The sequence below is a fragment of the Pieris rapae genome, chromosome 3 (assembly GCF_905147795.1).
Source record: "Pieris rapae chromosome 3, ilPieRapa1.1, whole genome shotgun sequence".
NCBI classification, from domain to species: Eukaryota; Metazoa; Arthropoda; class Insecta; order Lepidoptera; family Pieridae; genus Pieris; species Pieris rapae.
Window position 1 is genome coordinate 11,386,272 of NC_059511.1, and position 130,651 is coordinate 11,516,922.

The 130,651-nt window shown below is 34.0% G+C and overlaps 12 protein-coding genes across 18 annotated transcripts; 2 read left to right on the forward strand and 10 right to left on the reverse strand.

The window, feature by feature from the left end:
* Positions 1 to 9,002: 9,002 nt before the first annotated feature.
* Positions 9,003 to 17,030, reverse strand: LOC111002103 (formin-binding protein 4). Its single transcript, XM_022272212.2, has 10 exons — positions 16,615 to 17,030; positions 15,783 to 15,917; positions 15,180 to 15,348; positions 14,793 to 15,075; positions 12,920 to 13,681; positions 12,442 to 12,575; positions 10,896 to 11,016; positions 10,359 to 10,478; positions 9,336 to 9,560; positions 9,003 to 9,264 (listed from the first exon to the last, which is right to left on the reverse strand). Exons 1-10 carry the CDS (start codon positions 16,793 to 16,795, stop codon positions 9,169 to 9,171), a joined length of 2,226 nt encoding a protein of 741 aa, XP_022127904.2. The 5' UTR covers positions 16,796 to 17,030; the 3' UTR covers positions 9,003 to 9,168.
* Positions 17,031 to 19,116: 2,086 nt separating this feature from the next.
* On the reverse strand, positions 19,117 to 39,078 carry LOC111002110. The gene is made up of 6 exons (XM_022272218.2): positions 38,954 to 39,078; positions 38,551 to 38,668; positions 30,349 to 30,438; positions 21,963 to 22,113; positions 20,725 to 20,846; positions 19,117 to 20,603 (listed from the first exon to the last, which is right to left on the reverse strand). Exons 2-6 carry the CDS (start codon positions 38,611 to 38,613, stop codon positions 19,491 to 19,493), a joined length of 1,539 nt encoding a protein of 512 aa, XP_022127910.2. The 5' UTR covers positions 38,614 to 38,668; positions 38,954 to 39,078; the 3' UTR covers positions 19,117 to 19,490.
* Positions 39,079 to 48,330: 9,252 nt separating this feature from the next.
* Positions 48,331 to 52,290, forward strand: LOC110997683. Of its 2 annotated transcripts, none has more exons than XM_022265944.2 (4): positions 48,331 to 48,436; positions 50,875 to 51,017; positions 51,105 to 51,242; positions 51,777 to 52,290. In XM_022265944.2, exons 1-4 carry the CDS (start codon positions 48,434 to 48,436, stop codon positions 51,973 to 51,975), a joined length of 483 nt encoding a protein of 160 aa, XP_022121636.2. In that variant the 5' UTR covers positions 48,331 to 48,433; the 3' UTR covers positions 51,976 to 52,290. The 2 variants fall into 2 exon arrangements, with proteins under 2 accessions (XP_022121636.2, XP_045490581.1); XM_045634625.1 differs by having other exon boundaries at positions 51,105 to 51,232; positions 51,777 to 51,913.
* A 68-nt stretch (positions 52,291 to 52,358) lies between these two features.
* LOC110997682 lies at positions 52,359 to 55,423 on the reverse strand. Its single transcript, XM_022265941.2, has 3 exons — positions 55,315 to 55,423; positions 53,558 to 53,639; positions 52,359 to 53,257 (listed from the first exon to the last, which is right to left on the reverse strand). Exons 2-3 carry the CDS (start codon positions 53,631 to 53,633, stop codon positions 52,509 to 52,511), a joined length of 825 nt encoding a protein of 274 aa, XP_022121633.2. The 5' UTR covers positions 53,634 to 53,639; positions 55,315 to 55,423; the 3' UTR covers positions 52,359 to 52,508.
* Positions 55,424 to 60,302: 4,879 nt separating this feature from the next.
* LOC110997671 (organic cation transporter protein) lies at positions 60,303 to 71,641 on the forward strand. Of its 2 annotated transcripts, none has more exons than XM_022265927.2 (11): positions 60,303 to 60,752; positions 64,265 to 64,309; positions 64,446 to 64,612; positions 65,748 to 65,925; positions 67,965 to 68,065; positions 68,316 to 68,464; positions 68,825 to 68,979; positions 69,095 to 69,268; positions 69,767 to 70,073; positions 70,419 to 70,600; positions 70,983 to 71,641. In XM_022265927.2, exons 1-11 carry the CDS (start codon positions 60,666 to 60,668, stop codon positions 71,166 to 71,168), a joined length of 1,731 nt encoding a protein of 576 aa, XP_022121619.2. In that variant the 5' UTR covers positions 60,303 to 60,665; the 3' UTR covers positions 71,169 to 71,641. The 2 variants fall into 2 exon arrangements, with proteins under 2 accessions (XP_022121619.2, XP_022121618.2); XM_022265926.2 differs by having other exon boundaries at positions 60,669 to 60,955.
* On the reverse strand, positions 70,391 to 78,713 carry LOC110997673 (organic cation transporter protein). The gene is made up of 8 exons (XM_022265928.2): positions 78,512 to 78,713; positions 78,210 to 78,441; positions 77,887 to 78,142; positions 77,419 to 77,747; positions 76,743 to 77,037; positions 76,067 to 76,248; positions 73,753 to 73,936; positions 70,391 to 70,553 (listed from the first exon to the last, which is right to left on the reverse strand). Exons 1-7 carry the CDS (start codon positions 78,697 to 78,699, stop codon positions 73,787 to 73,789), a joined length of 1,632 nt encoding a protein of 543 aa, XP_022121620.2. The 5' UTR covers positions 78,700 to 78,713; the 3' UTR covers positions 70,391 to 70,553; positions 73,753 to 73,786.
* Positions 78,641 to 82,203, reverse strand: LOC110997675 (solute carrier family 22 member 4-like). Of its 2 annotated transcripts, XM_022265933.2 has the most exons (8): positions 82,033 to 82,203; positions 81,801 to 81,921; positions 81,016 to 81,256; positions 80,681 to 80,936; positions 79,923 to 80,242; positions 79,533 to 79,827; positions 79,281 to 79,462; positions 78,641 to 79,185 (listed from the first exon to the last, which is right to left on the reverse strand). In XM_022265933.2, the coding sequence occupies exons 2-8, from the start codon at positions 81,854 to 81,856 to the stop codon at positions 79,051 to 79,053; spliced, it is 1,485 nt and encodes a 494-aa protein (XP_022121625.2). In that variant the 5' UTR covers positions 81,857 to 81,921; positions 82,033 to 82,203; the 3' UTR covers positions 78,641 to 79,050. The 2 variants fall into 2 exon arrangements, with proteins under 2 accessions (XP_022121625.2, XP_022121624.2); XM_022265932.2 differs by lacking the exon at positions 82,033 to 82,203 and having other exon boundaries at positions 81,801 to 82,026.
* A 1,036-nt stretch (positions 82,204 to 83,239) lies between these two features.
* Positions 83,240 to 88,247, reverse strand: LOC110997674 (organic cation transporter protein-like). Of its 2 annotated transcripts, none has more exons than XM_022265931.2 (7): positions 87,934 to 88,247; positions 87,241 to 87,472; positions 86,909 to 87,164; positions 86,430 to 86,749; positions 85,606 to 85,900; positions 85,353 to 85,534; positions 83,240 to 84,530 (listed from the first exon to the last, which is right to left on the reverse strand). In XM_022265931.2, exons 1-7 carry the CDS (start codon positions 88,122 to 88,124, stop codon positions 84,390 to 84,392), a joined length of 1,617 nt encoding a protein of 538 aa, XP_022121623.2. In that variant the 5' UTR covers positions 88,125 to 88,247; the 3' UTR covers positions 83,240 to 84,389. The 2 variants fall into 2 exon arrangements, with proteins under 2 accessions (XP_022121623.2, XP_022121622.2); XM_022265930.2 differs by having other exon boundaries at positions 85,606 to 85,909.
* Positions 88,248 to 89,758: 1,511 nt separating this feature from the next.
* Positions 89,759 to 93,600, reverse strand: LOC110997678 (organic cation transporter protein-like). The gene is made up of 7 exons (XM_022265936.2): positions 93,353 to 93,600; positions 93,050 to 93,281; positions 92,727 to 92,982; positions 92,279 to 92,607; positions 91,381 to 91,675; positions 90,157 to 90,338; positions 89,759 to 89,950 (listed from the first exon to the last, which is right to left on the reverse strand). Exons 1-7 carry the CDS (start codon positions 93,538 to 93,540, stop codon positions 89,801 to 89,803), a joined length of 1,632 nt encoding a protein of 543 aa, XP_022121628.2. The 5' UTR covers positions 93,541 to 93,600; the 3' UTR covers positions 89,759 to 89,800.
* A 3,055-nt stretch (positions 93,601 to 96,655) lies between these two features.
* Positions 96,656 to 101,596, reverse strand: LOC110997677 (organic cation transporter protein). 3 transcript variants are annotated; one of them, XM_045634423.1, is made up of 8 exons: positions 101,226 to 101,596; positions 99,800 to 100,165; positions 99,078 to 99,318; positions 98,601 to 98,856; positions 98,165 to 98,484; positions 97,611 to 97,905; positions 97,359 to 97,540; positions 96,656 to 97,055 (listed from the first exon to the last, which is right to left on the reverse strand). In XM_045634423.1, the coding sequence occupies exons 2-8, from the start codon at positions 99,991 to 99,993 to the stop codon at positions 96,906 to 96,908; spliced, it is 1,638 nt and encodes a 545-aa protein (XP_045490379.1). In that variant the 5' UTR covers positions 99,994 to 100,165; positions 101,226 to 101,596; the 3' UTR covers positions 96,656 to 96,905. The 3 variants fall into 3 exon arrangements, with proteins under 3 accessions (XP_045490379.1, XP_045490380.1, XP_045490378.1); XM_045634424.1 differs by lacking the exon at positions 101,226 to 101,596 and adding an exon at positions 100,942 to 101,201; XM_045634422.1 differs by lacking the exon at positions 101,226 to 101,596 and adding an exon at positions 100,502 to 100,786.
* Positions 101,597 to 102,225: 629 nt separating this feature from the next.
* On the reverse strand, positions 102,226 to 109,841 carry LOC110997676 (organic cation transporter protein). Its single transcript, XM_022265934.2, has 7 exons — positions 109,605 to 109,841; positions 107,752 to 107,953; positions 107,536 to 107,636; positions 107,180 to 107,334; positions 106,391 to 107,023; positions 106,046 to 106,227; positions 102,226 to 103,694 (listed from the first exon to the last, which is right to left on the reverse strand). The coding sequence occupies exons 1-7, from the start codon at positions 109,760 to 109,762 to the stop codon at positions 103,515 to 103,517; spliced, it is 1,611 nt and encodes a 536-aa protein (XP_022121626.2). The 5' UTR covers positions 109,763 to 109,841; the 3' UTR covers positions 102,226 to 103,514.
* A 1,864-nt stretch (positions 109,842 to 111,705) lies between these two features.
* Positions 111,706 to 121,466, reverse strand: LOC110997665 (tetratricopeptide repeat protein 7B). The gene is made up of 18 exons (XM_022265919.2): positions 121,131 to 121,466; positions 120,449 to 120,728; positions 119,819 to 119,933; positions 119,033 to 119,181; positions 115,977 to 116,082; positions 115,794 to 115,910; positions 115,526 to 115,723; positions 115,332 to 115,461; positions 115,144 to 115,265; positions 114,949 to 115,074; positions 114,719 to 114,868; positions 114,448 to 114,651; positions 114,193 to 114,328; positions 113,908 to 114,052; positions 113,752 to 113,833; positions 113,573 to 113,678; positions 113,284 to 113,490; positions 111,706 to 113,199 (listed from the first exon to the last, which is right to left on the reverse strand). The coding sequence occupies exons 1-17, from the start codon at positions 121,255 to 121,257 to the stop codon at positions 113,288 to 113,290; spliced, it is 2,496 nt and encodes an 831-aa protein (XP_022121611.2). The 5' UTR covers positions 121,258 to 121,466; the 3' UTR covers positions 111,706 to 113,199; positions 113,284 to 113,287.
* Positions 121,467 to 130,651: the final 9,185 nt, after the last annotated feature.

A 130,651-nucleotide genomic window follows, 5' to 3' on the forward strand; every position in this document is an offset into this window, starting at 1 on the left:
ACTACCTAGAATGGGGTAAAAAATCAATACAAGTTTATTCATTACATTAATAAAACTATAAAACAAGCCTTACTATTTAAGAATCGACTACCGACGCTCTCCGACATTTATCTTAAATTAGCTTAGGTCTTAGAATACAATTTGCAGCATCGCACATAATTGGTTTCCCTGACTATACAGACCAGCTGTTACGAGATTCCCGCTACCAGAATTGATTATCATACAGATTGTATGAATAATCTATAAGCCTATTGAATTTTGTATTCAGATTAAGTACTATTTGTATGGAGAACAAAAACTTATCTGTAATACACAATATTGTTAACAATCTTCTAAATAAAACTATTTAATAATAATATAATCGTCCAAAAAATCCTTAATTGTAATAGTTTAATCAATAATATAGATTCTAGTATATGAGTCTGTAAAATTTAAAAAACATAGGATTTATTTAAAGTATTTTTAGTAATGTATGTTTTCGACAATTACAAAACGACACGATATACGATAGGGCGGCTTGTGATTTGTGTGTCTTGATTGTGTATTAGCAGGTATAAATCCCAATACTACGTCTTCACACACTGTAAACAAGATAACGTTTATCCTGCAGTAACTGAAGCGGTAAAACTAAACGAGATACGAACAACGCTCGTCCCATTACCGTTCTCGCAACAAGCTCCAACTAATCTACGAGAAAATTAAGGAATTACGCAGCGCTTACGTGAACGGAAATTTTAAGACTACTTCATTTAAATATGAGGCTTTTAAATTAAGAGGAACTTAGGCCTTTCACATCACAATACCAGGAGTAAATAATTAAGGGAAGATCTAGATATTTTCAGCATCTCCTGTGTATGTATGAAGTAAACAAATACTTTAAGAGTAGATTTTAATAAAGGTAATCAACAGTAAAAACTAAAAACGCGCTATACGGCATAAAGTCTTTTATAACATTGCTGACACAATATACTACAATTTATTGTCTACACTGTACTCCTATTAAATAATTCCCACGACAGTTTGTTGCTTAGAATATTATCGACCCTTCGTAACACCCCGTCCCCTTGACCTTGAACCAAACTGTGTCTTATGTCACCCGCAATGACAATAAGGAACGTTAGTTTGGAACATATGGAAACATGGAAATGTTATCTTTATTTCTATCACCTACAAAACACTATTTGAAGAATATTATGGAGTTGTTTATTAAATAAAACATACAGAGTTTCATTTACTGTATTTCTTATAATCGCCGAGTACTCTTGAGAGACTTGCGTTGAATGACCCTTGGTGGTCACAATAGCGTAATCAAAAGTTGTGAATTCAACAGTTTGGTTGGTGAATGTGTGAAAAAGATTGATTGTATGTGTAGAATTAGTATAAATGTTAATCTTTAGGCGTTGTGTAAGTACTTTCCCAGCTATACATATAAATCACTTCGCAATACACAGGTGCTGAATTTCAAATAATACGGATCCTCATCCGTGCCTATAATGTTCGTAATATCGGGCTGGAATACGGCAGGAATTCGTTTTATTACCACTCACTTCACGCACTAAAAATATATCACAGCACTTCCAGATTCTCTCAAGGAATAATGTTACATTATGGTGTCATGAATATGTCATTTTTGAATAACATAAACAAAATTATTTTCTTCAAAACTAACTTCTTAACTAAACTCGATGAATGTGCATAACTGTAAATAACGCAGTTGTAAAGAAATGTTAGCAGAAAGAAAATCTTAGATTTCCACGATTGCTGTAGATGACACACCAGTGAAAATTCACGTGTACTGCACGTGAATGGATAACAAGATGGAAATACTGATTCGTAAGTTTTCTTGAAATCGATACTCGTGACTTACATGGCGTCGACTACGTACCTTCGGCAAAAAAGAAATATATCAAGTATTTGCTTCTATATTAGATTCGGAAAGAAAGTTTATTTCTCAAAGAATTACATTCACTTTTAGAAAATATTTAATTTTAAGCAGGTTAGTTGTGCACATCGTGTAATCAAATTATAGAACATAAAATAAAAATTAGTTGCTCTGCAAATATTAAAATATAAACAAATATAAGTTTCTACTTTTACATAAAATACTCTCAAAAAATATTATATCGCAACGAAACTGAAGTTACTTGAAATATTCTAATTATAAACCATAAATCCGACAAATAACAGATCAGTAGCAATAGACTTATAATAAATATTTTCATATCTAACAGAATAATTTCAACAAGTCGTAATTATTACGTATATTTAATTTAATATACTATTTACGACTATATTTTAAGTATTTATTTATTATTAAATACTTATTTTAAAAATAATTTTCATATAATAAATAACAAACCTTAAAATGTAATAACTAAATTATATTATTAAAGGAGTCTCTTTCGGCAAGTTTCCGAACACACTGGCAGCGTTCCCTCTTTGAATAGCTAGATTAATTCTTTGTCCGAGGTAGCTGCAAGCTCTTCGGTCTCCAGTGATGTCGACTAACCTTTTTGATATTTCCCTAAAAAGCCTTATAGTTTATCTTATATCCACCTATATTATACGTAGCCACTCGGTCACAGACATAAAAACACACATTTGAAAAGGGTTTGTGAAAAAATTCGAATGACTTTGTTTACAGCGATCACATTATACCGATTAAGATATTTTTTTATAGCTCTCAACAAAAAATTATGCATGTAATTTTTCATATTTTTCGGCTCCTCATAAAAATATTGAATTTCAATGCTTGAGGCCAAATAAAATTACTTAAATTTTACATAAAAATCCGAGCAATGAACCAATTATACAACTTAACCAAGTTAAAGCTGTAAAGGTGCAATTTAACGTTCGCTTTAAGCAAAGTTCAGAGCGGAATTCCGATAAAAACTTATTCAGTTAGGTCTTGAAGTTAAAAAGAAAAATAAAAGTTAACGGAAAAGCTTATTTCGTTTTATATCGGGACGTGGTTCCAAGTTCCCTCACTGAAATAGAATAAATCTTCTGAATTATTCTTTTGTAAAAACTTTTCCTACTTATAGTTGTAAGAGAGCTTTTCGAATTATGGCTTTGTATGATGCGTATAACTTTTAATTTATCAAAAATAAGAATGGATAGAGGCTTATTATATTTCTTGTATTTAAAATGTGGTTGTGTGGAATCCTAAATCATAGCAATTAAACAAAAACTATTCGGTTATTGAAGAAATATAAGCGAATATTGATCTGTCTGGTATCGCACAAATAAACGTTTCTTTATATAGTAGAGTTAAAAATAGTCAAAGTCACTCACGGGTACTAATGATAAAGCGGTGTTTTTAATTAATAGTTACAAATAAGGTAGTTTTTTTAAACAAAATCAATTTTCACGGCTAAATATGTTTAAATTGGTGAATACATTTATTGCCTTTACGTCGTAGGACAATATAAGCAATATTAAATTAATACGATTCAATTAATAATAATCAATATCAAAGCCTGCTATTAATTAATACTACAAATTAATTACAGCTTTGAATGATCTCTATTATTCAGAAATGGACACATATTATGTATGCTACTATTAAGTCGATATATAAGCAAATGATCCATACTCAAAGTTGACCATTAAAAACGGCTTCTTGACCTTAAATATGTAAATAAATAATAATATTAACCTTATGTAACGTACATTCACGTAGAACTCTATACTATTCAGCCCTTTTTTAAACGCCACGTTTTTTATATATTTTGCAAGATGCATGTAAGGAGCTGTAAGCCATAATATTGAACCAATCAAAATAAATAAGTTTACTAAGTTTGTGTATGTATTACAGTCAGTTTTACGTGTATATCGCTCAATCTTTCATTGCTTAAATTGCATAAACTAATTAAGAAAACTTAATTATAAGAAAACGGTTTAAATCTTAAAAGATCTAATTTTAGTAAAAAGTTATTTATAACTTTGAAGATTTTTGAAAAACACAATTATGACTCCTTATAATATTTCTGTAGGCAAAGTCAACCGGGGACATTTCTCGCTTAATCATCGAAATGAAAAGGAAATAACATCGAGCCTTTAGTAGTGTCAGAATTTCACATGGGTCAACATGGAATTCGTTGAATTAAGACATCATTTGTCTTCGATGTCTCCTACAGTGAGAAATAGCCTATATGTTAACGCTAAAAATATATTTTCAAATTTGATTGCTTACCATGTTTTGAAATACATAATATATTCTTGACGAAACCATAATTATTTTGGGTGGATATTTCCTTAATCATTTATGAGCCTGACGCAGATCAGCTACCTTATCTGTCCTACGCTCTGTTGGAGCGTGACAACAGTGTATGTCTCCAACCTTTCATTAAATATTCATATTAAAGCCCCGTACGGAAAGAGAAGAAAGTACGAGACAATTTCCAAACAAAGAAAAGTAATAAAAAGGCGCTAAGATTTTTATAGCTAATATATCGTAGAAAAGTATTGTGGTGAGATATATCAGTGTAAGCCAGTATTAATTGAATCCGAACACTCAAGCGTATAGCATAATAAAGCGTACAGTTTCAGTCGTTGATTGAGAATTGAGGTAATACTGAGAAATACATACGCAGGAATGAATCTTAATCAATTTTGATTAATTAATTTGATGATCGCTCACCCACTAATTAACAAACGACGTATCAGGTAACTATAAACCTGGAGAATGTGGTTATAACCTCGTAAATGACTTATTTTTAAATGTTACGTAAATTTCAAAGTATAATCCTGTTACATTATGAAAATGAGTGGCGCTTTAACCTTTTTAGGTCTAGGCCTCAACTTTTCGTATCTGTTTCATGGTCATTTGATAATGTAATATGCAAGCACGTGATCTTAATGCTGTGGCACTCCGTCGACTTTTTGGATCTAAGGTATTCCGGATTCCTCACGATATACTTCGGTAGTTACTACGACCCTAAACTTGAGAAGGGCCCCTTGATAGTATTTGCTACAGGCCCCGCGCTGGTTTACTTTACGCTTCACTGTCTCGTGATATGAGTAGCCCTGTACTTCCTTGTAGTCAGTCCCCAGCAGAGGCTCTTTCAGCGTAGAGGATGCAAGGCTTGGCTATGGCTTCCTATTGAGCAGAAATCCCCTGAATGTGTCTCTCCGTGAAGCCTGCGAAGTGCCCGGGAAACTTCTGAGCTTCTAAAAGGAGCTAGGCTAGCTTAATTAGCCAGGACCTTACGTACGAGGTACCAAATGTCCGTCTAAATGCGGAAACTGAGTCGGTCATACAACTACTAATCCTTGCAACCAACAAAAAAAATTCAAAACTTTGTTTTAGTCGTCTATAAACTTCGGATACATTTAATATCGCTTAGGTTCTTGAGAGTAGAAAGTTTCGCATCTTAACTTCGTCGACGATACTTTACTTTCGCGGATACTTTACTATGTCGTTCACAAACTTTTATTAAACCAGGAATCATCATTATTTAAACCCTTCCTGGCCAAGCTTGCAGATTAACTAATTTACTGGACTGCACTCAACAAATTTAATACACTAATATAATATAATAATCTTTGACCACGGACGACACCAGCTAGGTTGCGCCACCTACATATTTATTAAAGTCTCCGCAAAAGTTTAGTTAACACCCATTCCATATTTTAATTTCATAATGAACACGAAAAAAATGTGAAATGTCGCAAAATCGAAATGAGTTTTTTAAATAATAAACGTGTTCTAAATTCAAAATAATTAAAAAAAGATGTTTTCATGTAACAGTAGTTATGGTCAGACCAGATAGTTTTCATGCTTGTATACTGTAGTGCATAAAACAACTTATTTTCGACTATGAGGTCCCTTCTGATTCCACTAAATGGTGAGTGAAATTAATAATTGAGGAAGTCTCGGTTTTATCTAAGTCTAGTATATGCATATGTTTATAATTCCCACGACTGTATCTATTTTATTTTATTTTTGGTTTTTAGTACATTTATCTTAAACATTGCAATGTATGTTTAACATAAAACCGTTTAACTTAAAAAGTTTTTTTACCTATTTTTATTTTCTAGTTTTTAGTTTTTATTTCGCATTCTGTTTAATTCATTTATTGCTTCATTATTGAAAGGTTACTTGCCCGTTATTTATAGTATATTGTATTCTGCTTGTTGAGCCCTTTCATTTGATACCCATATTGATGGGATTGATAAAACCTAAGTTATCCGCCATTTTGTAGCGGCTGCCATCCTGGATTTCAATTTTTTTATAGTATATTGTATTCTGCTTATTGAGCCCTTTCATTTGATACCCATATTGATGGGATTAATGAAACATAAATTATCCGCCATTTTGTAGCGGCGGCCATCTTGAATTTATAATGATAATAAATGAACATAATTGTATTGTCACCAAAATCCAAAGTGTATACAAAATTTCAGATTAATCGGTTGACAGGAAGAGGGTGAAATTTGAATTACTAAACTTGACCCAAGAAGAAAAAAAGAATAAAACAAACGGGGTGAGCTAAATAAAACCGTTTAATATCGTCAACTATGCTAACGCAGTTTTCAATACCTGTTCACTAGTAAAAAACAATATTACAATAATTCATTAGACGGCTCGATCCTTGCATAAACAAAACATATGTTATTATACCTAATTGATATCATTTTCGCAGCTGATTTTTAAAGCAGATAGGTTGACTCAAAAATATTTTCTTTCATATATTATTATGTCAAAGACCACACTACAATCCCGACCCAATCCCTGTGACGAGACCCACGGGTTCTATTTTACATTTTTATCTCAGAAATAATGGATTATGTCTGTGAAGTATATTGCTTTTATTTTGCGCGGTTTGGTCGTAAATAACTCAGATTTTACGAGACACTCGAAGTACAATGAACTAAAAGGCTCGACTTAAATTAATTATAAAAATTATAAGCGTTATTGTTTCAAATCTCACCTTGAAAACTTTCCAAACCAGGACTAATTAATATAATAAAACATTTAATGCGCAAAAGTTAACCGGGAAGTTATGCAGAACATAAAATATTCATCAATAGACCGAGCCTATAGCGGCGAGAACTTTTAATGGACAAAGTTTAATCTACCAAGAAATGGATACGTTACTCGTAATTCGGTGTTGCCGGCGAAAAATGGGACGTGATTTATTTGAAACTGTATTTTCTTGTTGTTAAAGTGTTTTTGTTTTGTTCACTCATATTTTCTCTGTATAAAACAAATGAAGAATGTTCTTGTTTTGTGTCTGATGTATATTGTATAAGCAAACGTATAATTGGTTACGTCTAATAAATCTCATTTATTTTAATTTTTTCAAATTAATTTTTATTTTTTTAATTGATAGCCTTATATCAAAATACAAAATATATACATTATAACTATTGTTTTTCTTAATCTACGATAACCGATTCTTTGTGCCTATGGGCAAAGGCCTCCCCGTTGCCCTCCATTTTTCTTGATTGTACTCTATCTATCTATATTGTACTCTAATCTCGTCCAGGTCTTTCCAGCCATTTCCATTATTTTCCCGGCCCACCTTTTAAATTACCTAACTCTTTTTCTTTTATTGCCCCCTTGGTTGCCATAGTGTTATAATTTTGCTCCATTTATCTGCTTCTCTTGTGGTATGTCTAGCCCATTTCTATTTTAGTTGTTTTATTTTATATGTAACGTCAGCAAATCCTATTTTATCGCTTTAATTCTTGTTACTTATTTTGTCAATTCTTTTTTCCATGGCTCTCTGGGTTTTGCTTAATCTTTCACTTAATTGGTAGGATGCATGCTAATACGAATAACTATAAAGTAAAAATTTTGTAAAAATAAATAAAAAACAGACTGTCTTAAAAGGAAAACAAAATCTAATGTAGGTATTTTATTCATTGAAGTTGTGTAAACCAAAAGTTACAATATTAACGAATTTCAGTCCCAAAAACAATTGTCACGACCGGCTACTCCAAATTCCCTGCCGCGTGTACAATTTTAAAGAGAATAGACATATTTTATTCACACACCCAAAAATCATTGTACACGTCTTAGGCGACGCTCGATTAACTTGACCCAGATCCAAATCCCAGGTTAGTACTTCAATTCTTTTGTTGGGATAAATATTCTAGCTTTTATATTTCAGTCTATTTTTTATACAATATAAACGCGGTTTTGCAGGACGATTACAAATTACATAGTTGACATAGTTTGAAAGTTGAAATATTTCTTGTCCTCAGCAACTCTTCCGCAGTCGCAATATTTTAACGCTGTTTACCCTGCATTTTACCCTTTTGATTGATTGTTTTAATGTTATAGTAGGCAAACGAGCAGGGCGCTCATCTGATGTTAAGTGATACTGCCGCCCATGGACATTCATGCCAGAAGGTAAGAGCGCTGCCGGCCTTTTAAGGATTGGTAAGCTCTTTTCTTGAAGGACCCTAAGTCGAGTTGGTTCGGAAATACTTCATGGGGCTGGACATGGGTCCAAATAGTCGCAAAACTTTCCTTAAGAAACGCCCAGTTGTGTGGAACAATGGACGTCGAGGTGATACGGAGTTTTGTATTGTGCCTTGACGTGCGATGATGAAACTCAGCTGTAGATAACTCCTCTGAACACTCTCCTATAGCATGGTAACTCCTATCATAAATGCGGTAGAAGATGCAGATAGATCCCACATCTCTTTACCAAGCCAAAGGATCAAGCGGAATAGATATTATAAAGTGACTGCTCTTCGAAGGCTCGAATCGCTTTTCGTTGAAGATATTAAAATTAACAGAAGATGGTATCGTTTTTAATGTTCTGCGTAGGATTTTTCGACTTTTAACTAAAAACTTTCTCGTTAGAGACTGCAAATGCTTCTTTAAAATAACATTTAATAAAAGATTATTCCTTCATTATTATTGAATGGTCTTTTTATTGAACAGCTTTGCGCGCCATTGTGTGGCACAATATTAGAAGATTGTACCTTACACATTTTTGTACCATATTCTTGCAATATTATTATTATAAATAAAACAAATTTAATTACAATAATTATATTATTATAATCTTTATTAGTACAAAATTAACACTAATATTTACACTTGGAGGGGCGAAGACGGGTTTTATTTTTGTGTTTAAATGTACATTCACGTCTTCATGATATCTGATATCACTATGAACTTTAGAAAAAAGATCATTCTTCTGCAGCTCAATCCGAGTCAATCTCTTCTGCAACCTGCTGCCACTTCGCGACCAAGGAAGAGACTGTTTTCTGCTTCATTCCTATCGAGCTCGAGATCTTTACCTGCGAAACAAATATTTTTGATGAGTAACAATTCAGCGGCGTTCCACTCGACGATCTGGCGAACTCCGAACCTTAGACTTCTTCTTAATCTTATCCTCTTTCGGCGTTTTCGAACATTTGTCTCGCTCGCTCCTCTCGTATCTGCTCTCCTCTCTCTTCTCCTTTTTCACTGCATCTTTTTCGCTCTTCTCTCTCCGTTCGGGTGAGTTGGTGCCCGATGACGGATTGGATTTTTCCAATTCGGCCAAATCGTTGTAGAAAGATAAAAGTTCGTCGCCTATTTCCTTCTTAGACTCCTGAAATGAATAAGTTTATTGCAAGTTTTAGTGCAAAATTACTTTAAATCAATGCAAAATTGAAAACATTTTACCGGATTGAAGCTATGTATTATTATAAACTTATAATTATTTAACATACTTTTAAATTACGCGCACAGCTGTAGAAAAAGTTGTATTATCTGTATTTATTTGCCCGGAGTTGATATCGACTAAAAGATGAAGGGGTTTTGCAGAAATTGCTGGCATAATGCATAACTTCAATCCGGTAAAAAGTGTTTTCTTTAAATGTTTTTATTTTATTTATTTAAGTATTCCTACAGCTAATCATCAAACAATATCGTCATACACACATAAACAGAAACATAAAGATAAAAGCTATGTTAATAAAAGACAATACAATCCAAAATTGGTTTTGTATTTAAGGCGTGGCATACGTTGCGGTCACCTAGTCAAGGAGTGTGAAGAAAATTAAGCATATTCAGTAGCTAATATTTAGTGCGCGCGGGAAGAACGTACAAACACATTTGCGAAATTGCGCTGGACTAACAAAATATATATATTTCTTTTATATACATATATATAACAAATTTTAAAAACCAAAATGGCTTTGAATACGTGTCTACTTAAAAGTTTCTTACATTCCAGGAAATAATGTACACCGGCTATGTAGCCCTATACATTTATGTGCACGCAAGCGGCGAACATCTTTTAAAATTCGATTTCCCATATGATCGCGGTACCGTGAAAAAGAAATTAAAATAAATAAAGCCTTAAGATGATTGCAGATGAATAGATAGAAATAGAAGAGGGAAGTACCGGCGGCGGCGGCAGAGGCAAGTGAGCGTCGGTCCCCGGCGGCGGCGGGTCGTGCCAACTCGGCGGCGGCGGCGGAGACACGCGCGACGGCGACGACGTCGATGGTGGCGGAGGCTCTTCCTAAAAAATCATTTAGCTGTGTGTCAAAGATAAACGAAATCGAATCATTTCCTCGTTCACTCTTGCTCTAATGAAATATTTAGTTCTTACAAACAACTTTTTTTAATTATTAAGGAAAAAAATCTGCGTTTACTAAACAAGACGTTATGCGACAGAATTGTCATCTTGAGTATGATATCGATCTCTCAATCGGTCTCAATCGCTCTCTCCCTTTTCTTCGATAAAAACGCTGCTCATCTTCGTGACGTTCCGTGAAAATTTGCCATTTCTCATGTGAAGTCTCAGTAAAATGCTAAATTCTCTCTGACGCTGAGTGTCCATGGGAGGCGGTATCATTTAACATCAGATGAGACTTCTGCCCATTTGTCCCTATCAACTGAAGAATTTCTGATGAAATTGAGAGTCCGATCTACATACCACGGCCGTGTCGGGCGGTGGCGGCGTAGTGCAAATGTCCATGTCGGTGCTCGCGACAGCGGGGTACTCCCACTGCACGAACCCGTCGGCCTCTCGCTTGTAGCTGTATCGCGCCTCCGACCTGCGACAGACGCATGCGTAGAAACACCCGCCGCGACTCGCTACGTTAGCTCCCGGTGCGTTTACAACGCGGATAACAGTTTAAGTTAAAATAAGCTGACTATTTCACTGTTTCACTCGCGGGCCACATGAACAATGGCAGATGGACAAAGTTGATAACGATGTGGAAAGGGTTTCCAGAGAATAAAAAATGAGGTACGAGCTTAAATAATATTGGGGACCAAATGCTCGAGATAGAGGGAGATGGAGCCAGTTGGTTTATACTCTATTAGAGTTCCTTCGAAAACAAAATTATAATCAAAAATTTAACTTAAACTGCCAAGTCCAGATGTTAAACCACGGGGCCTTAAACCATTAAACGTTTAATATAGAAACCTATATTGACAATATCAAAAAATATTCTTAATATACGTTTCTGCAAATTGTCAACAAAATATACCAAACCCATAAATTAAGCTGTAATCGTGCCAATCGGACGAACATACAAACTTCAAACCTCTAAAAGGACACCGCAACACAATCGTAACGTCGTCCAAACATTTCGAAGGAAACGTTAAGACGGCGCACAATCGATTACGGTGTCATTAAAGTATTTTATCTCTAAAAGGCCATCGCCGGAGGTACTTCTGGAAAAGATCAAAGCGCATTATCAAAGAAGTAAAATTAGAAATAACTGAAATCAATTCTTACCAGAGTTCGCGGCCGCCATCTCGGAAACGCCTCTCACGCCGTTCGACGATTCTTCGCTCTTGTTTTGCTTCAACAATTTGTTGTTGCAATTTTTAATCCTTTACAATTAAGTCTGAACGAGTCTGGCCGACATGAAGTGTGTCGTTAATACGGGCCTTAGAAATTTCGAAAAACTTTTACGTCGGGTCGTTTCAAAAAAACTCAATTTGATCAAAATACTTTATTACATTAAATCCAAATCGGATAATTTATCACAGGTGCACTCGAGTCGCGAACTTCTAATTCCCCTTTGCTAATACATTAATAAAATGGCGGCAGATATTAGTGGGACACATTATAAACGTTCGCGCTGATCAAATTATCTACAAACACTATATATAACAACTTTTTTTTTAAAAACAGTGAAATACGAACTCTGAATCTGTATACCAACTCAAATATAAACTCGAATATTACTTAAATTGCCCAAAGAGATTATTTTCATTGCTTAATACATAAAATTAAGAACAGATTAATAACAACAAAGTTCGCGGGCGTAGGAAGAATCCAATAGACTATATCACTGATATATATTTGAGACTAAATTCTTTCGCTTTACTCAAAATAAGTTATGCATAAATCATAGTATAACCGATCGGGTTCTCCCGACGCATCCTACGCGTACGCGTGGAGGTGTACGTAGCTGCGTATGCGTGCGTGTCCGTAAGTGCGTAGATGAGAATAGAGAAGCGCGTACCTCTGGAAGATGCAGAGCCATCCCGCGGGCGCGGCTCGGTGCTCGTGCGAGGTGAGCGCCCGCGCGGCGGCCTCTACCCATCGGCGCCAGTACGTCGCGGTCAGAGCGCCGCATCGGAACGCCGACACCAGCGTCTGAAGCGAACGCACCGTTAGCATTAAGCCTCTCGAAGTACTCCCATGCCTTGTTATATTGCGATCGTAATCAATTGACTTTAAAGTTAAATAAAGCAGAATTATATTTAGAGTATATTGCCAGTTCTTCTCGTACGTTCTACAGCGTTACTCCGGCTTTGATACAAATAAGCCTATTCTACTTCAAAATCCCATTCGAGGCTGTTTATTACCTATGTAGGTTGTATGTACACATAACAACATTATTTAAAGAGAAAAAATTAACCAAATAACCACAAAATAAAAATTAAGATGGTCAACTAAAATGGTTTGATTTGCTTTTCACAAATAAATCAATAGCCTACCTGCATCTGAACCATCATCTCTTGAAGCGGGGTGAGCGAGCTCGGTTGCACCTGACTCAAATACTTCAACTTGGCCTCCACCAGCTCCGCCAAATCGTCTAACGCCTCGTCCTTTTCGTTTAACACTTCTCCCCTCGTAAACAACAAGCCGTTTCCATAGTTGATCGCCTCTTTGGAAGCGCTTCCTTCGTCGGCTTCGTCTTTGCTGAAACCGAGGCCGGTGCGTTCGTTGGAGAACCCTTCGATAAACTGACTATACTTCGTCGTGTACTCGGGTACTTCTATTTTTTGTGCCTTCGGGAGGACCGAGTTAGATATTCTCAGCTTTTTCCTCGGTTCCGTTGTATGTGATAGGTAGATGTTCTCCTTCTTCTCTTCGGGCGGGTCGTTCAGAGACGGAGGTGGATTTGGTTCTTTTGTAATGTTTATTGCGCTGGGAAATAACGCAGGTCCGTCTTCTTTGAGGTCTTCGGGCGGTTGGGGCTTTGGCGAATTGGAAGCACTATTCCTATCGATTATATCAATTTTTGCTATTTTCGGTAACTCCTTCTGTTCAATTTCCTGTAGAAGCTCATCGATATCCAGATCTTTTGTTGATTTCGGTGAACCGATTCTCGAATCTTCTTTTAGGATTTTTTGTAACTCGGACGGTATATCTCCGCCGAGTTTTTCCAATAGTTTTGCTTTGTCTTTTAGCTGTTTTAATAATTCGTTCTCTTCTTCGCTGTCTTCATCGTCAGCTTTTGAGGTGGATTTTGTTTGCTGAAAAATTCAACATTATTTTATTGTTTTGTTGAGGGAAACGTATTTAAATTTAATTTTCATCCAAGTTCAGATTGAAAACTTAGCCATCAAAGTGCACATAACTAACTCAACGTCAATACAAGACTTTTCAACATCGACAAGATTCTGGACGCATTATGTGATTCAAAACATAATGTGGCGAAAATGTATGTCGAAATTGTAAATATAATTGTGATTCCCATTAATGAAGCATCACACTTATATTTCAAGACTTGTGCCAACCTTGAACTGTTAATAAAGTCACTTTTCAGTAAACATTTTTCATCATATGAAAATTTTCCTTTAGATAATGTATGATTCGTTGATCTATCTTTTTTATTTCTTTTTCGTCGATAACTTCCTTATCTGTGAAATATATATATAAATATAATAACCTATCATAACAAATGAGTCGTTCTACTTTATGTTGCATGTACAAGGGTTTAATAAAATCCCAGAGGCTCTTTTAATAAATTTAAGAAATGTATGTTAGTTGATATAAGGGCCTGGGACTGCTGGGCAGGCTACTTCTAATTAATTTGCTTTAAATATTGTAGTATTATTTGATGATTTGCTTTTTTAAAAGAGTACCGAGAGTTTTTTACGCCGGCTTTTTGTCTCGGTCTACACCGTCTTCTTTGCCGATGAGTAGGGATGCCTACAGATTCGAATTTAATGACGTGAAATAAGTGATACCTTGATGATCTTATGTTCCAAAATAACCGTATTTTTTTATTTTATGGAAATTATTATTTTATAACGTACAAGTAAAAAACTAATAAATGAAATATGTATATTATAGAATATAAGACAGACAGGTATCACTTATTCCACGTCTTAAATTTGAATCTGTAGGCATCCCTACTCATCGACAAAGAAGACAGAAAGTGTAGAAAAAAGAAGTTGTGACAGATTTAACAAAATTTCTGAATATTGTTTAATATCCTTGACCTCATGTGCGTTATCATATAAATGTGATAGCCTATGAAACATTATATGTATAGACCTCTTCTAGTTACTTATTACAATAATAAATTTAACTTAACTACTAAAAATCTCTAAAAACACTATAATCTTAAAAAATATGTACCTGTTCACGAACTTCTTTTCTTAATTGAACCTCTGGTGGCTTTGGCTTTTCAACAACTAAACCTGGTGGTAATTCAGGTCCAATAGGTGCTGAATAACTCTGATTTTCTGGCAATGAGGGTCCGAATTCGACTGCCTTGGTTTTCTGTCTCTTAACTACTGGCTTAGCTGGGACCTGTTTAAGTACCGGTTTTGATTCCGGCAATGGTTTCTTTGGACTTTCTAGTTCATCATTGGACTCAGAATCTGAATTATGGTAGGATGTTATCAGTTCTATTTTGTATCTGAAATGGTGATTTATATATTTAAGATAACTATATATAGCGTTATTATATAGTTATTATAATATATTGTGTTATTTTGGTTCTAAAAATAAACCAATACTCACTCATCATCACTATCATTTGATGGTCTCTTCTTAAAATTTTTTTTGTCTTTGAATTTTTCATTGGTTTTACTAGGCTTTGTTGTAATTTTTGGTATTTTATTTGAATTTTGTTTTTCAACTAGTGCTTGTTGGTACAGCTGCCATTCTTCTGCAGATACCTCTGTGTTTCCTGAAGTAGTATATACAATTAAAAATTGAAACAGTTATTTAAATGTATAGAAATTTATTTATTTCAATGTAAGCACAAAACATTCAGTGGCCATCTGAAGGATACTTATATAGGAAGGATTATTAAAAGGGAGTAAATATGTATTTGTTAATCTTAATATTTTTTTGGTGGACCTTGAATGAAAATCATTGTAATAGAATTATAACCAACACATATTGTTGGTATAGTGGCTAGCAGGCAACTTTTATAACATTATGCGTCCATGGAATTTACTTTCTATGTATGTATAACACGAAGCATGGAAGGCTGATTACTTCCTTGTCTTTAAAAAATATAAAATAATCAAAGATGCTAATTTAATATTGTATATGTATGTATTGTATATAATGTAGTGTCATTACAATAATTTTTAAGCTTACACGTAATCTACAAACCTGATGTTGTCAAATGCTGTTGTGCTAATTTAAGCGCTAACAAGTACTCTGGTGGAGCTTCCCAAGTGACTGCATTTGTTTGTTGATTCCAATAGTATGTAAAACCACTGTTTTCATCATAACAGGCAGACCAAGCTAAAAAAAATTAGATTCAATGTTAGTGGAGTCCATACTTAAAGGTAACAATTTTAAAAATACAAAGTTTACAGCTGATTTAGCAAATCTGATCTTCATAATAACTAATGCTTTTGCTATAAATTTTCACTATTAATAGATTATTTAATAAACATGCAGTATTTAGCCAGGATAAATATACAATTATTGCATATTGTATTTATAAATAGCTCAGAATTTATTTAAAATTTAACAATAACATCATATTCCAGATGGTATAAATTGGCTATGAGCCTAGTACACCTAGTGGTATCAGTGTGCAACTATCATCCCCGAGGTAGTTAGTTTTAATCATCAACACCAAAAATTGGATAATGTATCCCAAGCACAGGAGGCTGATCATCTATTTGTCTATTAGATTGACAAATGATCATAAAACAGATTCAGAAATCTGGAGCCTCATACCTAAAAAAGGGGTATAGCAAAACTGATTTTTTTATGTATTTATTAATTGATTTCCTTAAGGTACAATCTTGCTATGTACATTACAATATCTGATAGTTTTAAATTAAAATCATACAATATTAATCAACTTAAAGTAAACTAAACTAATAAAAACTAAAAGTAGACCATAGTAGTACATAGATGAAAAAGTACATAAAAACTAATTGTGACTGACTCATCATAATATCTACTATAAACTTGAATAAAAGCTTACGACAATGTGAAATTGGCGGAGGATGAATGGCAGCAGACGCGTGGTGGTTCGCATAGTTTATGGGCAACGCAGCAGGCGCAGGTGAACAATGGGGTAACTGTTTAACTGGCGAAGCATCCTCCAACTCTTCATCAGAATCACCGTAGCTTACGAGTAAGCCTAATGGATTAGTTTTATTCATATTTATACAGTACGAGGTTGTTATAGTATGCCGAATGTAAAATCACACTACTTGGCAACCACTTTTCAATTCTCCAAATACCAGCCGTTTATATTATCATATTTGTTAGTGTTATTTTAAATTGTGTTAACACTTTGATAATTGAGAGTAAGTTGCAAACGTTTTATTTAATAATTGCAAATTTATAAAAAAACATTTAGAAATTCCACAAATCAAAACACAACCTAAATAATAAGTTAACTGTCATCTTATACTCCACAGTCCACACTCCACAGTTCCACACTCCACAGATTACAGTGATTTATGGTCTGGGGGACTAGTCAAGACAGCTTAACAGTAGTGTATGTAGAAAGTCGAAAACTAAATTTGTATGAAAATGACAACTAGACGTGTCGACAGTTGGTAGCATACTGCTTAGGCCATAAAAAGGCGTGAGTCCGGATACAACGTAGACAGACTATGAGACCAGGCATTAGCGTACAACGTGTGAGATAGCGAATATTATTATACAGTGATAGCGTATTTGGAAGTGTTGTTGTGTCGAAGTATTAATTCATTGAAGATAGCTTATTATTTACCAAAATACACATCCGAATGAATAATTCTTGAATAAACTTACTGAGTCGTGACAAAATAAGCTACTTACCGATGAAAGGTAATGTTTGGTGCTTTTCGTTTACTATAGCTTTTACAATTTACCACGACTTACACTTTAAATACACCTCTTATATATAAACTCTGAAAATATGGGTTTGACTTGGGTTTCACAAATTTATCAGTAAGCGGTGAAAACTTGTTTACCACCAAGGGCTCGGTGGTAAACAAATAAAACCCGATACGCAAATAGAGACAGAAAAACTGATACTCTGTTTCGCTCGCACTTAATTATTTCACGTTATTGTCTTCTCTCTTTAGTTATTATTGTTATTTTAGAAGCTTATCTAGTTCTATACGTTATCTACGGGATACAATAAGCGCCGCCATGACAGTGCTACAGTGATGCCAGGTGGGGGGGATTCTCGCCAAATTTGGGGTTTTTTTTTGTTATGGAGGGATAATTGGGGGGAAAATATTTTTGGAAGGATAGTTGGAGAGAAAAATTGCGTTTGCAGAGAATCCGGGGATTTTTATTATTCAAACCATATCTGAGAAATTACAATAAAAAATTAAATTCAAACAGTAACTGCGAACGCTCACATTCTGAACGGAACGGAACCACAATTTGCGCGCGGGCGCGGTGCCGCGGTGATAGCCGAATCTAGCCGAATAGCCCCGAAGTCCGAAGTTGCCTCCTTCCGGCCTTCCGCGGTTCCGCCCGCACCCCGCCCCGCCCGCCTGTCCTGACTCCTGTAGACTACAGGAGTCACTGAGTGCTACGAAAAGACACACATTAACGCTCACGCTTTTCGGTAGTCAACGGCCAATTAATGTTTCGGTAGTGTATAAAAAACGGCATTTATCCGCCATGTTTTTGCGTGATCTCAAAAGCTGCTGTTTGCAATAATTCAATACAGCTATCGCCACCTTTAATGGCTAAAGTTTCAAAAAACGTTGTTAAAACATCCAAAATGTTAATATTTTGGACGTTCTTACAAATTTTTTTGTTAAGATTTTCAGTTATGAATGATTTTAATTTTATGAAGCCTCTCTAAATCAACTCGTATAATTATAATGATTTAAACTAGAGTTAATATTTTCAAGTGAAGAGTTTTAATTTTAAATGAATCAATGCAGGAATAAAATAATAGACGCCGATAAATATGAAAATATCAAGAAAGTCAGCAAATTAGTACAGTATTTAATACTTTTACTTCAAAGTAGTTTTCTGAAGACTGAAATTCGAACATATTAATATTGGATATTTTATTGATACTTACATTGCCTGTAAGTTAGTGAAGTTGTTCTTTAATTTGCAAAGTACATTATGTGACTTGTATGATAAAGATACTTGTTTTTATTTTATATTATTTCATATTACTTTAATAATCATTAATATAATTAGAAGTTCTAAATATATTATTGTAATTATATTGGAAGCTAATGATATAATATTATTTAAATTTATCAAATCAAGTGGATTTATGCTTCATGAACTTTGGAAACATCTTGTGTGTTTGGAATAAATGTAGCGAACAGTAACTAATGATAGGCAGACATTTTCTTTAATTATACATTACCTACTGAGTTAATATTTAGAAAATTATTATAATATTGTTAATGAATTAATGAAAAAAACTTAAAATTCATATCCCTTAGGAATAATAATATAACGGTTACATTTTATATACGGTAAACAATTTGTGAGGTTAACAGAAACGCAGTTTATTTCTAAAACTATTTAATTTAAAACTTATATTTTTACACAGGCACGTATACATATATATACATAACCTAATGGTATAGATTTCTGGTGAGTATATTACACATGATATTTTTTATTATAGATATAAAGATACAAAATATTCAACCTCTTATATAACGGATGAGTAAGAAACATTAAATGCATATAACTTCGTCGCTACGCAAAGTTGTATTTAGAAAATAAATCAGTCGATAAATTTTGTAGTACAAAAAGATAATAGTTACAGTGGTGTTTGAGCATCATTTTGCTGTCTGGGTTATGGATAAATTAAGTCAAATTAATCACCACAATACTAAACTTATGGCAAGAACCTACCTTATTGTTAAAATAATGTTACCGTTTAACGATACATGGCTCACAGGTTCCAGGATTTAAGTAGGCAGGATGGCATTGAGGACAGTTAGTATTCTCTCCGTAGCTCGATCTACCAGGCCTTGATACTTCAACTTGGAAAGATGTTTGAGCGTCTTCATCACCGTAACCTGGATGAGGACCATCCAGTGGGAAAACGTAGTCGGGTACGAAATATGAACTTATATTATATTCAGTATTGTAACTACTAGGTGTAGGATCGGCTGCTTCTGTTGTTGAACGAACTGAACTAAATGGGCGTTTTCCTGGCGACTTCTTTGAGGTACCAGTTAGAGTGAAATTCCCTACCTTTGGAGGCTCTAAATCAAAAGCCGGTACTGCCCACTTCCATTGGTAATAAATCGGAGGACCCATAGTCGTTGTCAGACTCTGAGCTGGAAATTCTAATTTTGGTGGGACCAAGTTTCTGTCTGGTTCTGGCACTGAATTAGTTGCAACGCTTTTATCAGTATGCAATTTGGAGTTGATTGTATCAACTCTCGTTTGATCTATTTCTACTTTTTTCTTTTCATCTCTAACGACGTTCAATTTATTGCCAATGTTTTTATTTACTTGTGATGACCTATCTTCTTCGGAGCTAGCTTGTCCAGATGGCAATTGTTTGTTTATATCCAATATTTGAGACTTTGTCATTGGCGTCGCTAAATTGGTGTCTGGAGAATTTGGATCAAATCGATTAATGAAATTGTATACTGGATCTTTGTCTCTCATTCTAATGTCTAATTGGTTAGCTCCATCATTTGATTTTGGCAAGAAAGGTAAACTCAAGTCTTGGGACGGCGGGGATAACGTCGTTTCTGTTACAGGCGTCTGAACTGTTGATTGAAATATTATATTTTCACCGTTGTTTTGTTTATTACCAAAACCATTACTGGTGAAATCTGTATTCAAATCATTGTTGGAGTTGAACTGCTTTTTGCTAATTGACCTAGGTGTTGTGGAACGTTGACCGATGCCTGTAGACCAGGAAGAAGGTGGTCGGTAGTTCTGTTTATCACTATCGAGACCGTTGTTGTTACCATTGGAAATAGAATCAGCTATTCCAACAATACTGTTTCCAGGATGGATGGAGAACTGAAACAATGGTTTTACATTAATCGAGCTGCCACGTAAGATTTATCACTATTCAGTAATCTATAAATAGAAGATATTATTGAATTATGGTTAAAACAATACAATAAGATTGTTACTAAACCTTTGACTCCGATTCTCGTAATCCATCGTAATAGTTGGTATTCGGCGGTACAGAGAGTATGTCTGGTCGCGGTGTGCGCTGACGCATTTCTTCTTCAGACACAAACGGTTTATCACGTTGACCTGAAATAATAGATATAAAATTGAATATTTTTGTCACCAATTTACTGTGTTGTAGAGACATTTAATTTCTAGTAACCTATAGATAAACAAAATAATTATTCATAGACAAAGGGAACTTTATTCCGACGTACGAAACATACAGTAGGTTCACGTTCATTAACACTATTAGCATATCAAACTGCGACTGTAAAACGGACAATGGTAGGTACCAAGTAGCTAGTCTGACAATGTAGAATTGTAATTTAAGATTAACCTAAGCCATTCATATCAATTTAAGTGTATTTTACACGTAAGATTTAGTATTTCAGATAGAAGTTAAGCAAAACTCCAAATCCAATGTTCATACATTATCCAATTAGAGTTTACACGGCAAACGGAAATATATAAAACAAGTACATTGCTCTCTGGTACGTCCGATTTATTATAAACAAGACTACGCTCGCGGTAATTTACAAATTAAAGAAGCAAAAAGTTATATTCATAAATGTTATGTTCTATTCATTTAAAATGACGATGCTGTCGTTTCACCCTCTTGATTTAATCTTTTATATAAATCTATGCTATATATTTGTCTATGGAATATTGTTTAATAATAATATTCCATAGACAAATACCAAAATGTCTATTTGGTATGGTCTTCAGATGACTCTGCAAAAACTCATCACTTCCTAAAAAGCCTACGAGTTAGAAGGCTAACGCTCTCATAGAATAATAACAAATATAAATTTGCCAATTAACCTGCAATCTGTGCTATCCTTCGTTTGAGGCCACACACAAACCTTGCTTCTTGATACTACTTATACCACAATTGTTTAATTTGCTTCTCTTGTTAACAATCAAAAATGCATTAGGCTCAGCACGCGCAGTCAATCAATTTGATTTACACCAAATATTCGCAAATGAATCATCATCTATTTATTCACAGTTTACTTGATTTTTTTTTCAAATTACACAAATTTTAAAACCATTAGTAAATAAAAATGGTTAAAGGGAAAAGTAAAGGTATCTTACCTATAACAGAGGATGTAAAGTCTTAATTCACCAGGGTGAAACCCCATTGTTTTTGCCTGCTTAACTTAAGTATAATACATACTGGACAAAATAAAATAATCATACCTATGAGGAGGTTTGCATCGTAATCATTTTCTGAGTTGCTGCAATTTACCATGTACCAGTGGTCACATACGAGCATTCGTTGCTGGAAGAGAGTGGTGTTGGGGCACGAGTAACTAAACTGCCTTCCCAGACCATCGCACATGTGGTAGATCTAAAAGTAAAGACAAGAACACGTCAATAGAGATTTAGACTTTAAATCTAATTACACGCATATTGAGTTCTTATTATTATTATTATCGTGTTAATCGTTGTAAGAAATATAAAATGCTTTAAGGTACTTTATTGTATAGTTATTATTTACTGTAAATATGATACTAATTTATGTATGTAAATAGAAACATTCTGACTCTATACACAAAATTGTCTTGAAATCACTTATTTACACAAAAAATATACTTTAATATAATATAACTAAAATTACCCATTATATTACTGTTATTTCTAAAAAAACACAAGACATCAAATGTTTTTAAGCTAGATATTTAATTTTCAAATATATATCCTATCGGATTAAAAAAATATTACACATATTGCTCATCGGTTAAACCTTTCCCGTACTTATTTCAAAATCAAAGTTAGCCAAAGCCATTTTTATAGTTATATAGATTGTAATGACATTGTTGACAAATTAAAATTCTAACCAATCTCCAAACCCAGCCAATCTCCATCGTTGCAATGACAAAAACAACAAATCATTTACGTTAGAATAATTACAAAACCATAACTTATGTTCGTAAGTAATTTAAGGACGGCTTCTAAGAAATAATTTTGCTTCTAATAACTTCTATAACAAGAACTAAAATCAACAAAATTAATGGTCTCCTTAGTACGCAGAATCGATACTGTTTAAAGGATTATTTAAATTAAGCAAGTTTACTATATTGGTCAATATTAGTCATATTGTGTTATTTCGTCGTGAATTGTTATAATCCTAGACTAAACACAATTACGTAAGAATTTCTTAATTAAGAAGAATATTTTACTACAGATGCGCACGCTACATTCCTTTTATACATGAAGCAATGTATGTACTTCAGTTATGCCATCAAGCTCTATCTGTACACACACTGACATCCACACAGAATGCTGTACCTAAGTATTGAAAAATACATGTTCTGCGTTAATAATTGAGCGGGTGCGTCTGTTTCCTGACGCGCCTGACACATCGCGTCGATCTTTTAGTTTAAGACATGTCAGTTTCCTTATAATAATTATTATCTTTCACCATATAAGTAAGTGTTGATGTCGCATAGAGAAAGACAAATTTTTCAATATAGCCTAACGGTTAAACCTAGACGCTTAGTACGTCTGTGTGTTTAAGATTAAAGAAAAATACTATTACGTAGTTATAACAATAATAAAAAACGATTACAAACTTAAGGCAGGTTATGCAATGACGCGTTCTAGGCATATTGAACAACAACATTTACTTCCAGCACCTCAAGCAGTGGGATCAAATCGTATCATACTCAAATCAAGGGACTGGAAGGAACTGGCAATGACCTCTCATCACCTGCAACTTTTAGTTCATGCTCCCTATCACACGTCAAAGCAGTTAATTATTGTAATCAAATAAAAATAATGAATAAATAAATAACACATTACATCTCTATCAGCAGGACACGGTGAAATAGGAACATGCACATTACTGTGGGAAGAAACGCGAACACATAACATGAAGGTGAATCAAGGCAGAAAATAATACAGAGCCGTGTATCACACCGTTCTATGTGACAATGTTATACTACTTGTCATAGTTTATTTTTATTGCACTAACATTTTTAAGCATCTTGATTATTAAACTTTGTATTATACAAAATTTTGAAACTTTTAAATTAACCAGACATAATAAAATATTTTGTTTAAATAATTACAATTTTCCTTAAATTGCTAAAGACAGAATGTAAATTATTTGATGATCTCAGTAATTACTGTAATTACAAATCTAATTATTTGATTAATTCCGGCATTTTTAAGGAAGTTGTGTGCCGGAATAATTACATGATGTACACACATGATATCAAATCTACATATTATTTTTTGTACACACATGCAACGAGTTGTTTTTCTGTCAGCGTGTTTTGCTTTTATTTGTAAATATTTAATTAGTTTTTTATTGTTTCGCAATGTGAATGCTGTTCTTGAAATCTTAAAAATATTATTAAATAACCTTCTTTCCGGTAAAGGTAAACAACAAAAACAAATTTATAGAATAGTGTTATGTATGGTAATATAAAATAAGGTAAATATAAAATTCGGCAAATAATGCAAAATTTTACCACTTTTTTTAGGAAACGCATAACGTAATTAAAATAAGTATGTTTACAACTTTTTGTCTTAAATTTTATAGTAAGTTCTCATAACTACAAAACATTTGAATAAAAAATAATCATATACGTTTTAAACATATATGAAAGATATAATTGAATAATAGACATAACAAGCAATTTATATTGAAAAAAAAAACTTTGATCTAAATTACAAGCAATAAAATAAAATCCTTTTAAGAATACAATAGAATAATATGCAAAGAAATCTGATCTTTAAAACCAATTATACAAAGTTAAAATAAATGGTTTTGGTTTGAACTAGAACACGATTTTATTGTTGCAAGACCTTCAAACTTCCTCATTCTTTACAAAATGAAGACGCCATCAAAACATTGTTTCGATAAAAAATAAATCAATAACGAACAATGATGCTATGAATAAATTAAAGTCTTAAGTATGTATTATGTAAAGTCTTGTATTAAACCAATATAAATCTGAAGGTAAATTAAGTATCAAAGACTTTTCATTAAACTCCATGGAAATCCACATAATATTCAATCCACCAAAATATCTCCGAATAAATTCGACATTAAGAAAAGCGTACTTCTGATAATGCACAAGTAACCGTACTAATAATATCATGAACTGGCCATTTGTCCCAGATGAAATATTATAACGCTAGAAATATGGAACGAATATAAATGACCAAGAAGGTAACCTAAAAAATAATAAAGTTTAAGATTTGATGTAAAATATTTCGTAAGTCCTATTAAATGTAAAAGCATTATTTTAATATTAAATCGGTAGTTACAAACAGATACGATAAAGTGAGAGTCATTCACCTTGAACTTTAAGTTTACGCAATCAATGATAGTGAAATTAACGTCTGTCGGCGTGAAGACTCGTCACGTAAATCAAAGTAGCCGATGCTTTACAAAAGTGACATAATATGACTGATAGCTTGATAAGATTTTTAGCTGTTTTATAATGGCTTTTCTTTGGAACTACAATAATGGAATTTTTAATTTCTTATTTAATATAACACTTATTACTTACTGTACCTGAACTGTTTTGATTTTATCAAGACAACCGATTATATAATCTTACAAGCAAATTCTACACTATCGGAATAATTTATTGTTCATCATGAATATAGGGAACTAGGAAACTGGGTCAGTTTCATTTCAATGACTTGCATATCAAATTGTCAATGTAACTTTTTTGTAATTGTACGCATTGAAAATTTATTTCAAATATTTGCATTCTTGGTTAGCATAAAATACTTTTTAGAGTAGAACAAAAAACGGTAAACATATAATAATTAAATATAGTAATATATATTTAATACAAACTACGTTTTAATATATAAATATTTGATTTGAGAAGCTACTGACGTTTATGCTTGTTGCATAATTGAGATCATTTTCAAACCATCGCTACTTTCTATGTATACATATGTTTTTAAATACAGAATTTACTATAACGACGTTAAAAATTAAGTTTTTACTAAACATACATATACAAATACATTTTGCAAGCCTTACCTGCGTAAACAATGCGACAGAAAACAATAGTGCGTTGGTGTCGTGACACTAAAATCTACCACCAAACCCTTGACCTTATGTGCCATAGCTGAGTGGCAAAGATATCTTCCATTTGATAAATTGTAAATGCGTTTCTTTTAGTAGTATACATGTACAATGGGATAAATTATAATAACTAGACCTCATTTATTCCTTGAAACATCCATTCATCTTTACAAAAGATACACACAGTTAAAATTTTATACAGAAATATATTTTTTCCAAGGAACTCTCTCTTCTTCCAATCTTCTCCACCAACTACATAAGATCACCAGCCCACCATCCAAGAGAGCGTCCTCTCTTATTTGATTATATTTATTATCATATATTTCTAGCTACATTAATAAAAACCAAAGCGGTTTTCTAATATATGTTACATTGTAATATATATTATTTTGTAAAATAAAGAGAGAAAAAAAAGCTAGAATTACAGTAAAATCGAATTCAGATATTCCTGATTGAAGAAAGAATAAAATTGATGCGTTCAACAATAATGTTCATACTCAAGCAGTTACTCTTATTAGCTCGTAAAACATGATTGTCGGCAATTTTGTAAGACTGTCGTAAAGTACAATTGCGGGTTCACACGGCGAGTCTTATTTATAACGTAACAGTGGCCGTGACACGCGAATTTCTTCAATATTTTACTTAAAGTATTAATAAATTGTCAAAGACATATTTAAAGAGAACAAAAAGTTTTCTTAAGTAATTTTTTGCTGTATTTATTGATTTTTTAAAATTTATTTTTAAAGGCATTAAATGTTTTGTAAGCATTTACAATATTACAGATAAACTTGGGATGGTAATCTTTAATATATAAAACAAAGTCGTGTTAGTTACAACACTTATAACTCAAGATTGGTTGGACTGATATAAGTTCTCCTTTTTGGTGGTTAAATAACACTAAATGAATTCGTCAGTCAAATTTCGATCTTGAGGTGAATGAAGAGATGCAAAAGCAGGCTTTGATTGAAGACATGCAGACATCGCAATATTGGCGCTAGAGAGAAGAGGCCCATTTTTCTTGCTCAATAAAACATTTCTGTATTTGCAAAAAAGTTGTATTCATGTTATTATCTTAATGAAATCAAAAAATAAGTTAAACTGAAGTAAAAACAATATTATAAGACTGTAAGGCTGAACGAACTTAGCCGAATCAGCTAGTATATTTAATAAACTGCTATAAGACTATTCTAAGCTCTAAAAACATTGCACCCAAGAAAAGATTTCAACGCGAATCCGACTATTAGTTAACAAATTCAGGTTAAATTTGTTATTTTATTTGTTGGTCTTAGACTACACCTAAATAGAAAGAGGACTTTTCGAAAATTCTTAAGAAAACTTTAAATTAGTAAGATTAATATACTCAGACTAGGGATTGTATTTCGATAATAATTTACCTCTAGTAAAATAATCTAAGATACGTAACATAAAATTAATCACATTATATCAACGCACCTTCTCTAGCCTGCGACGATTTTAAAACAATAGATTTATTACCTTGAAGTTTACTGGTAAGGTTCGTGTAAAATTATGACTTGTGATAAACAAATGACAATTACTAAATCAAATTGATATATAATTACTTAAAAAACTAATTATTTTATTTTACTTTGAGTATTTTAATGAAAACAAAACTGGTTTTATTTACATATACAATGCCATAAAATGTAATTAATTGCACGTTAGTATCTAAAGTGGTTTGATTCAGCTATTATTAATTTTTATCTTTAACATGCACAGATTTTCTTTTTAAATGTAAGCGATGTAAAAAAAATTATAAAATGCAAACTATATGATTCTTCATCAGAGCAAATACAATTTATTTCTAAATAAGTTTATAAAATAACATATATAAACTAAGTAAAAATAAGAGACACAAATTGTGTGTATCTATGTATTAATGTGTTAAACGTCAACAACAAAAGAACCGGTATACTAAATCACCATACAATAAATCATTACAATAAAAATATAAAGACATGTTTGCAATTCTTCTAAAGTATTTTCGATAAATGTTATCTTGATTTGTCTTGGTCTGAGATACAATTTTATGTAAAAGTGCTTTGCAGTGTGGCTTGTTACAAATAATATCAGTTGCCTGTGTATGCTATTTTGGTTTAATTGCAAATAACGTATTAAAAACAAATCATTTATTCAGTTTAGATACGTCTTAGGGCAAGCTTATGAATGTGAAAACGTTTACAAAATTCACGAAAGAGCAAGACTAACACGAAGAACGGACAAGAAACTACTAAAATACTAACTAAGTAAAAATCATTAAAAACCGGTGGCGAAACAATCGTCACGTCTACCTTTTTCGTCTGGGATTGTTATGTCTGTGTTCGTCTCGTTTTTATATTTATTTGTAGTTGACAGTTGGGCATATGGTGTGGACATCCGACTTTTAGGTCTAAGACATGCCCATTGAGGTTTTCCTTCACCTAATTTTTCACCAACTGACGATGTACCGCTTAGAAAGTGTACATTTTTGATTTCTAAATATTTTCGAGTAGGTCATACATATAAAGATTCCAAACAACCTCCTCATTGCTAAATCGGTCAAATGAAGTACATAGGTACATTCCCGAATAGACAACGGAAGTGATCATCCAATACCGTGTCATCATGGAAGAGTTTTCTATCGTCTTGGTCACCACATTCGATAATTTCGTTTTCAAATACCATAAATGCAGTTTCACTTGTGATCCTCGACGATTATTAAATGCCATATATTTTACCCATTCACCTTTATAGTGTCCCGCTCGCACGTATAACGCGAGAGTGAGTGAGATCATAACCCAGTTCGCGTAGGCATCTGCCTCGAACGACCTTGACTCGGTGAAATGTTAACGATAAATTATATGCATGCCTTTAAATTAAGATTATTAGTTACGTATAAGCTTAATTACGGCTTGTTCACTATTAACAGGTTACGGCTTGGCACAAGAGTGTTTTTGAGAGATTCTTCGGAAGTATTCTTATGAAAGATATTTTAATTTTGACTTTAAACAAATTGAACGGGCTTCTTTTAATGCTATATATTAAAAAAAAAATTTATGATTTTTCTATTCTTTTTATTAAAAAAATATAACGATACATTATACATATAATATCAACATTTTTATATATTCGCAGAGTAAGCTCACAGTAGTGATGTTATTTATGCATTTAATATCAGATTATATTTTTTATTTTGGATATTATCGTATTGTTTTAGTATTGTTAGTATTTTACTAAATAAACAAGAAAACATATAACAACACATATATCACTCGATCCCAAATTGTCTTAATGTGAAAGAATAAAGATGCGAAATACTTAAATCACGCTGAGGTCACATTTTATTAAAGGTATTCAGGTAAAGGTCAATTTTATGGCAAATGACAACAATTATGTTTCATTATTAATGTATTCTGAATTAAGCGTCTACGTTACGTATACTATTATGTATTCTTTTATTTTAGTCAATTTCCGTTGAACCAGTTTAATAAAATCGACGGATATTGCGTCTTCCCAGCTCCATTGTTACAAAATATAGTCTTCTCATACACTTTTTTGTTGTTCTTTGATACATTACAACTTAATTTAGTTTAGCATGTAATAAGGCGTGTGTAATTAACTTGATTGTACCATAATAAAAGATGTTTTTTGATGTTTATCTTATTTTTCATATTAAACGAAGTGCTTAGAAGTAAAGGCTGCAAGTGTTTCTGTCTCTAATATCCTTATTATATATCTAAGAATATTGAGCTATTACCGTACGTAACATTGATTTCCTTTATCGTAAGTAAAACATCTATTCCTTAACATTCAGGATTCGATCCTCGATCTCGGGGTTGAAATTCACACATAAATAACGCTTCTCAAAATACAAAAGTGTATAAATAACAGGCCTTGCACGGTTCCCTTATGTCATATTACATAACTTCACATAAATCTTGCCATTACGTAAAAAACATCCCACAACAACAATCAATTTGTTATCAAGTATGTTAATCTAATTGAACATAATTTTCCGGATGCATATTAAACTACTCATCGGTTGTTTACCTTCGAAAGAATATTACGTATCTGGAAGACATATACTAGTATGTAATTTAAATGAAGATGATATACAGCGCTTGGTCTGATACATAACATAACTTTTATTACTGAGGAAACACACGCGCAGTAATACACAAAATAATAATAATCACAAAAGAAAAATAACAAAAATAAAGTTAAATGATCTAAATAATATATAGTGTGACGGTTGCTAGGTACTACTTGTATACAAACTGAACAAATACAATTACAATTATACACATGTATACTAGGAAACGTGGGAATTTGTATTTTACAGTAAACTCATTGCAAAGGCGGCGATTTGTCTATTAATTATTTTACATTTTATATAAAAATTCTGTCCAATAATTGTTAATATTAGTCTTCAGTAAAACGATGCTACCATTAATAATTGTGGTTTTGACGAAGTGTGATTTGTTTGTCTGTGAATGCTAAGATTATAACAACAATAGTCTAGTGGCTCACCTGACAATCAGTCTCGACGTCTGCGTAGTATCCCGAGGGCCGACCTTGGCATGTGAATCTTGTTGGTGGGATCTTTACCCGATTTCCAGTCTGGCGAAATAATATAAAAATTTTAAATAAAATATACTATAGTTACAGGTGAGAAATTAGTAACCTGATTAATCTCTAAATGATAATATTACATGCACGAAGATGTGGTTCAGAGAGAATGCGGTGAGCAAGAGATAAAATGAAGTGGTCTCCCCACTTCATTTTATCTCTTAATTAAGTTGACGAATATTTAAATGATTCCAATCCTTGTGAATTATTTGCTCCAGTCCAATCAATTTGTATGACTCAAAACTTATCGATTAAAAAAGAGTGGCGGAAAGTTTCTTGCCAGTTCTTCTTGCCTGTTCTACGCCCTTGACTTGCAAACTGATAATAAATGTAAATAGAAAATTAATTTAACTTCTTTTATGACGTTTATAAGTGTACTTGTTTACCTATATGAATAAAATTGTTTTGAGTTTGAGTTTAAACATTGTATAAGATTTATTTGTAATTAAGCCGTGGAAGTATAAGCTTTATCTTCTTTAACTAAATTAACTATAAAAATATTTTATAATTGCAAGATCTTTACAAATAAATGTTTTAATATCTTTCTTGCTTCTTTTCATAAGCAGCATTCTTTATCGTTGTTTTTATAGATATAAATTCTGTTGTTAGGAACCATATTCTGGATTCTCAGAAACGCATCCACGTTCATACATTAATGAATTAAAGTCAACTGACGGAAACAGTATCGATTGATAACTTGAAAAACCATTATTAGCATAGGCGTATTACTTAAGCTTTGCTCTGTGTGATTGTAAGCCGGAAGCCGAATGCTCTATTTTCCTGGCAGATTATCCAAGACTTCTGTTAGCTAACCTGGTGTTATGTAAACTAATTGTAGATTAGTAGTCTTGGCACGGGTGAAGGGGCGAGATGCTATGAACGATGTTAAAGTTGTTTTAAACTTGTAATAAGTAAAGCCGGGCAAAAAATTATATTCCGATTTATAAATTAACGATTTTTAAGGTAATATAACAAATATGGTTTTGGTATGGAACGTAATAAGAAGAAAATCTTTGAAATTTGTTGTATGATATGAAAATATTTATTGGTCTATATAAGTATTTAATTAAATTGTCTCCAAAACCTTTTTGTTAAAGACATATACAAAAAAATAATAATAGATATTATGTAAAACAATGTCGAAGTAAGAATATTTTTATTTATGAATAATCCGATATAAAAATGTCTTAATGTCCATTATTTAACCCAACTAGACCAAAAAAGTGAATGCTATGAGGTTATTAAAGACATTCCACTTCGATGAATAAATTTTATTGTCGTATTAGATGTATAAAAAAGTAATGGCATCACATTATTACACCCACGTAAGTTATTTATTAGAAAGACTTAAAATATCTGTTCAAAATTTTCTATCACATAAATGGTATCACATGACTTAATTATGTATAACTATGTAAAATATTTTATAGATATATCTATTCGTAATTTGGTCATATTGCCTGTCGCGAATCAGATGTCCTGAACAAGCTGGGTGAAAGGGTGGAAAGCAAAAGGCCGTGGGGCTGATCGCCAAGCAGTACCAGCAGGTGTGTCCCAAATCACAATTCTCACGGGTCTCACATAACAAAGTGGAAAGATATCACTCGCAGAGTAGCAGCAACCTTACAGTTTCATGGCCTTCAGTAATGAATAGATTCTTAATTTAAATTAAAGTTTCTTTTAAATGCATTCCTTATCAAAATTTTGTGCAGCTTTACTAAAATATTGGTCAATTTAGTCCATACAATTCTACGCGTAGGCACATAAGATAAATCCTTTAAGCATTTAATCCTACATTTGGCAACACTGACTTACGTTTCGTCAGACGCCAGTTTATCTTAAACGCTTTTGTCCTGCTAAGCTAATCTCTCGTTAAGTGTTTCTTAATGTAAACATGAATGACTGTTAGATAATAAAGTGCGCACTTTCAAGCCGATACAAATACGGACACAAAAATATGTGTCTGACCTTAGTAGGTAACTTACCAGAGAATCTCGCAAGTTCTGTTCTATATCGTTTTTGTCAGTGTGCAGAACAGGATCCTAAAGAGCAATTACATAATTACCTTGATACATAACCAACCACGAAGTTCCTGAACACCTTAAAATGAGAACTTTCAAATAGGAAATCCGGAGAGTGGCAGCTAAATATGAAGAGCGGTTAGCCTGTGATTCGAACGAATTTGCTCGCCAACTAACCATGAAACAGTACGTGAGACATCTATAATGTCCCCATATTCTAGAGCTAGAAGCCAGGAAGATCTAGGTAGAAGATTAGTAGATGCTTCCCATGGGCAGCCACTCCTCATGACATCTCCACATAACAGATTCGCTCAAAGCCTTAGGCCTAATTGCATATATTGCAAAAAAAATAGAAATACTAGATTTTCCAGATATATTTTTGAAGTATGAAATCGTGCGTAATCGTAAACGCACGTAAAACTCTTACCATTTCTGTTTTATTTAAATAGTTATTAAAATCACGTAGCATACAATACTAAAACCCATATTATACGCATATGGCCAATTCGTTATATCTATCGTGTAACCATTTATGGCGCCAAAATTAGATGTTCCAAGGCTGTACCTACTTAATATTAGGTTATCAACCAAATAAATCTTAAGTTGTCATAGAATAAATGACGCTTAGAACATAAATGGATTCTTGTAGGTTTGAACTACACCTACTTGTTATATGAATCACTTTTAAATAACTAAAGAGCCGTATTGACTTCGTAAAGGTGTTCTGTAGTATATTGAGACAGCTTATAAAAATAAATATTTAAAAAAAATGTTAATAACGTCCAAAATTGCCATGTATTTGCGGCTTTTAAATTTTTAGGCAAGTAAAAATTTTTATTTAGTCGGAATCTAACGAAGGCGGAATGGCAGTGTATGATTCAATTCCAATTCCAAGTAGTGGAATCATAAAACGCTGGGGACAAGATACGATGGGAATCATACTCAGAAATTAAAATATTGCAATATTTATATGTAGTCCTAATAGTTGAGCTTTCTGAATATTTGAATTAAATCTGACTTTTGAAATAGGGGTAATAGTGTGATTCATTCGTGTCTTTCGTTATTAAAATTACGTGGCAACCATGATGGTTTTTTTATATGACAAAGCAACGTCAAAGGAATCAGCAATCTTAAAAGGAGGAAAGAAAAATCACACGAATTATGATATTATCAATGTTCGGTATAATGACCATATGGCAATGAGATTTATCTTAACGACAAATAATATACAGTACAATGCAAAACTGGGGCGATTCAAAATAAGTTCAAATCAAACAATAGGAACGCCTTTTTTCACTTGTATTTATCAATTCTTTCGTTAAACAAAATTAAGGTGATATGCTTACATAATACACAATACTAGCCCACTCTCTGTGTCATGTTTGATGACAGTCGGACACCAAAAGTGGTCAGGCAACATTTAACATCAGATCCGACAAAGGTCAGAGGAAGTTAAGATTGCCATCCAGTGAAAGAGAGTAAGAATATTTTTCCAAGCGACTGATTTGTATTTACCATTACGTATTACTAGTGAAATTTGTGTAGCCCACGTAAAACTAATTCCTTTTCAATAATACTTAGCTTAAAATAATAACTAATAACTTGATTCAACAGAAGACCTGCCTTGTTAGTTCTCATATACTTTAATAGTTCTTAGATAGTTAATAAAAAAACTTTTAAACAAAACTTTTACAAATAAAAGTATAGCATTCAGTACTCGGATGGTCAACTGACCAGGCGCCGATTGCAATATTTACAATTTATGTAACACTACAACCGATGACATGCTCGTTACAAAGTATTGTTCACTTTCTTACTTTACCACTCTTCATTGGCGATAGCTATAGGGTTAATGACCTCGTTAAGGAGTAAAACTAACGATAATATTGCAATATAATAGTCTGGTGTAATTTCAACGGATATATGGAACTGTACTAATCCTAGCAGGCGTTAGTGTCAATGATTGATACGAACTAATAATTAGATTTTGTTGATTTAGCTTTTCCTTAGATGGCTGTGATTTGTTGATTTTTCTATAGAAAGGGTCTTACTAATGTTATTTTATAGAGAACTACGGCTGATCTTAAGGTAAAATTATGAATCAACATAAACAGATTTCGAAATAACTTATCGTGATTGATATAAAATTAATTAGTTTACGAATATTTGATAGGGTCGAACCTAATACTCCCATAAATCTGGAGACCATTAACATTAATAAAAAATTCACAGAAGCATATATATCTGGTCTAAATGCCAATCTACCTATTATGTTTTAGCTAAGACTGCGAGAAAATATATTTTAATGTTCTAATAATTAAAAGCCTATATACGATCGAAACAGCTGATAACTAGAATAAAAAATGATTTACACTGAATTTTGTCTCTTACATTCTTTTATTTCATAAAAAAATATAATTATTTTAAAGGGCTATATTTTACGCTGACGTCATGCAAGATAGTTGAAGCGTGATTTTTCTTATGTTTTACTTTAAAAGGAATTTGTAAGCGTAACTTAGTAATTATAACTAATAAGGTAGCGTGATTAAAACTCAATTAGTGTATTCAACAGAGGAAAAAGGAAATAAAGAAAACAAAAAGACCACGTAGCAAATGAAAATACCCTTTTTAAGAATTTGCTTATTTTTAGTCATCTAATGATCTTATGAGTGATGTACAAAAAATATAAGCTAAGTTGGTAAATGATTGATAAATTAATTAAAGGTGTAAATTGATTACTTTATTTTATAGAAGCAGGTGGATAGATTCCAGCCAATAAACAATTGTAAGAATAAGCCAATTCCATAGCTTCGAGAACAACTTTATCACCTCTCAGAGTCGTAAAACTTGATTTAAAAATAATTAATGTTCTTATATTATTTGCATTTGGATCATATTTCTTTCAAAAGTAGTGATTATAAAGCTTGATACTTTATTCATAATAATAATAATGTAATAACTTTTTACACGTATAATTTATAAAGACGAACTCACTAACAAAAACTAGTAATTTTATTTAATAGTGATCTTAAATCACACTTTTCGTCCTGAAGTTCGTTTTTCCACTAAAACTTCGTTAAACACTCCAAGTAGTGTCATTTATGTTGATTATAATGTTGTTACAGTAATTTCGTACGAAGATTCACGTAGGTAATTGTATTATTTAAGTGCTAAAGCATGCAATAAAGTTTTGCGCGATTTATTATTGTGTTTAAACAATAATAAATCGCGTAACTTGTAACGTATAATTATATATTTTAATAGGCATAATTTATTTTTATCAGTATAATGAAGTAAAGTTCACTAATAATATAAATGTTGTATGTTTTTTTAGAATTTATAAAGCTTTCTACATATGTATATATATATATTATATACCTATAAGTAATTTACATATGTCATTTAGAAGTAGCTCGAGCAATAGCTAAGTGTCTTTAGGTAAATTTATATGTCAAGAGCGATTTGCATTTCGTTTCTTCTTCGCAAAAGGGCAATCCTTCTTAGTTTTGTTCAGTATTATATTTAAACTTTTGCCGCAGGTGTTAATATCAAATTCTTTATCCACATTACTGTGGCAACACTATCTTTCTGACTTGTTAATTGATTTATGTAAGAATAACTCTTTAATACAAATATTCGTCTCTAATACACATGAAATAACAAATTAATGTTTTTTCTTTCAAATTCTCGTGTTACTTTACACTTTAGTTAATGCGACAAATGGTTATTAAATATTTAACGATGACATAACGTTTATGAGTCATATCAGTTCTTTTACAAGATTTATGTGATATTTTCATGTAAATAATAAAAGAAAAAACTCGTGTACTGCTATTCTGTAGAATGTATATTGAATAGTTTTTTTTTGTAAACAACTGCATCAAGGTTTTGAATCAAAGATTTTTTCTTTAAAATAAGTCGAATTTCGTAGTTATTTACAAATAATTACAAACAAAACAAATTTTGATAAATAATTTTATCAGACCATATAAGCTTAGTAAATGTTGATTTATTGCAATAATTGCTTTTTGAAAGCAGCCACTATTACACTATCTAAATTGCAATCTTATGACATTTATCAGACAATCGAATGTTTTCGATTAGGTAACTCAAAAATCGATGCTCTCGAGAGATCATGCTTGCACCGTGAAGATGACTTATTATCAGAACTGATGTTGAAATGATCGTGTGATTATTATTTATGATTGAGATATTTGGATCAATCGTGACAAATAAAACCACCTGGAATTGAACCCAAAGGCTTTTAAAATGCAGGCTACGCGAACTCCCTGGCTGTTTGATTCTTCATAGGCGGCGGCGTCGATTAAAATCAGAAGAGTCTTCAGACAGTTTTTTATATTAAAAAATCCGTATTCATCTTTAATTCAGTCGTTAACTTGATTCCTACTTAATAATAATATTTAATAAAATAAAGTTCATACGCTAAAACACTGCGAGCAGGACACGTGATCGATAAGCCATGAGTGTACTCCAAATACAAGAAAAATTTTATATTACGAGATACTATTGAATTAGAAGTTGAAAGCGATATTAATTGATAGAAAAGCATAAGTCTAAATATGAGATTTTTTTTACTTTATTTGTATTGCAACAAATTGTATATTAAAATTTCAAAATATTCACGGCTATAACAATCAACGGATTACCACACTTGATGCTACAAATTATTGTAATTTGACAAACACGGCCATGTAATGCCCAATTTGGTATCACACGAGTCACGCATTTGATATTTATATGATCAATTTTATTATCTTTAGAGGCTCTATACTTCTAGGTCAGTAGTTAGTAGTCATGAGAGTCTACGAAATTAAGAAAAAGATACCGTAAAGACGGTGCTACGCTGTAGTGGAAGGACTGGTCGTAGACTATTTTGAAGGAATAGTTGAATCTACCCAAACAGCTCGAAGGAAATATTGATATGTCGGCGTTGAAACACTTATTATTTATATGAAATCTGAACTACGCAATTAATTCTATTACAGTTTCCAGCACTACTACTTACAAATTAATATAAAAAAAGCTTCACTCGCTGTTGATTTGCTTACATCCATGGATTCGTGTGACATCGCGAGGAAAGAAGCTGGGATTATAAAATATCGACAATAAAAGACATCTACTTTATTACTTGTTCTGTTTTTATACCTAATTCATACTAATTTACAGAAAGTTGAATCAATATTAAAGCACTTACTAGAATAATTTAAATCGCCTTGTCTATTTCGTTGTGAAATTTAAGATAACAATAAAATCTACGAGTATAATAATTAATTCAAATGTGCATGCAATATGCAGTTTTAAAAACCAATGACCTAATTTAAATCGTAATCTAGAAACCTGTTTCAGTGTTTAAAAACACAACGTTTCTGTAAATATTAAGTTAAGGTTAAAGGAATTGTTTTGTACTTAATATTTTAACACTTACAAATTTATTTCCTGACATAAAGAGATTACGTGAAAATTAGTTTTATTACATTATATTATATTATCTCCGTATAGAGACACGTTTTTTAATTTATAAAATTAGTCATAATATTCTAGTTTTATTCTCCATTCTGAGACTAACACAAAATATTTTATCATTAGCACTCACATTCTAAATACTACAACTTTAGGAAATTTGGCTATAGACTTACTCATCAAGTCATCCAATTCACATAACAAAACATTTTTTTATTTCTTCCTAAATATGTTTATCTTATAAGCTGCTCATGCGATAGAACATTCCCACAATGAGAAAAAAGAAATGTAACTAAATAAAGGACTCTTTTTAGCGTCGATAAGATCATTTTCAAACTTATTAAAATGTAAAAAGCTTAAATAATGAAGATCCTATTTTATGTGGGTCATGTTTAAAGTTATAAACGGTCTTGTATATATTTGATAGAACAATAACAACAATTTTAATCGAACAACGATAACCTCTCTCCTTGACTCGTTGCCGGCGAATCAACTTAAACTAAATACATAAATATCTAAAAAAGACTCTCGAAAACTTCTACAGGATATGTATATAGATAAATGATCATATATGTATGTAAACAAAAGAAAAACTTCTCACCTGACTCGCAACAGAATAGATCCACAGTAGCGTTGCACACAATGACAGAATGTTTTTATTCATTTTGACACAATTTATTAATTTTAGTCACTGTCCAAGAAGCATCACTGAAGTTTACCTGCAAATTACGAAGTCGTACTATTAACATAAATTAAACAACTTCAAATATTTCAAATGCATATTAATAGTTTTTCTACAAAATCTTGTTTGCAACGAATTTATTAATAACAGCTTCTCAATATGTATTAAAAAAATTATGTCAAACAAATCATATATCACTACAAATCAATGAATATGATAATTATTAATTGACCCAATAAACTTCTGTTTGATTTCATAATAACTAATCTACATACAATCATGCATAATAAATTCCTTTAAAATTCAGAAACCGTCAACTTACTTTTTTACAATATGTTTCTTAAATTTGGCGCAGATATTCGATTCTATGATCATTCGATTCGATAAAGTTCGTTAACGCGACTCGTGCGAGGAACGCCGCGCTTCGATTGAGACTGACATTACGATGAGCACTCTAATCATACCCCTTCTTTGGTCGCGTCCTTGAACGTACACTTTAGCCACGGGGTATGGCGCATCCGTTCTTTTGTATCTAAATGGGTCGACTTGTGGAAAAAATTAGATGTGTCAAAGGTCGCCATTGTCTTTGTTGTCACGACTGCAAAATACAACTTACAAGTTTATTAAAGTAATTTTAATATTACTTCCACACGTGTCACAAAACAACAGGTGACATAGTTTTGTGACACGTGTGAAAAAATTTATAATTAATTGGTTACAGTTAAGAAGTAACGAAGATTTCGTCGGTTTTGAGGCCCTCCCACGTTTCTTTTTCCGAGGTCCGCTCCAGCGGCTGCCTCATAGAAAGAATCCCCCCCCCCCCTCGCTAAGATCTCAGTAGGATTTCTTCTATTCATAAATCATTAATATCTTAGGCCAGTTTTTTCTTATGAGAAATGTAGTTAAATCAAAGAGAATAAATAATATTTCCCATGTTTTGTAAATATGGTAGGATTACTAATCGTTCCGCCTGGCGACATGACTTATAAGGAAAGTTATTTGACCTATTACGTTTTACTATTATGACCATTCATTAAACAGACAAAAGCAAAAAGCGAATGATAAACTCATTTATACTACAGTCAAAGCATTAAACATTAGTGCGTACTATCTATATTAATCTATACTAATATTATAAAGAGGAAAGGTTTGATTTTTTGTTTGTTTGTTTGTTTGTATGAATTGAATAGGCTCCGAAACTACTTGGCAGATTTGAAAAATTCTTTCACTGTTGGAAAGCTACATCATTCCTGAGTGACATATGCTATATTTCATTTTCAAAAAAAATAGGCATCCTTACTAAAATTACGATAACATTAACATTTGTTTATTATTTGATACAATTCTAACAGATGGCGCTGAGTTAAAGGTAGTTTAGTTTAGGTCCGTGTCGTGGTACCAACGTTTCACATAAGTTCTCCTACGGTTTCCCTTGATTAATTTACTACTATGTAATATAACAAAAACCTTAGCCACAGCAACGCTTGGCCGAGTCTGCTAGTATATATATATATTAATTGTGCCTTAATTTACCCTACGATTAGCTTTTACATATTTTATATTTATACATAATATTATTATTTTTCTTTATTTTAGTTATAGTTATAGTGTTACATATTTTTTGTGTACTTTTTGCTGATTATTTATGCATTTCTCGTACTTTACCTGCTGTATTGTTCCATACCATATTCCAATAGGCTATCAGGCAACCATCGCCTGATAGCCTGTTGCCTAATAAATTATGTAACCTACTTTTTTATACTTGTGAATAAATTACTTAACATAACTTAGATAGGAAAACTTTTGATTTTGGAAAGTATTTGAAATACGAAATTGGTAGTTGATATAAATCCAGAATTTTTCTTCTTATAAAATAATTTAAATTTGTTACAAGAATAGTGGACAACATTTGCTCACCTCAAGGCTTCCTAGAATAATATTTAGCGTTTTTTCGTATGAGTCAGAAAATAAAACCATGCTGGGATATTTTTTACATTCTTTTAAAGATGTTTCCTAATGACTATAGCAGATGTGCAAGCAAAAAATATAAGTATCGTGAAATTACAACTACTAAGTAAGTAATGTAATGGTTATCCGGCCTCTGGCCATTAGACAATGAATCACAAATGGTTTGTATACATATTAAGAAATTTCCCATAGCTCCCCTGTGAGACACACACTCCGTCAATCAAGACACAAATACTCCTGTACTTACAAAAGTTCTTACTGAAAACCCGTCTTTTTTAATTGAAACGCACAATAATTACAAGTGTGGAAAAATAGAAATGTTATCAGCTGCGTCCTTAATTAGTAACTTCGAATTTGAAAATTGTTTTACCATTACAACATTTCATTTAATGTGCAGTGATTTACTATAGATCTTAGCATCTATGCGGCAAGACGATGTTTATATGTATTAGGTATATATTATTACGTGTAAAATATAGTAATTGTAATGATGATTAAAGATTATGTTTAAGTCAATCAAAGTCTACCGCCCTAGGCGAGGGTCAAACACAAAAACTGAACGGTCGAGTAATTAGACGAAGCCGGGTGAAGGCTGTAGTGGTGATTGACAAACCGACAATTGATGCGTGATTAATGATATTCTGATTAACCCGATGCAGTAAAACATTATTTAATTATTTATTAAATCACTTGACACAGTTAAAATACTTTGCATTCTGTGTAAATGTCACTTGAGCTTTATTCTACCAACTTGAAATGCAGAGTGGATTTGCCTTAGTTATTATTTTAAATTATAAGAGCTGAACAAATTTAGATAAAACTAGATAAGATAAAGTGTCATGAACATGAAATACAGTTTCACAGTGAACATTGTACGTGTTTTCGTATCAGCAAATTCTTGCTTAGACCATGTCTTGGGTTCAAATGCTTCGGCATGGCCATTCCCAATACAGATTACAGGCGAGGCCGATAGCCATCGCAAGAATGTATCGCTTACTAGACAGCTTTTTAGATGTTAATCTTGCTTAAAAAGGAAATTACACAATTAAAAACTAATCATTTAATCAAATTCGAATAAGTGATTGAAGTACTGAGATAGATTGTTCGATTATCCTACGCTTTAGTGGTATGCGATTTCATATGTATGGTATGAGTATGCGGTTACATTTCATACCGTACCTATCACTTTTGTATTTGATCTGGACTGATAATATTATTTTTTTGTGTTACTATGTGTACTATACGGAAACAGGAAAACTGCTAAAGTTAATGTTTAAACTGAAGAAAAAATAATATGTATAAGGTATTCATGAATTTTTATATTTAATTGTTTATTGGCATCCTTACATTTAAATAATAATAATAATAAGAATTATTTATTTATTTTTCTCCCTTAAACATTAACAATAATAATTCATAATATAGTGACAGTATTCTGAGACTGGTTTCCAAACTAGGTAAGAACCTGTAATATGGATAACCAGGCTTCCATTCCATAGCAAGTCATATACATAACAAAAAGGAAGTTTGTAAGGGATTGTGTATGTGAGTGTGTGTGTATTTGTGTGTGATAGTGGGGAAGGGTACGCATGCGTGTGTTAGTGAGTGTTAATTATATAATAAGTTGATTGTCCTATGCCAAACTATAAACTAAACAATAATTATTGTAAACATAGCATAGGAAGAGGTGACGCACCCACTGTGTGTGTAATAGACAATATTTTCTCTCCAACTGGTTCGACAGAGGTGCAAAGGTCATTTTGATTTTTTTATTAACAACAATACGACAACATTGACGCTAACTTTCGGTAGAACCTTGACCGAGAACAAACCACATTGTTAAAAACAACAATTAAGTAGCTACGGAAGTAATAACCCTAAAATGTAAATGGTGTTACAAAGAAAAGGATTAAAGAAGCTCATTTAACAAACCTACTTTGTCAGGAACATAACAATGAAAGGTTTAATCAACAAAAGCATAAATATAATTATCTGCTCTATCTATCAATGCTAGAGGCGGCGCGAGTGCGTTGCCGGTTTTTTAAAAATTGGTAGTGTTATATATATTGGTATCTGCAAGGTTTATTAACTTATTTTATATTTTAAAGCTATAGTACCCTTTATAGGAATCGTAAAATATGTAAGCAATGATTTCTTGCCATCTACTGCATTACGCTTCAGCCCATTGTTAATTTAAAATGGCAAATAGGGTTTAATCTAACTGACCAAATATAATAGTTAAACCATTACAGGGTTAAATTTGTCTGGTGAAACGGGTCAATGCCGATGTTTCAGGTTAAGTAAGTTTTAGGAGCGGATATAAGGATCAGACGTCGCGGTCGTACGCTTGACCTGCGCTTGACCAGGCGATACGTATCGCCTGTCGGGATTTATTGTATGGATCAGACGCTAACCATAAATTAGTGGACTTCTGAGACATATTCAAAGTCGTCAATTGAAATTAAATTATAAATTTAAAGAAGTATGGTGTATACACTATAAAACATTTTATTTTGTTTATCCATTTACTAAATAACTTAAGAAAGCGGAAAGCCTTAACAACAATATAAAATCCATAAATACACATTTAACATGTGGTACACGCAAATTATTAATTAATTAACATTAATGTTAAATATAACAGAAATGTGTTCCTGTTACTGTTTGTAAATTTTCCAAAAATCATTGTTACTAATTGTATTGTAGTCGTTGTGCAAGTGTTTAATTGTTCTATTATAGCTCCGCCCGGATGTTGGTAAAGAGATTTTTCTTTTGTACCACAGATTTACAGTGAGTAAGTACATCACTTTCAAAATCGCAACATCTTCTATGAATTCACGAAACGATTTGTATTTATATGTGAAATGTTAAGAAAACCCAGCCACGCGCTACGACCTTTTTAGGTCTAGACCTCAAGACAATCTAATAGGCAAATACGTGATCAGCCTCCTGTGCCTGACGCATGCCGTAGACTTTTTGGCTCTAAGACAAGCAGGTTTCCTCAGGATGTTTTCCTCTTTTCCACTTTTCTATTGATGCACAGCTGGGGATCGAGCCGACGATCTCAGGGATGAGAGGCTCAGGTTGAAATCAATTAAATTGTCAAATATAAAGAAACCATTCTATTCCAAAAATTAAGTGAAAAGTAGTGGATGCCAAATGGTATTTCTAAACATTTAAAATGATTGATACGTATCGGTTACCAGTTTTACGACACATTGTAGGAAATTCACACAATTGTATTTGTTTCTACACATAATATACTTATTTAGAAGGTTAAAAAGTGTTATAATACCCTGGGAAAGTGTTGAGTTTAGGAGTTGCTTGTAAGTTTGACAAAATAATCGGTTTAACGAGTGTAGAATTATGAAACAACATTTTAATTAGTTTATTTTCGGCCACGGTATTGTTCATATTTTCTTATGATTAAGCGAGTGTTTAGACCTTCGGTGCAGCCTCACACTTATCTCTGTGTTAACCTTTACTGGGCAAGTTGAGGTGCTAAGCTTTTTGTACATTTTAACACAAAATCTATCTTACCCAGTTTCCATAGCTCTCACCGATTTTTTTCAAGCATTTTATCATTTATATTTTGTTCATCGTTGTAATAAGATATTTCTTATTTATATATGAGTTAGTAATAATTATTAAGCACATTTAATGTATGGTTATATTAAAAGGTGTGTAAAAATAATTAACTTACAAAAAACCGTAGGATTAGGTTATCTTATATTTTGACGTGGGATATTTTAATCAAATTTTTTAGATGTCTACTTTTATTGTATTGCCATTTGACAGATTAAAAAATAAACTCTTATGTACCTTTTTTATATTTTCAGAAAAAATGTCTTGTCTTACTTAAAGTAAAGTTTTGCATTATGTTTAAGCGTATTTGTGGCAGAGTTAGGCAAATCTAGTAAACATCTTAAACAATTGGTTTTCAGACCCCATAATTAGGAACTAGTTCCTGGTGATGTATTGGTTTTAGCACCTTTGTAAGTGTCGTGTGATTTGCACGTCTTTGTTTTGTGTCTGAATAAGGTGGGCGGGTCTGGGCAACATAGATTTAAGTCTGTAACATAATAAATGTACCTAACGCAACTCTAAATTACATAAGAAGGAATATTGTTTTACGTAAAATATATGTATGATGAAACATTAAACAATTATTAGCATGATTTAAGGACTAACCTTATTCCCTTAATTATCCCTTCTTCTAAATTAGTTTACAAAGAAAAGTCTAAAGCACTAGATATAACTCTTATCATGTCAAATCCCTTATGTAAAAACGTGATGGATTTGTTGAGAGGAGAGACTTGATAGGGGTCATATTCAAGTTAAAATAATTCCATAAGTGGCATTTGTTGTTTGTCTTGATTTAAATAGAGATAGAGACCCGGAAGCTCGTTTAAGAGACGTCACGTAACAGTTAAAACTAAATCTCTTTATACTTAATCGTGACTTCTTTGTCTTCACCAAAGAAATCCTGTCTAGACTTAGTCATTAGTGTAATGACTAAATGCACACTGTTACACGTACAGTAGAGATATGTATTTAGTCTTACTATTTACTCTGGTGTGCATGTGTCGTGTAAAGGTATAATTTCATTGTAACTGATAGTAATACTGAAAAGTGTTTCGTTTTTTAATTAGATTAAATTTGCGTGGTTGTAAAAGATGTAACAAGTAAGTTAATCATAAACCAAAATAAACACGAAAAGTCGCACTAAATTACCCAATAACAATTTTTTTATTTGACTAAAAAGAAGTAACAGTAAAATAGTCCTTAATCGTTATCAAGCAAACGATTTATAGAACCCAAAAATAAAGTATGTATAATGTATATACACATCTACTTTATTATTACGACACCGTCATATGTGTACTTAATGTTTCCATTTAAGCAAATTGAACATCATAATGGTGGCTAATTTGATATACAATGATTTTATATATGCGCTTAGAATTTTTTGTATGTATAAAGGAAGCAATAAAACGTATATGCTTTTTTAAGAAGAGTGTCAAACCAAATAAAGTTATTAAATGCACTATTATATTTCATGATTATACTAAGTAATAATTAATCAATCCTGATAACATGCTTATAAATTCATTAGGATTATCAAATACATAGGGAAATATATATTTTTTAACACACTGCTTCGGTTCTTCAACAGTGCAGCATTCATTACCTTAAATTTACTTTCATTATTATGTAAGATGAAAGAAGTCAACTGTTTAACATTAGCACGATTCCTCGCAACCGTCATGATATGCAAGAAAGTGAGGGTAGCTTGTGGATAAATATTAAACTACCCACATAGCTGTTTAATAACTGAAACTACGAAAAGTTTAACAGCTTTACAAATGACAGACCATGACATAGACTTTCTAATATCGATCAATAAATGATAATTATGAAAATGTACAATAACTTTAATAATTTCTCAATACATTTAAGACATCTTTATTGCGTAGGCGTGGCTGGTTGCCCACGGGCTCTTAGCTCTACTCAACTTGACACCTTTCCTAGCACAATACTACAACTACGTAACGTAGTATTTACACTGACAACATTTTATAAAGTGTGCGTCTGTTTATTGCTATGGCGCTGTTGTTCAGACTGTCATTAAAGTTATTATTATTTTACTCAATTTGTCATATGTGTAATTTAAGCAGCTCCTTACACTCTTGAAAATCAAAGTAAAAGTTGTTGTAAAGTCGGTTTACGGACGATAGTTGTGACAACGTCATTGCAAAACATAGATGAAATTATTTCATACTTTATAAATAAAAATTGTACAACTTTTTTATTACAACTGATATATCTGATTTATTATTTTATATTAAATCAAATATGTAAGAAGCATTCCGCGGTCAACGACTAGTTGCTAAATAATGTTCGAATGATAACTAGTGCTTGGGAGTGAGTTGCATCAATTTCTATATGTCAAGAAATGTTAAATTTTTTTCCAGCAAACAAACTCCAATTATGATGCAATCAAGCACAGAGCAGAACAAAATAGTGTAAAATTTCAATCTTTGAGTTTAATAGTTTTTTCATATATAGCCACGCTTGGAGTTTATATTAGGTTTAGTTTGTTGGTTGAGTTCGACACTTAATATAAATTGTATAGATTAAATTTTATACATCAAATTGCATAGTTTAATAAAAGTGCAAAAGTACCCCAAAATAAAGTAAAAACCTCGAGAACACTTCTATTCCCTCGATTTAGGTTAAAACCCTAAGTTGGCATCACTGGTGACTGGTATTCACTCCGTTTCGAGGAATGAAGCTGTTTTAGATTCATACTATATGGTATTTAACACAAAAAACATCCTCATATTTTGTATACTTATCCCAAAATTATGAAGATTTAAATTTAAATCCCATTTTAACATAAGGCCAAATAAATTAATTCACATTATTATTTACTATTTCTTTCTCCTATAATTCAAATAATCTCATACCTTATAGACATGACAGCCATTTCATTAAAGGTAGCATTCATGACACATGGTCATATTCAAAGTCAATACATCAATGAAGATTTTGATAAGTGACAAGGCGTCTGTCACTTCTGGCTAAGTAATCGCTGACACGCACACACATCCATGGATGAACCTTTAGGTAATATATCTAGAATATATACGTACAATTCAAACTATTATTAATTTGCATCTAATAACATTAATAAACCTTCTTCATATCTGGAACATGGAAGGTTAAGTACCTTGTATATTGTATTAATTACGTTCATCTTCGTCGACTTCTGTGGAAATACATTTTGTTCAAAATGTTTCCTTATTCAGTAAAACGTAATAATATTTATTTTACAATAGAATATTTAAGAAAATTATTCATCATATTATCATAAACTGACTGTATCATATCGATGTATACGAATCTCTTTGCAGCTCTATCCAGTACATATATGCCGATCGCCGGTATTCGGTTTGTTGTTTAAAAGTGCTTTTGTTACCGTTCCGCCACTGACCCTTGACTCCAAATCGATCACGATTTTTATGATTCAACCTTCGCATAACTGAATGATATATGAATCACGCGAAGAGCACTCATTTATTTTACGTCAAATCGTCCTATCTCTGTTGGAAAGAACATTCTTCGTTTAATTAGGATATTACGGAACAGATACGTCTATAAGAATTATTCAACAATATATGTTATCATAAATAAATAGAAGATCTCACTTTTACTATAAAAGTGAATTTATTACATTATTAACATGATTCGGTGTTTGGAGCGTTCCATTGCAGTCGTGGTCAGCGCTAGTAAAGCTGTCCTTCCGTATATGTGAGAGATGTTTAGGTCATAAAATGTTGATCATTATTAAGCTTAAATACACCTTTCTACAGTACTTTTGAAATCGCCAACGGCGTTCGTTCGTAATATATAATGATGCATACAAAAAGACTTGATGAATTATTGAGAATATAAATTACACATTGTCGAAGAAAATTAATGAACTTTATGTACCTGTTGAATTAGATTTAAAAGATTCATACTATGTAGATAGGTATAGTACAAAATATATTCTTTTATTTTTTTAACGTTACGATACATTTAATGTAATTATTAAAAAACTTTATTTTATGTATATATTTGTGTTGATTGCGTTTCCCGATTTTTATTTGTAGATATAATATGTAGTTTGAATATGAATACGTGATACTATTCCATCGTTGATATGTCCAAGATGTGCGCTATCAGCTCTTATCACATTCTCCACCTGATAAAAGATAAGTGCAGATAACAGGCGCCAGTGTGAATTCAGTTGGTGGAGTTAAAACAATGTTCCTTAATACGTAATATAATGGTGAGTTTGTTTTTTTAATTCATGTCAATATTTATTTAAACAGACGAAAAAAAACGGCGTCAAATTCAAATTTATAATCATTCATATAGGTAAAATAAATACATATATGTGAAATACTTCTAAATTTACATTTACTGCCAGTTCTAAATAAGGGCGTAGAACGGAAGAGAAGTTAGCAAGCTCGTGTCCAAATTAATGCAAATCTAAGAGACAGTAGATTTGAAATATGCTTTTAAAATATAATAAATAATTATAACAAGTCAACAAATGGAAAATGTATTGCTATCTTTGATTCTAGATAATGCCACTCAGCAAAACGAATGAATGTCTCCACTGGTATTTTGAGAAATGTAAATAAACCACCTCCATGTCTTAGTAGGTAACTTAAATAGATTCTACATTTGATTTCTGGCAAAGTTAAAAATTTTAATCATAAAATAGAATCCCTAATCCATCTTCTTTTTGAAATAACGTAAGAAGGGAGCACAGCGTACTTTCGAAAAAATAATGTATCAAAATGACAATTCAACCATTGTAATTTTTAAATACTTACATATTTATTTATTTATACCCTCACCCTCACGCCTTTTTCACGAATCGGTAGACAGAGACCACGGATCTCCACATGCTACGATCCTGACATACCTTATCATACATACCGTACGCTTCATCCTATTTATCTTCACCATGCATGCTCGTCGGTTATGGGTAGTTTTTATTTGTTCCTTCTCCATTTTCCCCTTGGAGTTAAGGATTTGGTTGAGGTATGTACAACAAGGCCTATCCTTTTCCACCATCCACGGTTACCTTGTATATACAAGGCCACACCACCAGCGTCGTATCATCATTTAACCCACACTGCTCCCGTACATACGATGCTATCATCACACACACTAAGAAGTATACGCCCTCATCCAACATTCGCACCCGTATGTTAACATCGGGATAAGCACTCCCCTATCCGTGATTGTTCGGCCGTCGAGTGAGGGCTTCGAGCATCATTTGAGTTTTTTTGGCAACACATAAAGGAATGCAAGCATATATTTTGTAGTCCCTTTTTAAGAGGCAATTAGGATACAAACGAAGCTGTTGTATATCCAGTTTCCTTTATACGCTAATCGCTAATATGCTCTCGTCATTCGCGGGATTTTCTATCAATTAAGTGTGAAATGATGTATCACAAATTGCTTCTACAGCCTGTTATCATTGTTTATCTATATCCAATTGAGGCATAACATGGTATTGAAAACGAATTAAGGTACTCGAAGATGGAAGTGGGAATGTACAGACTTTTTTACAATTTTCATACCATAAATTAATTACTACGGTTAAACAAAGTAAGAAATAAATAGATACTTTAATTAATTTAAGCTTTACTTCAACAATACCTGCGTCATATCTGTATTTATCGACACAATCAAACCAAGAATAAAAGTCATAACATTCGTGACTTTTATTCTTGGTTCGAAGACGTATCTTCCAAGGAATTTATATTCGTAACAAAAGATAACGCCTTTCCTATTGTTTATAGCAAAAATATACACGTTGATTAATCGTGGAAAATAAAGTAGTATCGTTGCATAATGTTTTTTTATGATTGAAGTATCTGAATCTAAATTATGTATGTTTAACTTCATTATTGGCCTGTTGGTTTATCTATTAGAATACAGATTTTGAGGTCTTGGGTTCGTCGTCCAAATTTAACTGTACATTTTAAGTAGCAGTGTTTCAACACCCCTATTCATCCTTATCTTTCCTTGATGATGCTGAAATCGCATCGGACGTTCAATCGCAGCATGCAGATACTTACGCTTTTACACAAAAATATCCTCTTCTTCGCAAGTCTCTCACGGTTGCTTATCTCTATAGTGATAAGATAATTGGATCTGTCTGTATACTACTTTGAAGTTATAGATTTTAGTGTAAATAAAATAAGTAAAAAAATCGATTTATTTTGCTACAGAAAATTTAGTAGATACTTCTACTAAATTTTCTGTAGCAACGAACTTTAAAAAAATACAATAACAGTAAGGCCTGAAACCAATAATTAATTCACAATCAGACCAAGACCGTCGATCGATCTCCTATCTGTAGCCCAATAACCAAACCCAACGAGGACAATCCATTTTTGGTCTATCCGTGACTGCAATGCAATCTTTTCGCTCTATACACTCATATATGATAATCAATATAAACTAAATATAGTAAATAAAACCGTACAAATTATATTAAAATAGTTGTAGTAGTAATGTTTCTGCAACATTAATAATTAATAAATAAATAAAAAATGAAACCTAGTGTTTATAATCACAGAAGCTGCTAAGTTAAAATACTTTCAGTATATAAATATCTGTGATCATAAAACTATGAATCTTTTTTGAAAAGCGCAGAATTTTTTGATTAAATTAACACTTAATCAATTTACTATTAATTTCCAGGACACCAATACGATAATAATCGTAAGTGTATTCGGTGGTGCGTGGATCGTTCTCCTGTTGGTGTGTATAGTACTCTGTACGCAGGTGGCCAGCCTTCGGCGCAAGATACACGATTTGAACAACACGGGACGTCTGCGAGTGCAGTAAGTTTTATTCCATATATCATCGTATTTTAGAGACACTACAGTAACTTAATTATATGTATTATAATAATATTTGTAACTTTTTAGGAAACTTAAAATGAGTCCTGATGGAAACCACGCGTTCAACAACCCCAGCCTTGTGCCCGATGAGGAATTATCTCGCCGCGGCTACTCTATGTACCAGCCCTCGGAGGAGGACGTTGAGAGTGGTAGAGGTACTGAGCGGTATGACATATATATTCTTCATGCATGAGAACAACATTAAGCATTATTTTTCGATAATTTTTGCCAATTTCCATCGTGATTTTAAGCTTCAAAGTTCGCTTGGCGAAAAAGAAGTAATTTTGCGTAGTCATTAAGACTTTATTATTATTATTAGGATTTACTGATTAAAATTTTTGCCATTTAAAATTCATAATACCTCTTCATAATACCTCTCTCCTACTCTCATGGAAATCTAATCGATATTTACAATCTTATTGTTGAATGGGCCGGACAATATATTAAATTCATTAAAGTGATCTGGCGTTCTCTTGATGTGACAAAACACCTCTTCTCGTGGTTATTTCTGATTGATCTAGCTTCAACCTTCAAACTTTTTTAGAATATAGTTAGTATTCGGAATATAGTTAGTATTTAGTAGTTCGGCAATATATCCCACAGCTGACGTAACTAAACAATACATACAACTATGAATAAATTATAGGCTTCTTACATGAGTGGGTTGTAAAAATGTATATAAAAATGAATGTATTTCAGGCAGACGGGTGGGCAGTTCGTAGAGGAGCTGACTCGTAAAATTGACGACAGACAGTACAGACAGAGTCAGACTAATGGCCAGGCGCCACCCTTCTTACTGCAGAGCATAGAAGATAACAAGAGGAAGAGCAGGCAGCTGGCTAACCCGACTACAAATAATGGACGCCAGAGTGACACCAATCCAAACTTTATATTTTAATTTTTTTCAGTAATAAAATATATTCATAGTATTTGTAAAACAGGACGAAAAAAATTGTGATATTGCCAAGAATTCAAACATTGAGGACGCAAATTGTGTTTATTTTCGCGACAATATCACAACAAACTGATAAAAAATACTTAATACTTTGATACGTAGCGTATTGATCATGGCTCTTCTTTCTAAAGTTTATCAAAACAGCTTGCTAACTATGAGTAAAAATGCAGTAATTTTCGTTTCTTTTCAAATATTCGAAAAGTAAATTGAAAATTTATTTTAATAATTAATCTATAAATAAAATAATGTAGGATAAAATGAGTTTTATTTCACACGATCAACAGTGTTAAAACTTAACATAATAATTTATCAAACATAACAATCTTAAATATTAAATTATAAATATTGCACAAGTGGGCAGTCTTAAAGCTTATGATGCCAATTCATTCTCATTGTATTATTCCTAATACTGAACGTATGGAACTGGCAGACCTATTTCGATAAAATTGAATGTCACGTAATTGCAATATTGTCAATTATGCGATTCTGTAACGTTTGATTTTGCGGATGTAAGGCCGGGCACCGGATCTGTAGGAAGGAGAAAGTCTTTTCCTGCATCTACCCGAACGGCATCTTGAACGTAAACTGTTATTCTTCAAGAACCTGACTTTGCTCTTCATTGGCTTTGCCTTTGCAGCGTATCGAGGGAATTCCTCTTCATCTTTTGGCTCATATCTTGGATACTTCTCAATACTATCATTGAATTCTGACTCAGCCTTATGTCCCTTATTAGCTTCGTGAGCATCGAGGATATCTTGAATGCTTCTGTATGCTTCTTCTTCTTCAGTCTTCGCTGTATAGGGTTTAAAATCACTTTCGGTTTCTGATAGACCCGTTTTATATGTTTGGAAATCTTCGAGGTGTCTGAGGTAACTATACATTTCTGGGTCACTCGAGTGGCTTATTGGTTTGAAGTTTGATAAACCTACAAAATTCAACGGTTTCGTCTTCTTTGTTTTTTCACTTTTAAGGTTCTTACTGAATAGTTTAGCGTATCGATCTCCGAACGTAAAAGGCTGAAATTGCTCTTCAGAAGCCGGATCTTCATTGTCAAGGGCGGCAAAGCGTTCCTTCTTTTTTGATTCTTGTGCTTTAATTTTTTTATTTAAATCAAAATCAAAAGTTATAGCCGGTGGTAGAGTTGCTCCGTACAGCTGTTTATCAGACGTCTTTCCGTATATTTGATCTAGCACTTTAATATCATCCATCCAAAACTGGGAAATACCTTAAAATTTCATAAAAAATTTAAGTATATATTTAAGAAATAATAATATTTTATATTATAGATACTTGTTTTAGTCATTTATGCTGAGTGTAAGAGTATTGTGTTATATCAATAACATCTGTGGTCAAATTTATGCAATAACTCTCTAAACTAGTTACTGAGAAAGTGCACAGTTCGATTCTTCTCACAACACTTTCGAATTTATCTTGATAGTATATCGGTATGATTAACATTGATAAACCAAACTTAATTTGAATATCATTTTATTAAAAAAAATAATGTATTTAAAAAAAATATTACCAGAAGGCTTAGTAACTCCACCGCCGTACACCGCAGACGCCGCTAACATAATCCACAACACACATAGCGCATCCATTTTTTACTGAAATTATTATTAATTATTAATATTATTCTGTTAATTATATAAAGAGTTGCAGGAGTAAGGAAGTTGCGGTGAAGTGTATTTGCTGTAAATTTTTATTATTCATTTGTAAACGAAAGCAAAAGAAAGTTACCGCGTTTAGTGAAGCAATAAATTTATTGTATTATAAAATAAGCAAGTATTTATGGGAAAGTTTTAATACAGCGAATACCGTTTATAACTCTGAGTAATATCTCTTATTTAAAAAATTCATTGGCTAAATTTAATTGTTTATTGAAAAAATGTAACGATTACATTGATATATTTTAGCATATTCAATGATAATGGAATAATATAGTTCTTTCCGTTTGGTTATTTTAGAAGAACAATTATATAACAATAATAATAAAATAAAGAGTAGCACTTGAAACATAGAACATTACTGCATAACAAATAAATAGGTAGAAGATCATACAACAGACTTTGGAGCACAGCGAGTGTAAAACTTTTAATCACACCACAATTCATCTGTATTTCTTGTGCTAGTTTTGGTCATACTGTGTCTGACTTAAATATTTTATTTTTATTGAATTAATTACGAGTCCTGTATTCGCAGAAGAATCCACTTAAATTTCCTTTCACGTTTGCTAATAAATATACAGTCTATGTCCAATTATAATTCTAACATAATCTTTATTTATTATAACAAAATAAAAATGAAGTATAAAGAACATAATACAATACCGCATCTCCTTTAAAATCTCGTTTTTTTTAAACTAATGTGGCCTTAACTTTTAAGTTTTTAATTTTTCACACAAATGAAAAAATCTATTATTATTTAGAAAGAATTTTTGATACACTATTGTAAATGAAATGTAGGGGTAATGCATGTATGGAAAAATATTACATGCATTTTGTGTGCTTCCAAATCCACTATATTAGTACGATAATGTATCCATCCAACGACCAATAGTTCTACTTCACTCAATCCAGAGTTCTCTGTTTGATTCGCTAATCCTTCAACAGAAGCTGTGAAAGGCACGGGATAGATTGTTATCTCGTTTTAAATCAAACAATTTAAGAGAGAAAACTGTAATTACTTATTTTAGTATACGGACATTGACGTTATGTCTATAAACTTATATAATTAAAGATATATATCGTTATAATGATATACTCCGTGATACGTCTATAAAAATATTGTAGATAAAAACTTTATAGATAATATCAAGCATTCTGATATTTAGATGCAATGACTGACCGACCAGATAGATACAAGTGGAAATACCAAAGGAATAAGAATAAAAATAAAATATAATAATAATATAAAGAATAAGGAATAAGAGCAGAAGATATAAATTGTTTTACCTAAAAGATATAAATTATTTAAATGTCATGATTGTTAATTAGTGATTATTGAATTATTTGGCTTTACCTGCTTTGTATTAAGTGCTTTTATTATCTAATTAAACGAGATAATTATTTTAAATTACGTTATAAAAGAAATGCATCGTTAATTTTGTGTCTTATAAAAATTGTATGTCTTAATTCATATATTATTTTTTTAAACCAAAAATATGCTTCAGTAGCTACTTACTAAACCTGGCACCAGGAAAAAGGCCATATATTATTTTAAAGCTAATTACAATTTCAATGATTTTAATCGAGCAATAGGTTAATTGAGAAAAGTTTTTACCTTATGACCACAGCACATATCCCACTTTTCTTCACACAAATGCAACATAAATGAAAGTGCTAAACACCCGCGCCTTACTTTATAAGTTCGCTTCCACCTCTGCGCGTGCGACTCTTGTACGACGATTTCAAACTGCCCAGTCATTGAACGTAATACAATAATGAATGTCAAATTAATGCCTTCGTTACATAATTTTAAAAAGCTCCGTACTCGTAGTAGCGCTTACATTGAAAATTTCTACGAAAGTAAAGAACTACACAAATTTCTTATTTGCAACTGTCAAGGACATCTTATGAGGCCTAGTAAAGGTGTTTCGTTAATCTATGGTTGTGAAGATATAAGTGAAATCTTAAATTATCACAAGTGATCGACCTTTATCACTACTGAATGTGAACTTTATTGTTTTCAATACTTCCCTCAATAAAGCATACTTTTTAAGAAGATGAAAGTCTCTTCCTCTTCATGATAAGGCTTAGCATAGAAAGGTTTAGCGTTTGCTAAAAAAACATTGGAAAATAGGTAATAAAACAAAATAATAATAATAATAATTTATTTCAAGTTTGTTTCACGGGAAAGCTAGAAGGAAAAGCTTATATCTAATTGCTATAGTTATATAAACAAAATTGGTCCAGTTTATTTGACGCTGAACTAGGTGTGAACCTGTATTTCAGCATACAGCGCCTAACACCAAAAATATATCTGACAAAAACTCTAGCATCAAGTACATGACTCATTGGCAAAACTTATAATATGTTATAATTTACATTCTATTAAAAAATAAATATATTATGGTGTGGAGTGTTCAAGTGAAGTGTGTGTATGGGAGAGTGTGTTAAATACTATATTACTCAAAAAAATACTAAATATTAATATATTATACCTGTACATAAATAATATAATAAATAAAGGCCTTTCAATTTTTATATATTAATCATGTCGAATAGTTATTTCTACAAGTAGTTATATCTATTCATTTATAACCAAGAGTTCCCTATGACATATATATATAATATAACTTCTAAGGCCAACAAAATATTCGCCGTATAGAGTCGCGACTGATTCAGGCAGGCAGAGGGAAAGTCAAGTTCAAAATCCTCTGAGCGTCCTGTTCTGACTTCCGACAACCTGATACCAACTCTGTTACGACTGCACCGGTTTTCCGCAAACGCTCATTATTATTAACTCTTACGGTACCGCATTCCCCCGAACAACTGATAACGACCAGTTAAACCATTTACAAAATTTTCCCGTTTTCTTAGTCGTTTAATTGATTCTTTATGTTAACCATCGAACTTCGTAATGCACGCGCTCGCTGTGAATCTGAATACCCCTCTAGTCGTCCTCCACTCACGCGGTACACTCAGTGCTCGGTGAGTGACATAGGACAGTATTTTCAAAGGATTTTATGATTCGATTGGTTACTTGTATTCGTTATTAAATAAATGAATTATAAATGAATTATTGTACATATTCAATTGGATGCAGTAATACTAAAATTAATATAAGTTCCTAACATTTAAACTTGTGTCTGAAGTCCAAGTGGAGTTTCGGACTAGGGTAGACTAAATCTAGTCCATCAACCCCAAGAAGAAACAAGTTTGCGTAGAGATGTTGGCTCTCCCTGCATCTTTTACCGTATTTGCCATAGAGAGATGTAGCCTAGGAATAAAAGAATTGTTTGTTTGTATTTAGAGTAGAATAATGAGCCGTATAGTCTGTATCCTGGAAGCAGCATTAAGGAAGTTAGCCAATTCTTTGACGTCTTAGAAATATATTCCATCCTGTTCAATCTTTTACAATGATTTCAAATTTTTGGATGGCCATAGCCTTCCGAAAACTATATCCTTGAAATCCCATCTCATCCCATCTCCTTTCTTGGCGAATCCTTTAAGCTCTCTACATCTACTCTCTGTGGCTATGGAATTTACTTGCCGTCCCACCCTGCTTGGCTCCTTCTGTCTCTTCTCTCAAATCTTGCTTGATTAGTAGACAAGAATAACCTGTCCACATCGTTTCCCTACCATTCGTACTAGATCTGAAATTATCGTGATTCATGTTCACTTTTTATTTTTCATGTGTCTTTTTTTTATTATTCTCATTTTCTCTGTTTACATGTTTTTATTATTTGTAATAGTTTATCTGAAAAACTATAGGTTTCTTTGCACTTCATGCGCATGCGCATGTTTTCTCGCAGTCGTTGCCTGGTTCGCTCGAAAGCAATAAGGCCGCCAGTTGGACTCCTGTTTATTTAATTTTGTTAATTATATCTATGTATACTTGCAACGAAGTTTTAATAAATAAATAAATACATTATATCAATAACATACTTCATGGTTGCATGATATCATTTTAATAAAGTCACGTTTGATGGAAAATCCAGTTTGGGCATTAAAAATTATTAATTGCTGCATCGAATAGTATTTTCGATTATTTTTAGAAATGATGTAACATAGCCACTCAATACTCTGCTGAAACTAGTCCGTTTCGTCCGTATAGGTACAGTATATTTTCTTTTCTATGTGTAAATACCCACACATTTAGTACAATTTTTATTGCAGTTAGGTTAGTGCAGTGGAGGTAGTTGGTCCTAAATATTGCGCGGCAGCAGGATCTACAATGAACACATGCTTCACCCAATCTCAATTTGCCTCAGTTTATAACAATAATTTACTACTGGGCGATGTTCGAATCGATTAGACGATACATAAGCAAATGAGGTATGAAGATGCAGAAAAAACACTTAAGCGGAAATTATATTATCAACTACCCGATGATTCTATCGAATCTCTTGAATTTTCCGCTGAAAAAGAGAAAATCACATATATTTTTAAACCTAGTTTATTTAATACGTACTTGTAAAAAATATATGGCTCGAAAACTTTACTTACTGATACTTATGTTTTTCTGCAGAAGTGAACAGTGTTTCACTCGCCGTATACCTGGTAGACAAGTTCAGTATTGCGATGGTTATGACCTAAGTCTAGATACTACTGAATTGTATCCCACAAAATACAGACATACAATATTCGCGTTCTCATCAATCATGAGCAGAATTAGATCTGCCGTAGCACCACTTACACCAATTTTGTGTGTATTAAAACTCTTTTGTTTATCTTTTGTGAATTAAGACTCATTTCCAGTGGTGTTATTAGAAACTTCTAAATTAATAATTGCTTTACGTGGCAGAATCATGTACCAGCTATCTTTTGCTAATAATAAACTGTAAGGCGTTTTTAATTTTAAATACTAAATTTCTCTCCAACGAAGTTTAAATTGTCCTTTTTATATAATCGGTCTGAAAAATGATGATCTAAACCGTAGATAGAGACATAGTATCCGTAATATTGAATTCCCTGAATCACTTAGTCATTTAATTGTAATAATCATTTAATTCCGTTTAGCCCAGAAATTGATTTCATAAGGAAAAATAAATAATAATCGTTTAAATCCGTTTAGCCCAGAAATTTATTTGGTAAGGAAAAAATAAATGATGTAGTTTAGAAGGCTTATATATATACAACTCCAAAATAAATTTACATACAAAACATGTATTTCAATGTATAATTTAAGAAGGATCATTTCATAAGACAGATGACGTATTGGCTGAAAGAAAATACTTTACGACAACTGCAAAGGGTAAAACATTTGTTTGCTTTCTAATATATCCACGATTATCGTATCTAAATATAAGAAATATATATTTATTTATTTTTTACATAAAGATTTATGTAATTAGCTTCAATTAAAATTTTATATCACTGTTTTCCAAACTTTTTTGGTACAATGGCCATCTTAGAAGTTCTATATTTTCTGACAAAACTTGAAAATTTTTAACGAAATTATGTCAATACGACAGTATGTAAATTTTCCAAACTAAATGAAAAACTGGAATTCAAATTCGATAAAATTTTAATAAATTTTTGAACAGCCCCCAATCAAATTGTCCCCTGTGAGAATTGGGCCCCACGTTGAAAACACTGATTTATGTAAAAACGGATTCGATAACGTGACATTTTCTAACAATAATGTTAATAAAATTACAACACGTAAGTATATCATTAATAAACGTGACAACGTTGATGGAAAGATTTTAAAATTTACAAAGACAAATAAATTACTTATACGTTATGATTACATTGTTAAATCCTATAAAATATATGTTTCTCTTGTTGTACAAAATGTCGTATATTAATATAAAACTGCCTTGAGTTAGTTAAAATTTTAATGTTTAAAATATATCTATTTAATTGTTTATTATATTTACGATTAGTAATACCATAATGCTTACTTTGCATATTACCGCAACGGCCAGTGAATTAAAGGAAAAGGATATTATTATAAGGAGTTGTATTTAACGCAGGATATTTCTCTGCCTATCAAACTAACGACCCAGTATTATATAAGGTGACTAGCTGACCTGGCAAACGTCGTTTTGCCATGTATATCATTTATAATATAAAGTAGGAGGTGATCGTAGAGGGTTGAAAATTTTGGGTTGTATGCATTTTTTAAACATGTTGATACAATTGATAGATAAATAAAAATTTATCAAAAATTTAAAAAAATATTTAGGGATGGACTACCCTTAACATTTAGGGGAATGAAAAATAGATGTTGTCCGATTTTCAGACATACCCAATATGCATACAAAATTTCATGAGAATCGGTCAAGCCGTTTCGGAGGAGTTTAACCACAAACACCGCGACACAAGAATTTTATATATAAGATTGAATTTGGCCAACCGTTAACTAACTTATTATTTGTATTATTTGAATATCAAGTGTGTTAAATGTTACATGAAATTACTTAGTATAAGAAAAAAATAAATTTGCTAATTAATGACAAAACCTGTGTCTAATTGATAAAAACTCTAGCATTAAGCTTTTCTTTAAATTATACTCAAATAAGTTATATGTGAAGGATAATGTATTGCTTTATAATTAAGCGATTAGAGGTTTAGAGTTTTCGCTGGATAATAAAATTATTTTTTCATTAAATTCAATTTAGACAAGAAAAAACCCTGAAATATCTACGAAAAGTAACATAAACGGACCACTTAATATATGCATTGAACAAGCTGAAAGCGGAAACTATATAAAAAAACTACACTCGTATCTACTTGATAAAATCTGGAGAAAACTGTCAAGTGAATAAAAAGCTCTTGGTATTTTTCATACAAATTCGATGGTAAGTAATTAAGAGAGATTTAAAACATTTATCTGAATTTCTATTTGATTGATAAAATTAAAAAATAGGTTCCAAAAAATTTGTGGCTAACCTTAAAGGTAAGAAAACTTTATCCATATCTGATAAATAATACAATAATCGTTTCCATAATAATGTAAAAATAATGCTGTATATAAACATTAGACGAAGGGCTACGAGTCATAATGAAATCAGTTTGTGTACAAGCGACCTAAGTAGTACACAATCAGAAGTAGGTATATAGTATTTTCCGAACGAGAATATCGCATTTATTGTCAGTGCGGAGAGCGTGCAAACGCACAGACTTTTTCCAAATCCGGTCATGTATGATTAAATAACACATTTTTTCAATATATTTTAATTTCTGTGTCTTGTGAAAAAATAATGTGCATTTTACACATGTGATTTGTTATAATTATGTTATATTATTCTTAGGTGAGTAAAATATATTTAAGATATTAAAAATATTTACATATTTTGGAACCACTCAATTTGGTTGACAATATATATTTACTAAATTCAATGTAATGTAGGTAATAATATATACTAATAGAGAAATGACTTAAGGTTATAATTAAATTAATAAGTTATATATAAAATCTAAGATTTTTTGTACAAGATCCATATTTTTTGTAATGTAAATGTTTCCATTATAAAATTAATTTTATTTTATGTATAAGTGTAATCTTAATTGTAGTATCGCATAGTACTATATTATAACCATTAGAGAAAAGAAGAGGTTTTTTAACGATTACAAAGAAGTTGTCGGCGCAGTGAGAGCTACTATTTTTAGCTACGAACGGGTAATAGCTTCGATAATGCTATCACTTTAAACACTTCCTTATCTTCGCACAACACTGTTATGAATTAGTAAAGGATGGTAGTGTTATAATAAAATGGTCGTTGTTCGATTCCACCTAGTAGAGTACAGTAGATATTTTCACTCTCAAAAATAATTTATAATGTAAAGAATAAAACTAAAATAACGGGATAAAAGAGAACAAATAAATATTCTCATAATGAATAATTTTTATCTAAGACATATAACTTCTAAAGGTCGTCTAAGAACATAATTATATTATCTCTTAATATATTCAAGTTCTCGACATTATTTAGTCAATTTTCTTTTTTATATGTAAAATCAAACCAAATTAAGAATTTTAATTTACTTGGATCAATAAAATTTACGATGTATTTACTTTTAGTAAAAGTAATTTTCATTTAAATTATATAATATTATTACTTTGCTGCTTAGATTATTTGAAATTCTTCGTCTTTTCGTTCGTTGAATTAACACGTCTTACATCAATTACAATTGTTTTGTTTTGGCAAAACAAATACAACAGAAGCATTCGACACGTGCAAAAATTACACATCTAAATAAACAATGACGCTAATTTATTGTGAATATATTACTACAACAATAGTTTCATAAAAAAAATTAATTCAATAGTGACTATCACTTTCTAAGAAACTAAGTAACATGTGTGTTGTGGAGGACTGGTCTATATATTATAAAAACAAGTAAAATTTGTACAATTTCAAATGAAGTCAGATTTTTTAATGTAAATTAACGTATCTACTTTGTCTAAATAATCAAGATTAGCATATATTTTTATTAGTATATATCATCCTAATGAAAATAAAGGAGTTCATCATCGTTCAGCCATAAAAGCATTGAGTTTCATTTGCTTCAGGTTTAATATATTTATAATATTGTCCCAAAACATCGCCGGTATTTTTTTCATTTATTGGATTTATATAATAATGAATAAAAAATTATACCACTTTTTAAAATCGAACACTATTTCATTTCTAGCAAAATCAGTAATATATTGCTTACTACTAAAGTAACATACGGAGACAACAAATCAAATAATACAAATTACTAAAACGTATTATTAAAATTAAGATTTATTATAGTAATGCATCGTAAAAACATTTTCTCGTAAGCGATAACGTACCTTATTACTAGTTTCTAATTAATTTTTATTCTTTTCCAAACGTTTTATGATGAAATAAACACATTAACCACGAATTTATGAAAATAATATACTACTATACTATAATTCTATACATTTTTCTGTAGTTCTGCTAAGTAGTGACGTTAGGGTTAGTGTATATAAAAATTTCATATATAAAAGATATATATGTATGTATCTGTCAAGTCAAGTCAAATCACAACAAGTCCTTTCTCTCACTTGTAGGTGTTAAAACGTATCCGAAAAACTATTAAAGTAGAACTGTTTTAATGGTACAATCCATTATATGTTTAATAAACTATCATAACGAATAATTGAACGAGTAGTCCTTTTAATCGGACTAAGGATAAAGGGCTTCACGATTCATTGGTAGCATGTAATGGTAAATATCTAAATAATATATTTGAACTATATGTATACATACATTTAATCGCATACGTACAATCACAGAGGTATCGTCCAAGAGACAATGTCAAGGGCGTTCACGCACGCTGAGCTATTTTGGATATCTTCCAACACGCTTTGTTTACAGACTAAATTTACTGACACACAAACAAGCAAAACAAAGCAGACCCTTTAGTAAAAGCATCGCGATATGAAGAAGTTTTTAGTCAGTTTCAGTCGAGAATCTCTTGTATCAAAATCATAAGTATGTGATTAAAATTCTATTTTGACGACTAACTTATAGGATTTCTTTTGGCTTGGGGTTTTGTTAGAATATTATTTAGTTATAAATAAATAATATATGTGTTAAATAATTCCACTCCTCTTTGATCCAGTTTCAAGTAGAAAAGGGTTGTTAGGATATATTAAAAGGAACAAGTGTTCAACGAACAATGCTGTTTATGAAAATCGACTCTCACCGACAAAACATTTGTACAATAACCGGAATTAGACGAAATATCAATGTATTAATTTTGTGTAATTGGAATATAGCTATGTGCTTTTTTAATTGTAATTTAAATAGAAAGCTCGTTGTAATAATAAGTTGTTTTTTTTACTGTTTTTATTATCTCTTCTAAACCTACATTATAAAAAATACTCGATGTGATATACGATAAATATCAACGATGTGGTTTAATTTATCTACCTATACTGCTCTGGGTATTTTTTTATTTTAAGTGGCAATTGTGTTTTGCTTAAGCTTATAAGCTAAACATTTATGTTACACGGAAGAATACTTTGGAATATAATAACTAAATCTAACTAAATAATCTAAGCCATAAAGTTAGAGTCGCTGAAGCGTGGCAGATGTTAGCAACAACTATCAATGTATTATTATTTCGTAGCATAATTATTTATAAGAACTCATGTATGACATGCAACTTTATACAGAACGAAGAATTTTTTCAGCAAAACAATGTTAATATGTTTGAGACTTTTTAATAACTAAATAAATTATTAAGAAAATATTCTGGAAACTGTTTTAATAAAGTATTAAAGTATACCAAAAATAAGCAAATTAAGGCAAGCAATGTTATTGCAGTTAACAATGGTTAGCGTAAGAGTTACGTGATCACTATTGCACGGGTCCTCCGACCACGTAATGTAACTCTACTCTTCATAAACCACTCTAAGCGTAGCTATATTTCTACGGGAAATATCAAATGTTCCAATGCCGTAACATGACGACCAATTGATACCTGCTCCGATAAATATATAGATGTTTCCTTTACTGGTTAAAACTATGCACACTATTAAATTCTATTATCAACATAAAAATGCTACTTAATGTGTAATAAGTAACATTATTTTTTTACAGATATCATGCAACGGGTGTGCTAGGAAAGTTTGGAGTCAAGACAAGGTACAAATGTTAAAATACTATTTATAATGTATTTATTTTACTTTAAGCCTATCATAGGAAAAAGTTCATCCTCAGTTGAAGTATCACGGAAATTATATAAACGAGAGAGCATAATGCGTATAATAAAACATTCCAGATGGTGGAACAAGGTGTAGAAGGCTTCAATTTGGATGGAATTCTTAGTGAGCTCGGAAGCTTTGGAAAATATCAGCTGCTGCTTCTACTACTCCTAGGTTTCCGAGACTCCTTCCTTAACATGTGTAACTTTAACTATGTCTTCACAGCTGCCGATGAACCATTCAGGTAAAAAAGTTAATTAGAATCCAGCAAAGATTTGATATTTGAATATGACGATATAAAATAAATTAAGAAAATCCTTAACAAATAAAAATTATTGCCTGAAATGAATTTACATAAAATATGTTCTCACAATTTATTGTCAATTCAGTGGGTTTTAATGTTAAGCGAATTATATTACGTCATTTCACAATTTATGATGATCCTACATCAGAATAAGTAATTGAACAAAGCACTTTCGTCATAATAAAAATGTTATATGGACACAGGATTTTGTTTTTATCAATAGTAAATTAATGTGATAAAATTCATACAAACACAAATGTTTAAAAATGGGGACGAAATGTTTTTGTGGTGGATGTGTAGTAGGTACCCCAAATGGCCAAAAGCATTAAAGTATATTTAATTATATAAATTATTCTTTTAGAAGGTTCAATAAGCGGGGTACTAAGGGCCAAGTTTAAGGAAACAACAAAATCGCTTAGTCATAACCATGGACAGTAGAGCAAAGGTCGCAGACACTTCGGGGCTATCTCTTGTTATTATCACGGCTGTTACACTTTATGATTTATTATTATTTTAGACTCGTGTATCGGTAAACGTGACGATATGTTTTGAATTCTCTCGTTTATGCGAGAGGAATGCGAGAAACGCGTGAAATGTGAAACAAAATATTAAATTTCTAACATAAGAGTAAAATGCAATACGAAAGTATTTATGCAAATTAAACTCCATTTGCTCATATAAATGGTCATTTAATAGGTTTGACGATAAAGATGTAATTATTTAAACTAAGATTACCTACTTATACGACAATTCACTTCTGAAAATAGTCACATGAAACGTTTTAAAATTATTAATAATTTACTAGACTACCGCGGTGGGCCTAGATCTTGAAATTGATAATTATAATTAAAGTCACATTTTTATTATTTACAATAAAGCTTCGTTTCATGACAAAAATCCCTATCATTCACTTTAGTATTTCCTATAGGCATATAAGTGATTATACTTTTATATATTCCTACCCAACCATTCGCTGGGGGTCGAACCCAAGATCCCTGTGTCAATACGCAATAGCATCTCAGTTATGTAAGCTGGTAAGAACATCAATTAATGTTTTATATGAAAAATGTTACAGATGCCTGAAGCCATCCTGCGATACCAATTCAACTGACTCCTGGATTCTATTTCCTTCTAATGACACCTGCTATAAATCCGACAACACATCCTCGAGCTGTTCTTCTGACACATTTGGTCCTAAGGCCATACCCTGTGAAGAAATCATATACGACAAATACGACAGTATAGTTGCTGAGGTAACTTAATCTATTATATTATCTAAATACAAGTGCAACATAGCACAGAAAATAGTCTATTTTACCTATATAAAGCCTTCGTTAAAGTTTACATTAAAAAACATAAACAACAATGTACTCTATTTAGTAAACATAAATATAGTCAAAGTTAAATCTGTCACCCATTTAATTTCCATGTTATCGCAAAAAGACTCAACAAAAATAATAACATACGGATTGTAACCAGACGGTTACAGAGTTCAATAACAAGGTTACTATTATTTGATGCCACACATCATAAACAGCGCTTCGTAATGGATGAAATACAGCTGAAAATATTAGCTACAACATCCTTAAAAATAATTTGTTAGTTAGTAAGTCCAAAGTTTCGGTATCCTACGCTAAGGCATATAGTTAACACTGCTCTCTATCGTTCCTGCACACACGTAAACTATGAGTATGAAACATTAACCTAAAATGGAGGTGGGCCGGACATGTGGCGCGGCTACGTGACAAGAGATGGACGAAAACGGTAACCACATGGGAGGGTCCACAGGGACAAAGAAAGAGAGCCTGTGGCTAGCTGGGAAGACGAAATAAAAAAAAACAGCTGGTCCCGACTGGATCCAAGTAGCCCAATCGAGAGAGGACTGGCTGTCTTTGGAGGAGGGCTTTACCTATAGAGGAGTTTTTACAGAAGAATAATAATTTAAAAGTAGGAAAAACTAACACACTAAATTTAGGATACAAATTTAATTACTAACAAAACTAGCACTAGTATGTACATAAAATTAATTGATTCAACTTCTTATTCTGCTGTAAGAAATAAAAGGCTTTTTCATTTTATTTATTATGATACATTAAATTAATGATTTGTCACATCGCTTTATATTAAGAGGTATATTTAATATAAAGCGATGACACCGCTAGAAGGTTAATAATTCGACTGGTTCGCAAAATTATCACCCTCCTAACTAGACGTCATTACAGTGCCTAAGTGCTGTAAAATAACACAAATTAGGAACTCACATGGGACAGTAATGGCAGAGACGCAGTTTCTTCGGTTTAATGAGCGAATTTCATCGTACGTTGTAATGTTTTCCCATTATTTTTCTTTTAAATGAAGATATCATTACTAAACCTATGTATGATAGAAAAAGCATTTATTTAATAGAGTAGAAGTCGATAGACGTTACGAAAGTTAAGTTTGGTGGCAGTTGTTTGACGGATGTTCAAATATATCTTAAATGAAACACTTTGAGCTGGATGTCAATTGAGCTTTGATCGTTTAAGACGATTTTATTTGTAATAGCTATAATTAACATAAATTTACGACGTCAGTATGACAGTCGAGTCAAGTACTAAATTGATTTAAAAACACCAAAATAATATTCATTCTAACGCGTATACATAAGTACACACACGTGTATTTTTTCAGATCGTTTGCCTCTCGTACTTTTTAGCACATAATCATTTATTTGTATTAATTTAAACTCGTGATTTATTGATCACGATAGACGTTACATAATATTACTAAATACACAACAATAATAAAATAGTGACATAATATCACATTTACAATGATGTCGAAGATGTGAATTGAGATAGTCTAGCTTTATTTTCTTAATATATATAAATCTCCTGTCACGATGTTTGTCCGCGATGGACTCCTAAACTACTTAACCGATTTTAAATTAAATTGGCACACCGTGAGCAGTCTGGTCCAACTTAAGAGATAGGATAGCTTAGATCTTTAATTATAGTCGCAATTTGATTTTATTGCAAATTATTTGTCTATAATTAATCACAATTATCTGTAAACTCCAAAAGATTCTAACAGATGTCGATACTTTTCGACTGGATTGAGTAAGTAAGCAATAGATGGCACTGCTATGGTAAACCGACAAACGTGTCATATTAGCTACAATTCAATATAATTATTACCACGTGTTATTGAGGCTAAAGTATAAATTAAATTTATTTTGTGAAACGAAGGAGAAACGAAGTTCGCGGGGGCAGCTAGTATTGATTAGTATATTAGAGTGTTTCGTAAATTTCAGTTCGACTTGGGATGTCAGCCATGGAAAGCCACACTCATCGGTACTGTACACAACTTGGGGCTTGTCTTTTCATTTGTACTCTCCGGATTCATTTCAGACAGGTGAACACTACAATTATAATTATTGTAATTGCTAGTTAGAGAGTCGTTTTAATTTTGAGAGCAATATGAGACAGAGTGTGTAGTGTGTGTGTGGTAGACCCATTTCAATAAAAAAACTCTACTCTACTCTTACGAACACACGACCTACGGTTAAGAAATGCACGATTTGCCAGTTTGGTAACAAATCAGATTTAGGATCCTATTACAGCACGAGTTAAGGAAAAATTAACATTTACCTAATTATTGTCAGGTATGGACGGAAAGTAATTATCGTCAGTACCCCCCTAATGGTGGGGATCGCCGGTCTACTCAAATCTTTTGCAATGGATTATTGGACTCTTCTTGGTTTAGAATTTCTGGAAACTGCCCTTGGTTATGGCAATGCATCTATGGTTTTATGTAAGTTGTATATATAAGCAACTACGTCTAGATATTTTGAAATTATGAAATTAAAACTGAGAGATCAGAAAAAACGCGTGCGTACTGTTGATATAATTTGTCTCTCGGTTTTTATATTCTAAACATTACACTTTACGTTTAATATCAATTGCCAGCTCTAACAGCTGTCAGTGGATGCCTATTAGCATCAGCATGCGACTCCAAAGTCTCATTTCATCATGATGAAAATGACAAGCTTTCGGCCCAAATATAGACGGTTCTGTGTCAGACACAGAAGCCACCTTCCAATTCAGAAAATTAGATGATAAAGAAAAAAATAGATATATCTAAGGCCTAGTGTACAACATTGGGTTTATTTAGCTCTAGAAGCGGTCAGTCACAAGAGCCGAGTGGTGTATTCCTGCATATCAGACATCTTGGCGTGCCTTGGGGGCGCATTCTTTGGGTTGATTGCATGGAAAGTGCCATATTGGAGACACCTCATGAGAGCCATCTACGCACCACTACTTGTAGTAGTAAGTTACATTTAGTCATCATAATACTGTAGAAAAGAATGAAAAAACGATAATACTTCGATCTGTTTCGTTTTGTAATTATGTTTAAGGGCAAATGGGATATACATATTTTCAGGTGTTTTACATATTTCTGATTGATGAGGGAGTACGATGGCTGCTGGCCCATAACAAGAGGGATGAGGCTGTTCAAGTATTAAATAAAGTAGCCAAAATTAATAATATTACCCTATCAAAAAATGCGCAGGATATGCTATCCAGCATTAGTGAACCGAAAACTGAGCTTAATAAGGTATATTCTTCAGATTTATAAATTAAATTAAAATTATTGTGTAAACAATGACTTGCTTAGTGATAAATAAGAATATTTTTTTTTTTGTTAGAGCAAAGGTCTCTTTGAAATAAACTTCACTGTTTTACACTGCAGTTTTTAAATAAAAATTTAAATTCGAAGTTTCTCAGTCTTCTGTACATCTTAGGCCTGATCAGCGATTAAACAAAATAAGTTAATTTTGGAAATCATAAATTTCATTTTAGTGCAGATCTCTTTAGTCTATAAAATTTTAGTCGTTGGTAGAAAATTTACTACATTTACTACCGACCTCACAAAGAAAGACAAAAGCTGTGAACATTAGAACATTAGACAATTGTATAATGTCATTTGAAAGTTAACAAAATGGTAATAATATTAAATTTTATTTAATTAACTTAAACGCTTGGTTATTAAGTTATACACATAAACTATGCAAATTTGGCTGTCTCGTTAAAAACTTTATATACACATTTACAGATGAAGAGTACCGCCGAAGAAACTCCTAATATTTTCTCTGTTCTCCGGTCAAAAACGATTCTCTTGCGAATGGCACTTATCGCCGCGTGTTTTATCTGCTGTTCTTTCGTATTCAGTGGTGCTATTATCAATTCCGTCAGCATTTCTGGTAGCAAATACTTGAACTTTTCGATCATGATGTTAGTTCAGGTACCGACTAGAATAATCACAGCTCTGACGTTGACAAGGTTCGGAAGAAAGGCGCCGATTTGCGTCGCTTATTGCTTCTGCGCCTTATTTTTTATGGCATCGGCATTTGTGCCTAAATGTAAGTTATGTTTTGGATGTTCATTATGTTGAATACTATAAAATGTATATACCTACACTAAGTTTCTATGAACTATTCCAAATTATCGTTGAGTCGTTAAAATTAGGTTAGAATAGACATAGAATTGACTATCTATAATAGCCTAAGGGCTAAACATCCCACCCAACTACAGTCGAGCTTTTGAATTTTGGATGTACACGAATGTGTTTATGTTTTTATGAGTGGATATACTTGCATACAGGAAGGGAAAACATCGTAAAGAAAAGAACAGTCTACGACTAATGGAAGGATACAACACAGATAAATAAAACAGAATAGATTTGAAAACATTATATGTAATTCCAGCAATATGGTGGGCGTCGGTATTGTTCTATATTGCTGGCAAGATGTGTAGCAGCTACGGAATCTTCTCCGTACAAGTGGTTGCCATGGAGATCTTTCCCACCACCTCCCGTAACTGCCTCACGAACGTTGCTAACACTGTGGGCAGGTTGGGTTCTGTCTTAGCACCGCAGACACCGTTGCTAGTACGTTTTTGTAATACTTTTTTATTATGAGCTCTGGTTTGATGAAACACGATTAGGTTAGAAGAAACTAATTTGTAGTTTGAAGACACTGCCTTTTAAATAAAGCTAATTAATGTCATTAAAAAATGCTTATTAATTAGATAAAGATGTTTTTAAACACTAACTAACGCGCCAGTGCGCGACTGATAATTTTAATCGTCTTGACAGTGTAAGACAAGACGTCACTACTTAATACGACAAGTCAAAGCATAAAGACGTATTTCAGTTTTAGATATAATAATTAATCACTTTATCGGAAAGATAAAACAGATTGTACTCATAAATATAAATGATAATGACACGCTCTAAATTCTTGAATAAATCGGTAATATATCTATTACAGGAAAAAGTAATGCCCGGACTACCGAGCATTGTCTTCGCATTGGCCGCACTAGGCCCAGCTTTTCTGGCACTTCTGCTGCCAGATACAAGTCGTTCCGTTTTACCAGACAAAGTGGCCGATGCTGAAAAACTAGACGCAACTAAAACCGAGGAAGAAGCAACAGAAAGCTTTAAACAGCGGTTATGATCTTTGTAGGGCTTGAGTGACATTGCCTATACGGGTTAACGACATTTACCATGCCTTATAACTCTTCTATCTCGTTCTTTGTACAAAAGTAGCTTCGAAGTAATTTTTTGACTAAGTAAATAAGATTTGTGAAACTGACTGTTGATTATTTTAAGTTGTGATACTATATTTTATATTTGATTGAAATTTATTATTAAAATTTATTTAATTATTTTAATTTCCATGCTTTTGACGCTGATCGCGGTTTATTTTAAGGAAAAAACACCGTTTAAAGTATAAGTTTGTGATACAGAATATTCATAATTAATGAATCATCTAATATTTCACTTTACCAAAAGAATGTCAAAAGTAATATTTTAAAGTGTGTTTAGATTTGTGTTACAACGCATAATATAAATATTCGTAATTTGTGTATTGTAAGGACACGCGTTATAAATCTAAATTAATTGACTAAATAAAGCGATCTCAACCTATGTTCATTGCGTTTTATTTACTTAAGAATCCAATCTAAATCCATAACAGGAATGCAGAATCTTCAAACACGTGTCAAACTTAAATTCCACTGAAATCGGACACTAAAAACAGAGGCTGTTATATATTGAAATTTCACTAAATAATAAAATGATGATAAGATACTATGCGTTTATTATTTATTTACAACATGATATTACTTATCAAGTGCGACACGTTTTTAATTAATAATAGTAAATTATAAAACCAAACCAAATTATTAAGGTAAAGTGTTCGACTAGAAACTAAATAGCTCAGTTAGTTTTACTAACTTCTTCCTTTAAAAAAAATCTGGTGAACAGTAACAGACACGGATTATTTTGGTGGAAAAATAAAGTAGAACCTATAGTTAAATAAGCTTTCAATCTTGCCGGTTGGGTATAAGCAAATTGAAGACAATGGCATTATAGAAAACCAAGCCTCTCGGTACCTTATTTAATCTATGTACCCATGTACTTATAGATACTGATAACTTAACTAAACTAAAAGTCAGATTAACGTGAATCTCACAGAGGATACTACGAGTTTATATCTTGTCTCTGCCAATACCTTCGGCCTCAGAGAGTGTATCAGGCATCTTCGGTGCGGGCACCGGTGTCAGGATGAGCTGATAAAGAGATTAGAGAGTAAGAGCTATGCCACCGAATAGCATTGATAAAATGGCGTGCCGGTAATCTCTGTGGAATATGATAAGATTTTAAGGTAACTTTATATATACGTTAGTTCGCATATAGATTTATCATAAATCCCCTTATCATAAATCCATTTATTATAAATATTTTGGATTACATAAGAATTTTAATTATTTAGATAGTGAAATTGAAACTTGTTATCGTGACTTAATTCGCATAGATTACAAACAATACTCGAGTAAGAGCACTGAAGTCAGCGGTGTGTGATGGATTCTACCTAGAGAATGCTAGTACCGCATGTCTCTGTGGAGTAGAGGTTCATGTGAGATCTAGAACTAAAATGAACAAATAGGAAAAATGTATACCATATATCGAACATAAATCCTGAATACCAACGCTATAACGAGAGAAGAATTCTTCATTCTGGTTATGGAAATAAATGTATAATATTAGGTATGTCATAATGGGATAAATTATTATGTTTTAAGAAGTAAAATTTCAAAAAAATATTACATATGCGTCTTCTCTAAAAAAAAATTTCATGAGAGTTTAATTATTTTTTATCTTTGTTGCTGTTTCGAAAATGACCTTATAATTATTCGTGTCTTTATCAACTTATATAATTCCACTATCATATCACGTATTTTATCATATATCCTATTCAAAAAAATTAATCTTTTGACATAATGATTGGTATTGATACCAGGATTAAGTATCGAAGCTGATAGGTCCAAATTGACCAAATTCACCACACAGGACGTCATCTAAATCAACTCTTTATGTCTTCAGCCTTTACGTATGTGGCGTCTTCTACTTTTAAGTTTTCAAAGTCTGCACTTTCCTTTTATTAACTCCATAAATCAAATATTCAGTTTAGCAGCTGAGTATAAACCAAAAGTTTGTCTCAATCTCACTTCACTATACTATCGACAGATTAGAGAAAAGTACTATTAAAATGATAAAAAAAAATTATCAGAGTGTAGTAATCGCCAGATTCGTGACTTGCATAAATATAATAATAAATTGCTAAAATCTAAGAAGTCTTAACACAAAAGAATTGAGGCCAAGAAGACGAGACTGGATTGTTTTCTGTGGTTGAAACATAAATAATTTCAAACATTTTTTAATAAGATCGATAATATTTTGCAAGAAATATTGTGAAAGTATATTAATGAAGATCAATTAGTGCCTTACATTTTCATATAAATACATATATGCTTTATGAAATGTTTAACGTGGGTAAGTAGAAATCTGCTTTCTATGTATTCTTCTTCTCTTCTATGTATATATCTTATTACTCATATTCATAGTTATCATAAATTACTCATACACATTTAGTACGTATGTACTTAATTTAAGCACAAATTAAAATATTGTTTATATAAAAATAATAAATATTTATTACTAAGCTTAAATTATTTAAAAAATTATAATAATTAGACCTAAACATTTTCTCCATCGTTCCTGCATCCTGCATCACTTCTTTTCCCTTCCAATGGCCTCTGCATCAGCAAGAGTATCAGGCATTTTGGTGCCCAATGTTTCGGGCTGAGTGAGAATCAGTAGACCGGAGAGTATAGCCATGCCACCGAACAACATTGACGGAATGCCGTGCCAATAGTCCATCTGTGATAAAACAGAAAAATAAAATCTTTTATGCGAAACGTTAAAGAAAGTATGACGGGTGGCATCTTTTTAAAAATGAATCTTCTTATTTTTAAGAAACTAATTCAGTCTTATCCCACAATTTTACCTGAAACGTTAGTCCCTTATTCTGTTTAATTGACAAAAGTCCTCACAGCTAATTGGCTATCTACACTTATAATATTATAATGAGGAAAACGTTGTTTGTTTGTTTGTTTGATTGTAATGAATAGGCTCATAAACTACTGGACCTATTTTAAAAATTATTTCACCATTCGAAAGCTACATTATCCACGAGTAATTTAGGCTATATTTAATTTTGAACAAAAATAGGGTTCCGTAAGATATTAGGGTTTTTCGGACACAAGGTGTAAAAAATCAACCAAAAAAGTTACTTATTTTGCGTACCTTGCCTAAACTATTAAAGATAGAACCATAAAATGTTCCAAGTAATTGTATATCTTATAAATATCTACAATAAAGTCCGCGACACACTTTACCTATCTATGTCGAGTGAGGCACAATAACCATTAATTATATGTGCAAGCGAGAACATGGCGGCGAATCACGTGTTGGGTGCAAGAAATTGCAACCCTACAGTAAAGACTTCTAAGGCGATGTCAATGTAATGGAAGATGGTTGCTGCAGCAGCCAGTCACGGGTCTCTTGGTAGAATGCTTACGCGACCCCAAGTTATCCCAACAGTGACGTGATTGGTGGGAGAGGTTTAGTGGGTAGGGCTTTTAGAGCGAGTCCCACACTCTGTGCGGAAATGCATTCCCCTCAATAAAAAAGGGGGTAGCAAGCAAAATGTTCCATGTTGGCATGTACAAAAAGGTAGGCTAGGCATTAAGGAGAAATGAAATTCGCGGAAGCAGCTAGTCATATAATACTAGTGGACGATAAAAACATCAAGAAAATCAGTATCATATTTAAATTGAACTGTTGAGTTACAAGAATCTAAGTCGAGATCTATTTGGGCTATAAACGTTTCCATAACTATCTTGTTACTACTATGATGTGATGATATTACCAGTATGAGACTACCAGTATATGACCATTTTTGAAGTGTTATATAATTACATTTGGGGTCAATTTTTTAATCATGGGTAACCCATCTGTGTACTTTATTATAAGACCCGATTCACCTCCTTTATGCCGTTGATCATATTCGTTTTGAGATTTTTTGATGAATTTGAATGATGTGTTCACCATTCTAAATTTTATGTCAGCTTTTCTTATTTTTAAGTGACCGAGCATGTAAGTTGAGATTGATAAACGGTCTGTCGATATTAAAGTTTATTTTCTAGATTTTGATCTAAATGTATCAAGAATTTATCTGTTATGATTCGATTTGGTATATTTTATTCGGGGTGTTTTCTTACTGGTGTGGTTTAAGATTTCGCTTATTATTCTCTCATCGCCATCAGTGGATCAGAGATTATTATTGGTGGGGGGGGGGGGGAGTGAAATGCGTTTAAGGTGTTAAGGTTTATTTCAAAGGATTGTATTTTGTTTTGGCTACTCAGTCTAGAGGCATCCAATCTAGTAAGTTGTTTCTGACATTTTCGTATGGAATGGTTGTGGTTGAAGTTTTGATACCATTTACTCTATTTTGAGCTCGTATCAGCAAATTGGAATTTTAATGCCGAAGTACTGTTCTGCATGCGTTCTTCCAAGAGTAGAGTGACACATGATATTGCCGATCAGAACTCTTTTATCTTTCGCATGTTAACATTCTGGGTAACTATAGGTACTATTCAGTGGTAGTTGCGTGGTAGGTCCGGTTGCACTGAAGTCTGTGTTCTGAGTTGGAATCGATAAGCACTCATTTTATGCATGTGCGAGCGATGTTATTTAAATTTATATTTTTTTTCAGTATCGATGATAATAGTGTATTAATGAATTTCATAATCCGACAATATGTAATGCTTTAACAATTAGCAATGTTAGATTTACTGATAATGAAATTGACATTCCCCCTGTATTTATTAAAAGTAGCTTATCTACCTTGACTTTTAAACGTTATTTTCAATAAATGAATGGAACTTGGAAAGCTTTCTATGATGTGGAAAAATCTGAATGGTTGTCGTTTGATATAAAAATACTTACAAGTACAGGTGTGAGTGGTGCTGTGATGGACCCTATTCTGCCAATCATCGAGGAGAAAGCCAGTAACGTGTGCCTAAATTCTGTGGGATACAGCTCTGATGTGTAGAGATATAGAGAAGTAAACACCAGCGAGATACCAAATTTACCCGCGAGATACACCACCAGACGGACCACGCTGAGTTCTAGAACATATTTCGAAGTTTAAAATCTAGGAGATAAGCATTTTAGAAATAATTTAGTCATAGTAAACTTAGTTAGTACTAATAGAAATCCCCTTTGACGTTGAGGTAAAACTGATTATTGACTAGAACTTAAGCCAATATTTATATAATTATTTAATAAAAGGTATCAACTTCAATTTACATAACATAAAGTCAATATTTTATAGAGATAAAAGTCTCAATTATTCAATAATACGCGACAATCAATTATTATCAATTTATCACTACATTTAATCGCGTTTTCACGTAATAAATTAACAACAAACAATAATTGTGACCTTGGAATGTTACTTTAATCATTTGGTTAAACCAATTATTAAAATTTATGAAAAAATATATTTCATTAATAAATATGGCCGATTAAGATTCTAATCGAAATCAAAACACACAGACAATTAATTAAATATTGATTAAACTTATGACCGTATTCATTATAATAGCAGTAAATGTCTTGCCTGAGGGAATGAAGACGAAGGCTATATTACACGCAGCGCTGAAAAAGAACCCAGCTGACAGAGTGGGTTTCCGTCCAATCCTGTCCAAAATGAAAACAGCCGTATAGAATCCTGGAATCTCGATGGCAACAGTCAAAATGAAGTTCAGGTAGATTGTGTCAGACAGACTGGTGGAGTTGATAGAGAGACCGTAGTAGACGAAGGTTGTGGTAATCCACCAAACGGGGGTGGTGCAGACTCGGCGTAATAAGATTTTCGACTTAAATATGGTTTTCAGAAGGCCATCCTGGCTTTCCTGGAAATATAAGAGAATAAGTAAACATCTTTATAGCAATCGACCCTTCATGGTAAATGTAAAAAACAAAGATTCAGATTTAATGTTGTAAATTAATCAGTGGGTTTCCTTAGGACGATGCAGTACAGGGGGCAAAGCAATAACTTTAACAATCATATTTTTTTAAACAGGAAAAACTAATACCTACATCTCACACTATCAAAAATCTTGTTAGGACGTGATATTATAAAACTGATAATATTCTATATTATCTTTCAATAATAAATCAATTAGGTCATTGGCAATATGATATTTAATTAAGGTTTAGTTTATTTAAATTAAAGCCCTTATTGAAAATTCAAATATATTATGAATACGCTACGTAATAATATAATGGAGTACCTTCACTGATTCCGCGGTGACTGCGGGCGGCATCAACAGTCCTTGCATGGACTTTTCACTGATCTGTGTCTTGTTCACTCTCGCAATATTTTCCAATACCGTCCTAGCTTCTTCAAACCTTTGCTTTGAGAGAAGCCATCTGATGCTCTCAGACAAAATCCAGTAATAGGAGATAATGAGGAAGCAGGGAATATGGAGGGCCATAATCATGTAGCGCCAAGGCTGAATAAGCCAAGCTACTCCACCCAAAATCACTTGTCCAGTTGCGAACATAGACGTTGCTGTTGCACTCGCCAACACTCTCCATTTGGGCCCAACCAGCTCAGCAGCTGTAACAAGGAATGTTTTATTTTATTGTGAATTTATGGTCTCTGTCAAATAGTTTATTTTACCGGTAGTAATATTAACTTATTACTTATAGTAATAAATCATTCATAACTTTAAATAAATAAATATCAAACTGCTCACCAAAGACATACGCCGAACTGAAGGTACCAGCGCCAAGTGTAGTTTGTAGAATTTGAAGGGCCAAGTACATATTGTAGTTTACTGAAAAAGCTCGTATAAGGCCGATTAATGCCAAATTAAATACACTTATGATCAACGCTACTCTCCGTCCAAATCTATCCGATACATAGCCTGTTATTGGTAATACAAGTAAAGTTCCTACACTATTAAGCGTCCCCGCTAATACTCGCATGAACTCCTGACAACCGAGATCAAACTGAAAAAAAAATGTTTATTATTAAAGTGTAATTATTTTCTATTTAAGTGAAATGAAAACTACTTACATCATAGACAACTGAGTTGTCCCTTGCATAGACAAAGGTATCACATTCAACAGTGACTGACGAGTCGAAGAGTTCTGCGGGACAGTAATCTAAAGAGCTGTTAAGACTAATATTTCTGGGTCGGTAGCGACCGCAGGTGGATGCTGACGTACTCTCGGGCATAGCATTCGTTAACCAATCGGGGTCAAACCGGACTAATTTCGAATCTTCACCGCACTCTGGGACACGACATCTTGAACACAAACGATTTATTAATAATAATTAAACACCAAAACCATTAACTGTTTTAAAGTTCGAGTTACCTGTGAGGGATGGCTGCGGCTGAGAATATGTATTCACTCATAAAAGCGGACATAATAAGCGGAATCGATACAAGGACCATGTAACGAAGCTGAAATGGTCCAAATTGACCCAACTCGTTTACTAAAACATCATCTAAATCTATTCTCTTTATTTCACCAGTTTTTATTTCGTCTCTTGCGTCCTCCATTTTTTTTAAATTTTAAATCGACTCCGCCCGATCTCTGACTCTTTCCGTCCCACACTGAGTACGGTGGTACTGCGGTTGTATCGGCGAGCGGAAAATGATTGCGATTAATTCAAATTAATACTCAAGATACGATGGAAAAATATTGATTAAATCCAGATCTAGATATTTTTTTTAAATTGTCTTGCTGATTGTTTTGACCTTTGTGTGATAATTTTAGAATGATTAAAACACCAGAATTCACTATAATGTTTTCACAACTTTTTATTTTATCATATTAAATAATATGTAACAGCTATAACTTATACGTAATTATAAAATGATATTAATTATTCCTTGAACTGGGTTAATCCATTAAATCGCTTCAGCTTCCTCCAAAGTATCGGGTAGTTTCTTTGAGAATGTTTCTGGCTGCGTTAGGACTAGAAGACCAGATAACGCTCCAAATATGGCAAATATCGTGTGCGGCAGACCATGCCAATAGGCAGTCTGAAAAATAATATGATTAAAAATAATTATAACAGGTTCTATATGCGTTTATGGTGTTCTTTAGTTCACCGTTATGGTTTATAATTAGCACTCACTAGCAGTGGAGTAAGCGGGGCACAAACAGATCCAATTCTGCCAACCATTGATGAAAACCCTAGTAAACTGTGTCTAAACTCGGTAGGGTAGAGCTCTGACGTGTACAGGTAAAGTGAAGCTAGTACTAGCGATATACTAAATTTCCCCGCTAAGTATATAACGAGTCGAAGAATAGATAGCTCTGAAAACACAAACACAAACACCTGGAATTAAATAGATCAATAATTATATAATTTTAGTAATATACTTACCTAATGGTATAAAAATAAAAGCTGAATTGCACGCTGCACTGAAAAAGAAGCCACAGCACAGAGTTTTCCTTCTACCAAATCTATCCAAGGTTAACACTGAACTATAGAATCCCGGTATTTCGATAGCCACAGTAAGGATATAATTTAGATATATTGTGCTGGATAGACTCGTCGAGTTAATCGATAATCCGTAGTATATGAAGGTTGTGGTCATCCACCATATTGGAGTCGTGCACACTCTTCTTAATAGAACACGGGAACGAAAGATACATTTCACGAGGCTTCGTTGTCGGCTCTAAAATATAAAACAGCTAACGATTATGAAATATATAAAGAATTTTAACAAAGTTAACTCTAGCTCTGGTGGCTATAAATAATTTTTTCACATACGTTTTTGATAATTGTGGGAGGATTCAATAAAGCATCCAGGGAGTTAGCACTTATTTCAGCATTGTTAGTCTTTGCTACATTTTCTAGCACATTTCTAGCTTCATCAAACTTCTGCTTAGCTAATAACCAGCGCACGCTTTCGAAAAGAATCCAGTTATATGACAAAAGAAGAAAAACGGGAATGTAAAGGGTGAGGATGAGGGTCCTCCAGGGGCGTACAAGCCAGGCAATTGCTCCCAGCAGTACCTCACCGAGGGCAAATGCTGATGACAACGTGGCAGAGGTAACTACGCGGTACTTGGGACCCACTAGCTCGGCAGCTGTAAGTAAATTAATCTGTTAATAAAATGAAAACCTATGCCAATACAACCTTCTAGGTCTGATTCTCAGATATCTGTATCTGTTTCTCTCTCTTTCTGATCATTTATTTTTTCTTATTAGGAGCATTTCACGTAAAGCAGACACCGAAAAAAAATTGAGGCCGTAGAATTGCGTTTATATTTGGTTCAATAATACCTCTAGTCCGTCACATTTTTTAAGGTGTTTATTTTTCAAGTTACGGCCGAGCGATCTTTTTCTAATAAGCTTTTATTAAATATGCTTTGCTATTCGTATATAATGTTTCTGTTTTCTTTTTTAGTTAGTTAAGTTATTTCAATAACTTTTTTGTTGTAAATCTCTAGAAAATTAACGTCTGTAAATACTAAACACTGACTCTGATATTTATCTATAAAAAAAATATGAAATGAAATACTCACCGAATATATATGCGGAACTCGCTAAACCAGCACCGAGTGTAGTCTCCAGAAGTTGTAGAATTAGAAACATTGTATAATTTACCGAGAAGGCTTTGGCGATGCCAAAAAGAGCCGTGTTTAAGACGCTGAAAAGTAAAGCCATACGTCGGCCGAAATGATCAGAAATGAAGCCAATCAATGGTAGCACAAGGAGTGTTCCGAGACTGCTAAGCGTTCCTGAGAGCGATCTCAGCCATTCTTCACACCCCAAATCGAACTATAAAGAAACAGTTGTATATATATATAACAACAACTTTTTTGCGGCAGGGGTTAAAAAAATCATGAATAATACCAACATCGTACACAACAGAATTGTCTCCTTCATACACAAATCCGTCACATTTTTGAGTACGTGAATGATCGAACATTTCTATAGGGCAATTTAGCATGGAACTGTTATATCCAGGATAGGCAGACACGTATCTCTCGCAACTTGCAAGCTTAGAGTCCTCTTCTCTGACTGGTACCGCGTTTGTTATCCATTCTGGATGGAACACCACACTCTTGTTCCTCTCGCCGCATTCAGGTATACGACATCTGTCAAATGTATGAAAATATTTTACAATACAACTACATTGTTTTTGTATATTCAAAATGAAAGTCAAAACAATTTTAATTCATGATAGTGAAAGCTCTTGTCAGCTAAAAACTATTGCAATTAAGTAGGTTGAATGAAGTTCTTCAAAATGGAGATGTAAATTATTATCAACAATTTAAACAATATTACATTACAAAAATTGTATCAGAAAATAATTTTCTTATACAAAACGTATTAAAATTACATTTTATTACGAATAACAAAGTTCTACTTACGATTAAAATATTTTAATAATTCTAATTATGTTTTACCTGTTAAATAAAAAAAAAATTCTCTTGCGCACCCTACTGGAATATTTTACCTACAACTTATCAATTTTACATAAACATAAAACACTGGAATAGGCAAAAATAACATAATAACTTTCTACATAAGGATTCCAGGATAGCAAGAGAGTGAAAAAATAACCTAACCTAACAATTTTCAAAAGGCATAACTTTCTTCTCAAGAAAGATAAGCCTTTTGAAAACTAAACTAATATACCTGTGTGGTAGTGCGGCTGCTGTGAAGACATAGTCACTGAAGAAGGCAGCTGCCATCAGAGGCAATGCAATGAGGCAGATATATTTGAGCTGGAATCGCCCAAACTGGCCCAGCTCATTCACTAGAACATAGTCTAAATCAACATTATTTTCTTTAGTCTCTGACCTCTCACTTATGTTGACTGCCATGTTTTACTGACGTCTATACTTAATTGTAAGAAAAGATACTGTACCAATTATATTACCCGAACTTAATTTTAATAAAATTATGTACGCTTTTAAGACGTTTACTAGCGTGAGGCTTAAATGTATTTAGATTTATGATCGTGAATATATTTTACGCGACGATGTCTTGGGTATCGTGTTACCAGGTAATATTTCAATTAGTAAGCAACAAACTTATTAAAATAATCATTTTATTATTGTTTTTAACTATATATGAAAGTCATAACCAAAATAAATGTTTGAGCATGGGAATATAAGGGGTAATAATTGTATTTTGTATAGTAAATATTGGATTCTGTATAGTTTAAAATAATATCACATTATAATAAACGCGTGAAATGAATACCAGGAGGTACTTAGCTGGGATATGATCATTATCTATACAGCCCGCCGTAAAATATAAGATAAGGTAACCGAGTTTAAGCGGTGTACATCATTTCAAATTAGAAATAATGAGTGAGCGCGTATTTTAATTGTATTGTTATTCATTTTGTAATTGATAAGCACATATTATAAAATTACAGAACTAGATGTACACAACGTCGTTTATGTGTTAAAACTACTAAAGGTAACTGTTAACCATGATACGATACTGCTTTTTATGTATATATTTCATCTTAGATTGAATTCTAGTTTGGGGAAATTCAGTCGAAGTAAATAGGGTAATTTTGCCTTATTAAAATGTGTTAGAGCAATTTGTGGAGCAGCATTTTTAACTTTTTCAACTATTTCTGGCGTGGAAGCCTCAATCGGCCCTTACAGATCGGTGATCGTCTTCGGGTCCCTTCCTTGTTAGAAAAGAGCGTGCCATTTATAAATCATGGCTTTACCTGTAGCGGACTCCCCATAAACATCCCTTGGTTTCTGGAGTCTTTACTTTGGTAAGGAACTTTATATTGGCACAATTTGTGATTTTTTTCCGTAGTGGCCAGACTTGCAAATTAGGCCAACAATTGGTAATATACTAACGATGAGTTACTCAATCAGCGCCTGCTTGGATGAGTAAACACAGCCCTCCAACGAACTATTTTGTCGAAGGGAGGAAGCGATTGATGCCGATTGAGAGAGTGACAAAGGGAGATCGCGAAAATATACACGCGGTTGATGTATTCGTTAAGTAGTTACATATTAGAATTGTAGATGGCAATTCTGTTGCATAACACCTTGTGTAGTAAACGCAGATTTTTTTATTTATTTATATTATCATTAGCACATATTATACAGTATGTAAACAGTGTAGTTATAGATATTATATGCAAATATAGAGATTCACATGATCCAAGACTGTATCTTGATACACTTTCGATGATGTTTTCACTCCTTTTCACAAAAATTTAGTTATGTGACTCCTTATTATCAAGGGGACTTATGTCCCACCAAACCATCATTGACGCAGGATGATGACCACGTTTTACCTTTGCGATCACTTGAGCGGCATCTTTAGAAGTGTGAGCGTCCATTTTATAATTTTGCTAATTGTAGTGTTCTTCGACGGTGAACATTTTTTCATTGGTAAAGATGTGATTTCTGTGCTTTTCACTCTCTTTAATTGTAATATAATAATTGTAATAGCACCGAACTTCAGGTCTTGTTTTAAATATGCGACAGATGATTTAGGAGGATTTTTTATTTCTTAATGAGATTTTGACGAATTCTGACTTTTACTGCATTAACAGCCTTTGTAGTTCTAACAGCACCTGACGGCGACCGGTTGTTGTATTTGTCGAGAGTACGATATACGAATATACGGCTGATCTTTAGAAGTGTCTAGCCAATGACCGACAGCTACACCCACTTTGTGCAAGGCAATGCCAAAAAGGTCAATGCAATCCTATTTTCTTTAACACTCCATTTCATATTCTAATTTGATAATGAACACGAAAAAATGTGAAATGGCGCATAATCCCAAATTCCAAATTCAAAATATTTGTAAAGTAAAAAAATGAAAGTTTTATGTAACAGTAGTTATGGCCAGACTAGTATAATAATAACAGAGTAACGGGAATGGAGCACTCTCCGTCATGGGTAACAATTGGCCAAAATCATTTCCGGAATTGTAAAAGAAAAACGCCTTTTGTGTGGCAATCAAGATTATTGCCACATTACAGGGCTTACCAAAACACGCAAAGGTCTTAATACTACAGTTTTATTCAAAATATTATCCAATTAATGATTACTTGCTTGAAATATATATTCTATCTTTTAAGACAAATTTGTACGCCGCACCGTGTGGCAGAATATGCTAATAATTATCATTATTATTATTAATATTAAATGCTATAAAGTTTTATAGAAAAAGAAATCCTTTCTGCCTTAATGCAACTTCTACGTTTCATGTCATACACTTGTAATTGTCCTCGGGACCTTATTTTCCAATAATTTCGGCCTCCTCCAAGGTATCCGGCAATTTCTTTCCAAAAGTTTCAGGCTGCGTGAGGACCGAGAGGCCTGACATTAAGCCCAATATAGCGAACACTGTGTTTGGCAAACCAAGCCAATAATTTGTCTGAAAGCATGGCCGTTGTATTAATGTACCATTTTACATAATATTATGTACGTGGGTAACACTGAAAATGTTTAGAACTGCCCAGTTTCTAACATAACTAATGAAAACTTTTTTTGAATATTTGAATTTCAATTTTAGAACACTTTGGTAACATAATGTATATTGCATTCAATTGTTATTTGGTTTTGTGAATTGTCGGCAAATCTTAAACTCTTGTTACACGTGAAAATGAACTTAACGCGAGAAAATGTTCGGTCTATGATTTGTTATAACTTGGGTGGGTGGGTGTTTCCTTTCGAGGATCGGCCAACTAAGGTAAAGAAAGAAATAAGTTAAGGAAAATATATGATTGCTTCATTCTTTAGTCGGAAAGGTCATATCGCGACAGTTGTGCTGGAAGATGGAAGGACAGTTACTGGAAACTGGTTTGCCTGTTATCTTGGAAAAATTCGACAGCAGCGCCCTCGAAGCAGGATCCTCCTTCACCACGACAATGCTTCAGCTTCAGCTTCAGTCATCTGCCATACAGTCCTCACCTGGCGCCCTGCAACTTTCATTTATTCCCCGGAACTAAAGATAAAATTCGAGGTATTCGCTTTACGAGCCCTGAACGAAAATGACATAGAAGAGATCCTTCAGATAGAATGGGCCCACTGCTTTTCTCAGTAGTTCCATCGAAAGCGACGATGTGTAGAGAAGAACGGAGACTTTACTTCTAAAAACAATTAAAGTATTGGCAACTTTCTACATTAAGGCGTTTTTCATTTTCTAAACATTTTTAGAGTTACCTAGGTATACACATTATACAATGTAATAACTTACAAGAAGTGGTGTAAGAGGTGCGCATATAGAACCAATCCGACCGACCATTGATGAGAAGCCCAAGAGACAGTGTCTAAACTCGGTGGGGTAGAGCTCTGACGTATAGAGGTACAGAGATGTGAACACCAGTGAGATACCGAATTTACCAGCCAGGTACACTACCAGCCGGAGTACTGTGAGATCTACAACAAAGAAACATTTTAAATTACGCGAATTTAATCTGAATTGTACACTTTATCAAAAAGAATCTCACCTGCTGGTATAAAAACGAATGCTAAGTTACAGGCTGCGCTGAAGAAGAAACCGGTACAAAGCGTCGTCTTTCTCCCGAATCGATCCAATGTGAGCACGGCCGTGTAGAAGCCTGGTATTTCTATTGCAACTGTCAGGATGTAGTTGAGGTGTATTGTCTTTGATAGATTCGTGGAATTAATAGACAGGCCGTAGTAGACGAATGTTGTGCTTATCCACCAGATCGGTGTAGTACACACGCGTCTCAAAAGAATTTTCGATTTAAAGATTGATTGTATTAGATTCCGTCGATCAGTCTGCAAATTCTAAAATATTAAAAAAAAAATGTTATGAATTTTAAAGTCTATTTATTTTTATGATATTTATTTAAAAATTTCAAATTAATAAGAACTAAAAGATAAAAATAACATTTATTACTGTTATTTTTATACAAACAAACAAAATGAAAACTTAAACTACAATAAGAGCCTGCAAAACAAAGTTACGGTAAGGTGGTAGAATGTTGTAAAACACATCAATATTTTCATAAATGATTATTATAAAGTTGTAAGAGCGAGATAGCCTATTCACTGGACCATTAAAACTAGCAGATAAGCGAGTACGTATAATAGAGTAATAATGGTTAAGACACTCACTTGTTTGCCGATTCAGAGAGATGAGTTGGGGGTTAAGGGACCTTTTTATGAAAGATTTATAGACAATGTCTAATTATGTTACATCTTCCTTAAGAAATTTAACTACTTTACAAACGACGCCAGTCTTTGTTATAATAACTTGCTAAACTATTTATATGAGGAGTTAAATATTTCAAATGAAAATACATACTTTTAAGTTTCTTGTGGGAGGATTCAATAAAGCATCCATAGATTTCGCACTTATGTTTGTTTTATTTGTTTTAGCGACGTTTTCTAGTACTTGTCTAGCTTCAGCGTATTTCTTCTTTGCTAACAGCCACCGGACGCTTTCAGACAATATCCAATAGTACGATAAAAGAAGAAAGACCGGGATATACAGGGTTAGGAGTAGAAATCGCCACGGGCGCACAAGCCAGGCTACTACACCTAGAACTACCTCCCCGCAGGCAAACGTTGCCGAAGATGTAGCGGACGTAAGAACTCGATACCTAGGGCCTACTAACTCGGTGGCTGTAATTAAACAAAATAATCATTGCATTTAAGAAAAACATATTGAATTCTAAATTTTAAAAATGACCAAGTGAGCTCCTAAAAATGTGTTTTAATAAGGATGCTGATTTATTAAAAAAACTTTGACTAAAATAGTAAGAGCCAAAAACAAGTACTAACAAAAAATGTAAGCAGAACTTGCTAATCCTGCTCCTAAAGTAGTTTGCAGTAGTTGTAGAGCAAGAAACATGGTGTAGTTTACTGAAAAAGCCTTGAAAACCCCAATTAGGGCCGTGTTGAAGACACTGAAGAGTAATGCCATGCGTCGCCCAAAGTGGTCAGAGATGTAGCCGACAAGTGGTAGGACCAATAACGTGCCTAGACTACTCAGCGTCCCAGCCAGGGTTCTAAGCCATTCTTTACATCCCAGGTCAAACTGCAAAAGATAATTAATTATATTGCTATACTTTTACGTTGTAATTTAAAAAAAAAGGTTAGTAAAAGATACTAACATCGTATACAACAGAAGAAACGCCATCGTAGACAAATTCATCGCATTTTTGTGTGATTAAGTGATCAAAGAGATCTATGGGGCAGTGAAGCAAGGATCCGTTATAGCCAGTATGCGCGGGCGCATATCTTTCACAGCTTGCTCTTGCATCTGTTCGTGGTATTGCATTGGTGATCCAGTCTGGATCGAAGACATCACTCTTACTACTCTCACCGCACTCGGGAATACGACATCTGATGAAGACAAGAATCATAAGTTTCAGCATATAAGAACTTTGTACTAAATTTATGATTATTCTTGATTGATAATGTATTATCCATGATGGATAATGCATATGCAAGGGGGTGTTGTCGGCCTCTTTTAAATTAGTACGCACTTTTTTTAAATGACCCTTAATGAAAGTCGAATTGGCACGGCAATACTTCTGTAGCTGGCTCCACATAGTGGTGATAATACGGGTGCAACTGGGGTACTCTGCCTTGACATCCAATGATGAAACTCAGCTGCAGGTATTAATTAATCCGAACACTGTCCATGATAAATGCAGTAGAAGATGCAGAGGGACTCACATCTCTACACAACGCCAAGGGATCGATTCTTTTCGTTCACTATTCGAACTGCTTTGCATTGAAGATCATTTCTCGGTAGAATAAAATAAAACAACTTATAATCACAATTCCAACGTAACACAAACCTATGTGGAAGCGCGGTGGCCGTAAACACATAATCGCCAAAGAACCCCGAACTCATCATTGGAAGTGCAATGAGACATATGTATTTAATCTGAAATCGTCCAAACTGGCCCAACTCATTCACCAACACATAGTCCAAATCTACACTTCTCTTAACCGTTTCTTCTGCGGCCATATCCTTGGCTTCACACATTTTTCTAACGTAACATATAAAATGAAACTTATAGTATTTAACTTAACACTCGGCTGTATTTCAATTTGTAATTTTTAGAGACAAATTTAATCTAAATCGTTACGTCGATCTATGTATCTTGTAGTGAGAATGTAACTTTAATCTTATCATATTGACAGGGCATTAGTTAGATATAACAATGAATATAAGATGAGGTTTTATTAGAGTTATTGAACACGCTTAATTCTGAATGAGCTATCGAATATTATATACTAATGCTGTCCCAGCAAATTTTATAATATATTACACACATTGTTTAAACAATATCGAAACGAATTTTATAAGTATTTGCATATGCTCAAAGGCATTTTAATATATGATCCGTTCGTGACAATTCTATTATACAATCATATCTTTACAATTCGAAACGTTTCACACAATTTAAATGTGAAGTAGGTGTATTGAGTTTCGCTTTTCTTGGGCTTTTCTTTGGAACTCATCGTACTCAAATGTTTCTCTAACTCTTTTTGGACGCTCAGTACCGGTACCGGTCATCATCCGGTGTCTCCTACGGGGTGCTCCCTATGCTGTGTCAGGTGAGGTCTAAGAGGTACCTCACGCTCTGCCTGTTCTGCCGCAGTTCGAACTTTATTAAAATTATAGCTATTTGTAGTAATTGTTTTGCCTATTAATTTTAATTAATTAATAGGCAATTCTATTACATTCTAGTTGTATAATTACGCTTTCGTGAGTCTATTAATTTAATTCTTTTCCTATACATTATACATTATATTGCTATTATAATATTCACAATTTTATAAATGACCCAAAACAGCCAAAACAATTTTGTGTGGTTTTATGAAATCACGGTAAAAGTGAAACTTTTTTCACATTATAGACATTTAATTAAATTTTTTTGAAATAATATTCCATTAAGGGTAAAAAAGGGAAAATTGGAATGATAATGGGACTAATAAAAGTTGACTAAGTCTCCAACTAATTTTTTTTTATTGAATTCTGTGTCTTACAGAGTACGACATACACAATACTTAACAATTATTTAGATTATATACACATTAAAATAGCGTGGAGCACATTGGACATTTCACACAATATCTATGTTAAAATATATATGTTATGTTGTGTAAGATTTTATGTATGTGCAACATTTTTGATAGGAAGCCAAGAAAAAGACGTTACTTTTAGTCCAGGTCCTTAATATGGTCATTTTCATGCAAGTCTCTCTGAGAATACAAATTAATTTCTCTTGTTTGTGTTAAATAAAACAATTAACAAAAACTAACAATGATTAGAGAAATATAGTGTAAAACTGTGATTCATTTTATTATCAGTGGGTAATAATAGCCTAATTTGTGATTTGCATAATATAATATTAAATTGCTAATATATAAGAAGACTGAACGCAATAGAACTAACGCCAGAAGACGAGACTCGACAGTTTCTTTGGTTGAAATGAAACAGAAATGATTTCAAGCATTTTTATAAGGCCTGATAAACTTTCGAATAAAGATCAGTTAGTGTAGTTCTTTTAAATGACTCGACATACGTATAGTATGTACTTAATTGAAACACAAATAAAACTAGAATTTATATAAAAAATAATAAATATTTATTACTATGAATAAAATTATAATGATTCGACTTAAATATTTCCTTCATCGTTCCTGCATCTTACATCATTTCTTGTCCCTTCCAATAGCCTCTGCATCAGCAAGAGTATCAGGCATTTTGGTGCCCAATGTTTCGGGTTGAGTGAGAATCAGTAGACCAGAGAGTATACACATGCCTCCAAACAACATTGACGGAATGCCGTGCCAATAGTCCATCTGTGATAAAAAGAAAAATTTAATATTTTTAAGAAACTAATTCAGTCTTATCCCACAATTTTACCTGGAACGTTAGTCCCTTATTTTGTTTACTGTGACCAAAAATCCTCACAGAAATAAGCTATATATAAATCACTGGAATAAGGCAAGTTTTCTACAATATGGAAGTAAGGTGGATGGTTGTCGTTTGATATAAAAATACTTACAAGTGCAGGTGTGAGCGGTGCTATGATGGCCCCTATTCTGCCAATCATCGAGGAGAAAGCCAATAACGTGTGTCTAAATTCTGTGGGATACAGCTCTGATGTGTAGAGGTACAGAGAAGTAAGTACCAACGAGATACCGAATTTACCTGCGAGGTACACCAACAGACGGGCCACGATGAGCTCTAGAACAGATTTCATACTTTCAATTCTAGAAGATAAGCAATTTTACTCTATACAATTTAGTTACAGGTAGTAAACGTAGTACTATTTGAAATTGAGGTAAAAATTATTACTGTCGAACCCTTTCGAATTGTCTACAAATGCTGTAGGTGTATTCATTATGTAATTATTTCATTATTTAATTATTAAAATTCATTATGTTTTCGATGCTTTGTTCGATGTGAAAGTGGTCGATCGTAGAATATTCTGGGCGACAGGTTTCCAGTTCTTGATCTACTTGTTATTTGATGTCAATTTTCGTTGATATTGTGCTCGGTAATATTGATATAAACAATTTATATAATACGGATAGCAAGCTGATGGGATTATACTTCTAAATATCTAGGTGTAGGTTGGCTTTATATGTCGTACGGTATTCTACGGATTAGGTTATATACAGAAGCGTGGCGTAAAGTTTCTTGGCAGTTCTTCCTGCCCGCTCTATGCACTTGACTTGAAAACTGGTAATAAATGTAAATATAGAATTAATTTAACTTGTTTTCTAACGTTCATAAGTGCACTTGTTTACCTATATTAATTATTTAGAATTTACTTTGTTGTACACAAATACGACATTTGATTAGCACCATTGTTTTTGCACTTCTTCCTGTTCTGTGTTAAAATCATTGTCAGATATATAACCACGATAGGTTCTCCAATAATAATTTAATAACACAATTTAAAGTCTATATTTTATCAAGCTATAGTGATATAGAGACCAAAATCTCAACTATTAATTAATACGCGACCAATATTTTTTTATCAGTTTATCACTACTTTTGATCGCGTTTTGATTGAATAAATCAATTACAACCAATCATTGTGACCATCGAATGATAAATTGCATAAAACCCATTATTCATAATCATGACGAAAATATAATTAATTATTAAACATATCCGATTGAGATTCTAATCGAAAAATCAAAACATACACACACAGCCGAATTGTTAATATTGATTAAACTTATAACCGTATTACTCATAATTGCAGTACATATCTTACCTGAGGGAATGAAGACGAAAGCTATATTACACGCGGCGCTGAAAAAGAACCCAGCTGACAGAGTGGGTTTCCGTCCAATCCTGTCCAAAATGAAAACAGCCGTAAAATATCCTGGAATCTCGATGGCAACGGTCAAAATGAAGTTCAGGTAGATTGTGTCAGAGAGACTGGTAGAGTTGATAGAGAGACCGTAGTAGACGAAGGTTGTGGTAATCCACCAAACGGGGGTGGTGCAGACACGGCGTAATAAGATTTTCGACCTAAATATTGTTTTCAGAAGGCCATCCTTGCTTTCCTGGAAATATAAAGAGAATAAGTAAACTTCCTTAATAAATAAGTACATACATGTAAAAAAGTAAGATTCAGAAATCAATTTACGTTTTTGTACTAGGCTATGAAAACATTCATATAACATATATAATATATATATATATATATAACATATACATATATATATATATATGTCTATCAAAAATGTTGCTAGGACGTGACAGTATAAAATGATTCATTTCAAAACCGTGTTTTTTATAATTGTTAATATCCTATATTATCTTGCAGTAATCAATCAATTAGGTCATTGTAAATATGTTATGAAAATCACATATCGGCGATAAACTTTTGAATAATTAGTAAGAGTAATCGTTAAAATTTATCAACAATTTTATATAAAAATACTATTGGCTTCAAGAATCTAGAGTCTACTGAGAACAAGAACAGAGAATTTCACCGCAACCCTGTAAAGTAATACCGAGTGATAAAATATTTAATTAAAGTTTTATATATATTCTTTTTTAAAGTTAACTATACCAATTTATCAATCAGATATATTATGAATACACCACGCCATATTTACGATGAGTATGTTAAAAGTCGTGAATAATAAGATATAATGGAGTACCTTCACTGATTCCGCAGTGACTGCGGGTGGCATCAACAGTCCTTGCATGGACTTTTCACTGATCTGTGTCTTGTTCACTCTTGCAATATTTTCTAATACCGTCCTAGCTTCTTCAAACCTTTGCTTTGATAGAAGCCATCTGATGCTCTCGGACAAAATCCAATAATAGGAGATAATGAGAAAAGAGGGAATATGGATGGCCATAATCATGTAGCGCCAAGGCTGAATAACCCAAGCTACTGCACCCAAAATCACTTGTCCAGTTGCGAACATAGACGTTGCTGTGGCACTGGCCAACACTCTCCATTTGGGCCCAACCAGCTCAGCAGCTGTAACAAGGAATGTTTTATTTTATTCTGAATTTATGGTCTCTGTCCAATAGTTCAATATTACCTGTAGTAATATTAATTCAATATAACTTCAAATGATTTTATATCAAACTTCTCACCAAAGATATACGCTGCACTGAAGCTTCCAGCTCCAAGTGTAGTTTGTAGAATTTGAAGGGCCAAGTACATATTGTAATTTACTGAAAAAGCTCGGATAAAGCCGATTAATGCAATATTAAATACACTTATGACCAACGCTATTCTCCGTCCAAATCTATCCGATACATAGCCTGTTATGGGTAACACAAGTAAAGTTCCTACGCTATTAAGCGTCCCCGCTAATACTCGCATGACCTCCTGACAGCCGAGATCAAACTGAAAAAAAAAATATTTTTACTTTTTTGATGGATATAATTATTTATTGAAGAGAAAATCTACTTACTTCATAGACAACTGAGTTGTCTCGTGCATAGACGTAACTATCACATTCAACAGTGACTGACGAGTCGAAGAGTTCTGCGGGACAGAAATCTAAAGAGCTGTTAAGACTAATATTTCTGGGTCGGTAGCGACCGCAGGTGGATGCTGACGTACTCTCGGGCATAGCATTCGTTAACCAATCGGGGTCAAAGGGGACTAATTTCGAATCTTCACCGCACTCTGGGACACGACATCTTGAACACAAACGATTTATTAATAATAATTAAACACCAAAAACATTAACTGTTTTAAAGTTCTGAGTTACCTGTGAGGGATGGCTGCGGCTGAGAAAATATATTCACCCATAGCGGCGGACAAAATAAGCGGAATCGATACAAGGACCATGTAACGAAGCTGAAATGGTCCAAATTGACCCAACTCGTTTACTAAAACATCATCTAAATCTATTCTCTTTATTTCACCAGTTTTTATTTCGTCTCTTGCGTCCTCCATTTTTTTTAACTGTACGACACCGCCCGATCTCTCACTCTTTCCGTCCCACACTGAGTACGGTAGTGCGATTGCGATTAATTTTAATAAATACTTAATACACGATTGATAAATATTGATTAAATCAAGATCTGGAAACTTTATTATTATGACTGTAACTGGATTTTTTAAAGAATAATTTCCTGGTGATTTTTTTGGCCACTGTGATACTTTTAGAATGATTTAAACTTGAAATTTACTACTATTACAGTATTGTTTACACTTTTTTATTACATTATCTAAGCGCAATTACTTATAATTCTAGATTAACACAGATTGAAAAAAAAATGTCCAACCCAATAATTTATTTATTAGAAGATTTACAACACAATACAGAAATAGATGTATATTATATATATAACATTGTGGGCCAATTACAAATCTTTACAAATAGTTCTTTTTTATAACAAGAAGGTAAACATTCCAAACATTTTTAGTATAAAACAAAAAAGAAAAAAAAACAGAATTTAATTAGTTGACAATGAAAGGTTATCAATGCATTTCATTCATTATGGTTTCAATAATTTTGTGTCAAAGCTTTCCTTGGTGTCACCACTCTCAGCATGGTGCATGTAACTAGTCTAGCCATAAATACTGATACTGAATACTGACATGAAAACTTTTATTTTTTTTTCAACTTTTTAATTATTTTGAATTCGGAACACTTATATAATTCTAAAACTTTTTTCGATTTTGCACCATTTTACATTTTTTTTCGTGTTCATTATCAAATAACAATATGGAATAGGATGTTACAGAAAACAGGATTGCTGTGATCGACTTGCACAAATTGAGTGGAGTCGTCGGTCCAGACACTTCTAAAGCTTGGTATCAGCCCCATCTTCGTAAATCATACTATCAACAGATATAAAACTACAAAGGCTGTTAATGACGTAAAGCCAGTATTTGTCAAATCCAGGAAGCAAAAAATCTTATAGCGAGTAATGAAGATTCCCGCTAGGACTTTGTGGAGGATTATAAAACAAGACTTGAAGTTCGGTGCTTTTTATTATATACAAGACATGCTCTAAATCAATCTTTAGAATTAATGCGATTGTATCGATATAAACTTCTTCTATTGTGATACGCAGGTGAAAAGCACAAAAATCTCTTTAACAATGGAAAAATATTCACCATCGAAGAATACTACAATAAGCAAAATATAAAGTGTTACAGTACGAAATTTCCCGTCTATAGATCCATAGACTCATGGGCTAACAGAAAAACGCAATTTCATTAGTCACCGAACTTATGGCTGGAAAAGGTATATAAAATCGTTTCGTAATGGGTAAGCACATATTGAAAAAATACAGAATTATAATGATGAAATTACAGATATAGACAGCTTCATTTATGTGCTAAAACTACTAAGAGAAACGTTTAACCATGTTATACTTAGATATAAAATATAAGGGCAATTCAGTTCAGAAAATGTATGAGAACAACTTGCGAAGCAAACTATCTAGATAGTTGCGACCCTTTGTTTAAGAAGCCCAAACTTGTATCCCTTCCTTGCATGTGCAATTGCATGTGCTTGATTATTGGTTCACAAAAAAAATGTTTTTAAGTCAACGGGAATGGACCACTGTCGAAGTAGACCTGGGGAAAAATTTGTGTCGTTTACCAAAAACATTCAAAGATCTTCCTACGATAACCACTTAATGTACTACGTTTGGGAAAAAATATTATTCAATTAATGATTACTTGCGTGAAACACTAAAATTGATAACGTAATATTATATTTTAATAATGTAATGATCTAGTGATAAAACAATATAAGAATTGACTATAATGATATGACTCATAATGTAATTGTAACTTCTATTCTAATTTTTTAGACTAATTTGCAAGCCATTATGTGTGGCAGAATATGCGAACTTTAGATTGTACCACCATAACATTTTTGTACCATATTTTTACAAATAAATTACTATTATTATTAATAAAACACTTTTTTACGGATTATAGTTATGTATTATTGTATTTAAACTTATAATTATTTGGACATAATTTTAAATTTAAACCGACGTTTCGCGTGCTTTACAGCGTGCGTGGTCACGGTGACTGAAGACAAAGGTGTTAAATGTCAAAAAGTATACTTTTTGACAAAGGTGTTAAATGTCAAAATGTCTTCAGTCACCTTTGTCTTCAGTCACCGTGACCACGCACGCTGTAAAGCACGCGAAACGTCGGTTTAAATTTAAAATTATGTCCAAATAATTATAAGTTTAAATACAATAATACATAACTATAATCCGTAAAAAAGTGTTTTATTAAATGTGTAAAAGTTATGTTAATAAAAGACAATACTATACTATTATTATTATTAAATAAATATAGTTCATAGAAAAAGAAAACCTTTCTGCCTTAACATGTATTTCAGCTACTACGCCTGATGTAATTTAATAACATGGACACTTCCAATCAGCTATCTATCTATTAACTATAATTATAAGAATTATAATTTATAGAGTTATTGAGCACGGTATTAATGAGCTAACCAATATATGCAATATAAGCAAACTTCATAAAATATAGCACACATTATTTAAACAGTATCGAAACGAATTTTACAAGTACATATTTTCATACGCACAAAGGCAAAACATTTTCAATATGTGATTCGTTCGTGACGCAATCTTTACAATTCGAAACGTTTCACGCAATTTAAATGTGAAGTAGGTGTATCGAGTTTTTCTGTGTTTGGGCTTTTCTTTGGAACGCTGAAGGTGTTATTGGGGAATTCATAAAGAAAATAGGCCCAAATAGGGTCACTGGTCAACTAGATTTTTGGCTTTATTTAAATATGTATACCGGTTTCATTGTATATATATATTCGTTAATTCCATTCTTTATGTCTTAGTTATTATAAATCATGTCGTCACCTTATTTTATTTTTCCCTATGTGGTAGCCTGGAAGAGATCGCTCGAAAGCGTTAAGGCAGCCCGTTGATAATTGTTATTAAAATATTCTTATTGTACTTATTTCGTGCAACGAAGTGTTAAATAGGACAAATAGAAAATTTTGGAGACGTGTAATATTATCAATGAAATATTAAAAAACTAATGTGCAAATAAAGCTATATACCTACTTTTTTTTATAAAATAGTGTTAAAGAAAAAGACCAGATATATCTGATTTATAAAAATAAAACAATGCTTTTATATATTAAATAGGTACCTTCTGGATATACCCCTTGTCCTTATAACTTTAATTTGCTTTATACAAGACATGCTCTAAGACATTGAATAGGTTAATGACATGACATAACTTAAATTTGATATGAAAACCGTGTACTTTTGTTGTTTTAGTTTTGAAAATTTCATCTTTTACGCCTTTATCTTTCCGATATCTTCAGCTTCCTCCAGGGTATCTGGTAGGTTTGTTCCAAGTGTCTCTGGTTGCGATAGAACTAGAACACCAGATATCAATCCCAAAATGGCGAATATTGTGTTTGGCAAACCGTGCCAAAGGTTAGTCTGAAAATGGGAATAAGTCGTTTAGAGCTGTGTCAGTCTAATGCATATACTATGAATATGACACAATTAGTTGCAACCTATATTTTTCTTTATATTACGTCTACATTTTGTTTTACAGAGAAGTGTCTGATTAGCTTTTTGTTTCTTTCAACACGAAACAGTTACATTCGATGTTAAACTCTCCCTGGAACGGCGCTCACATCGTGATGTCATAGAAAAAGACATTAAAAACTGATATATTATGGAAAGCTATTGAAATAGATGACGTTAGGTGATTAGATTAGGTCAAAAAGAAAAACTTACAAGTAATGGTGTAAGCGGAGCACAAACAGAACCAATTCTACCGATCATTGATGAAAACCCTAAGAGACTATGTCTAAACTCGGTGGGGTAGAGCTCTGACGTATAGAGGTACAGAGATGTGAACACCAGTGAGATACCGAATTTACCCGCTAAGTACACCACCATGCGGAAGGCACCCAACTCTGAAATCGATATTAAATTATGAACCAGCGCGATTTATAATAAAGACCAAACAAAATACGGTATACTAACCTGCTGGTATAAAAACGAATGCTAAGTTACAGGCTGCGCTAAAGAAGAATCCGGTACAAAGCGTCGTCTTTCTCCCGAATCTATCCAATGTGAGCACGGCCGTGTAGAAGCCTGGTATTTCTATTGCAACGGTAAGAATATAATTTAAATACACTGTTTTCGACAGGCTCGTTGAGTTAATTGACAGGCCGTAGTAAACAAACGTAGTTGTGATCCACCAGACAGGAGTTGTACATACACGTCTGAGCAGAACAGGGGATTGCAATATTGATTTCGTCAGACTGTGATTCTCGTCCTGAAATATCAATTCAAAGTATAAATCAAACAATATGGTTTTACAACCACCTGGATTTGCACCAATGGGTTGTCTATCTAAGCATGCCATTTTCTTCATACCTTATATCCAAAAAGTTTACCAAAGAATATTATATTTAATATATTCGAATAAAGAAATGATCGCCAAACAGATACATAAATCTGATGTCCGGACTGTAATGGGTTATAGCAGCAATTTGAAAACTATTTTTTTCCTAACACCCAATATCGATACTTACTCTCTCCGGTTTAGTGGGAGGATTCATCAATTCATTCATAGATTTCTCGCTAATTTTGGTTCTGTTAACTCTCGCGACATTTTCCAGTGCTATTCTAGCTTCGGCATACCTTTTCTTTGATAAAAGCCATCTGATACTTTCCGAGAATACCCAGTAATAAGATAAGAGAAGGAAGACCGGGATGTAGAGAGATAGTACCAAGGTCCGCCAAGGTTGGACAAGCCAGGCCACGGCACCGAGGACTACCTGACCAGTGGCGAACGTCGAGGAACATGTAGCGGAGGTAAATACTCGGAACTTGGGGCCAACTAGCTCTGCAGCTGAAATTTATACAATTTCCTTCAAAAAATTCTTATAAAAACGTGCTTATGATTTCATAGACTGATTGTATTGAAATAACTTTCTATTTATAAAGTTGTTATTCAAAATTACCTACCAAAAATATAGGCAGCGCTAAACAATCCACCTCCTAACGTTGTTTCTAGTAGTTGCAAAGTCAAAAACATTGTATAGTTTACAGAAAAAGCCTTGAACACTCCTACGATAGCCGTATTGAGGATGCTGACGAGCAGAGCCATGCGACGTCCATAATGGTCAGAAATGTAACCGATGAAAGGTAGAACTAATAACGTTCCTAGGCTACTTATGGTTCCTGCAAGGGTTCTGAGCCACTCCTTACATCCGAGATCAAACTGAAACGAACATACATTTTCAACTATCGAATATTTTAAAGTACAAAATATACATTTGATCTATATAAATTAATTGTGATCAATTATATACACAACTGCGTATGAGTGCTTTGCTGTCACTGTGGGCGAAAGGTCAATTTATATCCGCTTAAGACATTTTATCAAAGTACTCAAACCAAGACAAAGACCAACAACCAATATTACTCAACGTAAACACTTACGTCATATACGACAGAAGTGTCTCTTTCGTACACAAATGCATCGCATTTCTGGGTATATGAATGATTGAACAGTTCTATGGGACAGTTCAGCAAAGAGCCATTAGAGCCAGTGCCTGCAGGTGCATATCTTTCGCAACTGGAAAGCGTAGAATCCCCCGATTTGACCGACACTGCGTTGGTGATCCACTCTGGGCGGAAAACGGCACTCTTATTTATCTCACCGCATTCAGAAATGCGACATCTGAAATTATTTAAATTTTACACAGTTTAAATACTAGATAAGGTGCAACTAAAATAAAAAAACAGTAATAAAATACATTGTAATCTTTTTCGAGGGAATGGCAGACAATTGTTAGTTACTAAGTATGCTGATTAGTAAAAGAACAGCATCGAAATTTGTATCATCGTAAGACGTAAATAAATTTGTGGCAATGATAGTAATATGTACCTTTATAGATAAGTTATAGTAAAATACACAGAAGAATAATAAAATGGGCAATGAAGTACCAGATGCATAACAATAATTTAACGCTGATTAGCATTGCCTTTTAGCAATTTTATCCCCAATAACTGCAATCTACAGCGCCATTGCACCTAGCTTTTAAACATCTGATATTTTCCCATGTAATAAGTATTACCATATCGGCAAGTATAAGAGGACTGCAGATTATTTAGCATTCTAAAACAAATTGTTCAGATAAAATATTTGTTTGACTTCTAACCTGTGCGGTACTGCAGCCGCTATGAAGACGTAGTCACTGAAGAAAGCCGAGCTCATGATAGGCAACGCAATGAGACAGATGTACTTGAACTGAAATCGCCCAAACTGGCCCAGCTCGTTAACCAGGACATGGTCCAAATCTATTAACTTCTCACTTTTTCTCTCAGATTCCAAACTTTCACTTTTGTCAGTCATTTTATTTAAGAAATTAAATTCCTCGAAACAGCGAGCGCTGTTTTAACTCGTCGCGCGTTGGCTTGCTCAGTTTGGTTTCATTGGATTCGTTTTTATTACTTGAAATATTAACTACTTAAAGTAATTAACACTTATTACTCGTATTAATGTTGTCTTAGAATTGCTTGATGACCTATGTCGTTAATATAATAACTTATTATTATTAATATAATGTTAAATACAAGTTATTTGGATCACGTCCACTTCCTCAGCTAGCAAAGCGACGATAGATAATAAAACATAATATTTACATGGAATAGATCAAACAAATACTCGCTCTTACACTTTTATATCCCACAGTTGTCTGATGTAAATACCAAAAATATATGTTTGATTTGATTAGTATTAAATTAGTAATAAATGCAATAACACATTGTTGTATAATCAAAGCATTTATAAGAACATGTACTGTATATTGTAGATCAAATATAAATCTAGAAAAGAACTTTCAAATGTTAAATTAGCTAACCGTAGAAAGGACTTAGGTGGATCTCCACTACGTGAGTGTCGTCTTTACACTTGATCCACTCGAACAAGATGTATGTCAATATAACTTAAGCAGATAATGAAAATGAAGATGATCTTATCTCATGAATAGGGGTTTATTATCACAAAATACAGCAGTTACTCACTTCTAAAAGATTACGGATGATACGGATAGATGATAATAATGACAACAACAAAATAGGTAGTTATTTATGATTGTTAAACCGATGTAGCAAAGTCACATAACTGTTTTTCTATAGGATTTTTTTTTAATTTAATTATGCGTATGTTTCGGTTTTCGATTGAAGAATTATTAACTTTATTTAATTTTAGATATATATAAATATTAGATTTTCTTCTACTTAACATATAAAATAGTATCTTGATTATAACTAACATAAAAGTTAACAATAAAACCTTTACCAACTACACGATAATTTTAAACACGTATTTAGTAGACATTTGTTGAACGTTACACAATACAAGCGACACCAACACGATCACACTGAAGGTACCTAAGTTATTTAACTTTGGTTTTGAGCCGATTGGCCACATTGCATCACTTTCTGATATCGACCTTAACTAGCCACGACGTTAGATCTCTCTTCAATATTAGTAGAACTAATAAGTCGAATAAAGAATTCAACATGCCGAATAATGTCCGAATTCTTACTCATAGTAAAAAATACGAATTAACTAATAAACACCTTCCTTTTCGCTACATGTGTGCTCACAGTTATTGCCAACTTGTTACTAACATTTTTATTGGAAAATCGAAAGTATTTACTATGACTAAAGGCAAAAAATTAACAATTTCTTATTGAGGTCTTGGTTATCTGGTGTATGTAAGCCTTTATTCAGATGTTAACTATGTTGATCATCCATTTCCTGATTACATTATCAGACAGCAAAAGACATCTCGGATATAATAGCCTCATTGTGTATACAACTCACATCCGCCAAGAAGCAAGAGGTGTGACCGGCAATGACGCGGCTCTGCAGCTCGCATATTATATACGACTACTTTTAAAATAACCTTCACAACTTCGTAAAGAGTGGTTACTGCATGACAGATACAAAATTACCATAAAGCCTTAAACTGAAGCGATATCACTGAAGTGAAATCAAAGAAATATCGAATCTTATGGTCTATTAGCGTAGGTAATTCATGCTTTATGAATTTCGCGTATCATTCGTAAAAGATTTAGATGGGTTTGTTTGACAATTATCGCGTATAGTTCTCTCAACAAATACATCATTTAAAACTCTGAAACGATTTACAATGAGGGTAGATTTTCTTGACTTGATTATCTGTACAACATACCAATATATACCTATATCAATAACAAACAAGGCGATTAAATTGCACGTACTTTTATTATTTAAAAGGTGGAGATTTGATTTCTGAACACAAATAAAGTTGTTAATATTAAAGTAAATTTTGGGCCCTATATAATTTTACGAGCGTAACTTCGAAACAACATATTGCTCATTAGTTTTGTAAGGATTATGGTTATCTTACACCGCGAATAAGAGAAAAAAGCAAGTCACTATAATACAGAATCTAAAATTAAAATTTTATAAGACATGTTGCAACAAACAAAGTAAAACCTACCACATAATAACATTCTTCATTCATCTTCATTTTTAAATAACAAGTCGCACATAATTTTGGTAATTTTCAACGCTAAATAATAGACACGCAAATTAGCTGTACATATTTTATTTGTCATACTTTTGGCATACTTAGAAGTTCTCCCAATTCTCCTATAATTTTTTACACATTTTTCATGACGTAAATTATATTAGTGAGCTCCCAAATAAACTAGACTAGATCTATCCTTTATCTTATAATTTCAATAATATTTGGCAAAAATTTTGTTTTGCATAAAATATCGTTTTAAACGGCACGCAATACAAAATAAAATGAAACCCATTTCTTTAAATAAATAAAATTCCCAAAATCCTCGAATCTTGTGGTGCGGGACTTTATTGTACACACGTATTGTGTACAAATATTTATATATTAAGAAATTTCTTTATAGGCCAGTCGTCTCGCCTTCGCTACGCTCTTGTTGCATGGCGTGGAACAGAAATCTTCCAGTTGCGATCTGTAGATTCTTAATATTACGGATAAAGACTCGGTACTACCTTTATATCCGTTTGATCCAGATCGCAGCTGGAGGCTACCAGTACAGGACATGTCTATTGAGTCATTGTCCAATCCAACCATTTATTTAAAAACGTACATTTTTGATAAACCTCAAATACCTATTAAGAAGTTTTGTATTCATCATTGTAACAATAAATTAATGTGACAAAACATCATCTATTCAGCGCATAATAGTTATTTTACAGTTAGAAAACAATTGTTATATCCCTCCCTAATATGACTCAATTTAAGTAAAATAATATGATTAGAGGTAATGTCGGGTGTGTTAAAAGCATGTTTCCATGCCGTCTTACTTACCATAAAATGTAATCAGTTTAAATACAAAACCCTTCAGTGTTGTTTCTGATATACAAAATGATATTTCACCAACATTTTATGAAATAATTTTTTGTTGTGAAGGTTCGGTCGTCTAACATTTCTCGCAGGCGCTGCATTATATTTCATGATTTATTTCCGATTTAGCACTAGCGAAACTTTAAGAAAATAAAATATTTTAATGTGCATAAAATACAACTTTACAAAGATAAAATAATATAGAATATTGTTATACGGCTCATCCTCAGTCAGGACAATGCAACCAGATTTTTCACAAAAACACTCATTTATTTTCAACACAGCTCCAACACAAATTGTCAGAAAGAGAGCGGCTATTTTAGTAAGTCTATTCTTAGTAGAAGCACTTTAAAACTATACTAAAAGCTATATCTTCATAAAACTATAAACAAATTTTCTATTGGATGAGATTATGGAACGCAAATCAAGAGCTTTCAGACCGTGATATTTTTTTTTAAGGAACGAACAAACTGAACCGCGAGACTTAAACCTAGTCCACTATGATGTCTGTGGTCTTTCTGGTTCTCGGAGCAATGGCTATCCCTTCAGCCTGCTTGATGGTATCAGGCAGCTGAATGTGGAGAGTTTCTGGCGTGAGCAGCATCAGAAATCCTGCTATCGCTGCCATTAATCCGAATAAAAGGTACGGCAGTGATGGCATGTACTCCATCTACAAAAAAAAGATATGTATAAAGAATATGATTATGTCTTCGTATTATTTGCATGAAATACAGTACAATTAAAATATTATTAAATAATATTGGCAACGTCGGAACTTATCGCTGTCGAGCGATTGAATAAGCTAAAGGAGTAAATAAAATGAAATAAGGTGAGGGCTAGAAGTGTAAAACTACATAAGACTGTAGCGTCAGCGTTTATGTCGAACGCGCAGTGACGTATCATTGGGTTTGTTAGTCGTTTACCGGTCGCGTCCCGGGTGCCCGTCGACCTAATATAAATAGGGAAATAATTAATATACAGTGACTTGACTTTTAACTGTGTTTATTTTAATCACAATATAATACACCTTAAAAGACATACAATTACTTAGACAAAAAAAATGGACGAAAACAGAGCAATTCTAAGATATGTAGACTTAGCCGATAGGTACAGGAAGCGAATTCCATTTCTCAATGTGGATAATCCCTATAATATCGCTAAGAAGGTAAGATCACGCCGCAGACCAGGGTTACCAGCTAATGGGTTACCAGCTCTTGCGGAACGCAGAGATGTTATTATATTTTCGTAGACCGAATATAAAACGGATAAAAAAATGTTGCAGATGATCAATTTTACCAAGCAATTCCTTATTTAGATCTGAAGAGCAAGAATGAGCACAGTATAATGGTAGAAGGAGAGATTGTACCAATGAGGTTTTAAAGAAAATTACTAAGTGGTAGAACGATACTGGAGGCTCCGTACAATTTCGATTAAATTTTTTTCTGTTCGGCAAATATTTAAAGTCATACCATTGATTCATAAATTATATGAATCAATGGTATGACATTAAATATTAATATTATCGGCGACCCTAAAAATCGAAAAAATTATAGATATCAGTGATTCCAGGATGTATAATAGGGACAATGGGTTACATCATCATAGCACGATCCATCAGATCTGGCTAGAGAATCCAGTAAAAAAGAAGAAGGGGACGCTAAGACAAGGAAAAGATGTCAAATACTTAATAGAAAAGTCCAGATTTATATTATTTTAAGATAGTTTACATTCATACCGGCAGCATTTAAGGCACTTTCTACTGCGCACCTCTTTGTAGAACCAGTTGCCAGTAGAGGTATTTCCAAACCGACACGACTTTGAGGTATTCAAGAAAAGAGCGTACAATCCCTGATTTCGATTATGGTGATCAAAACAAGATCTTTCAGAAAAGCAACACCAAGAAGTAGGTCATTACTTAACATTAACATTGTTGAACTAAGTCACAAGAGACGGTGTAGCAAAGCAACTATTTCGATCGGCAGTCCTCCTTTACTAAGAAAGTATAGAAAGCATCCATAAAATTTCTGGTTTTATAAAGAGGACCAAAACTTTCAAAACCTACAAAATCGTCGACTCAAAGAAAGGAAAGTAGATCACAACAAGAAGAATTTTAGTTTTAGTGATTAAAGTAAATAGAATTTACATGCAGGTATTTTAGATCTAATATCCAAAATGTTTAAAAAATTTAGAAATATTTAATGTTTTGTTAGATTACACTACGTCTCACATTTTCTATGATTGATTATAAAAATGCCACGACACATGCGATTATGAAACAATGTAGGTATACAAGTTATCTGTTGGAATTTCAACGATAAGACATTTGCTAATTACTGTTCATGCCCTTCAAAGACAAACAATGATGCAAATATGTATTCAATATCCTTGATATTTAATAAGTTCTATAAAAACTTGGAATATCGACTCGCTATAAAATAGGTACATACTACACTAAGACAGTAACATACCTGTTACAGAAGAGAGAAACGTGATTAAAACATATTGATATATAACAATTTCACAACTGTATTTGCTAACTATCCGACATTGTACATCCCGTATAGGGGTATCGTGATCTAAATACGAGATCTAACCAGCAGAGGTGTGAGTGGTGCGGCGGTGGATCCTATTCGTCCAATCGCGGAGCAGGAACTTATCATGGATTGACGCACCCGAGTTGGAAACAATTCTATTGTGTATATGTAGATAGATGCAAACACCATGCTGATCATAAACTTGCCCACCATCGTTAGAGCTGTTCTCTCTGCAACATCAGTTTATGAATGAGGTAACTGCCTCTAAGTAAAAAGGGCACCTTTTTCTTATACACGTGCTAGCATGCATGTGCAACATGAACTAGTTTGCTAGTTTAAGCATCTACTTTAAGCATCAATCTCTTTTCAACATACATTAATACCTATTAATGTCTTAAATAAATACTTAAACTAGACGAATGAAGCATGGCTCCTGCTACTACCGATGAAAATACAATATTCTATTTTGGTTTCAAAGAATACTTACCAAAAGGGGGGTCTGTGGCGCGATGAGTTGCCCTATCCGGCCCCCCATAGAGCACAGCGCTACCATCGTGTGACGTACTGATGTGGGGTACAGTTCTGATGTGTATATATATATACTACTGAACACCATACTGATGGCCAGCTTTCCCAATAAGTTGAGGCACGTTTGAGCCCACTGTACATCTGAAATAACCTATCACTACACTACCATACTTTAATGATGAAAAACCTTTAGTCAAAAATTATCTCTATTTGAATGTACCAATTATTAACTCTTAAAGGTTACTAATTATTCAGTATTTAAAGTGAATGTACAAATACGATGATTAAAAATAATGAAACTAACGTTCTGGTATAAATGGCAATCCGAGCAGTGATAATCCGCAAACGAAGAATGCAGTCATGATAGACGCCTTCCTCCCGAAGCGGTCCAAGGTCAACACACTGAGACAGTATCCCGGAATTTCTACCAGCGCAGTGAGGAGGTAGTTTACGTAACTATTGCCCCCGAGGGATACAGAGTTTATGGATAGGCCGTAGTAAATAAACGTCACTGTGATCCACCAAAACGAGCAAATAAACAATCTCGACATCAAGACCCTGGAGCGGAGGACTTGCATCGCCAGAGATTCCTTCTTATCATCGCTCGTAGGGGCGGAATCTTCCAATTGAACATTTTCATCGGTCAATAATTTTATCGTCTCCGGGGATAATTTCTTTTTGTTTATCTCGGCCGCTTTAAATATTATTCTCGCTGCCTCCTTTATTTTTCCTTTGCTTAGCAGCCATCGGACACTCTCTTCTATCATAAAGCAGTACAGGATAAATATGAACGATGGAGCGTAAAGGACCCTCGTCAATGTTCTCCACTCTGGAATTCCCCAAGCGATTAGTGATACCAACGCTTGCCCGATGGCAAATGCACAGGATATCATATTTCCGCCGAGGACTCTCCGGTTGATTCCCACCATCTCTAAAGCTGCAAAGGAATCAAAAATTAAAACCAGTCCAACGATTTTCATTTCAATAACCTGTTACTTTAAAATTAATACAGATCAAGTCGAGCCAGCACTGGGATAACTTTTCACTATCTCAGTTCTACATAATTAATAATCTAATGGTTCAATGAACTCACCTAGAATGAAACCCGAGGTGTAGACGCCTGAGCCGACAATAGCTTCGATTAGCTCAAGGCTAACGTACATGATGTAGTTGGTGGAAAAGGACCGGATCACGCCCACCGCCGCTGGTGCCACAGCCGTCAGGATAAACGCTACGCGTCGACCGAATCTAGAGATGTTATTGTTTTGCTATGGATTCCTCACACTTTCTACTTCGTCAGTTATTTGACTCTTATAGATACATATTTTATCAAAGTTAAAGATTAGAGAGAAAAAATTCAATAATGTTTATTTATAAATCAAGGAAGAAAAATGCTGCAATTCTCGGGACAGCATCATTATAAACAGTAGACTGGAGTGAATAACTTACGAGTCTGATATATAGGCAGTAAGCGGCAGCGCGATGAAAATGCCTGCACTGTGTATGGTCCCAACCAGCGTTCGCTTCCACTCGGCGCACGCCAGGTCAAACTAGTCATGGAAAATTAACAAGAGTAAAGAGAAGAGATCGGTTTACTCAAACTCGAGTGCTGTGCATATTATGTTAGCTAGTTAGCATAGCTGTGTGTGTAATCAAAATTCTTACGGTGGCAACAATAGTGTTGTTGTGTTCATAAACCCAGCTGTTGCAGCGTTCAGTCTGGGAGTTGTTAAAGGAATCTGCCGAACAAGTATCTCCCGTAGACACATATCGCTCGCACCGGCCGCCCGAGTCTGGCAGCGCCCACGGCCCCCAACCATTCGTCTCGAAACGAGGCGGCGTTTCTTCACATTGGGGCACGCGACATCTGACATAGGGTTAACATATAATATCTTATCATAATATGGATAATATGACAATGACATTTACCCAGTAAGCCATCTATACTATTTCTCTGGGAATGTACATACGTACGTTTGACAGGGACCGAATCTACGAGCTATCTAAAATAATGGTCCGATGCCTAAAACGTCATCTAATAGAAAGAAAAATAGTACCTACTTACAAAAAAGATTAATAAGCTAATTTCTATCGTATAGAACTGATAAAAATATTTAAAAAATATAGTTTTTTGGTCAAGGTTTTAGGAAGTATGCTATCTCACAATGCCACCATTGGTTATTATCTATTATTTAGTTCCTACCTAGCATTGCTTCCTAACGTTTGCAAGATTTATAGCAGTTTGAATGACAAATGTTAATCTAAGACATCCTGCTAATCAGATCAAGTAGCGGAAATGTCCTCCACTAAATATTATGCTGTATTGCTGCATAATGTATGTCCTGGAACTGCCCATTTTATACGTAAAAAGATAACATCGAATATTATGAAGAAAAGGATTGTATTAATATAGTTTATAGGGGGCAGGGGCAAGGGTGGACTAAGAGACGTGAGACGGAGACGCGGGTACTGCAAGTTGACCAGGCACCGCATCGCGGTTCGGAGCCTGTTCCGAGGCGAGGCGATTCCGATCAGTGTGCGTCGAGTTGATACGGTGACGATCCCTTTCCCAGTTGATATGTGTGCTTTGATCTGTTTGCGGTACAACACAAAAATGATTAAACGAACAATTTGTTTCTCTAGACTAGGCGAATTTAATATAGGCAGTTATCCGCTCGCATTAATCAACTAATCCAAACAGATCGACGATAAGGGTTAATATCGAGACATCACGTCCAAAATCCATAAAGATTGTGTCATTAAAGCCATAAATATCCCGACGTTTTAATGCTACCCGATCCTTTCAATTGGCAAGAGCAATAATAATGATTACTTTTAATAATACATACAATATGTCTATCGGGGCTTGATAATGTCATATTAAATACTTTCGGAAAAGCGGTTTACGATAAACCTTAGCCATGCTTAGTGCGTTAATAAAAAAAGACTTACAAAAAGCCTATAACACTAATGTAATGGACGAGATAGCTCGGTATATACATTTTATTATGGACTTTCTTTGGTTTTTATGCAAAATTCTAAACAATTTTACGAATAAATAGACAAGATAAATTATAATTTTCCCGATATCAGCGTAACAAAAACGTTGTTTATCACAGCAGCGACCTCGAATCCGACGACGATTCCCTTCCTCGAAGACTTTATAAACAAAATCTCTCACAATGACATTATTTATTCAACACAATTATTGCGTATAATCAGTATCTTGTGCAAGTTAAATGTTATGTATGGCAGAATTTTAATTTGCTCATAAAATGAAGGTGGTAAGCTTTACGCAATTATTGGAGGAGATCAATAAGAGCAAGAAAAAAGCAGGTTCGGGAGCTTAAGTAAATGAACATTTAATTAATTTTTCAGGAAAAGAATTTCTTGTTACGGTACTGTTTATTTTCAAACAATTTACCCCGATTATTTACACTCATGAAATGAAGTGTTTAAGCAGTAATTAATTTGTTATGAAGACAAATTTATCACAAATCTAAATAACTCGTAATCACCTGTAATTTATGCTGGCAGCTGCAAAGATATACTGACTATTGTAAATCGCACTAAATAGTATGGGTACCAAAATTAAGAGGTAGTTCTTTATCTGATATCTTCCGAACTGTCCCAACTCTTCAAGGACCAAGTCCAAGTTTAACTTCTTTCCGGACATCGTGCTGCGGTCAGCCAACGCGTGTACACAGCACGCTCGCGGCGCGTTCGGCCGACGTGTGGCTAATCTGATTGACTTTTTGCGATACAAATCAGTGAGAAAATCCTCACTTGTCGATAGGCCGTTTAAATGAAAATTGACTCAGATAAGGATAAATGTGCCACCTTTGTACTTCTTTTTATAAAATTTTGTCTGCTGCATCCCACTCGGTGAAAGTGTGGATGCAAGCAAAGCGCGTAAACACACCTGTACCGGATTTTAGCGGCGTTAAAGATGTACTGGCTTTTGTACATGGCGGTGAAGATGATGACGGGCACCACCCATCGGTACACGTGGCACTGGTACCTCCCGAACTGACCGATGTCTCGGAGTATCTTGTCTAGTTCCACATCGCGCGGCTTGCACATCTTAACATTTTCACTTAACACAAAAACATTACTAATTTGTAGAGCTATTTAAACCTGAACCTAGCTGACATGCGATAGTGATATTAGTAGTCGTTTTTAAGAAAGAACATCCCACGCTTGTCAAACGATGGCATTTTATTTTTCGCATTCAGATTAATATGGATCGTCACTATGGTCACTTATAAAAAAGTTTTAACGTGCCTGTCAAGGTAGAATAAGGAAAACTAGAATCTCACGTAGAGAATGGGCCAAGAGCATAGCCTCGAACTAGCAGGTTTACTGTTTCTCTTTTATAATTTACATTTCCTTAACTTGGCTTTGTAAACGTAACGATAAAAATACAGACGAAGTTTTCCTTACTCACTGTTTTCAACATTTTTGAACAAGAATCAACTTTCATTTTAGGCTACGTTAAAGCTCATCAAATTTAGTAAATTGATAATGTAAAGTTTTACACAAGAAAGATGACAATACCTAAATTCTAGTTTTATTGCGGTACTTTATCAGATATTCACTATAATGGTCCAGCAGTGTCACACCAGAAGCTTCTCTGCATACAGGTGACTTCAATATAATATGTAAGGCAGAGCATGATAAACCAAACGAATCTCGTCGTTTAATCTTTTCCGATTTTCTCAACATAAAGTGTCTTGCTTGTTTACAAATGCTATCTTGTACCACTTCATTGCCTTTCAATGTTATCTTTAAGTACTATCGGGCCAATCAGTCTCAATTTTAATTGAAATGAAATATTAATATATATAAATCTCGTGCCACAATGTTTGTCCTCAATGGACTCCTAAACCACTTAGCCGATTATAATAAAATTCGCACACCATGTGCAGTTCGATCCAACTTGAGAGATAGGATAGGTAAGATCTTTAATTATAGTCGCAATTTTATTTTATTGCAAATTATTTGTTTATTATTTGATACAATTCTAACAGATGGCGCTGTGTTAAAAGTACCAACGTTTCACACAAGTTCTCCTACGGTTTCCCTTGATTAATTTACTACTATGTAATATAACAAAAACCTTAGCCACAGCAACGCTTGGCCGAGTCTGCTAGTTCAATAATAAAATCTATTTTAATGCGCCAAAGTGATCTTTGTCACGTTATCAGCACGAGATGTACAAAATGACCGACAATTAAGCAATTATTATGATTGCAGACACGCGGAACCGACCACGTGTAATGGCAATACTTTCAGCCATTATTATTGTCGTATACTTAATAGTCTAGTTAAATTACCATAGTTGACTAGTGGTCCACACTTTTATTGTTGTTTTAGCTGTGTTATTTACGAGCCCGGGATTAGCACTCTTTGTAAATCTCTAATTAAAAATGGAAAGGATAAATTAAAAATAAAACCAGATATTATGTAACGTAATAATTACAGTTTTCCCAAACTTTTATACATATATACATCAACACCGAATTCGAACATCTACATAAACGTGTAAGAACAGTTATAAATATATTTATATATCATATATATTTACAATGGAGGATTACAAAGTTACAACAGAGGCAGCTAAACATACCTTTTATCATTTCTCAACTTTATTGGTCTAATTTCTACGTCCGTTTGAGTAACATACCGCAAATAAACCCAAAGTAAATTATAAAAATACAGCACCACCACAAGAACATAACAGAGGGCTTACAGTTAGGGCGCATTACGCCAATCCCAGGGTCACTCAAATGTTTCCAAGACCCAAAACCCAAAACCATATCGCTTAAGCTTCAAACAATTATCTTCAAAAATGTAAACAACTGACAAAATCTAAACATCCGACTCGATACGATGATATCATAGCAAGCTAACATTCACAAAAGACATCGATGGACGGGATACCTAATAGGTACTTAGGTATATTGAGAGAGAGTTTTATAAGTTAATAAATTTCAAGTTCAAATTCGTGTGAAATCAAAACATATAAAGATCAAAAGACATCGCTTAGAACAGCTGTTTTCCTTTAGCTGTGAACAGAAACAGCACAATAGCATATCACTTACAATTACCGGAACGGTAAAGTTAATAAAATATTTATAAATTTAAAAATGTGATAAATATTTACAAAAGATAAGACACACGAATATTCACGTTAAATGTAAATTTGATTTTGTAAATTTGGGTATTTTTACTACTAATAGCAAAGTGAAATGTTAAAATTGCGAGATGATTTTCGCGAATTTATTTATGCACTTATAGTAGGTGACATCAATTCCTAGTCTTCGAAATCACTTTTCACGCTGAAAACATTTCTCTTTTTCCACCCAAAATGTAGTCACAATCTACTCTCGAGTTGAATGCTCGTCATCACTCTTACATCGTATGACAAGTCTTGTAATTGTAACTTTCCTATATTTTATAATCTCCGATTTCTTTAAATACGTTTTTAAAATCTACAACATACACGAAAGTGGCTGTAAAAGAGCCGTATTTTTCTCTTCGATTTTCTTATTTTTTATTTAACGATTATACACCGAACGAATTTAGGAAGACCAAGTGGAGTTTTTAGTCAACTACTAATGAATAAAGCTCTGTTAAAAACTGCTTAAAATAAAAATGTCGTCACGCATTTATGCTTCATGTAATTACCAGAATCTATTAATTAAAAAAAAAAGTGAAAACGTTATCAGAGACAACGTGTGATCTGTGATCTGTGATCGTCCTGTCATTCCGGACATATGTCGCTATTGTTTATTGTTTATGGTGTCACCGTACTGTACGGCTTTTTTTATTTTAGGGTTTTTAATGGCGTCAATCGACAACTGATCGAAGTAAAGTCATATTAAAAATGGTGGAAATCCTGCTAATACATGCAGTTATTCTTTGAACATAATAAAGATAAAACATGATAAAACAACTTAGATTGCAAAGTTTAAACAAAATGGCGGACTGAAATTACTTTTGCCTTAAGCCTAATCTCGTTGTGGATACAACACGAGTTTCACCCGACTTTCCCTTAACGTTCACGTCACTCCGCGACTTCGGCAGATCCAGTCCCTCACGCGACGAGTCCTGAAAATTGTCACCACGATTTAGACTCCCCGGCCGTATCTGTGTCGACGCGGCACGGTCGCGCGATCGGCCAACGGCGCTCACCGTGTCAGAGGTCGGGGCACAGCGGCGTGAGCGGGTGCAGCGCCAGGGCGGCGGCGGCGGCGTCGGCGGCCGCGGCCGGCTCGCCGAGGGCGCCCAGCACGAGCGCCAGTCTGCGCCACGTGTCCGCCCGCCCGGGCTCCAGCGCGCCCGCCTCGCGCAGCGTCCGCTCGGCCAGGCGCAGCCACCCGAGGGAGTAGTAGGCCCCACCTTAACGGAGCGAGAGGAAGTTAACGAGGGACACGAGCGGGTCGCTCGGACGAGAGAACGACAAAAGACGGGCGGGCCTCACCGAGCTGCAGCATGGTGTCCACGTGCGTGGGATGAATGGCGAGGGCGTTCTGGTAGCACTGGCGCGCTTCCTCCCACTCGCCGCACGCGCCGTGCACGCGCCCGCGCTGCCGGTCACGACTCGTTATAGTCTCTTTCTAGTCTGCGTTATACTAAACCTAAATCTATCATTTCCCTCACCGTGTACAACACGAGATGGCTGAAGGGCGTCAGAGCGGCGGCCTCCGAGACGCATCCCGCCGCCGCACTCGTCCGACCCAACCTGAAACGCGACACAATCGTCATCGACACGATGAACGACGACGATCTCGGCCCCGTCCCGTGGGCCCCGCTCACCTCAGACAGAGATCGGCCAGCAGCAGCCAGGCGTGGGCGCGATGGTCCGCGAGGGGCGAACGCGCTCGTTGCGACAGCGTGGACGCGTTCTCGGACAACGCCCGCTCCACGCGATACGCGCCCGCCGACTCCGCTCGCACCGACGCTGTCGGGGTCAGGAGAGAAAGAGCGGATTAACATAGGATGTCATCGAGGCTTTCCGACCCGGCAGAAGCGGAGCAGCGGATTCTCCAGCACTGCACTTTCGATCAGGCGTTACTTTGCTAGAGTCGAATGGTACTTTACCGGCATCCCTCACGCTGTGCCGGTCGTCCCGCAGCGAGTCCGAGAGCGCGTCCAGTTCCGCGTACTGCTGCTCCCCGTCGGCCTCCTCGGCGCTGTTGAGCAGCCGCAAGAGCTCTTTGCCCGTGGCCAACGCCGCCTGAAAGCGACGGACTACTTGACTATTCGGTCTTTATTCCTCGGTGTTCATTAGGAGCTCAAATTAATAGAATGTGAAATGGAATAAAATACGAGACGGTCGCCGATGCGAGCACCCACCTCGCCTCCCTCCCAGAGCAGCTGCAGAGCGGCCAGGGTCCAGAGGGGCCACTCGGCCGCGGGGTAGTGGTGCCTGGCGAGGCGAGCGGCGTGCAGAGCCCTCGAGCCCCGGGGGCCGGCCGCCGCGCAGGACCAGAGCGACGCCGCCAGGCGCAGGCCGCCGCCGCACTCGGCGCGACACGAGAGGCAGGCGCGCGTGGCGTCCTGTCGCAGCAATTTCGTTAACGAGGCGCAAAGGCGGGAGCGGAGCGTCGTCGGTCTGCGGTCTCACCATGGCCTCGTTGAGCATCCCCTGGTGCACGTACTGCAGGGCGAGGTGGTAGAAGGCGAGGTGGTCGTTGTCGTCGAGCCGCACGCTCTGGATCAGGTACTTCAGGCACGCCTCGTTCTCCGCGTCTTTCTCGAGGCGACCGTTCGTTTTCTGAAAGCATCGTTCCCGCGTCAGTTTCGCGACACGTTCGAGGCTCGGCTGGAGGAAGAGCGCGGAGGAACCGCGGTCACCTGCGCCTTCATCTGGTGCCCGATGGCGCAGTGCAGGTAGCAGCGGGCCAGCCGGGGCGCCGGGGTGTCGGGGCGGGCTCGCGCCGCGCTCAGCGCCCGCTCGGCCAGCTCGATGCCCTCCTCTATCTGCGCGCCAGAAATCGGTTACGGGTATTCTCTCTCGACGAGCGACCGCAGACGCGAGGAGGCACTCACCCATCCGGCCCTGAAGGCGGTGGTGGCGGCCACCAGCCTCAGAGGCGCGTCGTGAGGCACGAGAGGCGCCGCGCGGCGGGCGACGCTGACGGCCCGCACGTGCGCGTTCCACGCCGGACTACCTGTGGACAGACCGCCCTGTAGGCCCCGCTTCGAACTCGCCGCCCGATCGACGCCACCTCCCTCACCTTGCTTCGGCGGCGGCCGAGCCAGCAGCGCCGGGCCGGGCTCCTGGCCGGACGCGGCGGCCGTGGCGAGGGCTCGCTGTCGCCAGATGTGGCCGCACCCGAACGAGAACTTCATCGCGCGCTCCAACGACTGCAATCATGATAATTGAGAAGAGGCCGGACTCGGTCTCGAGCCGTCGACTGCGATCGGTCACCTCGAGCAGCAGCGGCAGCTGTCCCCAGCGCGTGACGGCGACGGCCAGGAGGTCCACGAGCGCCATGGCGTTGTAGAGAGAGTGGGCTCGGGCGGCCTCGAACTCGGCGCTCTGCGAGAGCACGGCGTCCCTCACGGCCATGGCTTCCCCCACCACCAGCGACAGCACCACCTCCTCGTGCACGTTGCGGGGCACGAACTGCTCGCGAACATCGCTTTAGACAAATGCCTCCAATCGAAGGAACCGAATGCGGGAGAACTGCGAATACCTGGTTGATGGCGGCATACTTCTTGGGTTTCCAAGGTCCGTCCGAGGCCTGCTCCTCCCTGCGCCGACTCAGAGTTCCACCGCTCGGCGGGGACGTGCCCTGCGGGGCTCTGTACACCTGCGGAGACGGCATTCGTACAATTTCGTGCGGACACCCAGCCGTGCCCGACGCCGACGAACCCACCTGTCCCGTGACGCCCCTCATGAGCACCTCGGCCAGCTGTCGGGCCAGCGTCAACCGCAAGGCCTGCGTGGCTCCGGACTCCACGGCCGTCAGCATTTCCCGATACCTTGGAATCGAAAGCGAAGAGGGATGCAGTGCAACTCACGATTTTACTTTTTATAAATATAATAATAATAATTGTTAATTTGCAATAAGTCTGTTCCTATAAGTTATAGGCTGTAACGTATTCGTAGAAATGTCAGGTAAACTTTTATTTTTTATTAAGTCATGAAAGTCTTTGTATGATTCCCGGGTCATCTGGGGCTTTTGCTATGAGCGAAATAAAAGAATGTTAATTGCTATGCAATTTAACGCGTAGGAGTTGAGAACCGAACCCCATTTTGGAGTGGTGTAGAGAACATTCAGCAGTTAGTTGACTTCGGCCTGAACCTCTCGAACCGATTCCACGTTTTCGTCAACCGCTGTATTTGCCATATTCTGGGCATCTACTTTCCTGAAAAGATCTGTAACGAGCGACCAGCAGATCCAGCGACGTTAATGGAATTGGTGAATGGATAGGCCGCACACTCCGAGGGGATCCCAATCATATTCCCGAGCAGGCACTCTATCGGAACCGGTAAGACCAATTTGGAACAATGTTTCTTACATAAATTCAAAATATGGATTGTATATTCAATTTGCTTAGAACACCACAGTCAAAAATCTAAATCAAATCAAAAATAATTTAATTGTAGGTAAAAGGTCGTCAAAAAAGAAATATATATTGAATGCTTCTAATTTTACACTTACTGCTAGTTCTCATACACGAATTGTAGTACGACCAGTCATCACAAGTAGAACCCGTCCACGAGTGAAGCTGGCCTTGAGTACACAATATAATAGTAATAATACTGAAATATTTTTTTTAATACAGTTGCTCAAAAAGTGGCATATTGCAGGGAGGTATAGCGTTCGGAAAGTGGGCTATTACACACTCGTGCTTTTTCTTTGCCATTCCCGCACTCGTGCGTTTTCTTTGCCAACTGTCAAAACAATGTGTATTAAAAAGAAAAACCAACCACGAAGGTTTTATTAAAAAGATTCATAGATGTTTTTATGATATATGATTGCTAAATATTATAATAATTGGATTCAATAAGTTCGGTTAGGTTTCTTTTCATTTCATATCAATTAAAAATTTTAAAAAGAATTTTATAATATATGCAAATACGTATTTTTTAAAGTTTACTAATAATTGGATTCAATAAGTTAGGTTAGGTTTATTATATTTCATATCAATAAAAAAAATATTAAAAAGAAAAAACTAATCATGAAGTTTTTACTAAAAAAAATCACAGAAGTTTTTATGATTCATGCAAATATTTTAAAAAGAAGCTACTATTTGTTTAAATATCAGATTTAATGAATGGACTCAATGAGTTAGATTTGGTTTTCTTTCAATAAAAATAGTATACTGAAGAATTGGCTGTATGGGCCAAGTTCCCTTTGCCTACCCAGAATGGGTGAAGAAAAGAAAAAACAAGCTTTGCTCATATTCTTTGCGGTTGGCGCCATTTTCCAAAAATGTTCTTTCGAGTTGAGTTATTTGTTGCACAAAATGAGTAATTTCGACGATATTTTATTTGAATGAATACCACCCGAACTCAGTATAATTGCACAAAATGCTTCGGAGAACAATTTACCGGAAATATATAACATATCTACGTGCAATGGATTTATTCCGTAGAGAGAAGAGATAAAAAGTAAATAGTTTAATTACATTGTTTAATTTTTTCGCAACTGTATTAAAAATAGTCGTTCAGTACACGTGCGGAACCGTCATTGCAACTTGTCCCGACTGTCAACCCTCACCTTCGGCTGCGCCTCGGCTCGGGTAGACATTCGTCGGAACTCGTTGCAATGACAGGCTTTCCGCACTTGTAATGAAATATACTATTTTAATACAGTTGCTCAAAAAGTGGCATATTGCAGGGAGGTATAGCGTTCGGAAAGAGGGCTATTACACACTCGTGCTTTTTCTTTGCCATTCCCGCACTCGTGCGTTCTCTTTGCCAACTGTCAAAACAATGTATTTTAAAAAGAAAAAAACAACCACGAAGGTTTTATTAAAAAGATTCATAGAAGTTGACATGATATGTCTATGTCTATGTCTAAGTTTTTATGATATGTTTCTTTTCATTTCATATCAATTAAAAAAATATTAAAAAGAATTTTATAATATATTATACAAATACGTATTTCTAAAAAGTTTACTAATAATTGGATTTAATAAGTTAGGTTAGGTTTCTTTTATTTCATATCAATAAAAAAATATTAAAAAGAAAAAACCAACCATGAAGTTTTTACTAAAAAAATCACAGAAGTTTTTGTAGCTTCTTTTTAAAATATTTGCATGAATCACAGATGATTCATGCAAATATTTTAAAAAGAAGCTACTATTTGTTTTAATATCAGATTTAATGATTGGACTCAATGAGTTAGATTTGGTTTTCTTTCAATAAAAATAGTCTACTGAAGAATTGGCTGTATGGGCCAAGTTCCCTTTGCCTACTCAGAATGGCTGAAGAAAAGAAAAAACAAGCTTTGCTCATATTCTTGCGGTTGGCGCCATTTTCCAAAAATGTTCTTGCGAGTTGAGTTATTTGTTGCACAAAATGAGTAATTTAGACGATATTTTATTTGAATGAATACCACCCGAACTCAGTATAATTGCACAAAATGCTTCGGAGAACAATTTACCGGAAACATATAAGTCGCTACATATCTACGTGCAACGAATTTATTCCGTAGAGACAAGAGAAAAAAAGCAAATAGTTTAATAAAATTGCTTAATTTTTTCGCAACTGTATTAAAAATAGTCGTTCAGTACACGTGCGGTACCGTCATTGCAACTTGTTCCGACTGTCAACCCTCACCTTCGGCTGCGCCTCGGCTCGGGTAGACATTCGTCGGAACTCTTTGCAATGACTGGCTTTCCGCACTTGTATTGAAATATAGTAATTCCGTACAAGAATGTTATCGGTGAATGACACATAGTCCTCTCCTTTCTCCATTACCTGTCGATGGCGGCGGTGAGTCGTCCGGCCCGAATGTGCAGCAGAGGCGCCCTCTGGAGGGCGGTTTCGAGGGTGGCGCCGGCGCGGGCGGCCGACGCCCTCTGCAGGTACAGCAGCGTCAACTCCGACGCAAGTTCGAAACTACGAATCTGAAATTTGGCACAATCTTCTCAAAATGTCACATTTTACAGTTTTACTCTCCTACAACTTTATCAAAAGATGAACAACTTTAATTATAATAAAGCCTTTTATATAAAAAAAATTCCTTCATGAGAGCAGTACCATTCCCTCTCCTCTCGTCCTCCTCTCACGTTGAGATGTTGTAAGCTGCAGTTGGTAATAATAAAAAATAAATCAGTGGCGCTACAACCTCTTTAGGTGTTGGCCTCACATTTCTAAAACTGTTTAATGATAATTTTTAAATTTAATATGCAAGTAGGCCTTCATCAGCCTCTATTGCCTGACACACGTCAACTTTTTGGGTCTAAGACATGTCGGTTTCCTCACGATATTTTCTTCACCGTTCAAGCAAATGTTAAATGGGCACATAGAAAATCCATTGATGCATAGCTGGGGATCGAAACCTACAACCTCAGGTATGAGAGTCGCACACTGAAGCCACTCGGCTAACGCTACAGTTGGTAATAGTAATATATAAATGTGAATTCCCACATTGATCAAAATTTTATGCAGATGTCTACAAAAATGGTGGTGGTAGTTAGAAATGCTATTGAAATGAGAATTTTACTAATTTATAAATAGAAAACTTTTAAGTTTTATGTTTACCATCTCGGCCTCGCATTCAGCTTGTTTAAACTTGCTGGTAGACGACGGCAACACACTCTGCTCCAAGCATAGGCCTTTTATAGCATAAGACTCAGCGACAATGCGAAGACTTCGACTGAAATAGTTTGATGTGTAATTAGAAAATTATTACTAGAGAATGTTTGAAATTACTCAAATCTGCCTCATTTTCATTTTAGGAATAGCATGTAATATTGTGTGTGTAAAGTAATTGTTGTACTTATACATGTTCCTACAGTATCAATAATTACCATATTACATCATGCACCCACTTCTTTCATGACTATGACTCATAACCCAATATTATGAGTAAAGGTTACAAATGCCATCAAAAAAATTTACTATTATTATTGTATTTATTTGCATAAAAATTAATCATTTTTAAACAAACATAACTTTGTCAAAAGATAGGAATTGTTTAATAAATATAAAATGTACATTTATTACTGCAAATTTTCCAGCTATTTTAATAAAAATCACAACAAGTTACTTAAAAAGAAAGTCAGATAAATTCTCATACAAATTATACTTTTAATTTCATTTCTAAATATTCTTAATACATAGCTTGCTAAATAACATAAACAATATTCTAGTAAGGTTTGTTCAACTTACACAGGCAATTCTTTTTCGGTCAAAGTGTTTAATTCTGCAAACTTATAGTGTTTTAATGCATCATCATATGATCCACATGCAAAGTGAAGCTTGCCAAGCAACAAATGAGCATCTAATGCAACTCCTGCTTTCTTTCCGGCTTCATCTGTAGCCAGTGTCAAGTATCCTTTGGGCTCAGACAACTCTCGTTGAGCACGCTCTATATTGTCTTTGATAGGAGGCCATTCATCTAGGTAGACTTCTAACTTGCCTTCCCCAATCAAGAAGTGTGCAAGGCTCTCTGAAACACCACAATTATCAAATATTATAATTTTGTTTTGAGAAAAATTGGACAAGACAACTTTTTCATGTACACTCTTATGAAAGCTTCATCTGAAACATCATTTCTTAATTTCAACATAACATTTAATAATATTGTATTGAGCAAAAACAAAATTGCTTATACCATGAAAATCAATTCGGCATATGAAAGCAGAAACACTGTTATTTATAACATAGGAAGTCGTTAATTTGACGTAACTTATTCTACCAGATGATGTGGGATCAGGTATCAAAATAAAATCTCTCATTTTATGTTTTGCATAATTATCTGAAGTTAAATTTTAGAGCCAATATTAAAAGATAGTGTTTGGTTGCATTATGATGAAATAGAATGGGAAGTAAACTGCAATGAATCTTTTACCGTGCTGTGGTGACCTGGCCTTGAGTTGCTGAGCTAGCTCTACAGCCTTCTTCCAATTAGACTCCTCGCGACTCTTTTCAATATCGGTCTCGTAGGTTCGCACAGAGTTTTTACTTCTCGATGTCATGGTAATACCAGTTCATATAATATATATATGATGTCACAGCATGTATTGACAAATAATCATTTTATTATAACATATCAAAATCTTAGCAAATAAATCTAAAGAATACTATGTCGAATGTCGATAGTCCTAGCTCCACTCCACAATCGAGGAGGGGATTATCCGATGACAGAAGTCAGAACATGGAGATGGCATAACAATATTATCAAATATCAATGGATGTTTGTCGTTCACTAATCAGGAATCACTCACTATTCAGCGGTTCAGCCTTGACAGTTGACACCTATTAACAGAATACATACACTTTAAGTTATCTGAAATCTGCACAATGGTACTCTGTGCGTTGTCTGTCAAAAATCAACAACATAGATGAAACACACTAAAGAGAAAGACACAGATTCAGATTCATTCGGGTGCATACAGTTTACCACATTATAGTAACATGTAACATGAAATACTAGATGGCGTTAGATGTTTCGAACAAGATTATGATACATGACATGAATAAATAATTTTTATTTTACGATGAACAAAAACGTTTCTTAAGAAATAAGAATTATAATTTTTTATTTTATAAAATTTAGCTATAGACATATTTTTATAAGAAATATTTTACATACACGTTAATGTTGAATTATAACTATAACTGTTATCATTCTAAGATGTTGTAAAATCTCAAAGTCTTATATTATTAGTTATTATAACTTACCTATACAGCAAGATCATTTTTAATATTGGTAAAACCAATTACACGTTTAAACTTTATAAAAAATTTAAATAATTTAAAATTTACGCCAACGCCCTTCTCGCAGACAAGACGAAAGAATATCACGATTCTTTGATCATTCATTTCACAATTAATAAAAATTTCGCTGTAGTTTCGCATCTCTTTTATTGTAATCCAATTATTATAATTTCTGATGAAAAAAACAAGCATTTCATTTATATTTATTTTTCATTATTGAAATACAAAAGAGTTTACTTTATCCAAATTTCGTATACAAACTCGGGGGAACTCATTATTCTATAAATAGCTTTAAAACTTATCAACTGTGTTCTGCGGCGATGTCGCGGGGAGGCACTAGGTCGTGACTGACACTGTCCCTCGATATGCTGACGTGGGACGGATTACTTTCAACAAAACGTTTGGTTTTCTATAACGAAAGAAGAAAGAGGCCATCAGAATCATATTTATTAAATATATCAGATTCCAAAAGTATCCTTGTGATGTTGAGTGCTTGTGAGTTCTAAATGGTTCATATTTTATAATAATAACAGACAATGTCTGTGAATATCGCAAACAAGTAGCGTGATGTTCGACCGTAATCCGATTACATTAAGAATACGCAGCGCGTCGCACTACGACAACTTGCCGCTCCTATGCTAATTGTTACGCAGTTGTGATGCAACTAGCCTTACTTCAAACCTAGAACATAAAAGTCCGCACCATGATGAAGGAACATATCCAGGAATCATATCCATCTTAATTTTCGGTTCTTTTCATTCTATTTTGTGATGTCAAACACCAATAACTCTTCACCAGACTTTGGATATTCTCTGTTCCCATTTGTCTTGTATATTAAGATTTTCTAATTCAAACTTTAAAAACTTTAAACGCTAGTTGAAATTTAGTACTGCTATATCTCGTTTCTAACGAAAGCAAAAAACGAATGATACTCTATAGGGTAGTTAATCTAACGAACTGCGCTTCTGAATATTAAAGTGGCTCAATAATATTAAACGGTTTCCGAGTGCAGGGAAAACGGAAAAATGTTTATTTTCATTGGCCCATATCCGCTGCTCCGAGACTCGTTACTTTATAATTTCCGCTCTTCCCTTACAACAAGCTATTTCATTTCACAACTTCGCAGTAGATGTTTGATGACTCAATTATTTCATATTTCGTCTTTTACATTTACTTGTTAATCGTGATTTTTATAGTATTGAGAACATATATTTATTGATATTGTTTCTTTATATAAATAATGTAGAACCAAAAATATTATTTCATTGTTTTAATAGGCAAAACCGCAGAATTTAATAAATCCGATCGAGCGCTGACTGGAAAATGATTCAGCATTCAGATACATAAAAGTAAAGCCAAAGTCAATAACGAATGTGTGAAGCCTCCCAAAGCGCATCTATCGGTAGGTATGGGCGCGGCAGAGGGCTTGAGGGGGCAGGGTGCGGGTAGGGGAGCACCCCGTTCACTGTAAAACAAGCCCGAACTGCCTACATGGATAATATTACCTTAGTACAGCGGTCTATGTGTGCGTAACGTTAAGCAGGGCTTGCAATCTTCCCTATTCCGATCGAGCAGTCATTCACGAAGTATTTGTTAATGTTGTTGATACCATACCCAGTAAACACCAAAAAAATGTACTGCTTACTTTTATTTTAGAATTTCAAAATTCGCCTACAGTCATATGTTTAGTACAATGCAAGGAAGTTCTGATCTGTTACGTCTGAAACAATTCAGCAACAATTATGGTCTGGCTGAATTAAACGTTAATAACTCCGTTCTCTGGCCTGTTTTGATCAAGTGTATCAACCCTATTCAAGCAGGGGTGGCAACTGGTAAGGGGATGAATGACGTAGGTCAATGTCGGGCCGGCAGCCGCCTCGCACCGGCAAATTGGTTTACGACTCTTCAAATTGCAACGTTAATTAATTATATCGTTCAAGATCAATTTTATTAGCGGTCTTGCCTGGCCGTAGAAGGTAAAAGAAGGATATTCTAAGGAAATGCATGTCTATTTCGTTTTTCGACATTGTTTACTAACATTACAGAAAAATAATGACACACCCTAATTATATACGGTACGATTGCAGCACGTGTCTGGGCAACTTACGGGCTACGAGAAATCGTTTTGCGGTTCATCATTTAACGCGTTTTATTAATAATTTTAATTCAATGAAATATGTTAGCAATAAATTAGTATCTAGCATCGATAATGGATGTAGTTTTTGTAAATATAAGCTTATGAATAAAGTAGTTATATAATTATGGGTTTTTTTAGGAGACCGGGCTGTCCCCCACTGTCCACATTTCCCTGTTTCGTGTATATTATGTTTGCAATTATCAGTTAAATAAGTTGATTAACCTTTTCTATCTCTATTCTCTTCACAAATACAGATTCGTCACATTAGAACTGTGTAAATAAGTTAAATAAATGATGTTAATAGTTAAATATAAATGTTTATCTTTAAACAAAAAGTCATTTTAAACATTTTAGTCAAGAGTTAAATATTGGCTGTTGTGTGTCCGGACTGCGCAATATAAAACGGTGTGTTTTGTATTGGCTACTACAGCATACGACAAATAGGAATAACGGACGATAGACAGAGGAACGCAGGTAATGATTTAATTAATATTTTGTCCATATTTGTTCACCACAGAAATGTTAGGAATCATGGCTGATCGACAAAGCAGGCCATTTCCATGGCTACAAAACTATTATTACATTCCAAGTCAAGAACGCAAACAATACCCAAATGGTTTCTTAATATTGTTTATTCCTCATATGTATTAAAACAAATTATTGACTTAGACATATTTGATTTTTATATAATTTCACAATGATTTTCTGGTTTTTAATTAAATATTTAATTAAAAAAGCAGCACACGTCTCGGACATAATTAGATGTTGTCATCCATATCCCAGTGAGACAATGCTACGCAGCTTCGAATTTTCGTAGACTCGTAGCAGTGAAACGCTTAATCAACAAAAGTATTTATTTTCTTCTACCAGCAATACCTTAACTTAATGAAACGGCGCACGAATACTGTTTGCTTAAATTAATTTATTAACACATGATTGTTTAATTACTAAACTTAATATACCAAGTAAAAAATGAGACGTTATAAATTGATTATACTAATTTATGAATATTTCTCAGCTGATAGTAGAAAGTAGGGCAGATGAACGTAGCTGTGGCGTATAAGTATAGATCACGAAGCCTTCAGAGCTTACTAAAAATATTCAAAATCATAATGTCAAGACGAGTTCATTAATACGTACGATATCTATGAATAAGCCGTAACAGCCGCTTACTAAAATAAATAAATTTGAACCGATAATCTAACTATTACTACTGATAAACAAACAGAACTTTGTGTCTAACGTGTGTGTGTAAAAAAGAGAGTGTCAGTCGTCTCTGGGCGGGCGGGCGGTGGTCTGTGCTGCGGTATCGAGCGAGAGCGCGTCCTTGGCCCGTTGCAGCGCAACCGAATTATTCAGGTTTCGGCAACGTCGCACTTTCATATTCCTTTGTTCGAGCGCCGCCAGCGCCACCTCCGACGCTGCGACACTGAACAATTAATTCTCCGCTACAAACTGCAAACATACTTTGACTTACCCTGCTTAGAAGATAAATAGGTACATACATGAATATGTCAAAACATTAATAGCGTGAAAGAAACTGCGCTTGTAAACAAATAAAACCAAAATATGACCGCTTTTCGCTTCATACAGCATGAAACGATTGACACCTGCTGTAAAGTGGTTTTGTCAGTCCCACGACGCAGAAATTGTACAGGTAGTATCGTAAATATCAGAAATTCCCATTCTCCCGCCCTCTGCCCCTCCCCTCTGACATTCCCCGCTGGCCTGGAGTAATCTCCCTCGGTTCGAGTTTCATAAACTTTCAGGTATGATTGTACATTAATAGGGATGCCGCGTATTTGTCGATGAAATCCGAGACACAGTTGGAAGTGTTTGTTCTTTGTTTGGTTTCGATCTTTACTTAACAGCTACAATGGTACAATGTTTATAGGCAGCGGTATCACTTATCATCATTTGAACCTCCTGCCCTTTTGCCCTCTGTTACATAAAAAGTAATAATAATAGCCGAAAATAAAATATCAAAACTACTTTTTTGATGCAGCCATGTAATCACACAAGGCAAGGAAAATAAAATGACGCTGTACTTATGTTTCGAAATCAATGTAATAACTACTAATAACTTATACTAATTACTAATAACTTTATCGATGTCGGTAATCAGGCACAAGAGGCACTTACAAGAATAATTTTGTATACTGAAGCTTCTCTTTTTCATTTAAAACTTTGTAAAAGCTAACTTAGATAAACGCTTGTCTGCAGTTAAAAGAAAGTGGATATAACAAATACTCACTTAGAGATAAATTAATCTTAGTACTAATTTCATCACGTTGATGTCTTCTTCGTCTGTCAAAACAAATAACGTTAGGTATACTAAAATTATTATTTAAGGTGTAGTGTTAATCGGATTAAAAAGTTTGGTTGTGTTAGCAGTTGGCTTTTAATGTCCATGACAACGTAATAAATTCATAAACGCTACGGCCTTTGTGTTGAATGTGACTACATTTTGTGTTCGATGGGGATAAATTACACCGAAAATTGAAAAAATACACTTACACGGCTCTCTTTAAATTAATACATTTTGTTAAATAAGCTTAAATAACAGATTTTATATATATTTTCTGCTGTTTGACTTGACTTAATGTCCCATGACCCCTGGACGCGATAGTGGCTCTTTACAAGCCATGTATTGAGCATTGAGCATCACATTTAACCTCGTTGTTTGCCATTTGCAAGTGTTCCTCAGGTTTGATTAAGACAGCCACGCTTCCGGTTTCCTTGTGGGTTCGAATCAAGAGTTTGCTTGGGAGAACATTTGGAATCTCTTTGGCTTTGGCTCTTGGCTTATCATAAGGTAGGGGAAAGGGGCTAGCAAGCTATCCTCAACTATTCAAAGATACTTTTACGTTTACTGAAGCGTGGGAAATTCTCAGTTATAGTGTTAATATGGTCTCCACACCGTTAATTCTAATTAGCCGTGTTTTGGGTGTGGCAAACGCGACATCGTCGGCCTAATTTAATTATCTTTCGCTAATTTATGACTTTGGTCATTAGTCGTGTACAGAGTGTCAATATTAAGCAAATAAGTCGATACTACAGCTTGAGGATACAAAAAGTTGCTCTGCTCCGTAGAAGCTTTTAATATGGTAGAGGGTAATAAAGCTCCATAATATATTCAGGGAAACAGAGCAAAGTTTGAGTTGTGTCGTTAGTGCGCTCATTAGTGACGCCGAGCCTCTCAAAGTAATTATTTGCCTAATTATGCGCCAACCCCACCCCGCTTCGATATTCATGGAATATTTTTTATTTTTGTTTGACATTGTTCTTTGAGCCGAGTTTTTAACAAATAAACCAGTGTTTTGGGCCTGTGTTACTTTGAAATCTGGGTCACGGTGCCTGAGCTATCTCGAATCATGCTCTTACAAAAGACTGAACGTTAAAGCCGGATTTGCTGCGCCAAAATCTAACTGAATATGTGACTCCAAAATGTGGCATGTCAGCTAAACTATACAAATGAATTCATCACGATTAAACTTTTAGTACTTCTCTTCATCTATGAAACTAAAATCTCTTTATAATCCCGTCAATTCGGCTTAGTCTTTTCTGTTTGTATATTAGGGCTTAGAGCTGAAACAAAGACGCTAAGCCCGAGGCATGAGTACCGGGCAGGTCGTGTAGGTCGACCTAATTTCTGACTTGGCCAGTCCCCGTGACGTCAGCGTTTAAGGGCACCCACAAACGATGCTTAGTTTCATTACATTGGTACCATTCTACAATAGAGCTGTAATGCCTCTGATCTCCTCCAGGTCCACTCATTAAACTCAAACTTATTGTGGTGTTGATATCAGAATGTAATGCGTAAAAACATTTTTATTAAATTAGTTCATAAATTTTGTTTTGTGATTCTAATAAAGCATTTGTAATGTTAACATTTTTAGATACTGGAATGAATGCCATAATATATTGTTGTTAGGTATATCGTTTCGAACAAGCTGGAATAATAATCTCATTTTGCGTCAATCTCTCATCCTAATATAGTCTAGCAGTAAACATTTCTTATCTGTGACTCGAAGCTTACATAAATTATGCGGAATATTTATGAGGCATTAGAGCTAAAACAATTCATAGAAACTGGTTTTAAGCGTACCTTTGGAGACTGGCAACTAGCGAGCATTTAGCATAACAATAAGTGAAGCAGAAACAATAGCAAGAAGTTTATGCAAATAGCAACACAAAGCGTCTAAAGTGGCTGCTTGTAGCGACGACCTTGCCTCCGACAACCCTCCACAGTACTTTATTCTTGCAGTTGGACACCACTGTGCGATTATTGCCATTATAAAAAGAACAATGAATTGAAATAAGAGTTTATTTATAATTTATCTATTCTATATAGTCAATTTGAAGGGACGTTTTCGTTACTTATTTCAGATTTAATGAAATGGAAGGTTAATTGATATCTATTTCAATAGAGACCATTTCATGAAACTGAAAAAAACTATCAGTTCTTACACTTTTTCTAGTGCGATAAGCACTATAAAAAGTGAAGTAATCGAGGCAGCAATTTCTCTCGGGCGTCTCTAGCTTTAAACTGCATTTAGACTGCATATTTTTATATTATTTCTGTACCGTCGCTGAATACATAAGTAGATATTTACGTTGTCAAGTCACGATAGAATATTTGCAGTTTTTTCGTAGAAGCTATATAATATAACGGAGCTGGTTTAATATAGTCAGCATTACTACCTTAATATACTAAATTTAATTTAAGACTGACATGCAAATGTCTAATACTCATTGCCGAGACGTTTTGATGCTACATAATATGATTATCTCGTACTACAAATAAATTAAAGAAAACATTAGATATCAGGAGGTACGTTCGAGGGCGTGACTTGTCGTTCTCTATGGAAAAGTATAAGAAATTTCTATTGCAAAATAATGTGATACGTAACTCACATACTTCATATAAATTCCGATCCCAACGCGAGCATTTATTGGATCGAGATTGCAATCTGGGATAGGCGAGATTGGCCGATAAGCTGCGGATTAGTTACGAGCTGACGGCTTCGAGATGGAAATATATGGGATCGCTGTTCCTTCATTCTGTCAACAAATTAATATAATCGTTTCACTTAAGCGTAGATAATTCTCCGAGTTAACTCGTTAAACAATTAAATGTTTTAGAAAAGTAGCAATATTTATGTTTCAAGTCCAAACGTAAGCCATACACAATACTGCTTTTGATTAATTTTATTTAAGGTGGAAGATTAGTGTTTTGTTGCCTCCAAACTGGCCATATTTGTATCGCCAGCAATCGAAAAATATGGGCCTTTAGTTTAGGCGGTAAGCAATAAATTTTCAACGAATGTTTTAATGGACCGATATACTTAAGAAAATATAACGATGTCAAAGTAAAGCTGCATCTAAGAAGTGAGCAGAGCTATCGAGAGTGGAGAGTGGAGAGTGGAGAGTGGAGAGGGCGGGAGGTCAACGAGCCGTTTGCGACTCGAGTCTCGGCCCTCACTTTACTCCTTCATATAACATACTACGGCTAAAACTGTCACTATTCTCTCAGACAAGCCTCGCTTTTCCTAACTTAATAAGAAAATTATTTTTCTGTAGTAAGACTACTCGTTTGGTGCCTAATATTATATGAAACATATTTTTAATAATAATAATGATAACTTATTGCAAGAATGTGATACAAAAATGTTACGGTGGTACAATCGTAAGTTAACATAAAATGGTGTGCAAGTTTATCTTACAAGGAATTTTACATTTTGAGTCATATCAATTGGTATATTATTTGTATCATACATAGCATATCATACGTTAAATATAAATTATAATGTTTCACGCAACTAATCATTTATTGAATAAGATTTTTTTTTTTCAAAAGTAGTACATGATCCCGATTTTAAAAAAACTGTTGTCGGAAGATCTTTTAAAGTTTTTGATAAATATAACTTAAAATTTGATGTTTTGCGACGAATACAAGTAAATATTTTTGTTTTCGACGACACTTTCCTAGGTTAACCTAGGTACATAGTAATAATAATAACTAACAATTAATAAATGTAAAATTAAAACAAATATAAAAAGCTTACGAGTAATTTACCTTTAACGCTGGTTAGATTTCCTGACTGTATTACGAAATACTTATAATCGTAAAGCGAGGAAAGCACCAGCCCGGGCGTCACCGGTACCAGGCGCCAACTTAAGTCTGTAATTGGCGCCCGTGCTCTTGAACCCCACGGCTAAAGAGTCTCTAACTCGAAGGGAACAAAATATAAGTTGAAGGAAAGATTTATATTGAGCCGTTTCTAAATTTCCGCCTGCTTTGCGGCCGCCCCAGCTGTTTTGATTGCTTGATATCCTTGATAAATCACATTAAATAATCTTTGTTTGTCTGTATGTCACCAGGAGCGGTGACACAAGTTTGACACGCGCCGTCGACTTGTTGGGTCTAAAGGAAGCCGGTTTTTTCACGATATTTTCTTCATTGACAGAAAACCCATTGGTACACAGCTGAAGAGTCGCACGATGAAGCCACT

What these genes read in the sequence shown, in the direction of transcription:
- LOC111002103 (XM_022272212.2), bottom strand. Translation starts at nt 16,795, where the DNA reads ATGAATAAAACTAATCCATTAGGCTTACTCGTAAGCTACGGTGATTCT. An exon ending in ACAGCATTTGACAACATCAG is followed by an intron (nt 15,349 to 15,782) that starts GTTTGTAGATTA and finishes ATACTACTTCAG; the next exon opens with GAAACACAGAGGTATCTGCA. An exon ending in TGGCTCTGCATCTTCCAGAG is followed by an intron (nt 11,017 to 12,441) that starts GTACGCGCTTCT and finishes CGTCTGTCGCAG; the next exon opens with GTCGGAGGCGCGATACAGCT.
- LOC111002110 (XM_022272218.2), bottom strand. Translation starts at nt 38,613, where the DNA reads ATGAATAAAAACATTCTGTCATTGTGTGCAACGCTACTGTGGATCTAT. An exon ending in ACGTCGAGACTGATTGTCAG is followed by an intron (nt 22,114 to 30,348) that starts GTGAGCCACTAG and finishes CTTTACTTTTAG; the next exon opens with ATCTACCACATGTGCGATGG. An exon ending in TACGAGAATCGGAGTCAAAG is followed by an intron (nt 20,604 to 20,724) that starts GTTTAGTAACAA and finishes CCATTGTTTCAG; the next exon opens with TTCTCCATCCATCCTGGAAA.
- LOC110997683 (XM_022265944.2), top strand. An exon ending in ACGGGACGTCTGCGAGTGCA is followed by an intron (nt 51,018 to 51,104) that starts GTAAGTTTTATT and finishes GTAACTTTTTAG; the next exon opens with GAAACTTAAAATGAGTCCTG. An exon ending in AGTGGTAGAGGTACTGAGCG is followed by an intron (nt 51,243 to 51,776) that starts GTATGACATATA and finishes AATGTATTTCAG; the next exon opens with GCAGACGGGTGGGCAGTTCG.
- LOC110997682 (XM_022265941.2), bottom strand. Translation starts at nt 53,633, where the DNA reads ATGGATGCGCTATGTGTGTTGTGGATTATGTTAGCGGCGTCTGCGGTG. An exon ending in TGGAGTTACTAAGCCTTCTG is followed by an intron (nt 53,258 to 53,557) that starts GTAATATTTTTT and finishes TGAAATTTTAAG; the next exon opens with GTATTTCCCAGTTTTGGATG.
- LOC110997671 (XM_022265927.2), top strand. Translation starts at nt 60,666, where the DNA reads ATGCTGTATATAAACATTAGACGAAGGGCTACGAGTCATAATGAAATC. An exon ending in CAATGCATCTATGGTTTTAT is followed by an intron (nt 68,465 to 68,824) that starts GTAAGTTGTATA and finishes GGGTTTATTTAG; the next exon opens with CTCTAGAAGCGGTCAGTCAC. An exon ending in CACCGCAGACACCGTTGCTA is followed by an intron (nt 70,601 to 70,982) that starts GTACGTTTTTGT and finishes TATCTATTACAG; the next exon opens with GAAAAAGTAATGCCCGGACT.
- LOC110997673 (XM_022265928.2), bottom strand. Translation starts at nt 78,699, where the DNA reads ATGGAGGACGCAAGAGACGAAATAAAAACTGGTGAAATAAAGAGAATA. An exon ending in GCCGCAGCCATCCCTCACAG is followed by an intron (nt 78,442 to 78,511) that starts GTAACTCGAACT and finishes TTTGTGTTCAAG; the next exon opens with ATGTCGTGTCCCAGAGTGCG. An exon ending in CAGTTCGGCGTATGTCTTTG is followed by an intron (nt 77,748 to 77,886) that starts GTGAGCAGTTTG and finishes TCCTTGTTACAG; the next exon opens with CTGCTGAGCTGGTTGGGCCC.
- LOC110997675 (XM_022265932.2), bottom strand. Translation starts at nt 81,988, where the DNA reads ATGGCAGTCAACATAAGTGAGAGGTCAGAGACTAAAGAAAATAATGTT. An exon ending in GAGTTCCGCATATATATTCG is followed by an intron (nt 80,243 to 80,680) that starts GTGAGTATTTCA and finishes ATTTACTTACAG; the next exon opens with CTGCCGAGCTAGTGGGTCCC. An exon ending in CCCCGCTTACTCCACTGCTA is followed by an intron (nt 79,186 to 79,280) that starts GTGAGTGCTAAT and finishes ATTATTTTTCAG; the next exon opens with ACTGCCTATTGGCATGGTCT.
- LOC110997674 (XM_022265930.2), bottom strand. Translation starts at nt 88,124, where the DNA reads ATGTGTGAAGCCAAGGATATGGCCGCAGAAGAAACGGTTAAGAGAAGT. An exon ending in GCCACCGCGCTTCCACATAG is followed by an intron (nt 87,473 to 87,933) that starts GTTTGTGTTACG and finishes TGTCTTCATCAG; the next exon opens with ATGTCGTATTCCCGAGTGCG. An exon ending in CTCCCACAAGAAACTTAAAA is followed by an intron (nt 85,910 to 86,429) that starts GTATGTATTTTC and finishes TTAATATTTTAG; the next exon opens with AATTTGCAGACTGATCGACG.
- LOC110997678 (XM_022265936.2), bottom strand. Translation starts at nt 93,540, where the DNA reads ATGGAGGACGCAAGAGACGAAATAAAAACTGGTGAAATAAAGAGAATA. An exon ending in ACAACTCAGTTGTCTATGAA is followed by an intron (nt 92,983 to 93,049) that starts GTAAGTAGATTT and finishes TTTTTTTTTCAG; the next exon opens with TTTGATCTCGGCTGTCAGGA. An exon ending in CACCGCTCACACCTGCACTT is followed by an intron (nt 89,951 to 90,156) that starts GTAAGTATTTTT and finishes TTTTTATCACAG; the next exon opens with ATGGACTATTGGCACGGCAT.
- LOC110997677 (XM_045634423.1), bottom strand. Translation starts at nt 99,993, where the DNA reads ATGACTGACAAAAGTGAAAGTTTGGAATCTGAGAGAAAAAGTGAGAAG. An exon ending in ACACTTCTGTCGTATATGAC is followed by an intron (nt 98,857 to 99,077) that starts GTAAGTGTTTAC and finishes TGTTCGTTTCAG; the next exon opens with TTTGATCTCGGATGTAAGGA. An exon ending in CTCCGCTTACACCATTACTT is followed by an intron (nt 97,056 to 97,358) that starts GTAAGTTTTTCT and finishes TCCCATTTTCAG; the next exon opens with ACTAACCTTTGGCACGGTTT.
- LOC110997676 (XM_022265934.2), bottom strand. Translation starts at nt 109,762, where the DNA reads ATGTCCGGAAAGAAGTTAAACTTGGACTTGGTCCTTGAAGAGTTGGGA. An exon ending in GCTGCCAGCATAAATTACAG is followed by an intron (nt 107,954 to 109,604) that starts GTGATTACGAGT and finishes ACCCTATGTCAG; the next exon opens with ATGTCGCGTGCCCCAATGTG. An exon ending in ACAACACTATTGTTGCCACC is followed by an intron (nt 107,637 to 107,751) that starts GTAAGAATTTTG and finishes TTCCATGACTAG; the next exon opens with TTTGACCTGGCGTGCGCCGA.
- LOC110997665 (XM_022265919.2), bottom strand. Translation starts at nt 121,257, where the DNA reads ATGACATCGAGAAGTAAAAACTCTGTGCGAACCTACGAGACCGATATT. An exon ending in CTGAATGCGAGGCCGAGATG is followed by an intron (nt 119,182 to 119,818) that starts GTAAACATAAAA and finishes GCCAAATTTCAG; the next exon opens with ATTCGTAGTTTCGAACTTGC. An exon ending in AGCTGCCGCTGCTGCTCGAG is followed by an intron (nt 115,462 to 115,525) that starts GTGACCGATCGC and finishes TCATGATTGCAG; the next exon opens with TCGTTGGAGCGCGCGATGAA.